This window comes from Strongylocentrotus purpuratus, unplaced genomic scaffold (assembly GCF_000002235.5).
Source record: "Strongylocentrotus purpuratus isolate Spur 01 unplaced genomic scaffold, Spur_5.0 spur5_scaffold_19, whole genome shotgun sequence".
Lineage (NCBI taxonomy): Eukaryota > Metazoa > Echinodermata > Echinoidea > Camarodonta > Strongylocentrotidae > Strongylocentrotus > Strongylocentrotus purpuratus.
Window position 1 is genome coordinate 20919012 of NW_022145604.1, and position 144179 is coordinate 21063190.

The 144179-nt window shown below is 37.9% G+C and overlaps 6 protein-coding genes and 1 long non-coding RNA gene across 8 annotated transcripts in view; 6 read left to right on the forward strand and 1 right to left on the reverse strand.

The window, feature by feature from the left end:
• Positions 1-16128: 16128 nt before the first annotated feature.
• Positions 16129-40753, forward strand: LOC591360 (mediator of RNA polymerase II transcription subunit 16). Its single transcript, XM_030989834.1, has 23 exons — positions 16129-16318; positions 18101-18256; positions 20036-20237; positions 20517-20651; positions 21542-21644; positions 22040-22123; positions 24075-24152; positions 24902-24997; positions 25487-25596; positions 28145-28302; positions 28534-28601; positions 29158-29298; positions 29869-29970; positions 30844-30955; positions 31872-32011; positions 32865-32945; positions 34082-34185; positions 35009-35071; positions 35257-35371; positions 35895-35996; positions 38340-38405; positions 38984-39191; positions 40250-40753. Exons 1-23 carry the CDS (start codon positions 16269-16271, stop codon positions 40380-40382), a joined length of 2607 nt encoding a protein of 868 aa, XP_030845694.1. The 5' UTR covers positions 16129-16268; the 3' UTR covers positions 40383-40753.
• Positions 40754-58012: 17259 nt separating this feature from the next.
• LOC577458 (sulfotransferase 1C4) lies at positions 58013-70370 on the reverse strand. Its single transcript, XM_030990567.1, has 9 exons — positions 70239-70370; positions 68205-68263; positions 66477-66632; positions 64466-64593; positions 63604-63705; positions 62600-62729; positions 61733-61827; positions 60952-61135; positions 58013-60372 (listed from the first exon to the last, which is right to left on the reverse strand). The coding sequence occupies exons 2-9, from the start codon at positions 68215-68217 to the stop codon at positions 60263-60265; spliced, it is 918 nt and encodes a 305-aa protein (XP_030846427.1). The 5' UTR covers positions 68218-68263; positions 70239-70370; the 3' UTR covers positions 58013-60262.
• A 6252-nt stretch (positions 70371-76622) lies between these two features.
• On the forward strand, positions 76623-81384 carry LOC115918160 (protein PFC0760c-like). Its single transcript, XM_030989835.1, has 3 exons — positions 76623-77139; positions 80412-80455; positions 81376-81384. The coding sequence occupies exons 1-3, from the start codon at positions 76623-76625 to the stop codon at positions 81382-81384; spliced, it is 570 nt and encodes a 189-aa protein (XP_030845695.1).
• LOC105436441 (major facilitator superfamily domain-containing protein 6-like) lies at positions 81380-84322 on the forward strand. Its single transcript, XM_030990568.1, has 2 exons — positions 81380-82893; positions 83431-84322. The coding sequence occupies exons 1-2, from the start codon at positions 81435-81437 to the stop codon at positions 83595-83597; spliced, it is 1626 nt and encodes a 541-aa protein (XP_030846428.1). The 5' UTR covers positions 81380-81434; the 3' UTR covers positions 83598-84322.
• Positions 84323-91975: 7653 nt separating this feature from the next.
• Positions 91976-105865, forward strand: LOC588467 (putative methyltransferase NSUN6). Its single transcript, XM_030990569.1, has 9 exons — positions 91976-92126; positions 96469-96630; positions 97100-97304; positions 98001-98157; positions 100124-100284; positions 101227-101415; positions 101811-101965; positions 102707-102832; positions 103937-105865. The coding sequence occupies exons 1-9, from the start codon at positions 92055-92057 to the stop codon at positions 104117-104119; spliced, it is 1410 nt and encodes a 469-aa protein (XP_030846429.1). The 5' UTR covers positions 91976-92054; the 3' UTR covers positions 104120-105865.
• A 595-nt stretch (positions 105866-106460) lies between these two features.
• Positions 106461-110070, forward strand: LOC115926108. 2 transcript variants are annotated; one of them, XR_004064968.1, is made up of 3 exons: positions 106461-106831; positions 108778-109039; positions 109367-110070. It is a non-coding gene; the product is annotated as an uncharacterized LOC115926108 (long non-coding RNA). The 2 variants fall into 2 exon arrangements; XR_004064969.1 differs by having other exon boundaries at positions 108778-109008.
• A 30739-nt stretch (positions 110071-140809) lies between these two features.
• LOC105439067 overlaps positions 140810-144179 on the forward strand; it is a 3785-nt gene continuing 415 nt past the window's right edge. The window contains exons 1-3 of the mRNA XM_030989836.1: positions 140810-141095; positions 142023-142190; positions 143481-143554. Of these exons, the coding sequence (XP_030845696.1) occupies positions 141010-141095; positions 142023-142190; positions 143481-143554 (328 nt within the window). The 5' untranslated portion in view covers positions 140810-141009. The remainder of the gene's footprint in view (positions 141096-142022; positions 142191-143480; positions 143555-144179) is intronic.

Here is a 144179-nt window from a genome sequence, read left to right on the forward strand (position 1 = left end):
TTTTGTAAAGTCATTAACATCAGAAAGTGTTAACATCTTGAACCGAACAAGTTAATAGCAGTGAAGCACGGTGGTCATGTGGATATGACATCGTTTCACAATGCAGATGTACTTGGTTCGATTCCCAGCCATGCCTTTCTACCTCGTTTTTTTCTAATCATTCTTTTCTTCATATTGATATGCCCTTCTCTTATTTTTGTTTAGGGGACACCCCCTCCTCCTCAACAAAGGAGTACAAGTAGTTTATCAGCATTATTTTGTTAAGTCATTAACATCAGAAAGTGTTAACATCTTGAACCGAACAAGTTAATATCAGTGAAGCACGGTGGACATGTGGATAAGACATCGTTTCACAATGCAGATGTACTCGGTTCGATACCCGGCTACGCCTTTCTATTTTGCGTTTTTTTTTTTCATCTCTTTTTTTTTGTATAGGGGACACCCCCTCCTCCTTAACAAAGGAGTTCAAGTAGTTTATTAGCATTATTTTTAAAAGTCATTAATATTAGAAAGTGTTAACATCTTGAACCAAACAAGTTAATATCAGTGAAACACAGTGGTCATGTGGATAAGACATCGCTTCACCATGCAGATGTACTCGGTTCGATTCCCGGCTATGCCTTTCTACCTGGTTTTTTTTTAATCATTTTTTTCTCCATATTGATTTGTCCTTCTCTTTTTTGTTGTTCAGAGGACTCCCCCTCTTCCTCAACAAAGGATTTAAATTAGTTTATCAGCATATTTTTTAAAGTCATTAACATCAGAAAGTGTTAACATCTTGAACCGAACAAGTTAATAGCAGTGAAGCACGGTGGTCATGTGGATATGACATCGTTTCACAATGCAGATGTACTTGGTTCGATTCCCGGCCATGCCTTTCTACCTCGTTTTTTTTTAATCATTTTTTTCTTCATATTGATATGCCCTTCTCTTATTATTGTTTGGGGGACACCCCCTCCTCCTCATCAATGGAGTACAAGTAGTTTATCAGCATATTTTTTAAAGTCATTAACATCAGAAAGTGTTAACATCTTGAACCGAACAAGTTAATATCAGTGAAACACAGTGGTCATGTGGATAAGACATCGCTTCACAATGCAAGATGTACTCGGTTCGATTCCCGGCTATGCCTTTCTACCTCGTTTTTTTTTTTTCATCATTTTTTTCTTCATATTGATATGTCCTTCTCTTATTTTTGCTGAGGGGACACCCCCTCTTCCTCAACAAAGGATTTAAATTAGTTCATCAGCATATTTTTTAAAGTCATTAACATCAGAAAGTGTTAACATCTTGAACCGAACAAGTTAATATAAGTGAAGCACAGTGGTCATGTGGATAAGACATCGCTTCACAATGCAGATGTACTCGGTTTGATTCCTGGCAACGCCTTTCTATTTTGCGTTTTTTTTTTCATCTCTTTTTTTTGTTTTGGGGACACCCCCTCCTCCTTAACAAAGGAGTACAAGTAGTTTATTAGCATTATTTTTAAAAGTCATTAACATCACAAAGTATTAACATCTTGAACCGAACAAGTTAATATAAGTGAAGCACAGTGGTCATGTTGATAAGACATCGCTTCACAATGCAGATGTACTCGGTTCGATTCCCGGCTATGCCTTTCTACCTCGTTTTTTTTAAATCATTTTTTTCTTCATATTGATATGTCCTTCTCTTATTTTTGTTTAGGGGACACCCCCTTTTCCTCAACGTTTGCCACGTGTGACGGACGTGTCTTTGGTTCTCTCTCGGAATATACCGAAATATTTGGAATTATCTTTGAAACGTACTTTGGAATTCAAATGGTAGCATTTGGAAAGATTTATGAATTTGGATTATTTCTGTAGGTAAGCAATTATTTTGTGGGCTTCTAACACAATCCTGCACCTTCTAACCTAATATAGCACGTGCGACGGCATTCAAATTTCCCGCCTTTTCTGGGAGGCCAATCATGGCGACGGCTTCGGCTCTCTCTGAGCCGGAACTGTCTGTGAGAAGTGAAAGTGATGACGTGTTCAGAGTTGTTACTCATAATCGACCTAGGAAAGGAGAACCTAATCAAAAAAGAAGACGAGAAGAAAGTGTAGCGGTAGAAAACTTAAACACTAAAACATCAGAATCAGACTCAAACACCACGGTTTATCAAACCCCTTCTCCTGGCAAAGATCCAAAGCAAACAGATTTCAAACTGTTCATTACCCCAATAGACAAAAATAAATCTTTAAAAAATACGAGTCCCATAAAAATCGCACGAGCGATTAAAGATGTGTGTGTTAGTCCCGTGGAATTCATAAAACCTGTTAGCTCTGGATTACTAGTTAAGTGTAAGAACATAAAACAAGTTCGAGCAATCCTACAGTTGGATAATATAGGGAATATTCCCGTCAAAGTGACCGAGGGTGCAAGAGGCGCCAAAGGGGTAATTTACGCCATTCCAATAGAAATGACCGAGGAAGAAATTTTGTCTGAATTAAGAACGCAACAGGTAACAGCGGTTAAAAGAATGACAAAAAGGGTGAAGAATGGAGAAGATAAAGATCAAATGGAAACAAACGAATCAAAGCAGATTCCTCTAACAAGCGTCATCCTGACCTTTAGTACATCCACTCTACCAACATCGATAAGGATGTGCTACCAAATAAAGTTGGTAAAATTATACATTCCCAAAGTAGTCAGGTGCTTCAAGTGCCAAAGATTTGGGCATGGGGCAGCAGAGTGCCGGTCTAACATGAGATGCGTTAGATGTGGCGAAAGCCACAAGTTTGAGGAGTGCGCCAAAAAAGACACCCCGAAATGTGTAAACTGCGGAGGCGAGCATTCTGCTGCTTATAATGGTTGCACACAAGCAAAAAAAGCTAAACAAGTACAACACATCAAAATCACAGAAAAAATCACATATGCACAAGCATCACAAATATGGACAAATAAACAAAATCCCCCTCAAACTAACATTGTCACACAAACCTCCCAAATGAGGAAAGAGGAACAAGAAAACACACAAATTAAACCAAGAGATGCGATACCTGGCTCATATGCCATCGCTGCAACCACACAAAACGTACCTCCCGTAACCACCAGCACCCAACAAACTCAAAATGTCTTACCACCTCGAACAACCTCAAAACACCCTTCGAAAATCCCTCGAAAAATCCCACAAAATCCTTCAACAACATCAACAAACTCCACAACAATCACTTCAAAAAAAGACAATGAAAAGAAAGAAAATCCTTCTGTAACCACGAACTTTATAGCTACAGCAAATGATGATCAGATAATTGACTTTATATGTCAATTGATCCTCTCACTCACAGAGGGCAAAACTCTTAAAGAAATAAATAATTTAGTTCTGGTCGCAGCGAAAAGATCGCTGCAGCAAATAAGTAGTGCTAACAATGTTGATAACGATACTTAAAACATTGATGATACTGTTTTCCATACTACAATGGAATGCACAGGGATTACTAGGGCATGGAAAAGAACTTATAAAGTATTTGAACACACACAAACATTGCTATGATTTGATATGTATACAAGAAACATGGTTTCAGGAAAATAGAGTTCTTCAAATTCCTGAATACACATGTCTCCCAAGAAATAGGGAAAATCAGGCGAGGGGAGGATGTGCGATATACGTTCATAATAAAATCAAGTATGAAGGTCCAATGAATGATGTAAATTTAGAAATGCAGCAAGTAAACATACACGCAGGAAATGAAAAGTTATCAATTGTGAACTTTTATAATCCTTGTAAGAAATTAAATGAATATATTATGAATGTGCTATTAAAAGACGTTAATAAAAATGATAAAGTTATTATAGTAGGCGATTTTAACGCTCATGGTACCATGTGGGGAAGTGACAAAACAGACAAGAATGGACAAGTGATAGAACAATTCGTGAATCATCATAATCTAACTGTTTTGAATAATGGCGAAGGAACCAGACTGGATCCACGAACAGGAAAATTGTCATGCTTAGATTTATGTATAACCACTCCTTCACTGGCATGTAGAAGTACTTGGAGAGTCATGGAAAGCCTGTTTGGAAGTGATCACTTCCCAATAAATATCCAAACAACTTTAGACGGGAAAAGCTCTGAATATAAAGATGCTTCAATAAGAAGTGCAGATGATTTTATCTCCTTTAAACATATAAATTTGAAAAAATTTGCTAAGAAATGTGAAGAGATGATTACAAATGATCTCATACTTATAAATAATGATATACAGGAAATATATGATAATTTCATGAAATATTTAAAACTGTGTATAAAAGAAACTGTACCGAAAAGGAGAAATGTCTCTAAAAATCCGGTGCCTTGGTGGACCAAAGAATGTACAGAGAAAATCAAAGAGAGAAATAGAATGTGTAATAAGATGTCACGGAAAATAACTTTTGAAAAGGTAGATGAGTACTTAAAAAAGAAAGCAGAAGCACAGCGTGTGCTCCGCCAAGCAGAACGAAATTACTGGCGAGCATTTTGCACGAAGCTTGATCAGTATATGCCAGAATCTAAGATCTGGGCTTGTATAAAACGGCTGAACGGTGTACTAATAAAAAAAACAAAAAATATGTCAACATTGATTGTAAATAGTAAAGATATTGTCTCCGATCAGGAGAAAGCAAATGCCTTTGGAAATTACTTTCAAAAAATAGGAATAAAAGACAGGGATACTAATAAGGAATTACCGAAGGCACCAAATAATGACATTCATATTTTAAATGTAGATCATGTTATTAATGAACCCTTTTTTATAACAGAATTTGAAAAGGCAGTGCAATCGCGAAAAAAGACTGCCCCAGGAAAAGATAATATACCTTACGTTGTTTATGAAAATCTGCCAAAAGCAAACAAGGAAATCATGCTGAACATCATTAACTTAATATGGAAAACCGGGGAAATTCCAATTCAACTAAAGCATTCTATAATAATCCCCATTCTCAAACATGGAAAAGATCCCAGAAATACATCGTCATATAGACCAATCTCTTTAACATCATGTTTTGCCAAAATAATTGAACGAATGATAAAAGAAAGATTACAATGGTATGTTGAAAAGCATGAATTATTACCCAATTTTTTAAGTGGATTTAGGAAAGGTCGTAGTGTGACAGACAATATTGTACAATTAGAAAACGACATCCAAAAGAGTATAAATTGTAATGAACATGTAATAGCGGTTTTCTTGGATGTCGAAAAGGCTTTCGATACAGTTTGGATAAAGGGTCTGGTTTTTAAATTAGCAAAAAATGGAATAGAAGGGAACATGCTGAGATATATAGAAAATTATCTAACAGCACGAACTTTTCAAGTACGAATTGGAAATACAGAATCTAAAACTTATAAAACGCATAACGGGTTACCACAAGGGAGTGTTTTAAGTCCTCTTTTATATAATATAATGATGGGTGATATACCGACAGACCAAGATGTAAGAATATCTATGTATGCAGATGACTGCGCAATATGGATATCAGGCAGGAACATTGTACATATTACTGAAAAAATACAGAAATATTTGAATCTTTTAAATCGTTGGTTTGAAGAGTGGGGGTTTCGACTCTCACCTGTCAAAACAGTGCCCGTACTTTTTACGAAAAGCTGGAATGCCGTTCTACCGCCTGATATAGAACTGAATGGAAATGTGTTAATGTACGAAAAATCTCATCGCTTTTTAGGGGTTATATTTGATAAAAGGTTAACTTGGCAACCACATATCGAAAATGTAATCACGAGAAGTAAAAGAAAATTAAATATCTTAAGATGTCTAACTGGAACAAACTGGGGAAGTTCCTCGAAATCACTTATTATGGTGTACAGAGCACTTATAAGGTCTCTTTTTGATTACGGATGTGAGGCGTATGACAGTGCAGCTGCTACCACCAAAAAAGCCATTGACTCTGTCCAATACCAAGCACTGAGGATATGCGCAGGTGGGCTGCCCTTAACCTCCTTAGAATCACTACAGGTGGAAATGGGGGAAATGCCTTTGGATATAAGAAGACAAATGCTTTCAAGTAAATATAGACAAAACATCGAAAGATGGGCGAATCATCCGTTGTTAAAAAACATTGAACCATGTTGGCATTTTGAATACTTGAAGGGGAAAAACGTAAACAAACCTTTTGGATATAGAATACAAAGCAAGCTGGGAAAACGTATAGAAACGATAACCTACTCTCCATTTCCACCATGGTTATTCTACCCTCCGGCAGTGTCAACGGAATTAAGTACTCGAATAAAGAAAACAGATCATCCTACACAACAAAAACAAAGCAGCCTGGAAATCATACATACTAAATGGGCGACTCAATTACATATATACACCGATGGATCAAAAGTACCTGAAAGAGGGACCTCTGCAGCTGCTTTTTACGTCCCTTACTATTCTGTACATCGGAGCAAAAGGTTAGCAAATTTCACCTCTTCGTACAGGGCTGAATTGGCTGCCATCATTCTTGCTCTCAGATGGGTAGATGAATTAGACATTTATGTGGGGGTTGTTATTTTTAGTGATTCACTGAGTGCACTTATTGCATTACAACAACAGAAGGACGAATCTTTTATTCTGGAAATTCTCACCATGACTACTCACTTAAAGAATAAAGGAGTTGATATATATGTAGAGTGGATACCTGGACATTGTGGAATAAAAGGGAACGAGATGGCGGATTTCCACGCAAAGGCCGCATTAGTAAAGAAAATAGAAGTCAATAATAATCTAAATATGTCAGAAATGAAAAGCTTAATTACTACAAGTTCCAAACTCCTTTGGCAAGAAAGGTGGAACAAAACCAACTCGTATTTGAAAACATATCAAAAAGATGTTAATAAACCATATATATGTTCATTAGAGAGACAACATTCAACAATTATTCACCGACTCCGCTTTGGAGTCCTTGGACTTAACCAGGATCTCCTCAGATTAGGAATTCATGCTACTGGTTTCTGTAATAGATGCCCCAGTGAAATAGAGACTGTAAAACATTTTTTAGTACATTGCCCTAACTATATTATAGAAAGGGCTATGTTTTTAACAGAAATTAACGAATCCCAACCGGAAAAAATTATGGAATACTTAAAAAAGAGTGAGTCTAATATACAAAAAGCTATTGTACGGTTCTTCCTCAGAACGAAACGGTTCCCTATCAGGAAGTAATACCTCCCTTGATGAACAGTAAAATATAATACAATATTATAAATATGCTAAATTACACTCAGTACATTAAAAATATAATAACATAATGTAATAAGAAAATAAAATAAGAACAGTAAAACATAATACAATATTATAAATATGTTAAATTACACTCAGTACATTAAAAATATAATAACATAATGTAATAAGAAAATAAAATAAGAATAGTAAAACATTATACAATATTATAATATGCTAAATTACACTCAGTACATTAAAAATATAATAACATAATGTAATAAGAAAATAAAATAAGAACAGTAAAACATAATACAATATTATAAATATGTTAAATTACACTCAGTACAATAAAAATATAATAACATAATGTATTAAGAAAATAAAATAAGAAAAAGTAACAACAATGATAAAAGGTATGATAAGATTACTGAATATAGAAGCTTGTGTAGGTGCTATCTTATGTATGGTGTGTATGTGATATAACAAATAATCTGCACGTACTGTTAAGAAACACTAACAAAGCCCATGAATGTTTTGCTTACGATATTATTTTACGATACTATCTTAAAAGATAGATAAATATAAAACGAAATAAATATACATTTTTTTTTTTTTAATCCAAAATTGAGAGATATAACACGTGCCGTAAAGTATTTTGGCGACAATAGTCAAATCACTGACTAATCGCCAATAACTCAAAACACAACAACAACAACAACAACAAAGGATTTAAATTAGTTCAACATCATATTTTTTAAAGTCATTAACAGCAGAAAGTGTTAACATCTTGAACCGAACAAGTTAATATCAGTGAAGCACAGTGGTCATGTGGATAAGACATCGTTTCACAATGCAGATGTACTCGGTTCGATTCCCGGCTATGCCTTTCTACCATGTTTTTTTTTAATCATTTTTTTCTTCATATTAATATGTCCTTCTCTTATTTTTGTTTAGGGGACACCCCCTTTTCCTTAACAAAGGATTTAAATTAGTTCATCAGCATATTTTTTAAAGTCATTAACATCAATAAGTGTTAACATCTTGAACCGAACAAGTTAATATCAGTGAAGCACGGGGGACATGTGGATAAGACATCGTTTCACAATGCAGATGTACTCGGTTCGATACCCTGCTACGCCTTTCTATTTTGCGTTTTTTTTTTCATCTCTTTTTTTGTTTGTAGAGGGGACACCCCCTCCTCCTTAACAAAGGAGTTCAAGTAGTTTATTAGCATTATTTTTAAAAGTCATTAATATTAGAAAGTGTTAACATCTTGAACCAAACAAGTTAATATCAGTGAAACACAGTGGTCATGTGGATAAGACATCGCTTCACGATGCAGATGTACTCGGTTCGATTCCCGGCTATGCCTTTCTACCTGGTTTTTTTTTAATCATTTTTTTCTCCATATTGATTTGTCCTTCTCTTTTTTTTTGTTCAGAGGACTCCCCCTCTTCCTCAACAAAGGATTTAAATTAGTTTATCAGCATATTTTTTAAAGTCATTAACATCAGAAAGTGTTAACATCTTGAACCGAACAAGTTAATAGCAGTGAAGCACGGTGGTCATGTGGATATGACATCGTTTCACAATGCAGATGTACTTGGTTCGATTCCCAGCCATGCCTTTCTACCTCGTTTTTTTTTAATCATTTTTTTCTTCATATTGATATGCCCTTCTCTTATTTTTGTTTAGGGGACACCCCCTCCTCCTCAACAAAGGAGTACAAGTAGTTTATCAGCATTATTTTGTTAAGTCATTAACATCAGAAAGTGTTAACATCTTGAACCGAACAAGTTAATAAAAGTGAAGCACGGTGGTCAAGTGGATAAGACAACGCTTCACAATGCAGATTGACTCGGTTCGATTCCAGGCTATGCCTTTCTACCTTGTTTTTTTTTTAATCATTTTTTTCTTCATATTGATATGTCCTTCTCTTATTTTTGTTTAGGGGACACCCCTTCTTCCTCAACAAAGGATTTAAATTAGTTCATCAGCATATTTTTTAAAGTCATTAACATCAATAAGTATTAACGTCTTGAAGCGAACAAGTTAATATCAGTGAAGCACGGTGGACATGTGGATAAGACATCGTTTCACAATGCAGATGTACTCGGTTCGATACCCGGCTACGCCTTTCTATTTTGCGTTTTTTTTTTCATCTCTTTTTTTTTTGTATAGGGGACACCCCCTCCTCCTTAACAAAGGAGTTCAAGTAGTTTATTAGCATTATTTTTAAAAGTCATTAATATTAGAAAGTGTTAACATCTTGAACCAAACAAGTTAATATCAGTGAAACACAGTGGTCATGTGGATAAGACATCGCTTCACGATGCAGATGTACTCGGTTCGATTCCCGGCTATGCCTTTCTACCTGGTTTTTTTTTAATCATTTTTTTCTCCATATTGATTTGTCCTTCTCTTTTTTGTTGTACTTCAGAGGACTCCCCCTCTTCCTCAACAAAGGATTTAAATTAGTTTATCAGCATATTTTTTAAAGTCATTAACATCAGAAAGTGTTAACATCTTGAACCGAACAAGTTAATATCAGTGAAGCACAGTGGTCATGTGGATATGACATCGTTTCACAATGCAGATGTACTTGGTTCGATTCCCGGCCATGCCTTTCTACCTCGTTTTTTTTTTATCATTTTTTTCTTCATATTGATATGCCCTTCTCTTATTATTGTTTGGGGGACACCCCCTCCTCCTCATCAATGGAGTACAAGTAGTTTATCAGCATATTTTTTAAAGTCATTAACATCAGAAAGTGTTAACATCTTGAACCGAACAAGTTAATATCAGTGAAACACAGTGGTCATGTGGATAAGACATCGCTTCACAATGCAGATGTACTCGGTTCGATTCCCGGCTATGCCTTTCTACCTCGTTTTTTTTTTTTTCATCATTTTTTTCTTCATATTGATATGTCCTTCTCTTATTTTTGCTGAGGGGACACCCCCTCTTCCTCAACAAAGGATTTAAATTAGTTCATCAGCATATTTTTTAAAGTCATTAACATCAGAAAGTGTTAACATCTTGAACCGAACAAGTTAATATAAGTGAAGCACAGTGGTCATGTGGATAAGACATCGCTTCACAATGCAGATGTACTCGGTTTGATTCCTGGCAACGCCTTTCTATTTTGCGTTTTTTTTTTCATCTCTTTTTTTTGTTTTGGGGACACCCCCTCCTCCTTAACAAAGGAGTACAAGTAGTTTATCAGCATATTTTTTAAAGTCATTAACATCAGAAAGTGTTAACATCTTGAACCGAACAAGTTAATATCAGTGAAACACAGTGGTCATGTGGATAAGACATCGTTTCACAATGCAGATGTACTCGGTTCGATTCCCGGCTATGCCTTTCTACCTCGTTTTTTTTAAATCATTTTTTTCTTCATATTGATATGTCCTTCTCTTATTTTTGTTTAGGGGACACCCCCTTTTCCTTAACAAAGGATTTAAATTAGTTCATCAGCATATTTTTTAAAGTCATTAACATCAATAAGTGTTAACATCTTGAACCGAACAAGTTAATATCAGTGAAGCACGGGGGACATGTGGATAAGACATCGTTTCACAATGCAGATGTACTCGGTTCGATACCCTGCTACGCCTTTCTATTTTGCGTTTTTTTTTTTCATCTCTTTTTTTGTTTGTAGAGGGGACACCCCCTCCTCCTTAACAAAGGAGTACAAGTAGTTTATTAGCATTATTTTTAAAAGTCATTAATATCAGAAAGTGTTAACATCTTGAACCAAACAAGTTAATATCAGTGAAACACAGTGGTCATGTGGATAATACATCGCTTCACAATGCAGATGTACTCGGTTCGATTCCCGGCTATGCCTTTCTACCTCGTTTTTTTTTAATCATTTTTTTCTTCATATTGATTTGTCCTTCTCTTTTTTTTGTTCAGGGGACTCCCCCTCTTCCTCAACAAAGGAGTAATATTAGTTTATAAGCATATTTTTTGAAGTCATTAACATCAGAAAGTGTTAACATCTTGAACCGAACAAGTTAATAAAAGTGAAGCACGGTGGTCAAGTGGATAAGACAACGCTTCACAATGCAGATGTACTCGGTTCGATTCCAGGCTATGCCTTTCTACCTCGTTTTTTTAATCATCTTTTTTCTTCATATTGATATGTCCTTCCTTATTTTTGTTTAGGGGACACCCCCTCTTCCTCAACAAAGGATTTAAATTAGTTTATCAGCATATTTTTTAAGTCATTAACATCAGAAAGTGTTAACATCTTGAACCGAACAAGTTAATATCAGTGAAGCACGGTGGTCATGTGGATATGACATCGCTTCACAATGCAGATGTACTCGGTTCGATTCCCGGCTATGCCTTTCTACCTCGTTTTTTTTTTTTCATCATTTTTTTCTTCATATTGATTTGTCCTTCTCTTATTATTGTTTAGGGGACACCCCCTCCTCCTCAACAAAGGAGTACAAGTAGTTTATCAGCATTATTTTATAAAGTCATTAACAGCAGAAAGTGTTAACATCTTGAACCGAACAAAGGATTTAAATTAGTTAATATCAGTGAAGCACAGTGCTCATGTGGACAAGACATTGTTTCACAATTCGATTCCCGGCTATGCCTTTCTACCTCTCGTTTTTTTTCATATCTTTTTTGTTTTGTTTAGGGGACACCCCCTACTCCTCAACAAAGGAGTACAAGTCATGGGTGTTGATCCCGGGGGGATAGGGGGGGGATATATCCCCCCCCCTAATATTTCAGATGGGGGATGGCCTGTACAATCATCCCCCCTTCAATAATTCACCCTAAAAATAAAAAATAAATAAGAGAAAAATTAATGATGAGAGCCTGATGAGAGTAGTTAATGGTTATTACTCTTAAGATGACCATCAATATACACATTTTGCTATCTCATTTTCATAATACATACATATACGAAGTAAATGAGACATCCGTATATGAGACAAGAATAAATTGAATTTTCGATCATACGGCTTCATCAGGAATTGATGAATTAATTCAATTTGTTAAATCGACAGCATCATAGAAATGCATTGCGCCAAATGCAAAGACGCAGCGTTAAAAAGCAACGAGCTAAATGTTAAGCGCGAAGCGCAAAAATAGCAATCTGCAACATCAGACCATCCTGGACAATGTAAACATAGATGAACTCTGTGACGAATTCGTGATGAGATCGGAGACAAGGAGAAAGAGTCTCGGACATTAGTATGACTTATAAAATAGTTCACTAGTTATGTTGTTTCCGTTCACCCTTTTTAAAATTCACGTCATTGTATCTTTATTTTTATTTTATTTCCTGATATTTCCTAAAACACTTTTCATTTTTGGAGAAAGATTATTATGCCAAAACTTATTTTTGTTTCATTGAAAAGCTGATGTAGGACTATGTCACTGGCGTACTGGTTGGTTCAACTCCAATAAAATCCAACCATGAATTATTCTCAATTTCATACAAGTGATTTATAAATGTTCGTGATATCACATGATTTTCAACAAAATTCGCGTTTCTCCATTTCTGTTGCAAACTTACACATTCCCAAATAGCCAGGAAAAGCATATATTTTGTATAGTCACTAATGGGCCAAATTAGTGGCAGTTAACACTAACAGTAGTATACAATTCCTTTCCAGAAGCTATTGCGACATGCACTGCCGGGAGATGGTACCCACCACTATCTCGGGCTGTGCATGCAAATATATGCGAACGAACGTTCCATACATACATCATGTGAGGAAACTGAATGTAAACAAGGATTAATATAGAGAACAGTACAACGAATCGTCTTCTTTCTCTAATAATTTAGTGAAACGGCAAAGATTCCGCGCTTTGCGCGGTAGGGGGGCAATTGAATTCAGACTAGGATTAACGAGTTATATTTAAATGAAACGTTAAAGTACACGATACAACGTATCTGCATTCAGACAAGGATTAAGAGTCGGGAATGGCACATCGAATCGTCTTCTTTCTATAATATTATAATGTAACGTCAAAGCTTCCGCGCTACGCGCGGAGGAAGGGGGACTTGATTTACACATTAAGGATTAAGAGTCGAGAATGGTACATCGAATCGCATTCTTTCTGTAATAATCGATTGAAACGTCAGAGCTTCCGCGCTACGCGGATCCATTGATCCATTGCCGAAAATATTTTGGCAACTATCATCCCCCCCAATCACGGATACAAATCGACACCCTTGGAAGAGTGTAAGAGATATAAAGAGAGACCGTCAATGAGATAAAGTGAGAGAGAGGAATAAGTGGAGAGATGAAGTGAGGTAAGGGAAGAAGAAAAGTAAGATTGTACTTATTTTTAAAAAATGATAAGAAAGAATGAAATGAAATTTGTACCAAAATAAAAAAGAAAATCGGTCCATGTGCATTCTATCTATTCTGGGGGGGGGGGGGCAGTGTTTCATAAAGCTGTTCGTAAAGTTACGCATGACTTTACGAATGAATTTTATATGGAAAGCCAAATGGGATGCTAAAATGATTTTCAACTGCATTAACTAAAGGTAAACTGTGCAGATGTAGATTAACATTCTTATTATAACAACAAAATTTAATGCAAAGTATACTCTTTGCCATAATTTAATTGAGGTAATTGGAAATATAGTCACACTTTGATAAATCATCAGGAAAATTTTGGGGTATCCTATCTGGCACTTCACATTCAAGTCGTTCGTAAAGTCATGCGTAACTTTACGAACAGCTTTATGAAAACCCCCCTGTGGTATGTTTTCCCGGATACCAGCTCGGAGGTTGCTTGTAATATTTTTCCACACATCTCTGTTATCTGCCATTCTAGTGCACTCTAGCAGTGTTTTTCCTCGCCAGGTTTTAATGTTCTCCTTTAGTTGGTTCTCGCATTCCCTCTCGGTTTAGGGCCTTCTTCTTTCCCTTCCAATAAATATTTCAAGAAATTCATGAGTATGTTTTGAGGGATGAATACAAAAGTAAGTCAATGCGGATTTAAGTTATCCAAACAATTAAAAAGGCGAATTGAATGATGACAAATTTCAAGACGGCATCAACTTTAAAAATGCTGAGACTTGACTCAAATCCAACTATTCGAAAATACAAGAACTAAATAAATTAAAAGAAAATTTAGACTAGAGCCCCGTCTTGTATAGTTGGAATTTATTCCAAATCAAATGCAAATTTAAAACCGCCATTAAGCGACTCATACCCCATAACGTATGTTTTGACATTCATCCCAAAATGTGAATCACTTAATATGACAATTGACTAATGGTTCTTCCTGGTATCACTGACACTGAATGGTCATAGCAAGATATTATTTACTTTTCATGAAATGAAGAAGAAACAAGACATGTCGTACTGGACAAATTGCACGTAATCGTCACGATCTCTTAGTATGTATTGAGTACATATTCATAGTTTTATACAAAAACATGTATTTATAAATGAACACAAATTAATAAGATTTTTAATTTTTTTTACAACTGATTATACTAATCCTGCCTCCGGGTTAATCTCTATTGTGCCAAGCCCCAAATCCCAGCAGTGCCAAGTTTATAACGAGATAATCGGATTAACGCGATGGTGCTATCAATAGCGCGTGCAAAACACTAGGCACAATCCAATGGGCATGAACAATAACTGCTATTACATATGCGTGCAGACATGCAAGAAGCAAAGGAGCAGTAGCTTGCTGAGGTGTACATGGCATTATAACAATAGCGTGCGCATGCATTCTATACGACAGGCTATGAGAATGAAATTGCGCTAGCCAACTCAATGCCTAAATACACCTCTTGGTTACTTGATTATTACTTGATGACTTGAATTTCATACTAGATTTGTATCGTGATTCAGTATTTTCTTCCGTGATGTTCCGTTATGGAATGTGTTACAAGGAAACTGATTAGTATTTTTTGTGTTTATGATTTTTATCAATAGAAGACTTCAACAAGCCTACAATGTAATAGGGGTTGCGGAACCGTTTCATTTGTAGATACAAATTCGCCAACGATGTCGTGTCTATAGTAATAGGGGCGTCAATCCCATACGTGACATACATGTGTTAGCATCATATTTAAACGTACCTCTTTCCCATAGCAATAAACAACAAGCACTAATGTCCTTTGGCGTACGCAGGATTTTTTCAAAAGGGGGGGGGGGGTGGTTTAAAATTTGATAATCGCGCCGAAAATTTCACAACGACTCAACCAGCCGCTGAATAAGCGGCGGAGGGGGGGGGGGGGGGGTAAGGTCACCCTTTTCTGGTCACCCGTTAGCACAATTTAAAAAAAAATTTTATTCAGGGGGGTGTTCCTCCAAAACACACAAACCCCCCCCCCCCCCCCTGCATACGCGTCTGTATGCGCTAGTATACAAGAACCGAATATTATTATTATCAAAGGAATGAGGAGAAAATCAAACAACGGTTGAACAACCCCAAAACAATACTTCAATTATTGGTATAAGCAGGGCAATGTGAGTTAAAGTCTCACCTCCCTGGTATAAGACTAAAAGGGACATGTGCTTAACAGTAATTCTTTATTCCAGTCCTGCGTTAAGAAATATTAAATGATGAACAGTTTTAAAGGTAGCCAGGATGAGAGTTCCATAGTTGGGAACCTGAAAAAGTATAGACCTTTGGTATAGAAGATATATGGTTATCGTATTTTTCCATCATTCATAGGAATGAATATTCGCATGCATTTTAACTTACTTACTTAAATTATATTTCTTTTCTCTTTCTCTCTTTCTCTCTCTCTCTCTCTCTCTCTCTCTCTCTCTCTTCTCTCTCTATTTGTTTTTATTTAATTGTTTGTTCGCATTACTTATTCTTTCTTCTTTTTCTTTTACCCTCTTCTAAAAAAAATTAGAAAAAAATAATAATTGGCCATTGCATGTTGAATTATTGTCATCCAGATGAGTCGAGCCCAGTAAGTACAAGTCTATGTAAAATTTTGTCAAGCGCCATCTACGTTGGGAGTGTAAGTGGCTACTTTGTTTTCTCTTTCTGAGGAGCTAGAGCTAGGATTAGATGTTTTGTCTGTTTTCTTGAACCTCAAAGCTGGTAAAACCCTGTTGTTTTCCAAAATTTTATGTTAAGACGTCTGAGGCTGAAGAAATGGAGCTCGCATTTGTGGCTGACTGGCCGAAAACTGACGCTAATGTCTGGTAAGTGAATTTGTAGACCTGATGATTGAAGTGACCCATACGTTTAAATTCGTGTCAGTGAATTTGTTCCTGCAAATTCATTTGTGTGAGTTTTGTTTTGTGACTGATTCAGTGATTGTGACTTCTCCTACAATGCATGAAGTCTAACTGTAAACAGGATCGACATCATAAAGACATGCCACTACCACTAAAATACTATGTTCTGGCACACATCCTTCACATTTCCAAAACAATTGCCAAGGTACATTTCAGACGCAAAAGCTGTGGAGAGAGTACAGAAGAGAGCAACAAAGATGATCTCCACAATGAAACACCTACCTTACATAGAGAGACTTAAATGCCTAAACTTGCCATCCCTTGAGTACAGGAGAAGGAGAGGAGACATGATTCAGGTGTACAAGATCATTTATGAGCATGACAGACTCAACCCTGACCACCTCTTCCAACTAGCAGACACACCAACAAGAGGGCATAGTCTCAAGTAGACCGAATTTTTCTGTCTCTTTCGTTCGTTAGCCTCTGATTTGGGTAGGTCGGCTCTCTCTTTAGAGACAGAACAGCCCCATACGCTGTAGTGGCCGCGCGTTTGTACTAAGAAACGTTACACAAAACTTGGCCAAACTTAATCCCTAATTTTGATATTTTACCGGATGCGTATCCGATGCATTTAAAGTCCTAAATTAGCTAAATACTTACCTACTTCGGTTCCACTTACCAACTTGACTGGAATAATCCGTTTAATGGTCCATTTTTAGGAAATTATGGGTCAAGATAGACATCCATGAAGAAAATCTTGCAGCCGAGTCTCATTCTTTCTAGTCTACGCCGAAGGCAAAATGATTATAACGGAAAAACTGTGCATGTCATTACGAACTCGTAGCTCGTGCACAGTTTTTCCGTTATAATCATTTTGCCTTCGGCGTAGACTAGAAAGAATGAGACTCGGCTGCAAGATTTTCTTCATGGATGTCGATCTTGACCCATAATTTCCTAAAAATGGACCATTAAACGGATTATTCCAGTCAAGTTGGTAAGTGGAACCAAAGTAGTTAAGTATTTAGCTAATTTAGGACTTTAAATGCATCGGATACGCATCCGGTAAAATATCAAAATTAGGGATTAAGTTTGGCCAAGTTTTGTGTAACGTTTCTTAGTACAAACGCGCGGCCACTACAGCGTATGGGGCTGTTCTGTCTCTAAAGAGAGAGCCGACCTACCCAAATCAGAGGCTAACGAACGAAAGAGACAGAAAAATTCGGTCTAAGTCTCAAGCTTTCAAAGCCGAGGTGTAGGACAAATGTAAGGAAGAACACATTTAGTCACAGAGTGATTGACGACTGGAACTCTCTGCCTGAAGTAGTCCTGTTATTTCCAGCCGATTCGCCGCTCAAAATCATGTCGAAAAAACTTCAGAAACTGTTGCTGATTTTCTTCCGCGCGTCCTGACGGTCTACCAAAAACATCTGTCAAAAACTTGCTCCCTAGTATGATCTGTTTCGCACTCACAAAAATGTACGAGTTGTTACGTATGTGCACATGGTAAGGTATGGATTTAGCAATGAATTGGGTTCATCGACTTTTCCTAGAGATTCAGCTCATTTTCCGTTCCCTTCCCCTTCCCCTTCCCCTTCCCCTTCCCCTTCTCTTCCCCTCCCCCTTCCCCTCCCTTCCCCTTCCCCTTCCCCTTCCCCTTCCCCTTCCCCTTCCAGTTTCCCTTCTCCATCTCCTCCTTCTCCTTCTCCATCTCCACCTCATCCTCTCAATTTTATTTTATTTTCTTAGCATCAAGAAGCTGATTGATGACTGTGTCCTGAGTTGGTCATGCAGGAACATTGTAGCTTTCACAGCAATCGGCAACCCCAATTCACCAGAAGAGCGAGAGGTTTACAGGCCGACAATTCACATCGTTGACCCTGATAGACCATGGGAAGTTTGCAGGTATGTATCTTAAAAGTTAAAGTACACTGAAAGATAGTTAATGATGAAAATACATGTAGCTATATTTATTAGGCCCTTATATCCACCCTAAAGTAGGGTGTCTGATCGCGCACCCGATGTTGTGTGCTAAAATTCTTCCCATAGAGATTACACGCATCCCTATGCAGTCTACGTGCATTGCGCGACCATGCAAAAAAAGTTAATTTTTTTTTTTCAATTCGGGATTCAAACCTTTATCTGTTGTGATCCTGAAGGTGATAATCAATAAATGAGGTGTCATATGAAAGAGCAGGTGAATTCCAATATTTCCAAAGGGGCGTAGCCCCCGAAATTCTAAAAATATCTTGGTCAAAACAGCAATTTAAACATTGTGTCCTGGCTAACTCTGAGGTTTGTCACTTTTGAGATATGACGCCCCGATCGATAAGTAGTCCCAGTCCTAAGGAACAATTCTATGTGCTTATATTTTCGCTGGCCCCCAGGGATCACAACTGATAACAGTTTAAAAATACCCTTCTCGCTATTTGGTGGATCAGCTAATTAAGAGGCGTGCGCTCCGCTCAGTCCAAACCATGGTTACATCGCGTAACATCTCCGCGCACGAACGAAACCCCAAATTCAATGACACATTATAGTGAATGAAATTATGGTTGGCAATTCGCGTGATAAACCCGGAAGTGAATACACGTTATAGTCAATGGCAATATCGCGGAGTCAACGTGCATTGTCTCCGCGATATTGCCATTGACTACAACGTGTATTCACTTCTGGGTTCTACGGCGCGAATTGCCAACCATACTAGTCAATGGCACATATCGCGGAGACAGCGTGGCTCAAGCTGCAAGTCGCGCATTGGCTTAGCAACATGCGTACTATATGCATACGCTTGCATATCGCGCGATACAGCTGTTTGTCTGAATTTAGCAAAACAACATCACTCTGCGTGGACGTCTTTTTCGTTGATTTTGACCAAAATGATATGAATATACCAGCATTTTGGAGGGGCTGTAACTTTTGATAGAAACATCGGTGAGACTGGAAATTTGAAATGTATTATTCTGATAACATTTTTTATTCAAATATCAAACAAAAATGGTGAAAAACGATCCCAAATTGAAAATTGAAAAATCGTTCAGACACCCTACCTAAAGCAGGGATTTTGAGCATAATGCGCTTCTCATTGTTCTATCCTATAACGCACAGAAAGTGAGTACTCGTAGGACCTTTGTATGTTATGTGCAGCTACTTTTGGCATCTACAATTGCTATTCATCTAGTACTCTCAACACTGCCGCAGAATTTGTTATGAGCCTTCAGGAATGCTTTTGGCTAACCCTGTAAGTTGGGGCTTTGATCGGATCAGACGATCAGAGCAACACCCTCGCACATGTGATCGGTATCGGCAAAAATTATTGACAAAAAAAAAATTGGCAGGTATTTTTTTTTTTTTTTAAGGCAGAAAATGTTCAAGTCTTGGGCTATCAAATGCTTTAAAAAATGCATAGCTGGGATTATTTTGTCATTTGGAGTTCTAGACCATGTTTGTTGATATTTAGTGCCTTTTCATGACTTTGAAATTAATAATATTGGTCTAAGAGAAGAGGCAAAACATGTGGGCTGCATGGAAAGTACATGTATAAGTATTCTGTTAATTCAATGTATTTTGTAGTACTATAACTACTATAGAGCCACAAGGGCATTCACACTGTAAACCATAAAAGTTAACATCCTTTTGGCTATAGACAGACACATACATCCTCTATTACTCATATTTTCATAGCTTTGGTAACCAGCACAATGATGCCATCCAAGCCCTGCAGTGGAATATGGAGGGCACGCAGCTTCTCTCGGCTGATGCCTCAGGGTCAGTGTACCTCTGGCAGATGAGGCATCATCTGATGAATGACTGGATGTGCATCGCTGAGAGCCACCTTCCTGGAGAGCCTGTTGTAGCTATAGCATGGCTGCGCAATGGCATGAAGGTTGGTACCCGCCTCAGAATTAAAACTTAATTTATTTCTCAGTTTCAATTTAATTTTCATTCAGAGGGAACCATTTATTAAATGATATTTTGTCCTCAATATTGTGAATTCCATGCAGGTATTCTCATCAAATTCAAATAATACATAGATCTTGGAAAAGGTCACCCGTAAATTCCTGGTAAAGTTTGTATTTATTGTTGTTGTTGATTTTGTCCATAATAGCTGTAGTTTTTTTTAAAACTCACACTATCACCCCTGTATCATTCTTCTTCCATACAGATCACCTACAATGTTGATAATATCGATACCCCCAACATGCTGGATAAGTTCTCTAGGACGCGCTTCACTCCAAGTCTAGCAGAGTTTTGTATGAGGCCAACACAAGGCTGGGTACTCGTCACTGGAACTGGACTGGTAAAAAGCATCCTCTTATAAAACCATTTATATATTTATTTCATATATTCATGATTTATTTTTCTTATTGTCTGTAAGAATAAAAAAGTCCTTCCGTTTACATTGTATATGCATCATACATATTGGGAAATCATGTATAAAAAAAGACATAAATGATATAATAATCATAATAATAGTGAACATTTATAATGCGCCATGTTTGTCAAAAATGACACTATAATGCAAACAATGAATTTCGTATTACCGGTATTTAAGTTGTTCGTCGATAACAGAGAAATAATTATTCAGTCTTGATGGGTTATTAAAAGAAATGTTGAGCTGATTCAGTATTTAACAACTTTACATCTGTTTCTCAAATTGTATGACAGTCATGTTTACCATAGTTGTTTATGATGACATGTACATGTTTATGGACATGAAATATTTTCTTCTCGGCCTGAAGTGAATGGGATCTATTAATGCTCAAACTGCTATGTCCTTGCCCACACATTCATGTAGAAATGTCATGTACACCCTACTTGTCTATGGACAGTGGTATACAATGCTTTGCCAAGATCTTGTAAACTTGCCAGAGTTCGCTATGTATATGTATTTACTAGTTTGCTATAGATTACAGTATGCAGATTGCAGAGAGTGTCGCACACAAGACAAGACTGATTCTATCTGTCTAAACTCCATTCATCCGCCTTTTGTTTTGGCCTTTCATTACATTAGTTTGGGAGATTTTACATTTGGTGTTCTTTCTAGTTTTTATACCCCAAAACTGAGCGCCTTGGGGATTATTCGCAGGCAACAGGCATGTTACTCTTTGGTACATTTGATGGTTATTGCATGATCCTTCATCATTTTGTATTCTCAGTGTTCATGTTTTTGTTTCTTTGTTGGTAAAGGTGTCTGTAACAGTTCTTAAAGATGGGAAAACCACCGTCGTGACAGAGAGACTTGGAAATTCAAGAAATCATATTGCCTTAGCTGATATTGCTTTCACAAGCAGTGAGTATTGTTTCTCATGATTAAATTAATGTTTTTAAAGTTTTCTTTTAAGTTACTAAGATATTGTATCACATGGAAAACAAAAAATGTGAGAAAGTTCAGAGAGTGAAAAGAAAATGATGCCTAGTGCTCAGAATATACAATCAAAACAAAAGCACTAATATTTGTATTAATTATGTTGTATTTGTGCTGTTACCCTTCTTCTTCAACTTCTACTCAATATATCATTAATCAAATTTATCATCCTCACCATTATTACTTAGAAAACTGTCAATATCTACAACAAATTACACAAACAGGATTTTAAGTATGGATAAGAATAAAATGGAGAATAATATATCACTCTATTTTTTAATTTTTAAAAAAAATCTTATTTATGCTGTTGATTTTTTCAGCTGGTCACATTCTCATAGCTACATCGGATGGAGGTACAAGATGTCCACTTCAGTGCTTCAAAGTAATGCCTGATTGGAAGGATGGTTAGTATACAATTATAAAATGATGTTTTATAACATGATTTTACTAATTACCGGTCATTAGTATTTGCTAATGACTGGTCATTACTAAAATTATGTGTTAGGCAAAATAAATGCCTGCTCACATGTACGCTCTCAACCAATCATTTGATTAGGATCTTATGAATACAAATAATACACAGCAGTGAGGGCATTAGTAAGAATTACCCAAACAAGCTATCTTTGGAACAGTCTAACATGCCCAAGGTGATAGCCGAGGGTGTTTGGACTGTTTCGAAAGGAGTGTGGGTAATTTTACTAATGCCCGAACAAAATGATGTGTATAATTTGTTTTATAACAAAATTGTACTAATGACCGGTCATAAATGCCTGGTCACATGTACGCTCTCAACCAATCATTTGATTAGGATCCGCTTCATCATCTTATAAAGCATATTAACACTTGAATTGATTGTTCATATTCAGTACCATGTCTTGTTTGGGGATATATATACAAGTAGAACTTGCTTTTTGCTTAACATGTTTGAAACTGTTGTGAGCAAAATGAATACTTGCATTTTAGTTAACAAAATTGCTCTAAAATGTCATCATTCACGTTCAGGTTAGCTCAGAGCCCATAACAAAAAGCTTAGGAATTTATGTTTGATTGAATTTTGCAATTGGTTGCAAAAATCAGTTGTACAGTCAATTGGTAAGCTTTGTGTTTAAAATACAGGGTCCAGGGCAGACAAAGCTGACAAGATTCCTAAAAAGTTGGATCGGTGCGTGACATAATTTTTTTCTCCTATTAGCAAAGTATTGTTAACAATTTGAAAGATTTTTGTAGCTTTGAATTTGTAAAGTGCTCTTTATATTTTTTTTGATTGATTGAGAGAGCATATAGCTCTCATTTATTTCTTCCAATATGTACAATTAAAAATCAAACAAGTTTACAGTATGTCATGCATAATTTCATGTTTACATCAAAACAGAGTAATACATACATAAGAGCTAGTAATACAAATAAATGAAAGAAAAGGGTGTCCCGAAAAAAGCCTCAAGGGCTTGTAAGGAGGGGATCACCAGAGAAAAAAACAACAAAAAACAACAAACAAACAAACAAAAAAGAATAGTTGTTTACAAATGAATCATGAATAATGCTAACGACAGCCGGATGGGTGTGGTCGTTGCGACGCCACACTCCAGCACTCTACAAAGCTGAGTAGCAAGGTAAATTTACATTATTTAATTTGATCATTTAGAGAGAAGGAATCTTTTAATTCGTTTTTTAAAGAGTGCATTGAATTGTGTGTGTTGAATGTCAGAAGGCAAGGAATTCCAGATAATGGGGCCAAGGTAACGAACTGAGTTTGAAAGTATATTAGTTTCTGTTTTCCAGAGATGGAATTTGGCTGACTGTCGAGTAGAGTTAGCATGGACATTTTCGTTTAAACAAAACATTTGAATAAGATAAGGAGGGAGGCGTTTCGTAAAAATCTTGTGCATCAAAGAAGCAATCAATAATTTGTTTGAGTCATACACATGTAATGTTGAAAAACGGCGGAATAAAGGTAAAGAAGGGGCTAGATAATGAGCATTGGCACAAATTCGAAGTGCTCTTTTTTTTAAGATGATGTATTCATGATAATTTAGATGCATGTAATGAAGCCCATACCACATTGCAATACATAACATGAGGTAGAATAAAAGTATTATACATGGTAAATAGCAGTTTAGGTCATAATATACATTTCACATTATTCATTATCCCAGTAATTTTTTATATCTTACTACAAGTTACATTAATGTGAGAGTCCCATGTTAAAAATTTATCTAATTTGACAGTTGTGTGATTACCAAGAGGGTGGAAATTTCATTGGTTTATATCCTTGTCATGATAGATTTATCCTTTATATTATATTTTATTTTAGATGTGCTCATCCTCGTTTATTTTTCATTATTTTGTTTTATGCAGATAAACTCCATGTGTCAACAGAATACTTGCCATCTCTGTACATGCAGTGCCTCTGTGAGATCACCAGTAGAGATAAATGTAAGTAAACAAGATGGCAAGTGAGGAAAAAAATACCTCTTCTCACCTTCAAATGCACCCATGGTCTGGCTCCTCCTTACTATCTAAGCTCATAGCTATCAGGCAACCATCCTGGTTCTCCCTCTCACTCCTCTCGAGGCATCACGCTGAACCATCCATCTCCCAAGATGCTACCCACACTTAGTGACAGAGTATTCACAACTGCTGCTCCCAAACTGTGGAATAACCTACCCAAATATCTATGCAATCAGCAATCTCTCAATACCTTTACAAAATATATCAGAACTCACCTCTTCTGATAATAACATTATTTTAGAGCGCATTTGAAAATGTATATGGAAATGCGCTATATAAATATTTATTATTATTATTCTGTTGTGAATAAGATCACTTGTCTATGAAGGTTGATTCATGTTATGAAGATAAAATTCAATCACAAAAATATAGAATTAAAAATAATTCACATGATGATTCTGGTATTGATAATTAAAAGATGTTCAATAAATGATAGGGATAGGACTATTTAATAACTATTATGAACCCAGTGCACCATTTCCACTCCTGTATTTTATTCTGTAAAGCATCGTCCCCCCCCCCCCCCCCCAATCTGGGTAGTGCCGTGGTACACAACATTTTTATATCGGCTGTCCCATATGTTTTGTCTATACACTTGGTCTGAAAATTCACTTCCTCATTCAGGGAAAGTTTTGTTAATTGACTTTGTCTCTTTTTTTTTTCTTCAAATGCAGATCCTTCTATAACATCAGTGCAATTTATCAACAAGGAATGCACAGAACAACAGCTTAGATCAGCTCCTACAGAACAACTCCTGGTTTGTGCTTCAGGTAATTTATTGTTTGTCCATTCTATATGTTGCACCGCCTCACACTTTCTCTCTCTTTCCTTCTCTTTCTCTCTCTATCTTTCTCTTTGTTTGTTTTTTCTTCTCTTTAATAATAATAAATTACATTTATAAAGCGCTTAATACAATGTTTCTAAGCGCTTATATTCTCTCTCTTTCGCTCCCTCTCTCTCTCTCTCTCTCCCCTATCTCTCTCCTTCTCTCCCCACTCTCCATCCCAGTCTCATATTTGTCCATTTTAATCTCACACTGTTACTTCTCCTTGCATCCTTGCACCGTCTTACTCATATTCTCTCCTACTACACCTTTTCTATCTCTTTCTCTCAAACTACTACATGTATTTCTTTCTCTATATCTGTCTGTCAGTCATACTCTTGGACTGATATTTTCCAAACATTCCATGTGATTGACTATATGAACTTGTGTAGTATTTACCATAACAAGTTTCTTTGCTCATTTGTATACTTTGTAGGTTCTATGGGTTCATGTATAGAATGCTGGACATTGAAGAAAGAGGCCATCCCCCTACACAAACTATTCCAAGCGGGCTCGCCCCATCACAGAGATCAACCAACTACGCTGGTATGTAGGGATGTAAGACACATTCACTGGTGTCAATCACTATTCAGTTCATTTTTTCAAAACTAACAGATTTCCAAACTTCAAACCCCCAAACCAAACACTAAACCTATAAAAGCCTAACCCTTAAAGGGATCCGGTAACTTTGTCTTAGATCCTTTAAAAAAATCCTTGATTTAGCTCATGCTGCAATGATAATTATAAACCTTTAGGTCAGTCAGGAACCCCATGAATTTTACAAGCCAATCGCCTGTCTGATTATCAAGATATTTATGATTGAAAATCGAAATCAAATTTTGCGATTGCCAAACGGTTTTCATAACACTACAGTCTATTGAGGAAAACGAATATGGTATAACCGGTCACTCAAAGGTTTTTACTTTTTTGAGGCACTTCTTTAGGGCTAACATAAGAAAAAGAGGATCATGGGGGACCGATGGTCACCGATTAGGCATTGTTTGTTATATAGAGAGTGCAAGTAGCTACAAGTACTGCAGTGGGCCTTTAATCTACACTTGATACTCTCCACCCAGGTGTAAAAATGGGTACCTGGTAGGATGCGACCGTCATTGTTGGTTAAACAGTTTTTGAGTGTCAAGTAACGCCTGGCTGGAATGCTTCCCAGGGAGTGGAGATTGTGCACACATTGTGTGCAGGCAAGCACTGAATCCAATGACATGAGTAATAGTATGTCTGTAAAGCGCTTAGAGACGTCTGAGATGTATTAAGTGCTATAAAAGCTGAATATTATTATTATTATTAATGCAGGGTTCCCACAGAAGTTTGAGAACCAATTTGAGATGTGGCATTCAAACGACGTACAAATACCACTCAGTGATATATATTATTCATGTTTGTGAATGCCTCCACATTGTATAACCCAAAAGAGACAAGTTCATTTTGTGGGCTGTACATGTAATGTTGGCATGCCGTAATGTTCATTGTATACTACCTATGGGCTTTAGCCATCTTCCTTTTTAAACATTATTGTTAATTTCCCACAATTATCATGTTGCCATGTTAAGAGGTCCACATATGGTGGTTTGACATATGCTCCTCCGATACTTGCTCCTGGACATAATTTGTCCAAAAAAATGGATTAGGGTTAGGGTTAGACTTTTGAGTTCAAGATAATGTCGAAGTTAAAGGGATTGATTAACAATGTTAAATCTGAGATTGGTGGTGGTGGTTGTTGTTATTTTATCAAACTGCTAAGAAAGCATAAATGCTTGTAAGTAAGAAACCAGACGGCCGACGGCTTTAGGTCCTCTCCGAGGGACCTGGTAATGAGGATTAATGCCTTACCAAAGGGCAATAGCGCATTGCCTTGGTTTTGAACCCAGATCACCGGATTACGAGACCACTGCTCTACCGACTTGGGGGGGGGGGCCTGGAAGGCCCCCCCTCGACATTTTTGGAGATCGCGCCGCAACCGCTTGGAATTTTGAATTGTCGTTTCATGACTTTTTTCCCTCAAGTCTTTCGAACATTTTGATACCATTTTCATCAAAATCGGATATACCTGTAAGGTGTTACATAACAATAAGTATGCGCATGTCATCAAAAAAGTGCTATAATTGCATATATTCATGTACAAGCAGAAATGTGAAGATATGAATTGATATTAAATTGCTTTAATGTTTTTCAGAGTAACTTGATGTATTCCAGAACAAAAGAATACATTAGAAATAAAATAATAGATATAGTAAGAAATAAAAACAATAAAATATGTAATAAAATAAATAGTTGAAAATCACATCAAATTTGCATAAATTATCATTATTAATTACATCAAATAACTACTTTGTGTTAGAAAAGAAGTTTCATATGAATAATGAGTTTCAACAATCAAAAAGTGGAGTCTGACAACTTTTGTAATGATTCTAGTTCCCTAAATATAGTTCCAGATTTGATATTCATGAATGCGTAATTTGCGTATTCATAATTTATGCAAATTAACCTATGCATTTTCAAATATCATAAAAATAATGAAACCTCATGAATTTGAGATGAAGGAAACATTTATTCAATACATTTTCAAGATTCTTCACAAGTCTACGGACAAATATGTAGAGTTTTCTGTAAAATGCATAAAATTAGCATTTTGCATAATTAATTAGGCTATAACGACAAAAATTTGCATATTAGGAAAAAACTAATTTTACCATCTTGTTCCTTACGTAAATATCTACAAATATGCAAATTTTCGTGTTCATCGGACATTCAACGAACGAGATCATAGGGGGGGGGGGGGGCTCCCAGCCCCCCCCCCCCCCCCCCCCCAGTCAGAGGGTGCTCAAAATAGCCCAGTACAGTAAGGGATAACTGAGAGCTGAGTTGATGAGATAACCACCTGTCCAGTGACCTTGTAGGGCAGTCTAATCCCTCCTGTAAACTAGTACAGATAAGCTTTAATATCTTGCCAAAGGATATTAGCGCCTTGTTGAGATTTGAACCCTTGGTCTTCGCATCTCCAGTCAAGCACCTTAAACCACTCGACCACAAAATTGTTTGACGGTATTGTCCGTTGCATTTTTTGTTTTTGATGCAGAAGTGGGTGTTCAGTTCAACCTACACTGATGCTTCCATCATCACATCAATCGCTCTTCCGAAGCTCCCCCTCAAGCTGTCCATGAACTCACTCTACACTGGTCCCGGTATGGCAGTCGCTGTAGCAAACCAAGAAGGCACCATCAAACTCTTGCACAGGTAAACATAGAGCCCTTGAGGAAGGCCCCAGGGGCCAGGTGAATTACTGAATTATCAATGAGGCACTTTTGTCTAGATAATCTCATTTAAAATCCATTGTAAAATTTCTCTACTCTGCTATTGAATTTCTATTAAAAAAAAAGGTGTGATGTGTATTTTTTCCAGAGTGCTCTTAAAGAGCTTTGCATTGGTAAATCCCTTCTAAATATGATTTTTATTTCACTGTTTTAGGTCATCTCTGAAGGCCTGTGCAGCGCTCCGATACGAAGGTGTCATCAATTCGGACCCAGGTCCTCCAGGTCAGTTGTTTTGGTTATCGTTGCTTGTGTTTGTTATTGTTGTTTGTTGTTTGTTGTTTGTTTTTTGTTTGTGTTTGTTTGTTTGTTGTTATTTTTAAATCTAGACTGTAAGAGGGAGAGTCCACAAAATATGATTTGTGGTACATGTTTGTAAATTTGTTGGCGCCATATAAAGGATAACTGGTAACTATGATGTTTGTATAGAAAGGGAATGAAAAGTTATGGAAGGCTACATGAGCGCTGTACAAGAACCCACTATTATTATTATTATTATTAAAGACTGCCATTAAAAGGGAGTCCAAAAACTCAGTCTTGATAGGCAGGTTTTCATTATATACAGGTTGACTTGTTATACATGAACATCTATATTACAGCGAGAAAAGCGGTTCAAGGGAAACAAAAAGTATTTGAATTCACTGCTGGGCATTCTGTGCAGTTTGGTGCAAGAGCAGGTTTGACTGCATTATATTTTGATGTTGTTTTGTTATTAAATACTTTTCATGTTATGCATTTATTGTTTTCAAATAATGTTTTCCTCATCTGCTTATATTAACAGCCAAGAGGCCGAACTTCAATGGCAAGCATCTTGTGTCTATGGAGATGTCCGCCACCTGTTGTAGTATGGTAGCTATAGACCGTACAGGAACTCTTTGTATGTTCAAGATTGAACCAACACTAGGCCAAGGCTTAGACCAAGGTTAGTTCTTGGCCCTATCTTATGAAGACATGTGATTCATCCAAATTATTAAGTCCTCCAATCAATCGCAAGTTTGCAATCTCTTATCTCTTATATACATAGTTGCAATTAATATCAATCACAAATAAGTTGCAATTAATATCAATCACAAATAAGTTGCAATTAATATCAATCACAAATAAGTTGCAATTAATATCAATCACAAATAAATTGCAATTAATATCAACTCTTTAAAAGACCGGGCCCTGATATGGTAGCTATAGACTGTACAGCAACATTCTGCATGTTCAAGATTGAACCCACCCTGGGCCAGAGAATGTCCCAGCATTAGTGACATAGCTATGTGGAGGGGGCTATATACACCCACAAACATAAAATTATATAGAGAGAGAGACAGAGAGTGAAAAGGAAAGGGGGTGATAAGAAAAGATGATAGGACCCCTACCATATCATCATAACCTCACTCTAAAATGAAAATGTAATTGGAAAAAACTCTATTACACAAGTACAGATACATGCACAACATATTGAATGGTGTACATTGATCCATGTAAACTTTTGTCTTTTCAGTTACAGCTCGTGCGCATACCATTGCACAGGTAGTGCACCTTCTAGAATACTGCCTTGTCACGGGCTATGACTGGTGGGACCTTCTTCTTACAATCACACCAAGTAAGTTGACATTAAAGGTCATATGTCCCATTTGCGGGCCAAAAAATGAAAAGGTTAAACGCCAACAGCATTTGAAAGATAATACTAATTTAGAACTTCCCTCAAAACAAAATGGCTTGAAAATGGCTTTTAGTGGAAAAATAACAACCATTAGTTGTCAAATCGACTTTAGTAATTGCAGTCACCTCAGTAATAGTCTGATTTTCAGACCCTTTTACCAAATGGTTGTAGGTTTTGTGCTGCACAAAAATTGAATCAGTTTAATTTTGGCCAATACAAGTAATGGGTAATTGATGTAGACAAATGCCCATGAACCTGTTACGGCTCATTTTATGTATGTTATTACCAAAGAAAAAAAGATGTCAGTCAGTCACTCAATAGTGTCTGACAGTGAAGTCTAGAAGGTAAACGGTTTCCTTGCATTGTTTGAATACTAGTACACTGCTAATGTTTAAATTTTACAGATAGGACATACATGGCATATTCATCATTCCTGCAAAGTTCTACAGAATTTGATGTTGGCTGCAAAAGGGACTTAGTATCTTTAACCTTTCATCTTTGACCTACATGTACATGAATAATTAATTAGCAAGTAGTGTACTTGATAGAATACTGTCTGCACACTAGCTTTGACTATGGACCCTACTTTAATACACACATGTACAAACACACCAAGTAAGCAGGTATTGAGTTTTTACTGTTATTCAATGGTCTATTACTTATAGTGCACTTATGAAATACTGGTTGAGACTGTTTTAACTGATCTTTGACCTTTAAACCAATACTCATTTTGTATCATTACTAGAATTCTATCTACACCATGCCCTATAAACACATGTAACACTTTTCTTTTCTTTTTACTTGTGTGTGCAGATATGGTAGACACTGTGTTGGATCGCCTCTCAGACTCTGTCAACAGACAATCAAGTTCTACGCAGGAGCTTCTTTTCACCAGACTGGTAGCTGTCAAGGCAAGCCTATACAGGTAAAACACCCCTCATATTGTCCATTTTAAAGGGGATTGGGCTGTTCCCCTGAATCTACATTTGTCTTCTAGGAATGGTATCATTGGTTGTGTAGTGACAGTACAGTTCAGTCTAGAAGACGTCACTGTTGTCTGTGCTACTGATAAACATCATACTCCAACCTATGGACTGTTCCAGACTGTTGCTAATCCACTTCCATCCTAATGTCTTTAATTCTCTCCTTATTTGAAGTGTAGAGGTGTTTATATGGTCTGGGGTGTTTCACAAAGATTCCAAGTCGAACTTAACTCTAAGTTGGACTTAAGTATTATGAAGAGCCATTTGTAGCCTTAAAATCAAATATATTAAAAAGCAAAAATTGAAAGTATTATAGGCTGTTTATAAATTCCACATCAAGAACATGAAATCTCCTTGATAATAGAAAATATGAATGATTTGAATCAAAATTGTATGCCTTGTAAAATAACTTTTACAAAATATTTCATAGATGCTAACGGCCTTCCATAATAAGTCCAACTGATAAGTTCAACTTACGATCTTTGTGAAACACCCCCCAGACCATATAAACACCTTTACACTTCAAATAATGAGAGAATTGAAGGCATTAGGATGGAAGTGGATTAGTGGTTATTCTGTAGGACTTTGAATCAAATGGTTCATGCTTTGAGTACGAGCCATGGTATCTATATATTTTGGCAAGACAGTACTCTATGTTTGCTAATCATAACCCAGTAAATGGGAATCTGGCAGGAATTAATTCCTTGAATGATTTCAGCACTATTGGGCAGCTTGGTTTAAGCCAGGGTAATGACAGCCATATTGGTGCCATGAGTCCATGACCATCACATAGGAAAGATACATGTATGCAGATTTTAGTAATGAAGCTGTAATTGTTATATGTTCTGTTTTGAGCAGGCTTTCTGCCAGCGGCTCCGGCAAAGCTGTGGACTGTTATGGGAAGCTACTTCTTCACTCGACTGCAAACGTCTTCAAGTCTTTACTCAGGGCGAGTGCCATCTCATCACAAGACAAAGGACCGGCTGAGAAACTCAGTAGTAGGTTCCACATTTCAAATTTCCATCCTCTCTTTCATTCTCCTTTTTCCATTTCTATTATAGTAGAGATGGTGCCATATATTGTTGAAGGGTTTTAAGGCTCATATGAGAGGACCTGGGCCTGTTACATAAAACTTCTTATCAATAACAAATGGATGACAAAATTTGCTCTCAGCCAATCAAATGCAATGATTTCAGTAGCTTATATTATTGTATCTTGTTATTGATAACAATTTTTATGAAAGGGGGCCCAGGTTTCAATCTTTGCTCAGTGCTTATATCTTTAGACATTCTGTTTTACTCGCATTTATCCATGTCAACCCGTGTGCATTAATAAGTACATAACTATACTGGGTTTATGCACATACTGTAACCCCAGAAACTTGAAGATCAGTGATAATAATAATAGCGTTGTCTTGGTAAATAAGACTAGTGGGCTATTGTAATCATATGTCAGTACAGGGTGTCTATTATAATTATGTTCTTATCTACTGCTTTCCTTTATGTTACTAAATATTTTTTAAATTTGATGTTTATGATACAGCTACATTAATAGCCATGTCCTAACTATGTTGAAGGTGAGCTCACAATTGAAGCTAATAAGATATTCTTATTATCTTAATTCGGGACTGCACTTCTTGTAGCACAGTACTTGCGCCCTCTATATAGCCAACAATTCCTAAGCGGTAACCGTTGATCCCCCATGATGCCCTTTTTCTTATGTTAATTGAGAGTTGATGAGATAACCACCTGCCAGTGACCATGCAGGGAGGTCTAATCCCCCTGGCCAAACTAGTGCAGATAGGCTTTAACAATCTTTAATAATCCTCTACAATGTTTCCTTTCTTTTCAGCCTTGTGTGCCAACAGCACAGAGACGAACCCAGACACATTGCTGAAGAAGCTGGACAGCAAGGAGTATGTTGTTGAACCAGGTCAGTCTAAATATCACAGTTAATTACTATTTGTTTTAAAGCCCCACTGCACTACTTATACTGTAGCTACTTGCGCCCTCTATATAGCAAACAATGCCTAATCCGTGGCCTTGGTCCCCCATGGTTCCCTTTTTCTTATGTTTATTTAGAGCTGATTTCATGAGATTTCATGCCAGTGACCATGCAGGGAGGTCAAATCCCCCTGCTGTAAGTAGTGTAGTGGGGCTTTAAATCTCATGTTGATGTCAATTTAAGAATTATATCACTAGTAATAGTAATAGTAACCAACTCATGATGCTCACAATGTGGTATAATTGACAAGATTAGCATATCGTGTATTCTGACATTTCAAAAGATTTGTTAATTGCTTTTGTGCAAGATGAATTAGTACATTGGCATAGGGGAATACGCCACCATGGAGAGGGGGGGGGGGATAAAAAAGGGGAAGGGGGTGAAAAGATTATGAAAGGACACCATTCAATACCCTTCCCCTACTTGGAGGCCTTGATAATTCAGATTTCATTCTTACACTAAGACTGCTGACCCCACCCCTTGTAATGCCAGGGGAGTGTTTCACAAAGACTAAGATTGACTTTAAGTTGGATTTAACTATGGCAGGCCGTTCATGCCACCGTTTGCTTTCACAGTTTACTGGCATTGGTCTCTCAAGGGACGTAGCAATCCTGGTCACAAATCTACAGAATTTACCTTTTTTGAAAGTTCATTATTGAAGGAAAAAATATTATCTAAAGATCTTAATTGAGAGACCAATGGTGAGAGTAACCAGTGGCATGAATGGCCTGCTATAGTTACATCCAACTTAACGTCGATCTTAGTCTTTGTGAAACACCCCCCAGTGCTCCTCAATGGCTGGGCCTATGCTACAATGTACATGTTCATGCATGCCACTGTGAGCAACAAACAGAAACCACAGTTACTGTTGCAGTTTTCTGCAGGATATTCCAGGGCTCCATTTCACAAAACTTGTCATCAGTGACCAATGACAGTTTTGTTATAAGCTACTGAAATCCTTGCTACTGATTGGTTATCAACAGATTTGTCACTTATTTTCGGCTCTGAGAAATGGGTCCCAGGTGGTGATTGATGTTATGATGCCATTTGTTTTATCTTTGCAGCTACCTTGCAGTGTCTGCAGCCATTAATCCAGTGGGTAGCTGATTACACCATAGTGAGTCTGGCTGCTGTTCCTCCTCCAGGGAGCCCTACTAACAGACCAGGGGTAAGTTTAAAAACCATCTGATCACAACACATTGTCCAATACAGATGGGTCCCTGCCTTTTTATAGGAATGTTAAAATTCACTATGCATCAGGTTACGAGTCCTACCAATGAACCAGGGGTAATTTTAAACACCCCTCTCTCTCCTTTTAAAAGTCCTATCAACAAACCAGGACTAATATTATTTACTCCCATCAGACCCAAATTACATGTACTTCTACATACAGGCCAGGGGTGTTTACATCCATTCCAATTCTAGGAGCCCTACTATTAAAGTAATTAGTGTTACCTCTAGGTTTTATCACCCTAACTTCATCCAGGGATGTGTATCAATTAACTAGGTGATAATTTTGTTTGTTCCCATGAAACAAAATGAAGTAGATGTAGGCAACATCGGCCACTGTACATCCTAACTGATCTCCTAGCTATTAGGTCAGAATTTGAAGTGCACAATGCTCACAAGTATTTAATTTTGATTTTGCTGAGGCAATTCTTAGTTTACCACATCATGGGGGTGTTTCTCAAAGATCCTTAGTTGGACTTAACAATTATGGAAAGCTGTTAGCATCTTTGAAAATATTTTGTAAAAGTTATTTTGAAAGGCATAACAAATGTTGATTCAAATCATTCATATTTTCTATTATCAAGAAGATTTCATGTTCTTGATGTGGAATTTATGAAAAGTCTAAAATACTTCAATTTTTGATTTTGAATATATATTTTTTTAAGGCTGCAAACGGCTCTCCATATTTTGTAAGTCCAACTTAGAGTTAAATTTGACTTAGGATCTTTTTGAAACACCCCCATGTTTGAATCCTAACTCAGGTGAGCTTGATGCGGGACGTGCCCACCTTGGTGATGTTGAGAGAGCAACGTCGATCTGGCGCTGCTCAGTGGCTGCCGGGCTCACGATCAATTGGGCAAAAAGAATTTCTGTTTCGGTTTAATAAAATTTGGAGTAGACTATTAGGCTATTATTATTATTATTACTTATCATCAGGATGTATGTCTTTTTATTTCACTGAGACTGTTCTTAGTTGAGTTGACCATATCATGTTTGAATCCTAACCCAGGTGAGCTTGATGCGGGACGTGCCCACCTTGGTGATGTTAAGAGAGCTCCTCCTTATCATCAGGATGTGGGGTCGACTACAGAAGAACTGCCTTCCCGTTTTCACCACAACAGCAGGTAACCAAGCAAATATCAAATTTGTTTGCATATTTCAATCTGTTTCACCAATGTAAAGGCAGTTAAAGGTTTGAAGACAGTGTTCAGAACATAACATCAATGACAAAGGCGTTTGAACAATTGACAGTACTGTGTTCATAATCAATAGTGAAGTTAAATTTTGTCAAAGCCAGTGTGATATCACATATACCTGTGTGTTTCATGGAAAAAACAGATAAGAGTATAATTCTGTGTTAATTATATAAAACCTGCTATTCACATTTTGCAGTAGCTTTTATATTAAATTTAGGGAGAATGGATGTTGATTTCTCCTTAACAAAATAATTGAGAATGATACAAAGTGTATACCAACTATCCAAGAAATTGCACATTGAAATGTGAAGTCACTTGTTTATATTATACATGTTTGCATAGTCATGGAAGTACATTTTGTGAACTCCGCAATGCACCAATTTGTTCTGTCTGCTCAAAACCTTTCAATCAAATAATAATTTATTTTCACTTCACAATTTTATATTTCCAGATGACCCAGATGTGCTAATACCAAGCCTCTTTAGACTGGTCTCTCAGATATGGGTACACTACCATGACAAACAACCCACAGAACTTGATGAATCACTCATAGGTAAGCTTTTCTACATTTAGACAAGTGTTCTCACTAGTGCCAAATGAATGTACAGTGTGTAATCTACGACATTTACCTTGTAGCAGCATCTAACATTTACCTTGTTTATGTATACTTGATTATTATTTAATAACTCGGCTTCTCTTTTTCTACTTCCCTTTCGAGCCTAATTTGGGATACTGGTAGATACAGTTTTTTCTGTTCTAACGTAATAATCCTATTATTATTATGAGGAAATATTCTGTTTATGTTATACGCCGTTTGTAATTAATTAAGTTCATGCACTTTTTATTGTAAAATCATTTGTGATTCAGCTCTCGACCTGCGATGATGATTATTGAATAAACACCATTATTAGGTGGTCTGTCGATGACAGATCACCTATTGATTTCGCTAGAATTTTCTTTCTTTATTCTTTCTTTATTTCTTTATTTTTATTTCTTCCGTACACTTTTTTGTGCACACGTTTACTCGAAATCGACATGGTCAATTTCCTTTGAATTTTTGTCAGTCATCAAGCCCTATGATTTCAAGTCTAATTAACTTTTTCAAGTTCATGGGGTCATCGTGACGTCATCCAGGCGCCATTTTGTAAAAATCAGGTCATTATCATATCTCGATAACAAGTCATCAAAAATCAACCATATTTAGTATACATCAACTTCAGGTCGAAGGTCAACGAAAAATGTCAAAAAATTCCGCGCGCGCACCTCGACGCACACGTACGCGCGCATTAAAATTTTAAAATGGTCAAATTCGTTCTAAATTAATTTTGCATACGTTTCAGGCCATTTTAAGCATTTTCAAAATTTGCGCGCGCGTTTCCGCGCGTCCTGGCATTTTCCAACATAGAATCGCCAATTTTTTTCTGTTATCATATTTATTACATTTTTCCAAGCATTTTGATACCTTGTTTACCTTTTTCCGACCAGTAATACTGCAATTAGCGGCTGTCAAAGTTGAACGCACGCGCCGACCTGCGCTATCTGTATCCACAATACATGGGCAAAAACATGCCTATACAAAATTCATTTTAACTCTTCAGAATTGATAGATAACCCCCAATTTCTTTCATATTTAAATAGATTATGAGTTGGAGGTATGATTTCACGTCTCATTTGACCCTCAATTAACTCATGACGTCATCATAATGGCCTCCAAACTCAAAATTTCAATTTGCATATTATGACGTCAGCATATTTCTGGAAAATTGACTGTATCTCTGTAAACAATGATCAATTTTCTTCCAAATTTTGATATGATCTAGCTTAGACAATTCTCTACAAATGCAGTCAACACAATATTTCATTTTGACAAAGGTATCATGGCGTATTTTTGCGATTAAAGGTGGCATGTCAATTTTTCACATTTTGCGTGTATTCTCTATGGGACATGACTTTTTCTCAAAACTGGATTCTACATTCTCGTCTTTCGCGAGCAATATCTCCGTCGTTTTATCTTTATTTACGCTGAGCTTTGAGTATGTTGTAGCTGAGACAATAAGCTATCATAAGTGTGCCCTTTATTTTTCATTCAGATGCCGGGATCATGCTCATATTTCACTTCCAAAGTGGGATTTGAGAATTCCATTTCCTGTTTACGTGTAATCTCTATGGGAAATGTTTTGGTATATCCGTAACGCACTTGACTTCCGACCTCGAGGTCCCTGGTTCGAGTCCGGGCGTCTCCAACAATTTGTTTTCTTCACTTTTTTTTTCTTTTTGACCTTTCACTATACCATCTCCTTTGCTCATTAAAACACGTAGAATCGCTAATAATGTAATAAACAACTATATTTACTTTATTATTACCCTATTATCACTTGATCCAATATTTTTTGCGTGTAATCCTTATGGGAGATGACTTTTTCTCAAATCTGGATTCTACATTCTTGTCTTTTGCGAGCAACATCGCCGTTATTTCGGCTTGATTTTTGTTGATTTTTTAGTATGTTGTAGCTGAGACTATTTAATATCTAAAATATCGTTGCTGTTTTCACGAAGTGACGGTAGTGAAAAAGAATTGCATTCACTTTGCGTTACGATTTTCCTCACTACTGTCACTTCGTGAAAACAAGGACGAAATGTTCTCTCATTTTTTTCAGTCTGATGTCATCATGGTCTGTTGATGATAATCATCAACATCATCATCATCATCATCATCGTCATCACCATTACTATCAAGATCATCATCATCATGATCATCATTGTTTACATGTCTATATAACTTCTCCCTTTCTCAATATAGTAAATATTATAATCTATCATAAGACTTGAAGACAGACCACCTTAATCGTCCTCGTGACGATTTAAATTCTAGTATTTATATATTTTGTTTCTGCAGATGAATGCACCCTCCTACCAAGTCAAGTAGGTGTGCCTCCTTGGGATCTATCCCCTGTCACTGAAGGTAAGCTTTATACTAAGGAGACGCAATGGCTCAGTGGTAGAGCAGTGGTCTCCTAACCGGGAGGTCCCGGGTTAAAAGCCAAGTCGATGCGCCAGTGCCCTTTAGTATTAAAGGCATTAATCCTCATTACAAAGTCCCTCAGAGAGGACTTAAAGCCGCCGGTCCCCTGGTTGCTTATACTTACAAGCATACACATGCTTTCTTAGCAGTTTGATAAGCAATGCCACCTCAGCATGTTTTCTATGTGTGTACTTGATGTTAAGTGCATTATTGTTGTTGTAGTGGTTGTTATTGTTAGGACTATTATCACAGTTGTATTTACTATTATTATAATTGTTGTTATTATTATTAATATTATTACCATTGTTGTGATCATTAATATTTGTATTGTTATTGTGATCATATTTATTTTTATTTTAATTCTCCTTGTTATTATTATGATTATTGTTATTATTTTAATTATGATTTAAATAACTATTATTATCATCATCATGATCATCATCTTTATTTTAATTATCATTATCATTATCATTACTATTACTTTTAATACTTTAATATTCATCACTCGATGAACACAGGTTATACAGGTAAGATTCATGTACGACACGGCCAGTCCTCGTTCCAGTTTGGCACCCTGCCGGGGCGTATGATCAGCATTGCCACCTTCAGCCTCGGTCCAGAGATCTACACTAGATCCCTGACGGACAGGCTCCATCAGAAGTTTGATGTGGTGCGCAAACTCAGTCTTGGTGTCACCCCCCACAAAGAAATCAGAAGATGCTCCAGGTTTGTTCTTGCCATTTTAATTTCCATTCTTGACCATTTCTGTGCTGTGGTTGGCAAGTCTTGACCGCCACCCCCTCCCGAAAGATTATGTTCTACTAAGTACTATGCAGTATACTTGGATTTAAAAACTCTCTTTCTCCTCTTCGAACAAAGAGGGGTGTGAACTCATAACCTTTAAAGCCTGTCCTTACTTGTTTGGCCAGGGGCATTACACCTCCCTGCAAGGTCACTGACAGGTGGTTATCTCATCAAATCAGCTCTCAATTAACATAAGAAAAAGAGGATCATGGGGGACCAACAGGCACCGATTGGGTATTGTTTGCTATATAGAAGGCGCAATTAGCTATAAGTAGTGCAGTGGGGCTTTAACACACAGTTAATGCCCTTCTGACTCTGAACGGACAATTGTTCTTGTCCTGAAGGAGAAACAGGTAGATAGTTTGGGTAGGTTTTTTTCAATAGAAAGTATTTACAGCCAAATGAAACATAGATCGAGACCCCAACTTTGATTCTTTAGAGCTAAATTGTGATAATGTTCAAAGATTTGGGCCTGGTTCAGACATGTTGTGAAAAGCTGTAGCAAAATATAAACCAATTTTCTTTTGTCAATTGATGGTGAATGGGGCTGAAAATGAAGTAGTTATGCCAAGGCCCCCTCTAGGTATTTACATATACTCACATGATTTGTGTGTCATGAAATACATATTTTTAATGTGCACCCTGCTGTTCTATTTTGCTGCAATGGTTTTATTTAGGCACTTAACAATGTAATTTCTGAACCAGGCTTATGTCACACGCTTGACCCTAATCATGAAGTCTCAAAGTGGAAATCTCCACTTTTGTAATTCATGTACATAGTGTTTTTCACAAAAGTGAGACAGTACGTGTAATTCTTGTTGACCATCTTATGTAATCTTCATTTAGAGGTTGAAAGTACATGTAGGTGGTAATTAAGCTATTGAAACTCCTCGGTAAGGTAGCTTATCAAAATCTTTTTGTGCCATTACATTTCGCTAGGCTACATGTACCTAACCAATACTCCATCTGCTCTCCTACAGGTGCTCTTGTATCTCCTTGATGCCTCCTGTAACCCAGCAATCATCCACTGTCCGCGTGGTGTGGGAGAAACGCTGGGAGAGGAACTGTTTATGTGGTGGCCTGTGGCGGACAGTGACCGTCCATCCTGCGTAATGTTGGTTTATTCATCTTCATTCATGAAAATATATATAATGTGATGATAAAGATGTACGATAAAACCAAGGACTGAAATTTAAATTGCATCAGATGCATTTGAAAATACACAATAACAAAACGATGAGATAACATTATAACATCAGTTTTTTTTTCTCGCCTGCATAGCACAAGCCAGACATACATGTAGACGCTGCTTTTTTGGTGCCGGCGGCGGTGTCGTCTGTAAATATAAGTTCTTATTCAATGAAACTTAGACTAAAGACATAAAGTGTCCCCTATCATGTGAGTAGAATTTCAGGTTGCAAAGTCAAAGTTCAAGGTCATTTCAGGTCAACAAACTTAGACTACAGTATGTTGTGGCATCAACATCAAAAGTTAACCAAAGGTTAAGATTTTGAATTTTTATCATAATTTTGAAAGTATACATTCCTATTCCATGAAACTTGAACATTAGGGTTATCCCCAATCATGTGATTAGTCTTTTAGGTGACAAAGTCAAGGTCAAATGTCATTCTTACTGTAATGCTTGATGAGATTAATGCTGAATAATAAAACAACATACATGTAGTTGTCACTCAGATCTGTGAGTTTGCGTATGGTATCTTTCCATAGTCAAATCCACAAGGAAGTATCTCGCGATACTACAGTCCTCCCATCTTTGAGATTGAGTGTATACATTGTAAAGAACTTCTAGTTTTACCACAATACATGTAACTGACCTTATAGATATCTTTTCAACAGTTTGTCGGTCTATTACATACCGGTAGTACATTGGACATGTACATGTATGTCTAGCATATGTTGATTAGGTGTACAGTCGTGATTAAATTAGTTTGTTTGACTTAATCCTCTATTTTGTTGTTTCTTTCTTTCTTCTAATGAATCTAATGAATAAATTACATCATTATACAATAGGCTTATTGATGTATCTGTACATGTACCTTGTAAAACCCAAAATGTTAGGAAATTAGAACCAATGAAACAAAAACAGTTACAAAACTGTCATTAACCATCCTTTTGTTTATGATAACTTTAAACACTTTCAAATCTAACTTTTGGTAGAAACTTATAAAACAATTACCGTACATGGTTCCTTTTTTTCTTCTTCAAACTTTGCTGCTGATACCGTTTTTCAATACTAGATTTACCTTCTATTGATTTCTCTTTTTATACAAATGAGACCAACTTGAACATGTTAATCCTGTTAAACAAAAATGGCAAATATCAAATTGTCTCCTTAAGAATAAAATTTGCAATCTTCTCTTCTTGTGTTCTAAAAAAATACAGAAATTACCTTGCATCATTAAAACATTACTTCATGTTCCATGTAATAAATGATGTTAGCATAAAATGACAGAAATGACAGAAAATTCCTTGCAAAAGTACAAACATGTGAAACAAAACATATTTCATAAAATATGCAACATGTTCTTTGTCAAACACATAATCTACTGAGCTCCAAATTGTCTATTGTCCATTTTCACAGTGCAAAATGGCAAAATTTGTAAACATGCTAAGTTCAACTGATAGTTTATGTCCTTTCCCTTTTTATGCTCATTGAATTTTCTCTCATCTGAATGACGTGGTGGAATGCGGTTGCGAGTTGGATTTTGTTGTGGTGCTGGACGATCATTGTCACGAATGTTCACTGGCAGGTCATTGTAGCAAGAGTCGATTTCGTCCAACATATCTGGATCATCGTTTACCATGTGAAATCCTTGAAGAATCTCAATACGTGATGAATTGCGTACTCCGTTCTTTAAACTATGTTCTGCAATTACCATTGAACCACGTATTTCCACAACTTTCAAGGGTCGCGGAATCGAACAGTGATTGACATTTTCCGACATGACCATCACGTTTCACAAGAACGATGTCACCTGGTTTAAGCTGTGATTCTTAGAATGACTTGTGCTTTTCTGCTTGCACTTTCATTTGACGCTTCTTGGCGAAATCGCGATTGCGAATTTCCTGATCACTTTCCGCAGTGGTCTGTGACTTGGGGATTTGTGTGCGGAGTGGACGAGGATCTGGGTCTTTCTCCCACGGATATGCTATTTCCCACTGCTTTCCTTCTTTCCTTGTCGAAGACTGGATCATCTGTTCCTCCAGAGCTTCTTGCTTGGTGAGACCACTATTATCATCGCAATGACATTGCTTTGCATTGACTCCCTCTGCCTGTATCGTCCAAAAGTGAGCGAGATCTACAGGATTAGCCAACTTCACGTGCAACACTTGTTTGTTGTATGTATCCTCTTGGTGTGTTTCACCATACACAACCCACCCTAACAGTGATTTTCTAGCACAGTATTCCCCTGCTTCTCTGACTTATCCACTGTTCATCCTAGCATAATTTACGCGTACCAGGATGTCAGTTGGTCCACTTTTTCTTTGAAGATCATGTTTCTTTAGTCTGAACTTCCTTGCCATATCATCAAGTCGACATCATATCGACTTCGACTGCATCCTCGCTGATGAGAGGAATTCCGATGGCGGCTATGATAATAGGCTTACCATCTCCTCCTATATTTCTGATTTGCACTCTGTACTTCTGCGTCTGCAGGACTTCTTGTGATCCTCCAAACTTCATCACAATTATGATAGTAGGAGTACCTCTCAGCTGTAGCTCTGCTGCTACCTGCTGTCTTATCAGGCTAATCTGTGCCCCTGAATCTATTAAACAATTTCCTCTCTTACTCTTTCCCTTGCTAACAATTTCCACTGTTATTACTGGCAGCGAAGCTCCTTCCATGCCAACCACTGCGACATCCACTTGACCAGTGCGAGTTCAGTTTCCACCCTGACTTTAATTCTTATCATCTGTGTGCAGTAAAGGATGGTGGAAATACCTGCACCTTTCTTCATTACTTTTTTCTGAGCACTGTCGTCTTCTCTGGCATGTCGACATTGGGTGAACACGACCTGCCTTTTTCAGGCAACTGAAGCAGGCGTAGTTTTCTTTCACTATCTTCAGTCTCTCATACCCTGGTTATGAAATTAACCTCTTACATTGGTCAACCTAATGATCACCTGTTTTGCAGATCAACCCAGTGATAACATGTTTTGCAGATCGAGAATCAATCACTACTGCATTGACAGACTCATGAGCAGAAGCATCAATCACCCGAGCATCTCTAATTGCAGACTCAATTTGTCTAGCGATAGTAAGAGCAGTTTGCAAAGTTAAGGCTGGCTCAATTAGCAGCCTTTCCCGGTTGCGGTCCGAAGTAGTTTTTTCCACCAACTGATCTCTTTTGAACTCGTCTGGGTAGTTGCCAAATTCACAATTCAATGCTAGTTCACGTAATGCACTAATGTAGTCATCCAATAACTCATTCAGTCTTTGTGCACATTGGCGGAATTTGTGCCTTTCCGCCACAACATTCACTGCCGGGCTGAAGTGCTTGTCGAGTCGGGCGAATGTTTTGTCATAACTAGAAGTTGCACTGTCAGCGGTAGCTCTCTCCCAGCTGTGGTGTAGTCGATGGTAGTGTGCTTTACACACGCTGTCCTTCAAAAAATGATCAACATGGCACTGACATAGTCTTCCTCCAATCCTCACAAGGTATGAATAAAAACCTAGCCTCTTCACAATCACTCCTAGAACATAACGTTCCTTCCCACCTCTATGGTTCTTAAATACCATGACTCTTTCACCTGATTCAAATTGTCTGTTTTGCCCTGTTTTCCTTCATCAACTCATACCTCTCCTGCTGGCTCATCTTAACGACCTTCTGACACTTATCGACCCAATGATCATTTGATTTGCAGAGCCAACACTTAAAGTCTGGTTTGCGACCTTCATTTCGTTTGTCCTCCTGTGTCAGATGGTGTATGAAGGCACCCTGCCTTGGCTTGCTATCTGACCTTCCTTCTCGAATCGATGCAGTCGCCCTGATACGAGTTTGCAACTCCTGGCTCAACCATTCCATTAAGCACTTCAAAGTTGGCGACTTCTGTTGACGTAACCAGATTTTACGATCTTCATTCGTAAGCTTTCGCTCTATCAATGACACCATGTGAGAATTGTTTATGTCCTCCTCGTTGATTTCCTTCAGAGTGTTGTAACTCCTCCTCACTAACCCTGCTAGTTCAATGAACCCTTTATCATCTCCGTCTTTCAAGTTCTTGAACTTCGTGATGTCGTAGATAACAGCATCTGCGACATTCCTCTGATCACCGTAGATGACATCTAGTTGCTCCGAAGCTGCGTTGTAGTCTGTTCCTATGCCTTGAATCACTTCAAGTGCTTTGCCTTGTAAACTAGTACGCAGAATGGTTATACAGTCCCTCTCCGCGTATCTGGACTCAATAAGATGTTTAAAGTCCGATTTGAAGGTCTGGTACTCTCTGATGTCTCCTGAGAATCGTGGCAACTTTGGCTTCTCTATCTGTACGTGACATGCTGTTGTGTTTCTCACTTCTGACCTTGGGCTTTCAGCCTCTCTTGTGGTGTCAACCGTGTCATCCACGCCGGTACTATTGCCTACATAGTCCACAACCTTCAACTTCATCTGCATGAAGCTATTCATGCACTCCTCCATCCACGCCTGCTCTGCTTCATACGCGTTGTCATCGAGAACCTCAGAATAGGCATCATGCTTTGCCTCCACATTTTCATACAGTTTGCGGAATTCGTGATAGCTCTCATCTACCTCCTTGATGGATCTTTCAGTGTTCAAAAGGGCCTGTAGTTGGTTCATACCCCTTGTGAGCTTCCCTTTTGCCGTTCTCCTCTTAGCTTTCAGCTCGCCTGCAGTTTCAGCCATCTTGTCCGTCTGATTCCAATCCCGGAGTTTCGTAAGAAATTGAATTATGGTTGGATCAGTGAACAAGCCGAGATGTGCCCGTTAGAATGTATAGTTTCTACTGGTGTAGGTATTTATTCAATCTGTAAAGATAATGCACAAAAATAACATATTTTGAGTTATCTTGTTCATACTCTGAGTCTGACATGTTCTTAATAAATGGTTTGAAATGTACAATTCTTTTTGTGACCTGGTTCTTATTTATGTTTTCCTTATATATATACATAGAAAAGAATCTACAAATGCCTGATTAATGAAAAACCCATATCCTCTAAATTGCCTAAGTGTTTGAGTGTAGCAGACAATATTGCTTGTTATCAAAAACCAATTTACAAATCACCTTCATATCTTTAACTAAATCACTAACAACTCACTCACTGACACATTACCTTAAATTCCTTTACACAAAAATTGTGCTCCTAACTTCAACCTATTTTCATGTGTACATTATTTACCAAGAACTTTGACTTTTGTTTATAACTTTCCTTTTCCTTCTTGTTTCACATAATCACATTATCAACACATTATTTACATAATTATATCATTAATCCAAAGAACTTACTTCTGTGGCGGGACACAAATTAACATGCTGAAAACGAGCAAATGATGACGAGCTGACAATTCCTTCCTGTCAACGTGTTGAAATGAAAGTGAGTGACAACTGAACATGCCGTACTAAAACCACCGTGAAAGAAATTGCTACGGTATCTTCAGAATGAAAAATCCAAAGAAAATACGACTTTAACTGTTTGAGCTTACAAAAGTAATGGGAAAAATCGGTCTCAAAATAAATACCTTTACAACGATTGAATTTCCTTAATAATATGAAAAACTACAATTTCATACCAAAACAGTCTGAATGCCAAAAAAAACCATGCAGAGCGCAGGTGTGGGCTTACTATACGGTCTATGGCACAAATATAGAAACAAGCCGTGGTATTTGTTTTCATATTGTGTTTATCAAGCTTGTATTCTGAATATAAATCAACTGCACTGGATGTTTAAATGTTTCCAATCCAATAACAGTGTCTCAAAGATTTATGCTTTTGCCTCTTCCTCTTGCATGTTTTCCCAGTTATTTTCTCGGCATTCCAGTCACAGATGAACACCCACTAATTTTATCCTGGTTGATTTATTCTGCGTTTTCCTCAAATTGTAAGCATATTGCTCGAGCCTGAATCTATGCTTCTCTGTGAAACCCAACTTCTGAATACATTCTTCCACTTTTCCTGCCACATTTTCATCCCTATCCTTTTCCATACCATAGAACAGCAAGTTTTGTTTCGTATCATGCATGGATCTCTAAAGCTAGAATAGCTTCTCTTAATTTCAATTCAGCCTCCTTTCTTTTCTTTCCAACTGATGGAAGAGTTTCATCTTCTAGTTTAGTAAGACGGGCTGATGTATCCTTCGGTGCCGCTTCGAGATCCGCTAACGTTGAGTGAATATTGGTAATATCCTTTCTAATGCTTAGGATATTATCACATATACCATTTAGCTTGTCTATTATCGTTTTGGGGAAGTCAGCAAACGCTTTGCTAGTAACATGATCCGGTTCCGCCATATTTGTGTACGGTGTCCGATGTGCAACCACGTTTCGTTTTTTGAGATGAATTTTCGCTTACCAATTTGCGATTTCCACGTAACAAATACGGCTCTCTATTGTCATTTACCATCTTCTGATTCTTACTTATTCTATTGCAGTTTCTCTTTTGTAGTTTATAGCTGGATTGGGTGGGATTTGTGGAAAAAAGGTCCTCAGCTCAAAATAGCTAGTCTCGTCGCCTCCATGACAAACACCCTCCTGATCTTTGATTACATTAATGCTCAGTACTCACTCAAATCTGTAGGTTTGCATGTGCTCATTTAATTCTTTTTCTATGGTATGGTGTCTTTCCATAGTCAAATCAACAAGGAAGTATCTCAGGATACTACACTTTAATACTTTGTATTTACATTTTTTCAATGTATCTCTCAGTCTCTTCTTGATATCTGGAGTATATCAGACCAGGGGAACCTATCTCTCTATACACAGTAATTTGGGAGTCCAGCTGGCTTCTGATATATCATGTATCAGTCCGGTGTACCTGTCCTTTTTTCTTTGGTGGGCCTGTTGTATGTTCGTTTTGAATGGGATTGTCAGTTCAAATACAAGTATTTCCTTTTTCCGAAAATCAATAAAACACATATCTGGTCTTTGATGTGTGGGAACAACGGTTGAGGAGAACCGTCCCTCCATTGATAGTCTTCCCTTCCAAGTCTGCATATATTTGATCATTATCAAGGCCGTCTGTTTAAAGCTCTTTATCAGATTGTAGTAGTCTGGTATTCGAGAAAGGGGGGTAGTGTCAGGAAGAAGGCACTACCAGAAACACTGACACAACACAAAGTTGTGAGTGGACTTTTATTTCCCACTTGAGCCAATCTGTATAAAGTTTGATACAAAGAAGACAAACCTCCAACTACTGTAGGACTGTAGGACTGTTAACAACTACTTGTCGCTATGAAAACAAACAATAGTACCAGCTTCCTCTATTCAAATGCTGGAATCTCCATAGAGCACCAGAACTCTTTCTCAATCCAAATCCAAAGCTACATAAGCACCTGGTTCAACCATTACCTTCATCACATTCACTTCAATCACCCCATCTTTCTCCTGCACAATGATCTAGTGGCATTCCTCATGCATGTGTCATAGATATCCAATCCTTTCCGTACTAGAGAATTAACAATGTTGTCCTGGTTGTCTGGCCCTATCAAGATATTCTTCTTGAAGGAGGGTGCATCATTCATCTGACATTCCACTGGATGGACCGTCAGTGGAGGAAGGCCATTGTTTTCTTTGGATGTTAAGAGTGAGTTTGGAGTTGGAGTCTTCTCGTTTCCATGTGCCAAATGTAGAGTCTTCTCAACAAGTCTCCAGTTTTCATCATTGCTGACGATTGCTTCATTCACTCTCTGCATATTAATACACGGTCTAAATTCACATTCCGCTTTGGAACAATTAATTTAACGGTTTGATGATGTCGAGATCAATTAATTCTGCAATTTTCATCTCAACCTTCTTCCTCAGTCCAAATGGGGTCCTTGGTACAGGCGAATAAATGACTTCAAGCGGTTTGTGATCAGTCACTAAATCAAACTCTATTCCATACAGGTACGCATGGAATCTCTCACTAGCCCACACAAGTCCAAGGGCTTCTTTCTCCGTCTGGGAGTATCTCCTTTCAACGCTACTTAACGAGCGGCTGGCATACGCTACTAACCTCGGGCCATCAGCATGCACCTGCACCAGCACTGCTCCTAAGCCAACTGGACTGGTGTCCGCTATGACCTTTGTTGGTGCATTTCCATCATAATAACCCAAGGTTTCTGCACTCATTAAGCTTCCCTTCAGCGCCTTAAACGATTGTCCTTGTTCATGACCAAATTAAAATGGCGTGTCCTTTCTGGTCAGCTTTCTCAGTGGATCTGCCAATGTAGCAAAGTTCAGAATGAACTTTGCGCAGTAGTTGACTAGCCCCAAGAAACTTCTCATCTCAGTTGCATTCTGGGGTTCACGGGCCTCTGCAATTGCTTTCACCTTGGCCAATCCTGGGTTGAGTCCCTCGCTAGTCAGTCTATGCCCCATGAAGTCCAACTCAGAGACACCAAACCTACACTTTTCTGCATTTGCAGTAAGTCATGCTTCCCGCAGTCTGCCAAGCACCTGCTTCAACTTCTTGTCATGCTCTTTCTGGGTCGATGCATGCACAATGATGTCATCTGATATGTTTGCAGTTCCTTCTATACCAGCCATCACCCTGTGTATCTCATATTGATAAATCTCTGGAGCAGCATTGATTCCGAACAAAAGTCTCTTAAAGCGAAACAACCCACAATGAGTGACAAAGGTTGTCACCTCTCTAGACTCCGGATGTAACTCCAGTTGGTGGTACCCCCACTTCAGGTCTATTTTCGAAAAGACCTTGCTAATCGACAACTCCTGTAGGACTTCCTCAATAGTGGGAATGGGGTGGCGTTCTCTTACGATTGCTTCATTCACTCTCCGCATATCAATACACATTCTAATTTCATCATTCCGCTTTGGAACAATTACTACTGGTCTTACCCATGGCGTGGAGCGTTCAACAGGCTCGATGATGTCGAGATCAATTAATTCTGCAATTTTCATCTCAACCTTCTTCCTCAGTCAGAATGGGGTCCTTCGTACAGGCTTGGCCGTCAAAGGTAATCTATGGGTAAAGCTCCTTCATCTAGTAGATCTGCAGGTTATTTTGTCCTTCTTCAGCTGTCAATGACATTGCAATCACTCCCTGAATCTATTATGACTTGGACTGTGATGCCTCCAATGATTATTGGAACTTTCTCATGACCAGCATCATTCACCGCAAATGGATAGTACCTCTGTCTCTGATCACGCCCACAGCTGTTATCATCATCACTATCAACTGCATCATTTCCAGGTTCACCTTCTACGGTACTTGGCGAATTCAAATCTTATACTTTTTGCCATCTCTGAGCTTTCCTTTCACCTCACTTGTGCTCGTCCTGGCTTTACTCTTGCACTTCGTCACAAAGTGGTTTTAGCCTCCACATTTTCTACAGGTCTTTCCTTTGGCTGGACATGATGCATTTTTCCCAAAATGTCCTTTGTTACCACATCTGTAGCATTCCAAATTCTTCTGTCTTTCACTCTCAAATGATAACTGATTTACTTGAACTTGCCCACTGTCATGTTGTGGGTTGGAAAGTAATAACTATTAAGCTAAATAAATGTATAAACTATAGAGACAAACAAAATGGAGCCTGCAGAAACATGTGTGGTTGCTTTGGTAGTTTAATCCAGACTCAATATCCATGTGCTTTTACATATGCATCGATCTGTGTAGTGAACAGAAGACCCTTGCATACACTTGAATTGTGTGTATGCATCTAATTCGAATAACAATGAGCTGTGCCTAAACAGCTGCACTGCATTTCTAAGTGGCATCTTAATTTCAATTACATGTTTGTTTCAATGAACCTGTTTCTAAACATAACATTCTCTCCTTGTTGAAATTGATCAAACAAATGTTTTTAATAGTAAAACTGTTATACTTGAAATTTTGCAACTTCAACAAAGAAAAAAAAAGCACTTTGTAATCCTGTGCATCAAAATCTGACAATCTAGAATATGTATCTAATGCCTTACGTGAAAGCAGTGCACTTAAATTGATAGCCCAAACACTTTGTGGCCACTGTTGTGCAGTAGCGTACCTTTCAAAACGACCAAGGTAAGCATCTGACCTATCTTTATCTTCCATAAAAACTGGTAGCTTAGGCAAAATAGGGGGTCTGTGAGTATGCGCAGTTTCCTCATTACTATCTATATTCGCAGCTCTGGCTTTAGTAGGTTCCAACTTCCATCTTCAGTAATGTAATCCCAGGTTTCTGTGACAAAAAAAAATGAAAACTTCCAAAACCTTTTGCTACATGCTTACTTGCAATGAACTGTTATGAAACAATCTATTTCTATATTGTTCACTCTGTACCCCCAAAAGGTTTCAAAACTGTTTCACATTACATACACTCTGACATGTATAAACATATGCAATGTAATGACCAACTTCAGAATGAATAAATTTGTTTGAACTTGCATGAAATTATCCGTGTTTAAACATACTTCTTATTCTGAATCATCTTTTCATGTGACATAATGATCAGAAAAGCATAACTATTCTAACTCTAGCTCCCTTTTCAGTTAATTTTCCTGGCCACCTGACAAGAATTATGTAACTCAGAATTTCCAATAATCTCTCAAGCAACTCAGTTCTTTCCTAATTCTTGTACTTCTTCTTACAACCTGCTTTGGCGAGTCCTCTTGGGATTCTCCCTCCACGCTCTCCTAAGCATTTGAGCGTTGAGACAAATGAAACTGACACTTCTTAGGGTTCAAACGTAAGCCTGCTGTTTGCAGCTAATTTGCTAGTACCTCATGTTGGTGCTTGTCATGTTCACCTTTGTCCTTTCCATACACAATGACATCATCTAGGTAACACTGTACCCCTGGCAGTCCAGCTAAGATAATGCTCATCATCTTCTGAAATGTAGATGGCGCTGATGAGAAACCGAAACATACGCGTTTGAAGCAATACAACCCATCATGAGTGATGAATGCTGTGAGATCGTGACTCTCCACGTCCAATTCAAGCTGATGATAATCCCCAATATCTGGAAGTGGGAATTTATTCACTTCACGCAAATCAACACATAACCGCACATCTCCTGATTTCTTCGGGGCGACAACAATGTGGGAAACCCATTCGCTTGAATCTATCTGCTCTACCACGCCTTGCTCCTCCAATCTTTCTAACTCTCGCGACACTTTGTCCTTCACCGACAATGGTAGCCTTCTCAGTTTTTGCTGAACTGGAGCGTGATCTGCTTTCACCTTGACGCGTTGCTTGAAGTTTAAGCTTTTACGAGCCCTGTCACAAAGAGTGTAGGAAATTCCTGTGCTCAATGTCCCTGGAATATGTCAAAGATGATGTCGATGAGTCATCCGTTACTGTCTCGACATTTCTAAGTGGCATGTTAGTTTCAATGAACCTGTTTCTAAAAATAACACCCACCAGCTCTAGGTCTCAGTTTCAACCCTGTATCAAGTCCGATGATTGCTGGTCCCTTGGATTCTACAATGTAAAACGTGGCATAGAGCCATGGTGAATTGTTAAAACGACAGGGAAATCTCACCGACCCATAGTGCATAACTGGAGTTTCATTGTATGCAAATAGCCGTGCTCTTGAGTTGTGCACCGATTAAGGGTTAGGAAGTCCATCTTTAGTAAGATGACCAGGATACATTCCACAAAACATTCAAAGAGGAAGCGTGTAGCCTTCTGCAACGGAGTCAACCTTCGAACAAAGTATCGCTATGTTCGCTCATCACGTCTGACCTCAACATACCCTATCGCTAAGTCATCTCTGTCATCCTTTTGTACAGCACTGATACTAGACACAATAATCTGATCGAAGGACAGGTCATCAATTGAGTCATTAAGTAGTGGAACTGCTGCTGCTGCCTCAATATCGTTGGTGCTGTGAATGGAGTGCACATTCTTGCTTCCGCGATATGGTGTAGTGTACTTAGGATGCTGAGCTTTCTGCTTATGCTTCTGGGTACTTGAAATTGGGCAACCGTTTGACTGTCTTCTTGCTTCGTTTTACTAAACAAGTGTCTTTGGAACATAGCATTAGGTACAACAACATAGTAGCATTCAAGGCATATATAGCTTTTTATACTCATTTCTCTCCCCGTTATTCGGAAGTGTCTTGAAAGTTTCTCTTACCATGGGCCCGCAGTATACAGCAGCAGTGCTCTCTGTTGCGCCTCCTGGGCCGGCGTACACCCGTCAAGAAACAGCCCGTGACTGTCGCCGTAGGCTTCAAACTTCTTGAAGGTCATTGTTTTCTTTGGATGTTAAGAGCGAGTTTGGAGTTGGAGTCTTCTCGTTTGCATGTGCCAAATTGAGAGTCTTCTCAACAAGTCTTCAGTCTTCATCACCATCCTTAAAAACTACTGGCCAGAGTGCATTACATCCAAGGGGAACAGAATAGTCGGTCTTCTTCTTGGCATGCATCTCATCATTGATCACCATAAATCAAGGTAAGGAAGGTGTGAATATACCCAATCACTGGTACTATACTCTCATTGATACTGACACCTCTTATTCCAGCCCCAGTACCATCAAGAGGACAAATAACTTCCTTCAACTGTTCTTCATAGTAGGATACAGGAATTAAGCTGGCCTCCGCTCCAGTGTCCAAGATGCAGACTGTCTGTACTCCTGATATCCCTGTTGCCCACTTGGGACATAAAGACACCAAGCTAGGTACCTCGTTGCTCCGACCAGCGCATAAGCTTCTAATATTCCCTAGCATCTCTTGGGATGTTGTGCCTTGTATTTGTGGAGTGCTTAATGGCGACTGTCGATTCATTGCTTCACTTGGACAATCCTTCCTTATATGCCCTGTCTGCTTACATCCATAGCAGAGTGTAGGTATTATGTTTTCTTAGAATTCAAGGTTAACATTCAGCCCAGAGATGATGACAAATAAAGACTTATTTGTAACTTTGAAACTACATGGTTGTAGTGTGCCTTTATTCGATCACGGAATCGATGGAAACTGCACGCTGTACAATGGGCAATGCGGATATGCATATACATGTACATACAATATTATGTCAAAACATGCATCAACTTAATTCAGAGGTACGTCATACATAACATTCCTCCCCCTTTTAGTTAATTAGAAATGTTTATCCATGAAGAAAACTTGTTGTTTAAAATTGAAACCCCCATTTGACTTTCACCACTTCTAGATCTGAGATTGCAGTATATTCACAAGATCACTCTGGTGTTGTAAGAGCTTCTTTGACTTCTGGAAAGAATCCTCCTGTCTCTGAGTCCACTTGAACTTTGGGTCTGATTCATCAGGACTTCTCTTCTTTACTGTGCTCTTCATAGATGCATATTCTGCTCTCAACAACTCTGTAAGAGGCGCTATATTTACACCGAGATTCAGGATGAATCTCCTGTAGTATCCGAGAAGACCAATATACGCTTGCAACTGCGTCTGCTTCACTTGGCGTGGTGCTTGTTGAATGGCTTCAAGCTTCTCTGGTAGTGGGCTAATACCATCCCTATCCATCTTGTGACCTAGATACACTTTCTTGAAGGAGAACACATTTTGTAGACCGTTTGTCCGGCAGAAGTTTGAGTACAGTTTCTAGATTGAACAAATGATCCTCATCTGTCTTCCCACTGAAGATGATGTCATCGCAGTAAGGGCGGCACATCGGAATATCTCCTACAAGTGTCTCCATTGTTGTCTGGTACAATGCTAGAGCACTGGCTATACCAAAGGGTGATCTGATACACTGATACAATTTTCTACAGGTTTTGATAATAGTGTAGTGTCTGACTAATAGCTTGGTCCAATAATTGGTACCTTGTTTTCAGTGTATGTCTTCAACATAGCATTTGACAGATTTAAATCCGACTGATCACCACAAAGATTGAATATCTTTGCTGAGATAAGTGTCCAGAGGATGCCTGTGTCTACCTCCATCTGAAGACTTCTACCATTAACCAATACTGAAGCTTGGTATGGCGGGATTGCAATCTTCATTAGCGTAGCACCTTCAATGTGGTTTAAATTATTGCCAGAATAATTTTCCTTTTGTGGAACCTGTGGTACGTCTTCATTCTCCTAATGATGCAACTGTTGTGGTTTCTTTTTCCAAGCTTGTCTTGTTTTTTTTAAAAATCCTGCTTTGCACTGGCTTTTAATGTCCAATTTCCTGGCATTTTAAGCATTTATCTTTCTGAAACAGACAAAATTGTGGAACATGTTTTGTTGATCCACAATGCCAACACTTAAACTTCTTGTCATTTATGATTCTGAGGAGCAGTTGACCTCAGCGTTGAGGAATTGGCACCCCAAAACGAGTTTGCCAGTTTGTGTAGGAGGTTGTTCCTTGTCCCAACTTTACCATTCACCTTTTGAACATGCTGTTTGTATGAAAGGGTTCCGTGATTTCAAGGTTGACAGGGTGATCGCAGTGTTTCAAGGAGACATCGTTCTATTTTAGGGACAGCTTCCTCCCAGCATTGTGGTTGCGGAGATGGAACAAGCTAACATGGGTCTCACCTGACTTGGAATTACTAGTCGACTCTCTCTCAGTACACATCTTCCAATGATGCACAGCTCGTCCCTGATGGCTGAATACACCTTGTATGGACATGTATTCCAATCACCCTTCTGGATTCGTTCCCTCACATCTGGCAACTCTGGATCTATGTCAGATTCTTCCTCTATCTCTCTTGTCCTCATTGCCCCTGGGGTTGAGTGTGTGGCAACAAATCTGACAAATGACTCTGCTTCTTCATCGAGCTTCTCAATCTATCCACATCCAACAACCTAGATAGCGCGTCTGCAATGTTTGTCTTCCCAGCTATGTACACCACTCTGTATTGGTAATGCTGAAGTCGAAGCATCCAAGTGTTGTCCCCACGCCTCCCTCTCTGTTTGTGAATACCTTTGCTCAACTAGGCTATAATTCTGTATTCGTCATCTTGCTTCTGCACTAACATGGCTTCAAGTCTCACAGGACTAGCATCTGCAGTAACGTGTGGGGCCCTTCAAATCAAAGTAACCCAAAATGGATTGCTCATAAGAAAGACGAACTCAGCCAGAATATCCCGCTTGGAATTTGATAAGACCTTGAAAAGTGGCAGATGAATTGAACACTATTCGTACTGGAGTAATTTTCTTCTCTGGCCTTATCACCGCATGGTGGGAAATGTAGTGCACTGGCCCCTTGTAACTGTTCATCGCATCATCTGTCAGCTTTATGGAAAACTTCAGCTCTTTTCCATGGTCACCAAGATCTTCTCAGCCTGTATCCTGTTATCTGGTAGAAGATTGGGGTCTTTCTTCCAAGGATAGGAAACTTGCCATTGATTTCCCACCTTCTTGCATGATCTCCTGATCAACTGCTCCTCAATCTCTTCCTGTCTATTCAGACCGCTTTGTTTACACTGGCAGGATGTTGGCCCTACGCCCATAGTCTCCGAACTCCAGAAGTCTGTAAGATCCACAGGGCTTGAGATCTTGAAGTGGCTCATGCTTTCCTGTGCAAATCCTTCTGGTCTCCTGTCAGCAGGCATAGGACTGGTAACCTCAGTCTCTTGATGAGCAGGAAGAACACTAACCTGGCGCCCGATGAGGGACATGAAGAGGTTCTGCCACCGTTGCCAAGTTTGGGATGAACCATGCACAGAAGTTCACTAGTCCCAAAAAAACTTCGTACTGCACTCCTTGTGACTTCATCTCGTCAATAGCTCTGACAGCCTCCTCCCTCTTAGCTAGGGGTAAACAATATGGCTGCTGTAAACTAGGTTGCGCATCACCCATCTCTATCTTGTGTGTGAATATGCTTGTCTGTCCCAAGTCCATTGATCCCTTGGAGAACAGGTCTTGTCATCTCAGTAAAAACTCCCACGTTTCTTCTTGTTGTCCCCCGGACAATCATATGCTACTCCTTTCTTACAGCAACATTAAATGTAGAGCCAACTCTCCTTTGACTTCTCCTGCCCCTCCAATATCTTTTTCCTCTTGAGATGCAACATCAATGACAAAACAACTTGATCACGTTTTCCTACACAAGTACCTTCTTGTAGAGATTGGGTATGCAGATTCAAATTAGATATTCGAACAGGTACACAAGGAGCCTGTAAATCATCCTGCCACAACCATCACCCCTCTGATGAAAAGACCTTCTGGTTCTCCACCCAGAGATCTAATAATGACAGGAGCCTTGCCGTTACTAGCCGTGTTTCGCTCCTCTAGCATGACTAGTTGCCATTTCCCTCTTTCATTGTTGAGGCCTTTACTTGCTCTGACTTGTCTCTGCAGAATTTCTCCAGGTGCCCTGGTTTCTTACAGAACCGCAGGTAGCTTTTTTCTCTCTGCACCGACTCGCAAAACGTCCCTTGCCCTCGCAGTTGTAGCATGGTCCACGTACCCCCTCGGCTGACTCTTCCTGAAGTTGTCACCTCCTTTACGATTTTCTAGGAGTTTTTCGAGTGTCGACACCAATTTATTGAGTGCACTACCGTCTAAATCCGTCTTTACATGTACCTCTCGATCACCCTAACCTCCTTGCTCTGTTGTCTGCTGGCCAAAATAAATGACTCTAGCTCCAGAGCTAGCTTGAGGGTTTCCTGGAGTGTGTTGGGTTTGCTCTGTTTGAGACGGAGGCGCATATCCTCATCCGCCAAGTCATCTATAAATTGTACTGTTAGCTGCTTAACCTTTCTCCAGACATGTCAAAAAAAGAACTTTCAATTAACAAACATCACTAATTAGTCTGATGCATTCTTGAGTTCCGAACCTGCCTGTTGGTGCCATTACATTTCGCCAAGCTACTAATTTATGGTACACCACGTGTCAACCATGTCATCGCATGAAAATTACCATATTTCAATAACTAAAGGAACAAATGAAAATCAGGTCTATATGAAACAAGTTTGCATTCTTATTTCATGAGTGGATTCATTTTGTTTATTCATTTTGTTCCAGAATTAAAGTTTGTGTAGAATATAAAGAGCTTGACCATTGGTAATCCATACATGTAAACCAGTGGAGAATTAAACTCTTTTGTAGCTTAGTCCACCACTATTAGGCTATGAGCTATTGTAACTTGGCGTTGCATTTCTATTGTTGAAATTAAGTTTGGATGTTGTCCGTTTCTGAAGGATGCTTACGAAATCCATAAAAATTTGCATTTTTTTTCCCTCACAAATTATGGAGAAATAAGAAGAGACATGTTTTCTTGAACTTGGCCGAACAAGATAATTTTTGACAGCCATTGATTTATTATGAAGATGCAATGATGCACATTTTTATCTGTTAATATTGGGTTACTTATTGAATGATGTAAAAGGACAAATCCATCCTGATGTAGAATTGAAATGAAGGTAGAAAAAAGGAGAGGATAAGAAGTTGTCTGAAAGTTTCAGAAAAGTCTGTTTAATTAAAATCTGTAGCCCTCCTGCATCTAATGTATGTTAATTATGCATTCAATATACATTTTTTGTTTAATTTCGTTTATTATTTGTATAAAATTATATACACTTAAAATATTGTATCAAACCATATTATGTTCATGAAAATGTATGTTGAAAAAAAATGCAGAAACCAATAAATCAAATCAAAATCAAATCAATTATGATACACATATAAATTAAAGTAATAGTAAAGATTATAACACAACTTTGCAACTCGTTGGTTTTATTTGCAAGCTTCTTTCCATTCATATTGTAGACATATCTGTATTTTTAAATGATCTTTCTCGAGTTTTACTGAATAAATTCTCCATTTATTTTGCTTTTATTCCAATAAATTTTATATAACGATGGGCTAATTCTTTCAATATGTTTCATTCATTTTCTGCGGATCATTCAAAATAGTTATCAAGCAATTAGCTTGACAAATTTCATTTCTTCTGTGGAACCAATTGTAATGTATATACTGTCAAACCTGTCTATTAAGGCCACCAAATTGAAACAGAAAGTTTGCACTATATAGACAGGTGTCCTTTCTGGACAGGTTCTACAGATCAAACATTTTGGCCTTTATAGAGAGGTAGCCACTGACCTGTTTGACTTTACAGTCTTCAGCACTCTATCACTTAAACACTGTAAATGATTATGATCAAAACATGTCATCTACATGCAAATAAATGAGGATGAAAGAAAGTTCTTCCAAGCCTTCTTTTGAATACAGGTACTGCATGTAGAGATGTCGTGGACGAGTGGATATGTCACGAGTTGAGAGGGCCATTGGTCCTGAAAAGCGCTATATAAGAACCAACTGTTATTATTATTATTATGTATAATGTGTAAGGCCTCATTCAGACATGACACGGCAAAACCGCAGTAGTTTTTTAGGATGATGTAAAGTGTCATAAAATTTCTGTATCTTACAAAACAGAACCCAGTGAAGATGCGGAGGACCTTTGTCGCACTCAGTTGTCATTCATTTACTCTTAAAGGTAATGAAAAGTTTTGGGAAATTTTGAAAATTGGATGGATACATTTGGATGCCCCCGTGGAGCACTAGAAATTTTAGCCTTCGAGAAATTAAATAATCCAAATACACCGGTGCTCCCAAATATTTCATGGTAGCTGCGAGCATGAAAATCTCAAATTATGCAGTTCTGATATATAATTTCCCAACAGGTATAGCAAATCGGTCAATTGTAGTCAAGAAACTTGGTTTTAAAGCTAAAGTAATATCAGGCTTGAGAGGTAGGGAGATATAGGCCTACAACATAAAGAGTTTATTATCTATAATTTAATCACTATAGACTCGATTTCAAGCGCGACAATGATCATAGAATATTGTAAAATCGCATATGCTTCTAATATGTTAATTTGAACCAAATTCATGACCACATACCAAAACTTTGTATTACATATAATAAAGCTGCCGCGGTTGACCGCATGATGTCTAAATGAGCATTTGGAGTATCCCCACACTTGAAGTTTATTGTATTGTAAACTATGCCAAATTTAGTAATCAATTTCTTCTACTTAAATATTCAATAAAAAGCTAGATACTAATGATATTAAAGGAATAGAACAAGATAATATAGGAAGATTTATAGTAAGATTTGTATTTGATTCTATCGGCCCCCTGCAGCGGTATGAGAGCACAACCTATTTGAAATATAATACAGAAAGATGAATGAAACCAAATAAGATATAATAATAGAATACATAGACATGATATATACATATTTATATTCCTAAAGCACAATAAACAGTCATGAGCTGAAGACTAGTATACACTATACAACCTATAGTGATAAATTTAAAATATCACATTGTTTGGTTTGTCTACCACTTCGAGTACTACACTTTTATTGACAAAAATATGACTGTGCCTTTCAGCCTAAGGAACCAACCAAAAGAATTGTATTATTACTGTCATGAATCTTCTTAATTGAGTTAGGGTTACTCACAACAAACTGTCGGATCTAAATATAACCACCTTTCTTTCTTGAAAAGCTGAACTACATATCAAAATAGCAGTAAAATCGCATTTGTTTTTACAGAAATAAACATTACTCTTAACAATTTGAAAGCATGAATAGTTAAAGTCAGAACATTATAAGATGAATCGTCCTAGGGATGTTGCAACACCGAAGGAGGGAGAAGAGAGGGAATGATGAGGGAAAGAAAGAGAGAAAGGAGAGTGAGATGATGCGATAACAAAAATGAGAGAGAGAAAGAAAGTTTCAACAAGATCTACATTCAATACAACATAACTGTGTATGTAACTGTGGTTACATTCAAAATTAGATGACCTTCATTTTAATACTTGTACATTGTTAAAAGCTCATTTTCTTCCAGCAAATAGATAAATACATGATCCCTCACACACCCACCTCAGACAAGCCTCCTCTCCCACACACACACACACGCACATTCCTTTGATGACCTCCTTGTACATGTGCTATTCAAACACAAGTTGTAACCCCGAGCCCATTGTTTTCTTCTTGTAAAGTTCATCAAATCTCTCATTCTGGTCCACAGTGAAGTATGTCTTCCAGTCTCCTACCTCACCTAAGTATATAAGAAAATAAGGGATTAAAGTACAGTCATTTTTATGAAATGACTTCCCACTAATTGCAACAGAAAATATTTCATTATTGTAGTATCATAGAAATACACTTAAAGGGGAAGTCCACCCTGATATTGAGTTGGTTTTTCATGTAATTAAAGCAACAAAATGAGAGAAACAAATTTAGTGAAAGTTCGAGCAATGTCCAATTAGAAGTCATATCATCCTAAGTAGTGTAGAAAATATGTTCTATTAAGCATGTTCTGTCCTATGTAAATGGAAATTCTGAATATTCTCTAATTTGCTTGTGTGTTTCAAATTAAAGTAAATTCAAATATTACCAAACCCGTAATGTCACAAGCATGTGGACACTGTTCATAACAGTGCTCCCGCTCTCTGTCTCTACTAGCTATCACCCTATCCTAGTACCCTCTCATACCTAATAAGTGATGAGCACAACAGTCATCATTATTTTGTAATTATTTGTATTACTAGTACTACCTTTATTATTATAAATATTATTATAATAATCAATAATGTTGTTGTTGTTTAAGTACTGTATGAATTCGCAAGACATTTACCCTTTCTGAGGAAAGATTTCTTTTGACTGACAGAATCTTTGAAGATTTCTAACGAGTCTGGATTGGATGCAGGGTTCTCCTTCATAGCTTTGAATGATGAGTGATGGATGATGTCATCTATGACGTCATCATGGAATTCTTTGCCTAGAAATGTGCACACCCTCATTACACAGCTACGGATATCCTTTAATGATGAAAGGAAATTTAAAACTTAATGAATTGTGAGAGATCAAACGTATTTCCCCCAAAACAGACAAATCAGATCAGATGACGATGGGATCTGAAAAAATTCATCATTCATGAGACAGATGTATTTGTACTTCTGAGAAATTTAAACACTTTTAATATTCATCTATGGATATGTTTCGATAATAAAGACAGAATTTGACAATTCATATAACTATTGTGAGAGATATGCCTTCCTAATGTTTTGAGCGGTTTCATTACAATTATGCTTGATGTGGATTTTTGTTGTTAGGATCGAGGATCGACGACTAAAAAAGGAGGAAAGGAGAACAAACTGAGAGGAGGAACAGTCGGAAGAAGAAGTGGTAGAAAAACAAAAAAGAAGAAAACGATAAGAAAGAGAGGAAGATGAAGAGGAAGAACGAAGAGAAGAAGAACATCAATAAAAGAAAATGTAGAAATAGAAAAGAACTTTCTTAAAAGAACAGGAGAGGAGAAAGAAGATGGGAAGAAAGAGAGAAAGTTGATGAGATATTGGAGGATAAACAGAAATTAAAAAAAAAGAGCTAGACGTCATTCTAAAACTAGTGCTTACCATTTTCATTTCTTCATATGTGATGAATAGGACATTGTCTTCATGTCTCATGTTCCACCAGTACAGGACGTTCTCAAACCAGCAGCCTCTTGGAGCTGTAAATAAACAACAACAACAGCAACCATGATAGCAATAATGATAATCAATATGATGATAATATTATATTAATAACAAATAATAATAAGTTTAAAAAGATTATAATAATAACACCAGTAATAATCATTCATTAATTGGCAATCCATCGTATAGCCCTCGGACCAGAACGGGATTGCACAGGCTCTAGGAGCGCGTTCGGACGCACTAAGAACGAGATAAGGAAGAGTTGAAATGTCTCTGAACGGGATGGTCGGGTAACAAACTGGTTAGAACAAGTTGCGAACTAACTAGAATGGATTCGGACAGACGCGGATCCACGAGGGGGGGGGGGGGGGCGACGGGCAAAATGAAAAACAATAAGTGCTCACTACCCCCTCCCCCCCCCCCACCCACTGAGCGAAATATTTGTAGGCGCGATTTTCAAAATACGGGGGGGGGAATGAAAAGAAAAAAAAATTAGTGCTCACTACCCCCTCATTTTTTGTGTGTCCAACCCAGCCCCTCCCCATTTGAAAGTGTTCAAATGATATTATTGACTGTATATGCACTCATAGATTTTGGATAGGGACACAATATCGGGCCAACCGCCCACCCCATCCAAATCAACACAAAAAGAACCCTTTTTCAAATTTTAGGCTCTCAAGGTCCCCCACCAGATAAAAATCTACATGTACTACACCTTTTTTTACGCTCAGAAATCTACCCCCTCCTTTTACTGTATCAGGGTTTTTTTAATATATCGAAGTCTTAATTCCTCTCCGTTATACTCACTATTTCCGTGATAAAAGTCTTCGAAGAATTGGTCCCAGGTGGGGTAACTTGGTAGACTCCACGACGAGAAACTGTGGAAGTGGTAGTAGGAGACGGCAGCATCCTTTGGGTTTCGTGCTACATAAATGATCTGGAAAGGAGAGCACGATAGAGAGAGAGAGAAGGAGCGAGAGAAAGATGGACAGAGAGAGAGAGAGAGAGAGAGAGAGAGAGAGAGGAGTGATCAAGGGCAGAATGAAGAAGAAGGGGGTATCAACAGAGAGGGGGAGGGGTAAAGGGAGATAGAAAAGGGGAGGATGTGAGGGAGAGAGAGAGAGATTGTGCATTTTAGAATAATCACTGCCAAAGTCACGGATGTGCTTCATGAATACATATTATACTGGCTGAGTCGTTGCGAAATTTTTCATCAAATCCTGGACCAAAACAAAATCCTGCGTACGCCCCTGCATGTACTTCCACCTGCGTTCCATAGCGACGGTACATAATATAACTTGCATGAGCACTTATCCAGTATTCGTCTCGATGGGTTTTGTAATTTCGGTACAATGACCTTTATCTGCAATTGAAAATATTTTTGTCCAGTTTCTTGTTTTTCTGCATCTATTACAACAAGTTATTTTGGAGTGGATGTGGTTTTGTAATTTCGGTACAAATGAACTTTATCTGCAATTGAAAATATTTTTGCCCAGATTCTTGTTTTTCTGCATCTATTAAAAGCAAGTTATTTTGGGTGGATGTGAATAACCAAAACCCGGCCTAAAAACCCTCCATCCGGAAGGCGGAGGGCGATGACTTGTCCAAATAAAGAAACATTCGGGTATGCATTTTTCTTCATCTGCATGGGCAGCGTTTCACGATACCGTCATAAGTACAAGTTCACCGACGTCACAGTGAAACACGTGTTAAATTATTTTGATACTCGCATTTTGATGGGCGAACTTGTTCTTAGGGCGGTTTTATGAAACGCTGCCCAGGGTGTACGTAGCCAACAACACTAGGATTACCTTTGGTTTTTTGTCAACTAGTTGTGTTGGGCAGAAGCGTGAGGGCAGGTGGGTCTTGAGAAATCTTGGTGACGCCATCTTGGCTGCGATTTCGTAGATTCCCTGAAGAAGAATAAATGCCGGAGACTATATCTTCAAAAGTGAAAACGATAAAAAGAGGAGCAGGAGGAGGATAACGTTGATGATGATCAATGATGATGATGGTAGGAATATGATGAGGATCTGGACCATGAAAACTATGAACTTTACGACAAAAACAAATGATCACGATGACATTTAGGATGTTCTAAAATATGAAGATGAAAATGACGTCGATGATTACGATGGTGGTGGTGATTGAATAATTTTGTTTGTGACCAGGATGACAAGTAGTGATCCCTTTCATTCTCCCGGCCGACCCCCCACTGATCCTAATAATGTTGACGATCTAATGAAGAAGAGGATGAAGATTGAAAATGGAGAACTGATAAAATAAAGGATGGTGAAGATAATGATTAGATGATGATGATGATGATGATGATGATGATGGTGATGATGATGATGATGATGATGATGGTGATGATGATGATGATGATGATGGTGATGATGATGATGATGATGATGATGTTGATATGATGATGATGTTGATCAAGGTGATGGTGACGATTCTGCCTGTTGGTGATGATGATTTCTGATAATAATGATGATGATGATTTATAATCATCATTACGACGATGGTGATGAAAATGAGGAAGAGGAGGAGAAAGGGGAGGAGGAGGAGGGGTGTGATGATGAATTTATAATGATGATGATGATGATAGTATTATGCATTGGGACGACGACAACGACGATGATGATCAAATGAAGTTAATGACGACCTTACTCTTTCTATATCCGCCGTTTGCGACATTTCAAGGAATTGAGCCCTCTGAAACACATGTTTCTCATTGACCGTCGTGACGTCACCGTTCGCCATGATCAGACTCACAATATGTTGCATCCATGTCGTGCCTATAGCCAATAAATGATTACGGCAAACAATTAAAATTATGTTAGATCATTCATTTATATTTGTTTTAGAGAGCACACAAATACACAAATTAGGGCATATAATGGTTTATCTTCTTGTTAATACTTTTGTAAAATATTGTACAATTCTGCCCCTGGGCTGCAATGCATACCTTTCTATAGATATGAATAATTTTATTTTATTTTTTATTTTCCTGGTCGAAAAATGTAGGTTGTAAAAAGAATTACTGGAATTGTAATATATATTATTGAAACTGTTTTATGTCTCCGAATTAGTATATACATATTTCTTTGTTATTTCTTTTTCTTTTTCTTTTGACATTTGCACTCAGATATTTTGTTTACACAATGATTTTGAATTCGGTTATACCTCAGTCAAACCGCCAAACCGACTTCAGACAGATTACTGGCCATTGACGTAATGTAAAATTTTCGTTCGGTCTGTCGTTGGTCTTGGAGGTGTTTCGCAAAGACTAAGATCAACTTTAAGTTGGACTTAACTATGGCAGGCCATTCATGTTACTGGTTGCTATCACCATTATGATCTTTAGATCATATTTTTTCCTTCAATAAATTATCAAAAAATGTAAGTTCTGTAGATTTATGACCATGATTTGTACGTCCCTTGAGAGACCAATGGCAGGAAATGGTGAGAGCAAACAGTGGCACGAACAGCCTGCCATATAGTTAAAGGGAACCAAAACCTTCATAGTAAGTTACTTTCATTGTAAAGTTTAAACGATTTGAATAAAATCAGTGAAAATTTGAACAAAATCGGACAAGGAATAAGGAAGTTAGAGCTTTTGAAATGACTAGTCGCTAGAGGGCGATATTCAATTTGATGACATCATCTGTGGACAACTCTCCATGCCTTTTGTACATCAAATTTCACAATTCTTTCGTTTTCTTCGTATTTATTTGTGTTCTTGATCCGACTTCATAACATGTGAAGTAGAATATCATTTTGCATTCTATATCTTGCTTTCAGGGGCGTAGATTATCTCAATCACAAGAAAGAAGGGAAAAAACCCTGATTTTATTCAAATATCTTAAACTTTACAATAAAAGTAACTTAGTATGAAGGTTTTGGTCCCCTTTAAGTCCAACTGTAAGTCGATCTTAGCATGGATCTTGTGAAACACTCCCCTGGTGTCGATCTTGTCGATGTGACTAAAGTATCATTCTTTGATAAAACAATTAGGAATAATCGTATTTGTTTGGATTAAAGGTACTATGTCCCATTTGCGGGCCAAAAAAATGAAAAAGTTAAATTCCAACTGCATTTGAAAGATAATACTAATTTAGAACTTCCCTAAAAAAAGGTGGGGCTTGAAAATGTCTTCGAGTGGGAAAATAACGACTATTAGTTGTAAAATCGACTTTAGGGCTATAGAGCTCAAAAGTATTAGTCTTGATTTTCAGATAATTGTACCGAATGGTCATCCGTTTTATGCTGCGCAAAGATTCAATCAGTTTAATCTTGGCCATCACAAGAAGTGGGTTATTGATGTATACAAATGCTCATGTACCCTTTACAACTCTTTTCATGTATGTTATTACCAAAGAAGAAAAAACCAGTCAGTCACTCAATAGTGTCTGACAGTGAAGTCTAGCAAGTAAACGGGTTTCCTTGCATAATTTGGATATGAGGACACTACTAACGTTTAAATTTCACAGATAGGACATACATAACATACTCATAATTCCTGCAAAGTTCTACAGCATTTGAGGTTGGCTGCAAAAGGGACATAGTACCTTTAAATCAATAAATTATGAACTGGATGAGACTGAATCATTGGCTTAGATCCCCCCCCCCCCCCCCTCCTCGACGCCAGGGATCTCATACGCCACTTTGATTTCATTACCTGACTTCGGATATGTAATGAGGAATACGTCGTCGGGTCGAACTTCGAAATGGTGTTTGATGTCGAGCAGGTATCTCGCTGGCGATGACTTTGGCATGATCATGCCGTCTATATTGTAACATATATCTTTGACGACGTCCGAGAGATTGCCTTTATCTGTAAACGGAATTGTTGTTTTAAATAAAGAGGGTCAGAAAGTATCGCCCAAAATATAACATCAGTATTTATCACTTGACCGTGTTACATTAATTTTGCTTTTATTTTTTTTTTCTCACCTTCTACAGGGTTCTTTACTTTCAAAACAAATTTCATCATATACAGTATATCCATACATTATGTACAAATAATGGCTTAATACAGATAATAATCATCACTACCAAAAAAATTGTGGCAGATTAAAACAAACATTTATGACAAATTTAGTATTTTTAATATATAAGAAAATACCCAACAAAAAATACATGATCATGTTCATGTTGGCATATTTCCAATGCTATCAGATTATTTTTTAAAGTGAAATTATTTCTTTTTCGATTTATTTTCTCTGAGATTTGGTATATATATTTTTCCATTTCGTAATAACGTTTTATAGCTGATAAAATTATATCAAATGAAGATAGTTGATTTCTTAATTTGGCTGAAAATATTTCTTGTCTTACAACCATCAGAACACAGTTGAGTGCATTATTATTGCTACCGCAAAATCCAAACAATTTATTCTTATTTGTAAGTATGATCCTTTCCCCCGTACTCAGTAGTTACGAAATATCCATAACTCAAATTTCGACCATACTTCATCAGAATAGTTACAAAAGCAAAACACATGTAAATGTATGATAGTTTCATCTTTGCTACTACAAAAAGTGCACTCCTTGTCAGCCACTGCACCAAATCTTAACAAAGTATCCTTCATTATATTCTATTCAAAATCTTGATTTGTAACCACTGTTTGTTGGGTCTTTTTGTATGGGTTTATTGAGTAGTATGTATGACTGATGTATTTCCAATGGATACCCTGTAATCTATTTCGATAGATATATGTTTATAAATTTGTTTCTGTATGTACTTGTACATTGAAAATAATCCCAATTTGGGGATTCCATATTGATAAATACATTTTATTTTTTAATTTGAATACCAGTCAGGGATTATGTAATGCGTGCCCTGACCCTATGGCTGCACCAAGGTAGCAGGTTCATAATACAATGATCTAGGCTGGGGGGGGGGGGGGTATTAAGGAATAACAAAAGTACGCAGGATTTTTTCGAAGGGGGGGGGGTTAAAATTTGAAAATCGCGCCGAAAATTTTGCAACGACGCAGCCAGCCGCTGAATAAGCTGCGTACGCGCCTGGTGGTGATATCCCCTTCCCCTTCGACAGAAGGATCAGCAACCTCCTCCCGGAGACTGAGCGAGTTTTTGGCGGTGGGTGAAATTGTATATTTCCCTGAATAGAAAGACGATCTCAACAAAACAAAGGCAAATTGTATCAAATGAAACTGACATATTACATTGCAGTCGACAAAAGTAATATCGCTATTATCACAAGCAAAACTGAACACAATACAAGCATCATAAAACCAAAACCTCGAGAGAAAAAAAACTACCTGTGATACCTTTCACCACTTGACTATAATGCATCTTAGCGCGTGATACGAAAAGGGGCTACGTTTAAACGCGTTTTAATCTAAGATACAATTATTCAAATGTAAATAAGTAGCTTAAATACCTTCAGTGTCCATGTTGGTCTATTTAGAGACTGCGTTAAGCAATGGTCACAGGAGAAATCTGTATGGTGCAAGGAAAATTAGTAAAAATATCATTTAACAAACATCGCCATATGCACGATCCCGGTGGGGTCACTCCCATGCAAAGAGTGACACGTATGACCGTTACCACCAATGCATATAACCCCCATTTGCGGTCAATTTCAAGGACATTTTGTGAAATTTAACCCCCTTTTTACGTCAAAACAAGGACAAAATCGTACTTTGGAATACCCCTATTTATAAGATTGTAAGGACACTTTCGCAAATTTACCCCTATTTCACCATATTTCAAGGACAAGATTCGGCTCCGAGAATTTTTCTTCCTGGTTTTCTCTTTTCCCTTCCCGGTTTTCTCTTTTCCCTTTTCCTGACCCCTATTTATCAATTTCGGGGACACCTGTGCACCCCTATTTTCTTTATTTCGAGGAATATTTTGTCCGCGGACATTGCTTGAAATTGACCCCTTTTTCCGCGATTTTGGTAACGGTCATGCGGTCCGGAAGTCACATTGAGTGATCCCACCGGGTGCACGATTTCATATTACTACGCAAATAGTAAAACCATATAATAATAATATATACTACTGAAACCATTTCCGATTTTAAATTCAAGCATAATTATTCATATTCTTCCTCCTCTATTCTGGATCTACAGATCAAAGGGAGTATGTCCCTGATGAATTATCGGGGCAGGGGGGGGGGGCAAATAGGGCGTCTGTCCCGGGCGGAACCTAAAGGGGTGGGCGCAAACAAGTGAAAGAAAGGGAGAAAATCTTAAAATGCGAATTCTTGTTCCCTTTTCTGTGTGATTGGAAGATTTTCGGAATTCACCCGCATGCCAGTTCCCTATTTTTGCGAAAAATACCCACTACGAGCATTCCAATTCAATTCATTTCAATAAACATAAATTTCCTTTACGGCAAAATCAAAATGGGCATATCATGAAATATATCAATATCAAAACAACATTTAAAGCGTATTTCTACAGTGCGTTAAAACGTTATTTTTTAGGTGCATCAAATTCTTAAAAGCCCCAACTGTTGGAGAGGGAAACCCCACTCTTACATCACCCCCCCCCCCGCACCTGGCAGCCATTCTCAGCCATCATCTCATCCGCAACCCCATTCCCTCAATCTAAACAACAAATCAACGACAGTTTATTAAGCACAAGTGAAAGAAATTATATCCTATACAAATAAACTCAATTATAAATTTTCCCGGCTGATTTTAATCGTTTTGTCACCCACATTAATTAAGCGTGCATTAAAATTCTGTTGTTGGTTGGTTGGTTGTTATTTTTTACCTGACTGCTAAGAAAGCATAAATGCTTGTAAGTAAGCAACCAGACGGTCGACGGCTTTAGGTCCTCTCCGAGGGACCTGGTAATAATAAGGATTAATGCCTTACCAAAGGGCACCAGCGCATCGACTTGGTTTCGAACCCGGGTAACCGGATTACGAGACCACTGCTTTACCGACTGAGCTATCGCACCTCCTCAAATTCACGCAAACGTCGTTGTTCTACGGATTTTTCCTTACAAATTAATATCCGAGAATTCACTACACGAATGTTCATTCAACTTGCAAATTCAGGTACATTAATTTCGTTTACATTCGTACATGCAATGTTTCCGGCATTTTTTTATTATTTTTTTTAATTGTTCTTTATAAATAGTTCACAACAAATCTTTAAGAACTTTATTTGTCGTGTATTATAATATTTGAAAGGTGTTGTAACGATTCACGCTCTATTTGCTTATGTTTCATCGCCTTTATGTGTTCGTTCTTTAAACTGTATATTAGTTGCAACTTGTCTTCGATAAAACATTTTTATAATCTTTTTCACGTGAAGTCAATTCAAATGGATTGTAAAATTGAAAATGATTTGTTATATCATATTCTTGTTCATGTTATGTTAACTCCAATGAATTGTGAAATCGTGAACATGCATGCATAAATAAATGAATAAATACATAAATAAGTGAATATTACTCACCTTTATTCTTTCAGCAGTAAACTAGCTTCTAGCATTCGTTGTTATCTTCTAGGTACTTGTAAAAAGTAGTGGTGACATCAGAATATTATGCACCTCTATTCTTTCAGCGGTATAAACCTGCCTTTTATATACGTTGTTATCTTACAGTCACTAATGGTATAAAGTAGTGATAATAAATCAGGAGGAAAGTCGCGGGTACAATTAAAACTATAAAACAATGCGGATTGTGGTGCGTCACATGACAATGAATTATAATTATGCTGTCCCAGATCAATTTCAAGGTCTTTTAAGATAGGAGTACACAGGCGTCATGTTAAGGTGTGATACAGAGAGAGGGGCGAGAGAAAGATACAGAAATACAGAGAGAGGGGGCGAGAGAAAGAGACAGAAATAGATAGGAGTGGGGAATAAGAGAAAGAGAAGAAAAAGGGGCCAGTTATGCTACAGAGAGAGGGGGCGAGAGAAAGAGACAGAAATAGAGAGGAGTGGGGAATGAGAGAAAGAGAAGAATAAGGGCCAATTATGCTGGTATACAATTAACACGATCGTAAATAACTGAAATCAACCTTAAAGCAGGGCTCCCTGCATTAAAACATATTTCTTGATAATAAGAATTCAATTCTTGATATCAAGAAATAATTTTACGTTGTAAAGCAATGGTAATTCTTGATATCAAGAATTTAATTCTTTATATCAAGAAATATGTTTTAATGAAAAAACGGCTTGCCATAAGCTCGCGCCATCTCGCCACAACTCGAGGCTCCAACTCGGCTAAGTGGGAGCCCTGCTTGACATTTCCAATATAGCCTTGTCCATCACCTCTGTAATGACATAATATATTACGTAATCCAAACACGTTTAACTTAGGGGATGCAAGATAAGGAAAGAGCCCTTGAGTTGATTTTTTTAATAATTTCATTGCGATTATGGTTTCCTGGTACCAGCTTTAGAGGGCAAGTCCACTCCAAAAATAACTTACTTTTAATAGAAGCAGAAAAATCAGACAAACCAATCAACAACAAAAAGTTTTAGCAAAATCGGATAACTAATAAGAAATTTTGAATTTTTAATGACATGAAAACTTTGAAAATCACAAGACAAATCGGCAACTCTCTCATGAGTCTGTGACGTCATTGCCTCACTATCCACTAAGTGTTTTCTTTAGATTGATAATATAAATTACCTGTTTTTCCCCTATAGTGGGGGCTGTTAAGGATATTTTGGTGCAGATTGTTCTAAAAGCACCAAATTTAGCCTAGAGGTAGCTTATACCATACTATTAAGATTTCTGCCGGACGCCAAGAAGGGCGCCTTCTGGGACCGCCATATTGGGCAACTGCAAAATGGCCGCCATCTGATCAGTTACAGGTCAAGTGTAGTTACGAAAGCAAATGGACATGTACGATAAATGTTTATATAGTTATACGATAAATGTTTATATAGTTATGGGGTTTTCGGGGTCAGAGAATCTGATTATGATGTTCTTGTATCAATTTCAGGTTTTCTTGGGGCTGTCATGCTGGTCATATTGGCCAAATCTAAAATGACCGCCATCAGAGTTACAGGTCAAGTGTAGTTCCAAAAGGAAAAGGGCTAGTATGATGAAAGTTTATATATTAAGGGGGTTTTCGGGTCGGAGAATCTGATTATGATGTTCTTGTATCAATTTCAGGTCTCCTTGGGGCTGCCATGCTGGTCATAGTGGCCATATCCAAAATGACCGCCATCAGAGTTACATGTTAAGAGTAGTTCCAAAAGGAAAAGGGCTAGTATGATGAAAGTTTATATATTAAGGGGGTTTTCGGGTCGGAGAATCTGATTATGATATTCTTGTATCAATTTCAGGTCTCCTTGGGGCTGCCATACTGGTCATATTGGCCAAATCTAAAATGGCCGCCATCCGAGTTAAAGGTCAAGTGTCGTTCCAAAAGGAAAAGGGCTAGTATGATGAAAGTTTATATCTTAATGGGGTTTTCGGGGTCAGAGAATCTCATTATGATGTTCTTGTATCAATTTCAGGTCTCCTTGGGGATGTTATGCTGGTCATATTGGCCAAATCTAAAATGGCCGCCATCCGAGTTAAAGGTCAAGTGTAGTTACAAAAAGAAAAGGGCTAATATGATAAAAGTTGATAAATTCATGGAGTTTCCGGGGTCGGATAATCCGATTATGATGTTCCTTTATCGATTTTATGTCACCATCCTGTCCTAAGGCTACAATGAAGTCCATTTCCTGGTTGAAGAAGAAGAGCCAAATTCACATGAGTGAGTTAATGACGACACCGTATTTCGAGAGTCGTGAGAACAGTATCTAGTTGGAGGTGTTGAATATGTTCCTCTTATGTCCTGTCTCACTTGCGATCAGATTCTGTGACCCCGAAAACCCCATAGATATATAAACTTTTAGCATACTAGCCCATTTCCTTTCGTAACTACACTTGACCTGTAACTCAGATGGCGGCCATTTTGGCGTCCGGCAGAAATCTTAATAGTATGGTATAAGCTACCTCTGGGCCAAATTTGGTGCTTTTAGAAGAATCTGCACCAAACAACCCCTATTTAGCCCTAACAGCCCCTACTACTAAGAATCTTATTTCTTCACACCAGCATCCAAATGACACTGTCGCTCATAAAGGTGGAATATTTTTTTTTTACCCCAATTTATGGAATTATTTTAAAAATAATTTTAAAATAATAGATCTAGATAATAGTATATATTCTCAGATTTTATTTAAAAAATCCTCTGGACGGCCATGCATTATGGCTCAAGGTCACGGGCACACAGAAGATTTTTTTATGTTGGGAACCGGGGTAAAAGCAATAAATTATTGCAATTTTTTTGCATTTTCTGTTTTTTATTTTTATTAATGGAAACTGCCCCCTACCCTAGCCCCCGCTGCGTACAGTCATGGTTCAGTGACAAAGCAATGGCCTCGTAACTGTGAGGCCCCAGGATCAAAACCGTGTCGATGTGCTTTATTAATGCCCTTTTGTGGGGCATTAATCCATATTACTGTCATTTATAACTTGAGGGTGTAAGTCCCCTAGTTGATAAGCATGGTAGCATACACATGCTTCAGCAGTCTCGCAAAACACACATTGGCAAATTATTATTCCATAAAATCTGAGAATGTATACTATCATCTAGATCTATTATTTTAAAATTATTTTTAAAATAATTCCATAAATTGGGGTAAAACTAAAAAATTCCAACTTTATGAGCGACAGTGTAGATTGATATCAATATGTTTTTGTCTGTGAAATGCACTAATATAGAGTAATTTTGTTCAGTTAAATCGTGAAAAAATTGAATTTCGATAAAATATTTATATACGAATCTATAATTATGTGTATACAATATTTTTGAAAATAGTATCAATTCTTCAACGTTCATAAAAGATTTGGTGAAACGTCATGCACGCAAAATGATACAAGTCATATAACCTGGTCAAAAGCATGGGGAAATCAAGGTTTTGGGATAAAAAGGGAATTTAATGGGGTTAAAATATACAACGCAAGTGATAAATAGTGAGTACATGACGTCACAAACTGATAACCAAATTGGCAATTTGTGTAGTGATTCTCATTGTTTCATGATAGCTTTACATACTTTATCAAAAATTCATAACTTTCTTAGGAGTTATCTGATTTTGCTCAACCTTTTTTGATTGGTTTGTCAGATTTTTCTGGTTCTATTGAAAGTAAGTCATTTTTGGAGTGGATAATGCTTACTTAACAGATTTATAGACTATTCATTCAGTTCATTTATTTTTCCTCTTTCAATTTTTCATATTTACAATGATAGTAAGTTTTGCATATTCACATTATATTAATGTACATATAGATCAATTTGCACAATGCAATACATCAACAAAACATGAAATTGACAGGGAAGAAGTGCCGACTAAAAAGCGGAGCTTGTAGGGTGTATGCCGGCCGCCCTGTAAAAGTTATTATTATGAATAATTATGTTATGATAAAAAAGAAAATAACAATACGTGATTCAGTAATTCAAAAATCATTTCTAAACGAAAAGTAATTAAACACAAGCATCAAAGCTGCATAAAGTCACACTAAAAATTATATTTGATTGGGGTATGCAATAGCCTAGTCACTATTCAGAAGAAAGCTTTTAAGTCTCCTTTTGAAAAAAAATTGAAGAGGCTTTATGTATTTCTCAATGGATTTGTAGAAGGTTATTTTTCCTTTAATAGTATATTTTGGTTTTAGGGATAATGGACGCTTGTTCCTTTATCAAATTGGGTTATGGATATTATAATTTGAAATACTGGCGAAGTTGAATTCGATTAGTTTTGTGGAAATATGCAGTGACCTGCATGGGCGGGTCGGTGAATACAGTCTGCAATGGGTTAAGACAGTGTCAGCGCTATGTCATAAGATATTTGATTATGAGGGATTTTTTTTTTGAAGTATCTCAAGTTCAGACATGGGACGGCTTTGTCTAATTATTGTTTGGAGTTAAACAAAACTGGGTAGCGTTTCACGAAACCTAAAAAGTATTAGTTCACCGACATTACATTGACATGTGTTGTAAGTATCACGCGTTTCAATGGGATGTGAACTTGTACTTTTGGCCGTTTGAACGATGCCCAGTGATAGAGGGTCAGTGGTGTGCCATTGTATGTGTTTATGTTGTTTATGCAAGGGTAATCAGGAGTGGACCAAGGTTACTTTTAGCAAACGGCTAATAACCTGTAGGCTTAAAGCTCAAAGATGTTAATAATATTCCGTTTTTATATAGTGCCTAATCCATCAACGATGTCCCTAATTATAAGGGCTTTAAATTTACAGATATATTATTATCCCGGTCATCGGATACAGCTAGGCTTGCCTGCCCACACACAATCAATGTATGCACATTCTTCACTTCCTGGGGAGCATTCCAGCCAGGCGTCATTTTACAGACGCTCACAATGCTGAGCAAACTACATTAACTTTCGCATCCTACTAGGTACCCTTTTAACACATGGGTGGAGAGTGGCAAATGTACGTCTTGTCAAAGGACGCTAGTGTTGAGCTGGGATTTGAACCCCGTACCTTGTGATCTGCAATCGGCAGACTAATCCACTAGATCAGTTATTACCAGTATCATTGTTTCACTACTGTCAACTTCATATTTTTGATAATACGTGATACTACATTGTTTTGAGGCACATGCATATATACATACATTGTACAATTTTTTGTTTGTATAGCGCAAAGGCCAATAAAGAATTGTTCAGTGCACTTTACATGACAAAGTAATGCATAGAATTACAACAACATAATAGAAAAAGAAATATAGCTTAAACATTTAGTTATTGAAGAGGCGTATCTTTTAGTTGTTCTCAATAAATTTACTCGAAGTTGAAGTGCGGACAAAGAAGTGAGGGTGTTTTCTATTAATTTTTTTTGTGTGCAGGGTTTCCGTGCTTTTTTGTACCGAAAAAAGGGCCACCTGACACTATTTGTGACTCTGAAATGATTTTTCTATACCCCGAATTAGAACTTCTCTTTTCTCATCCAAAATACGAACAGTTGATTCTTTTCAAATTCCAACGTGGAGCGTAGAGTCACGTTGATGCATGACTGAATCATCATAAACGGCTTAGAAATTATACAGCAAAGAATTTCCAAATACATAATTATTGAGGCATGTGCGTCGATCCTGACAATGCCATTACTCTCTATTCACACTAGTTGTTAGAAATACTCCTACAACACAATTTTAATAATAACAGATCTTATCATAATGTCGTGTTTGTACATACGGTAGTCACTGTGGGTTTGCATATTTGCGAATAATTATGGTATAAAAGCATTGAAGAAAAACCCCGACATTTTGGAAACACAAATAGACTATTTTGTGTCAACTCTTTGTTCAAACATTATCACTGATCGTGTGCTGACAAATTTTCCAGGAGGTAGCAAGGTGCCATGTTTATTGTGTCAGACTTGCGTGGATTTCCAACTTTGCTCTAGCTCTCTCAAAAGCTACCTGGATCAAATAGATGTCAAAGGAAAGAGCGCATTATACGTACTGCTTGTTATGTATAAAGGCCTATGCACTGTTGCATCGAAAGAGAAACTTGATTAAGGATTGACATAGAGTTGTGAGGAACAGCCAATCGGGAATCAAGGAGCGATTTTCTCACCGGAGGTGATAAGGAAAGAATTCTAATTAGTTATTAATCATTCTGACAAGTTAAAAGAAAGGGGGAAAGAAGAAGAAGAAAAGGAGGAGGAGGAGAAAGAAGAAAGCGAAGAAAAATAACAACATCAAGAACAACGACAACAACAACAATAACTGAGAAAGGTCCTCTCTTTTTAAGTACCGTTTGCACCATCACCGGTTCCCATGTCCTTGGAAGCGATTAATTACGAAATGGACGTCGAAAGCTTGAATGTGCCCGCTGATGAGCAAAATGATACGGTGAACGAAGGGCCACGTATCGACAAAGAGGAAATCGAGCACGACGTAGATGATCATTATCATACTGATGGTCAAGATGCCAGTCGTGTCAGAAAGCATGATGGCGTCGATGACGATGTCAGCGCTACCAGCACTGATACAGCCGACGACGAGGTTGAAGAGGATGATGATGACATGGCAGAAGCATCATCACAAGGCTACGATACGGATGATGACCTCGATCGTCACTTCTTCATCGACCACCATAAGGTCAAAGATGAAATGGACAACGCGCGTGGTCGTCGCGAAGACAATCGAATAGACCACCTTGAAAGAGCGGTGGTGCTCGAGCTCGAACCTTTGCGTCAATCAGCAAATGAAAGACGATGTCAAGACAGAGAGAATTACAAGACAATAAATGATGCTCATGGTGACGGTAAGCCTGATGATGACGAAGATGACCGAGATGGCGATGGTGATCCCACTAAAGGTAAGATTCCAGTGGCCCGACATTTCCCGCCGGCAACAATTGCTCCGGGCTTTAGTTCTTCAAAGATAGGGTTGGGTTTGAATTTAGAAATTTGGTTAGTGTAGATTAGCGTTTTTCAAACGAGGTGCCGCAAGACATCTTTAGGGGTGCCGTGAAAGAAATTCAGTTGTTTTACATTTTTTAATAATGTCAATTTAAACAAATATATATATATATCAGAATCCTTTATGTTTTTTCATTAGGAATTTTTCTTTTTAAAGATTTGTTTTCCTCGCTAGGTTCGCTCGCTCGCAACAATAAAGAAGAAAATGATTTAAGTGCAGCGAAGTGCCTGGATGCCTCCATTTGGGCAACGAGGTGCCTGAATATCCTTATATTCGTGTATCGAGGTGATCGAATATGATTTATGAGTTTAATGTATTCGCGCGTTCAGCAACAAAGTGTCCGCATACATAAGTTTGTAGTAGTTTGTTTTGATACAAATAACAATTCCCCATATCATAATTGGCTCTTTGTCTTTGCTCGCTCGCTTCGTTCGGGTCGCTCGCAAAAAACAAATGTACCCGTACGTATGTACATGTACAATCTGAAAAACAGATATACAGAGCAGATGCAAAATAATTATCCGTCGAATCAAGGGTACAATAAAAGACCAAGGGCGGTAACGTCAATATATTTTTGTAGTAAAAGTAGAAAGTGTGCAAACGCAAGAGGAAAGGATATTTAAACATTTTGTTGATATGAATATGCAAGACAGATAAATTAAAAAAGATGACATTAAAACATAGAACGATATAACAACATTTTTGTTAAAGATATAAGGACCAGACGAACCCTGAAGTGTGGAAATAACATAGGTCAAAAGTTGTCAAAATATTACAAAATATTACAAATGTTGAGTAACTCATTAATGCGACATTATACACTTTTTCAAGAATTTTTGAAACTGAAATTAACAGTGATATTGGACGATAGTTACCCAACGCATCATCTTTCCTTTTTTTAAATAATAGTATTGCCTTTATAATGTTCATTTATCAGACAATAGCATGTTTAATATTTTTTTTAAAGAAAACACCCGAAACTTTTTGACCAGTAAGTTGCTAACAATATTTACAAGTTTCCTTTCATGACCCAGTGGATCGGGAGTTTCGATTTTGTTTAAATGAATGAAAAGATTTATTCGTAGTAGGGATATAATTAGTCAAATTTGGGCCAAAATTGACAAAAAGAGTGAATTTAATGCTTTAGCGATACCCGAGGGTTCTTTTATTTCTTTTCCCTCATAAGTATAATTTTGTGAATATCTTCTTTTTCCTCTCCCTTTTCCTCCTTTTTGAGAACATTATTGATAACTTTACTTGTGGACTTGATGTCCTTTTTGTGAATTAAAACGAGGACAACAACAACATAATTCCCGTGTTACCTTTCTTAGCACAAATGTTAGAACATTGCGATAATTAGTATGTTTTGTTTTATCTTTGTATGTACTACTGGAATTATACATCGATTTAGGAAAAAGGACGATTTAAGTTATGGCCGTGTGAAGGAAGAAGACCGCGGAATTGTTTTATTGTTAGATCTAGATGATGTTTGCAGTGAAAATAAAATTCGAATAAAGGTAGCATCATATCAACAAAGTTATTTGACCTTGTCAAATATCGTTCTTCGGGAGGCGAATGAACGCTGACTCCGCGTAAAGAGATACAATTCAGCGCCCCTCCGGCCCCAAACAGTAAATAGCCAGTATAATACAATATGATATAGTCCAGTAGCCATAAAACAGCGATTTACTATAAACATTTCATTGTGCAGAAATTGTGCAATCAGGTACGTTGGGATCTTTAAATTCATTACCTGGAGATAAGCAGTTGATTATTATTACTATCATACAACAGTATATTGTTAACGATTAATATAAAAGTGACAATGCAGTTAAAATAACGTCCGCCTGGAGCCTAAAAGGCTTAATCTGTGTAAAAAGATACGTGTAGTCAGCGCCACGGGCAGATCCAGGTGCTCACTACTGCCCCCCCCCCCCCCCCCCGTTGAGCAAAATATAAAAAAATAGTGCTCACTACCCCCCGGGGGTAATTGTCCTAGGGGGTGGTTGTCTAGGGGTTAGTTGTCCGGGGGTAGTTGTCCTAGGGGGTAGTTGTTCTATGGGGTAGTTGTCTGGGGTAGTTGTCCCGGGGGTAGGTGTTCTAGATATCTAGATTGACCTTTCCATGCTTCATGTAGTACACAGATACTAGATCGTATAGGCTTACATCGGTCGGTTTAGGAAGAGTTCTTGACGTACATGATATAAGAACAAAGTTTGAAAATGTCACCACCGTGTTTTTATACTTTTCTTCTTCAGTATTTTTTGCATTTACTTTCTTCTCGACACGATGGCCCTGGTTCATGTGGTTGGGGTACAAATCTACCCCTATTCTCCTGGCCAATTAAAGTGACTCGGTAACATTTTGAAGGTTGATGAAAAAACTGCTCAATTTCTGTATGAAATGTTACTTATTATATTCCTTCTACTGTGCTAACCCTGTAACAGGCAACGAATTCTGAGAAAATTCTCAAACGACAAAGATATTTATGGTTTTCTTTGAAGGCGTACGCAACACCCTCTAACAGTGATTTAACAGTAAATTCTCCAAACCATTTTTGAATTTTCCCAATCGTTTTTCCTTGAAAATACACTGTAAGACATAAGACAGGCTTTTAAAAATCTTTCAACACTTAAATGGTATATAGAGCCACTTCATTGCTTTGTGAAGATTTAAATTCACCTAAAATGTAATTAAATTGTAATAATATAGTCGGGAGAGTTAAGGAATCGATCAGATCATTTCCCCCAATTTGTATCATGAATAATGGTCTGTTTTCTCTCAAACTTTCAGATTTTCTTTAATTGTACATCTAGCATTGAAGTCACTACCTTGGCACCATTTTCTCTCATCTGAACAATTTTACCAAATCCCTTTAAGGACAAGTTAGTCTTTTTTGTTTCGCCCTGCTCCTCTTCTGTACCGAAAATACTTTCACAATTGCTTCTTGAATATTGCTCCAGGCGTTTGATAGATTTGTTGAGAGAGGTGATGTTGTTGCATTTTTTCAAGTGACTAGATTTGACTATCTTTGGCATCATCTCTCCGTAGCCACAACTACAACATTTATAAAAGGCCTACTTTTAACATTTTAAATTGGAAACTCTATCATCACTTATTCTCTTTTCTGTCTATTTGTCTGCTTTTATCGCATTCTTCTTCTCACAGATCCCTCGGACCAGAAGAAGAATGGAACCCGCATCTTCCTAGCGGTAAAATCAGCATATTTTCTATTGTTTTCAGGTAAATTGTTCTGTTTGTTACCTCTTTAATCAAGTCTGAAATCGCCTTGTAGGAGAAACCTTTCAAATTCTGGATTAAAATTACTGATGCTAATTTCTCTCAAGTACTTAAATCGAATAGACAACACAAGTTACCAAATGTACCTTTGCACGTTAAAAAGTGTGGAGGTGTTGTGGTCTAGTGGATAAATCGTCGGATTGTGGTTCACAGGGTCCGCGGTTTGAGTCCCGCCGCGGCACCAATGTCCTTTGGCAAGACCCTAATCTACACTTGCCACTCTCCACCAAGGTGTTTAATGGGTAGTACAGTAGAAATTAAGAAACTCCTTGTGCTGTGAGCGCCGAAATCAGCAGCCTAGCAGAGCCGGGTAATATTCGGAGTGTCTTAAGTACCTTGCATGGTGTATATGTGCGTTATACGAATATCCAATATTATTATCATTATTATTATTAATAAATGGGTGTGTTCCGGCTATTGCCGTTTTTATGTACTTCATTGAAACAAAAGTTGTTCTGCTCTATTTTTTATTCGACAGGAGACACGGACTAATGCAGAATTGCCTGCCATTCCAAAATGTTTGCAATAGAAGCATTCTCAAAAACTAAATGATATACTGCTGCCATGATCTTTAATTCAGAATTGAATAAGCAATGAATGGATGAAAGTGTGACTAATCTTAATCTAACTACCTATAGATTCGAACAATGAAATAGAAGAACAGTTAAGCAAAGCCATTGAATTTTTAGATCATACAATGCTCGAAATAATGAAAGTACGACTATACGATATCTTTCTGTTGGTTGCTAAAAAACTGAAATCATTGTAGGCCTGCTTCGCTAAAATTAGACTTTTTACGAAATTCTTATATGTATATCCGATTCCTCTGTAGGTCACGTGAGCTTGTTCCCCTTCATCCCCGTGTATTTGTCTTATCTTGGTCTGGATGTTATGGAGATCGGTAAGATAAGGGCTCTGGAACCATTCATCGGCATGGTGGCAACACCGCTGTGCGGAACGGTGGCGGACAGGTTCAGCAGGCACAAGCTGATGCTTCTGGCGTGCCTCTGTGGAACAGCTCTGGTGTACGGGAGCAGCGTCTTCCTACCTTTCCTCTCACCTGCAGGTGGCAGCCACATGAACTCGATACATACCGAACCCAACGTGACCAATTCTACATCTGATATTCGACAGATGGTGTTTGGCGGCTTCTTCCGCCGCCACCCGCATATGGTTGCAGCCATGGATTCCTTTAATATCAGCTACCTATCGTATTCTGACTTGCAGGAGTCCATCGAGGAAAGCTCTTGCAACTTTACGAATACTAAGAGGCGACACGGATCTACTGTGACAGTATATCTGGAGGACATGCATGGTTGTTCATTCACCAAGCTTCCATTAGAGCCATCATCTGTCTTTAAGGAGAAAAGTGGTGGTGTTGCTCCAGAAGTAAGGTGTCTATTTTGCGAAGGTATGATGAGGGTATGTACCTTCCAATATCAAATGACGGAGTGCCAAAACAGATCAATTAACTGTAACGATTCATTCGGTATTTCGACACCCGTATCAATAAATGACACAACACAATTTATAAATGGAGGCATGTCTATAAAGGAGAAAGATCTTCTCGGTGTTTTTGTAATTATGCTAGTGATACTCATCGTCGGTGAAATGTTTGCCTATTCATCTGTTCCTCTGTTGGATGCATCCACGATGACACTCATCGACGAGTACAAAGAAAGAGGACAGACTTTTGAATACGGTCGACAGCGAATGTGGGGAGGTATAGCGCACGGTGTTCTTGCACCTCTGTCAGGTATAGCCGTCGACGCGTATGCTGCGTCTCATCCAAACGCATTCAACAAGTACCTTCCCGCATTTGTTCTCTTTGTGTCCTTCCTGGTACTTTGTGCAGCAACGGCTTCGGTTATTCCCATCCGTGCTAAGCCACGTACCACGGAATCCTTCGCCAAGAACGCTAAAAGTTTCCTGCTGACACCGAAGGTGATCCTTTTCTTCGTCATCATGTTCATCACTGGAATCCTACTAGGATTCATCAACACTTACCTCTTTTTGTTCCTAGCCGAAATAAATGGAGGAGCGACCATTATGGGTTTGACCTTGACAGGTGCATGTGCTGCAGAAGTGCCTTTCATGATGTTCTCGTCTAAACTCATAGATAAGATTGGACACCGAGGTGTCATCGGGATAGCACTCTTCGCCTTCGTCCTGAGGTTCGTCGGCTACTCGCTCCTGCAGAACCCATGGGCAGTCATACCAATTGAACTCCTGCATGGGGTCACCTATGGCTCAATGTGGCCGGCTTGCACCTCCTATATTCATCTTATCTCCCCTCCAGACATGGCGGCAACCATGCAGTCTCTCACGTACAGCATCAGGGGTGGTTTAGGTCAATACAGTTTGGTGTAATTTTTTAGTATATCACGCAGACAAGCCACGTTATGAAAACATCAGTTAACAAACCAATACTGTCTTTTTACAGAAGAATATTATGATAAAGAAACAGTTAAGATACAGTATCCCTCTTCCCCGCTCTCTACGATTACTGTTCAGTGCAAAAATTGCAACAAACAATCCTTTGTTTCCTGTCGGAGATAATCCTATATTCTAACTCTGCAGAATTAGTAACCTACATAACTCCAATAACTAAATGAATATGTTCTTTTTGTTTTCTTGTCTCATTTTGTTACAATTATCATGTGTGGTTCGAGCTTAAAATGCTGGGACAATTATGTAGATGTCTTTGTAGTTTTGTTAATTATGTTGATCTCACTTCAACTGCATACATCCATAGCCGCGATCATAATATCCTCGTTATTTTCCTGTGGTAAATATTCACACCCTACAATATCCCGTGTCTCTATCATAATGATATAATGCCCGAAAACATCCCTGGTTCACGAAACTGTATCTGTTTCTTCAACAGGAAAGGGGATTGGAACCATTATCGGTGGGGTCATCTACCACAACTACGGAGCCAGGAATTTGTTTAGGGGTTCCGCCATTTTGTCTCTCGTTACACTCGTCGTGTACTTCATCATCAGCCTCATCTTCGACAAACGAGAAAAATCTACTGGATATGACAAGTTGTGAACGCTTATCCTACTTTCATACAACACTATTATACCTGTATCTTTCGTTCATTTACAAAAACATATTTTCATTAGATATTGCTCATGACTGCAATCTATAAAATAAATTATATAAACGTATACATATGTACATTCACATAATGCGAAAGGAAATGAGAGAATAATGGTTGCGAAGTTTGAATTTTAGTTCCTCATTGCTGTCATTGTTCAAAACCCACCTGCCCCCCAACAAAGAAATTAATTAGTAACGGTTGAAATTTGCCGAAAAAGAATCTCGATGAAAACACTATTTGAACCTTTGCCAACAAATTCCAAAAAGGAAGACAGTAATGGGAAATTTATAATCAGGCTACGCAATCATTTTCGTTCGCATTGCATTTAGTTCCAGGAGAGTTTCCAAAGCTGTCGTAAACGTTATTTCCTTACATTCGTTTACAAATAAAGCATTCGCTAGAAATTAAGCCCATTATCCAGCTGAGGCATGCTGCTTGTCATTGTCAAAAAAGCCAGGCCTCTCAAAGCAGTCATTTTTATATGTTGATATAGCTGCAGTTGGTTATATGGTTTGCATTGTCTTATAAAAAACATGTAATAGTATGCAAATAACAAATTTAATTAAATTGAATTTGTTGCTTTTCTTGGGTGAATGTTCGCAGTAAAGAAATAGATTTGTCAACTGCTTTATTTTAGTATTTTCAAATGAATGTCTTATAATTCCCCCTATTATATTTATTACCGAATGTTGATTTTACCTTCTAAACTATGAATTTCCTTAAATGAAAAATAAAGACTTGGTGCATGATACATGAACAAGTTCTCCAAATGTACGTCAAATTATCAAGAAAATGGCTGCGCCCATGTCATGCTAAACGACAATACCCCATTCCAATAATATCTTCATTTATACATCTCTTGCATATTTTCGTATGGAATAGTGTAGACCATTAGGCATGAAAAAGTCATCTTTCAGCATACCTACACTCATTCTTTTGGGTGAGGTTTCCTTTGAGTTTGAGGAAGCATCATTAGTTGCTTCACTCTCATGTTTCTTTCTCTCTTTGAAGCAAGCCCTCCTCTCTGAGTAATAATGACCTTACTCCCCCTCTCCTGTTGAAGTGATCTCTTTCTCACTCTTCGCTGTACTTTTCTACCTAAATATTAACACTGGTATGACATAAATATGATCACCAGATTTGCACTGTATCATTGCCCATCTTTTAGAAAGCTTTGATTCAGTAGCTTAGCATTGAAGCATTCTACTATTATATTCAGCGTGTAATTATTTACATGCATGTACTTGACGATTTACACCCAACATCAATAATTGCTTTGTATCATCTTGCTCCTTTTACATGTACTGTGCACTTCATTTTAACTGTAGATATACTACGCATTGTATTTTTGTAACAGCATAAATATCTATGAATTGTTTTGTACCATGTTGCTCTTTTTACAAATATTTTGTTTGCAATTTATTTTTAACTGTAAATATACTACACATTGTTTTTTTTTCTGCAACTGTATAGCATTACGTAGTAATAATAATAATAAATTATATTTCTATAGCGCACTATACAAGGTACGTAGTATATGTACGATACGATTACACCTCATAATTATATGTATTCATACCACATTCCTGCCTTTTTAAAGTAATTTACCATCTCCCATGCTTCTTATTAAACGTTTAGTGCCATTCAACTCTAAATAACAATTTTATGCGGCATTTCAATTGTATATCATATCATATATTTTATTTTTTAAGAAACAATAGTACTATTCAATTCTAAATCACAATTTTATGCGGCATTTCAATTGTATATCCTATCAAATATTTTATTTTTTCAGAAACAATGTTCATGTTTGATAGTGTGTTGGTAAGATTTGACTTTTCCAATTGGAATTAAAACTTCAGATTTATTTATTCATAACTTGTTTTATTCAAATAATGTAATCTTTACATACTATTATATTAACCTTTCTTCTACTAAGGTCTCTGATATGTAAACTATATCATTTCCTGATTCAATCAATGATGTTCAATTTAAGTTATTTTGGTAAAGGTGTAATTTAACTTTGGTGATTTTAACGATTCATTGACAACTTCCTGGGTGATTAATTGCATTCAATTTCATAAGTAAGTATACGTACGGTGTTATTTCTATCATATATATCGAAATATATATTATGGAATGGAGCTCATAATAATGTCTACGGGCAACAAGGATGAATTTCACTTTTGTAAACCCTAACCCACATGTAATTCCTTATTTTACTCTTTATCTTGTACTTATAACTTTTTATGTATAACTTTCCTTTTCTCGGTCAATTAAAATAATATTGGAAAATTTATAATGACCTTCATTACACTTTTTTTCTCCAATTTGGGGGTAATAGCTGTTTTCACAGCAATCAAAGTTAACAGTTCAAGTTGTATTGTTTCGAAAATCAACGTAGGTATATATATTGCCACTTTCATAAAGAAGATGAAATAATGTAAGTATACCTTCGACCTTCGTCATACCATGATTTAATAAATAAAACTGTGTAGTTTACTCGAATCATTGTATTGTTACATATAGTTTGTAAATATCCATGTTGCTCCCGTATACTATCCTGTGTCTCTATCATAATTATATAGTTCGCTCAAACGTCATTGGTTCACGAAACTGTATCTGTTTCATCAACAGGCAAGGCCTAGGGGACGGGAATTCTTCTCGACGGGGTCGTCTACCACAAGCACGGACCCAGGAATTAGTTTAGGGGTTCCGCCATTTTGTCTCTCGTTACACTCGTCATGTACTTCATCATCAGCCTCATCCGGCGACAACCGAGAAAAATCTACTGGATATGACAAGTTCTGAACGCTTGTCCTACTTTCATGCAGTACTATTATACTTGAACCCTGTTTCAATTTATTATTTCAAAAAACATATATTTATTAAAATAGTTCATGACTACAATCTCTAATATATACATAACTATATAACATAATTCATTCTGCGTATCCATGATATTATATAAGATACAGTATATAAACGTATTCATAATCCTCCCTCTCTCTCACATGGTGCAACCGCAAGCCTATATATACAAATTGTATCACAAAACAAAACAAACCAAAATAATGACGAAAAAACAGGACGATATGAAAAAACAAAATCTAATTTTATAGCAAAACAGTCAGAATGATATAAAATTCTGTTTTTAACATAATATACAATGATCTAATGAACGATAATATGTTAACTTGAATTAAAAATAATTAATTGATATCGGGCTGTTTTTTACATTTTCCAGAAAAAACTAGTACTTGGAGTATAAAATATGAAATTAAATAGAATTCCTTCACTTCCATAACATCCACAAAAAGACCTATTTCAAAGTAGCTCTATCATCTAATAACATCGGATGTACAGAGCAACAAGACCAAGCTTTGTAATTATTAGGATCTCTGTCCAGTAGTGCCGTGTTTGTGTCATCGAACTGGATCGACCAAATCAATTGATTCATAATACATATATATATATATATACACTATATATATATATATATATATATATAATATCTTTCCCGTAACATGAGAGTAATTTTAATAGTTTCATACTTTTAATTAAATGTTATGTTAATTGTTATTGTATAATTGTTTTAAATTGGGGCACGCTACAAGAGTCCTATCTCGCACCCCGGGGCAACGTATCTGACACGGCCGTTTGTAGCAACTACTCCAAAGATCAAGATTTAATCTTGATCTAAGGAGACATGAACAAACGATCGGATGTACAGTTTAATATTTATGATAAACCTCCCAATAAGTGGGTAATCCAAGGATTAGTGTTAGATGCTTTCTTCGAAATTGTATCAAAATCAAAATGTACATAAGTCCGATTTTGATATATTTAGTGCTTTAAGATACGTGTTTATGCAAAGTATGCGATGAAGTACTTTAAAAGGAAATAACGAATACGTTTAAATAAACAAGACTTGTCTTAAAAGACTAAGTAGATATCTATATAATATGGACTGGCCTTGAGGGAGGTACCATATAATATTTCCCAAACTAGACTCATATATAAGCCCAGTCAAGGTTTTGACTGAGCGTTTAGCGAAGATTTTATTTATCCACTGCATTTGGAAGTTTTTGTTTTATTTGACTGACACATTCATTTTCATATACCGACAGACCTTCGTAAACTTCATTACATTTTAATCAAAATTTCTTGAGATGTTATATTTACGTCTTTACGTCTAATTGTTGTTCTTCTCCAGTTTCGGGGAATAGCTGGTTTCACAGAAGAAAAACAAATGACAAAATTCCAGTCGAACTTGTGTTTCTTGGCGAAATTTTTATTGCCATTTTCGTAAAGGAGATATAATGTTACCATACTTTTGTCATATCATGATTTGATGAATAAAACTTTGTTGTTAACACGAACTATTATATTATTTCTATAGTTTATTGTTTGAAGTGAGAGAGATCGTTTTCAGCAGGACAAGTTAAGAACTTAAAGATTGAGAAACTTCCCGAATGAAAATATTTTTTTTTATAGATAGTATACTAGCGTCATCTCCATTATTATTACTATAACAAAAAAGATTTTCCTCGGATGGAGCCAAGCTGTGTTCTTTAAAATATTTCTACTGCCCCACATTACTTTCACCTTGCAAACGTTTATAACCCATGTCATATTTAAGCCAGTAAAGATTGAGGGCATTGATGTAAACAACTTAAACCTCCAACCCCATAGTCCCAAATTAAAGTTTCATGGCTTATTTTGTCTAGGTTTCTTCTCCGAATGAATTTAACATGTAAAGATTAAACCCTCAGAAAAGATTGTTTCCAGTCAAGTTTTGAAAGTATAGAGAGAAAGTACATTAATTGTGATAATCTTAAAGATTCTCATTGACTTCGTAATGGAAATGTTTTCCTCTTTTGTCGTTGTAGTTCTCGGTGGAAAGTTAAATTATAAATTTTAAGCACACCCATGTGGAATGTCAAACCAGATAAACTAATATCTGGAGGATGAGCTTTGTAGAAACCCAGACCGTAACAACTTGTATTTATTGTATAAAGCTCTGAAACAAATTATTGCTATATTGAATTGATTTCAAGTTCTGCATTGTTTCCTTTTATTACTTTTATCATAGAGGCTTGAGACTTAATATTTCACTGCTTATGATGACAAAGGAGTAGACTTAATGGGCAGCCTCTTGCCTAACACCGCATGCAACCCTAAATGTTCTGAGGCATACCTATTTACATAAAACTGTAATACAATTGACCAAGTCATTGCCAAAATTGAAAAACTTCAGTCATAATAAAAGACCACTCTATTTGCTCAAATGCCTTTTCGAAATCTGCAAATAACATCAAACCCGTTTTTATCTTTAAATATATTCCATTTCATCCGAAGCTAAACAAACATATTCCCAAATAATCTGCCCAGTTAAAATCCTGTCTTATATTATTTGTTCGTGTTCTATATATCATGCCTAATCTTGTAACAATTGTACATTAAATTTCCAGAATCCTCTTTATGTTCATTATAAGGCCCAAATTCTATCTCAATATTTGTATGATCAGTTTTAAAAACATCAGAATATTTGAACGATTACAGAAATCTAAACGAAAAAAAAAAAAAAACATTTTTGAATTAGATTTTCTAATTGTCCACACATCGGGCACACATCAGCTAATAGTGGGGGCTGGCTGTTAGGGCTAAACAGGGGTTTTTCGGTGCAGATTTGGTCCAGAGGTAGATTATACCATACTTTTACGATTTCTGCCGGACGCCAAGAAGGGAACCCTCTGTGTATGCCATATTGGGCAAATCCAAAATGGCCGCCATCTGATTTAAAGGTCAAGAGTAGATCCAAAAGAAAAAGCGCTTGTATGATAATAGTTTATATATTTCTGGGGTTTTGGGGGTCAGAGAATCTGATTTTGATGTTCTTTCATCGATTTGAGGTCTCCTAGGGGCTGCCATACTGGTCATATTGGTCTAATCCAAAATGGCCGCCATCTGATAGTTACAGGTCAAGTGTAGTTACGAAAGGAAATGGGCTAGTATGATAAAAGGTTATATATTTATGGGGTTTTCTGGGTCAGAGAATCTGATTATGATATTCTTTCATCGATTTGAGATCTCCTCGGGTCATACTAGTAATATTGGTCAAATCCAAAATGGCCGCCATCTGATCTGATAGTTACAGGTCAATAGTAGTTCCAAAAGGAAAAGAGCTAAAATGATAACAGTTTATGTATTTATGGAGTTTTCGGGGTCAGAGAATCTGGATATCATGTTCTTTTACCAATTTGAGGTTTAGGTTGAGGTTCAGGGCTAAATAGGGATTCTTTGGTGCAGATTCTTCTAAAAGCACCAAATTTGGTCCAGAGGTAGATTATACCATACTTTTACGATTTCTGCCGGACGCCAAGAAGGGCACCCTCTGTGTATGCCATATTGGGCAAATCCAAAATGGCCGCCATCTGATTTAAAGGTCAAGAGTAGATCTAAAAGAAAAAGCGCTTGTATGATAATAGTTTATATATTTATGGGGTTTTGGGGGTCAGAGAATCTGATTACCAAAATATCCCTAACAGCTCCCACTATAAATCAAATTCTTCTATGGCTGTTTTTATATTTCTTAAGTAATTTTAAATGTGTAGACATGCGACGTCCTTTTTTAGGCTTTATTGAAGAATAAAACCAAATCACCAGCCCGTATAACCGATTCACAGGACGTCAATATTTGAGCCATAAATAATTACAAGAGTGATTTATGGCCAAATAAAATGCTTTTTCTACAATGCTATTAAACATCTGTGATAAGGTACACAGAAGGCTCCAACAGGGAAATGAAGTTCACCTATTTTCTAACGTGGATCCCGAAGTAAAATTTATAATGCTATAAACGATCCACCAACTGATTTTTGAATAACGGTGCCCAAAGTGCCGGTATTTTATGTTTTTGCAGGGGCCCACCACTGCGTTTTTTATTTGCAATTTCAGACAAAACATATATTTTGATTTTGATGTTTAGGTTTGCAGGAGTAGAAAACCCACTGAAGTTGGTTCATCAGCTGAAAGGGATCAAAGGGCTAGCCACTCTATAAACTATAGACAGTAAAATTAAGAATTTGGGCACCTGAGATATGTATTATGCTATAAAGCCTCTTACCCACAATGTATCATTGTATTTTGATACCGGAATGGAGATTTACTTTGAGTATATATCCCAGACAATAGTTAATGTTTTAGCTAAAACCAGTGGCGTAGACAGGTTCGTACACCTGGGGGGATGACTCAGGGGCGGATCTAGCTTTTTGCTAAGGGGGTGGAGTTGACCAATAATGACGATGCAGAGCATCGTCCACGAGCCGCAAAGCGGCGAGCCGATTTTTTGGGGGGTGTTTATTTGAACCCCGTAAGTGATGTTTTCCTGGCATCTATTAACACAATGGAGACCATAAAAAGCAGTGCATGAAAACGTCTTTTTAAATCAAGTAACAGTTAAATACACAGTTATATTCAGAGTTATCATGTGTTTGGTTAAGTTACCAGATGAGTTGAATATCTTCTCACAATATTTGCACTTGAAAGGGTTTCTCTCCAGCGTGCGTTCTTTTTTTTTTTTTTTTTTCTTTTTTTGCCGCCCAAGGGGGGGGGGGGTTTAAACCCCCTAACCCCCCCCCCCCCCGTAGATCCGCGCCTGTTTAATCTTGTGGTTATCTTGTGGTTTCCAAACCACAAGATAACCACAAAATACTTGTAAGATTTTCTCTTTTTTTACCGTCTGAATTGGCTTTCACCGTGTGAATGCGGCTAATAACAATAAACACAATTACAATAATGATGAGGATTATTATTATCATCATCATAATTATTATTATTATTATTAATATTATAATTGTTATCATTATTATTATTACTATTATTATCATCATTATGACTTATTAAGTAAGCAAATATCATTCCCCAAAACCTGGGGGGGGGGATGATTGTACATGCCATCCCCCCACCTTGTGAGGTGGGGGATGCATCCCCCTCATCCCCCGCCCGTTGTCTACGCCCCTGGCTAAAACTATAACTTATAGGCCTAAATAATTCAAGAGCATCAAACTATAGATTATATATTTTCTTTCTACATGCATGCATATACAATTCTTCGCATTTTGAACCCAGTACATAAGAAATGCGTGAAAAATCGTGTATTTTGCTGACTAGATTATTAAAACAGTACATATATGAGGAGATAAAACTTGATGATAGGACTACCCTGAGGTGTGGATCTGTGGCCCGTTCTGTGGGGGCCGTTCTGTGGACGTAGATGCTATGACGTCACGTCCCGTTGACTGCACTAGCATTGCGCATGCTCAGCTTGATCGGATCGTATCGTCTGCAATTTTTGTCTTATCCGAGCTAAGTGTCGCAGATTACACCGAGCAGAATCTGACATGAATCGCTTTCATCTTCAATTTAAACATGAGATTGATGAGCATTTGTCTAAAGAATTTGATAAAATTACGGTAACGTATTTTTGTAAACATTAATCAGAAAGTTACGAGCTTCCTTGCGATATGTGGATTGTAGCTGCATGCTGTAGCTGGTGACACCATCAGTCCCATATGTGTGAAAGTATGTGTGCAAAAAAGACAGTTTTTTATGTCGAATAATATGGAATTGGCACAATTTCCAATAACCTTGGTCCTTGTACTGTGTAGCTCGTGTATAAGTGAATTTCCATTCATGTAGTGTTTGGGCATAAATTATTTTGGGCCTCGTCATGAAATAAGCCGCTGGGCACTGGTCATTGAATATTGATTGATTAGTAAAGGAGCCCGTAGTAGGGTGTCTGATCGCGCACCCGATGTTGTGTGCTAAAATTCTTCCCACAGAGATTACACGCATCCCTATGCAGCCTACGTGCATTGCGCGACCATGCAAAAAAAGTCAATTTTTTTTTTTCAAATCGAGATTCAAACCTTTATCAGTTGTGATCCTGAAGGTGATAATCAATGAATGAGGTGTCATATGAAAGAGCAGGTGAATTCCAATATTTCCAAAGGGGCGTAGAGTAAAGTACCCGGTAATCGGTCAGCTCCGGTTTTCGGCCAATTGGTTGGATACATGGTAAAATCACTTTAAAATACATCGCATAATAGCATAACACATATCCCACACATACCATACCATGCCAGTGTCACTGAAGAACCACATTTGCAATGAAAAATATATCCTAAAATATCACATTTTAGCGATGTAATCGGCGGTCCCGCTACCCAAATCTGAAAAATCGAGTTTCTTACGCGTGTATGTAAGAAATATGGGTACCATAAAATGAGCTTTATTTCAAGTATTTTTCAGATATAGAGCCCGATTTTGTGCTGGTCGCAAGCTCAAAAGTATCTCATCGCATGTATTAAATCAATGCAGCCGCACACCGCGACGCACACACGATATGTCTGTCTAATTCAGATTCCAACTTCCGATCACCGCTGTGCCTGTATTCGGCCAGGCGAGCACCCGGGAGCTCCGGCGTGGGATACCTGCTCCGCCCGCTTGTGCTATACATCAGCGCAGAAACGCACGGCGCGCGCGAGCGCTTCCTATTGACTTTGTACATGCGGCCGTAAACTGAAACGCTCGGCCGATAACCGGCTCCAAAACAGTGAAAATTGAAATGAATATTGTCATGGCAATTCGTGATTTTTTTTGGGGATTCTTTTTTTGTTTAAATAATAATAATATTTGCTTCATGATTTGAACAAGAAATGATAATAAATAGGAAGTAAAGAGTCCAATAAATAGGATTTTGTCTTAAGTGGCCGAAAACCGGGTACTTTACTCTAGCCCCCGAAATTCTAAAAATATCTTGGTCAAAACAGCAATTTAAACATGGTGTCCTGGCTAACTCTGAGGTTTGTCACTTTTGAGATATGACGCCCCGATCGATAAGTAGTCCCAGTCCTAAGGAACAATTCTATGTGACTATATTTTCGCTAGCCCCCAGGGATCACAACTGATAACAGTTTAAAAATACCCTTCTCGCTATTTGGTGGATCAGCTAATTAGGGGGCGTGCGCTCCGCTCAGTCCAAACCATGGTTACATCGCGTAACATCTCCACGCACGAACGAAACCCCAAATTCAAGTGACTGAAATTATGGTTGGAAATTCCCTCGATAAACCCGGAAGTGAATACACGTTATAGTCAATGGCAATATCGCGGAGACAACGTGCGTTGTCTCCGCGATATTGCCATTGACTATAACGTGCATTCACTTCCGGGTTTATTGTGCGACGAACGCCAACCATACTAGTCAATCGCACATGTCGCGGAGACAGCGTAGCTCAAGCTGCAAGTCGCGGATTGGCTTAGCAGCATGCGTACGATATGCATACGCTTGCATATCGCGCGATACAGCTGTTTGGCTAAATTTAGCAAAACAACATCACTCTGCGTGGACGTCTTTTTCGACGATTTTGACCAAAATGATATGAATATACCAGCGTGTTGGAGGGGCTGTAACTTTTGATAGAAACATCGGTGAGACTTGAAATTTGAAATGTATTATTCTGATAACATTTTTTATTCAAATATCAAACAAAAATGGTGAAAAACGATCCCAAATTGAAAATTGAAAAATCGTTCAGACACCCTACCCGTAGGCCGTAATCGGCCAGCTCCAGTTTTCGGCCGATTGGTTGGATGCAAGGTAAAATCACTCTAAAATACATCGCATAATAGCATAACACATATCCCACACATACCATACCATGCCAGTGTCACTGAAGAACCACATTTGCAATGGAAAATATATCCTAAAATATCACATTTTAGCGATGTAATCGCCGGTCCCGCTACCCAAATCTGAAAAATCGAGTATCTTACGCGTGTCTGTAAGAAATATGGGTACCATAAAATGAGCTTTATTTCAAGTATTTTTCAGATTTAAAGCCCGATTTTGTGCTAGTCGCAAGCTCAAAAGTATGTCATCGCATGTATTAAATCAATGCAGCCGCACACCGCGACGCACACACGATATCTCTGTCTAATTCAGATTCCAACTTCCGATCACCGCTGTGCCTGTCTTCGGCCAGGCGAGCACCAGGGAGCTCCGGCGTGGGATACCTGCTCCGCCCGCTTGTGCTGTACATCAGCGCGGAAACGCACGGCGCGCGCGAGCGCTTCCTATTGACTTTGTACATGCGGCCGTAAACTGAAACGCTCGGCCGATAACGGGCTCCAAAACAGTGAAAATTGAAATGAATATTGTCATGGCAATTCGTGATTTTTTTCTGGGATTCTTTTTTTGTTTAAATAATAATAATATTTGCTTCATGATTTGAACAAGAAATGATAATAAATAGGAAGTAAAGAGTCCTAAAAATAGGATTTTGTCTTAAGTGGCCGAAAACGGGCTCCTTTACTCTAGGTCTAGAGGTCTAGATCTAGATTAGACGGGTAAGGAGGGGGTAATTGACCGGCGACAGTTTTTCGGCCGGTCCGTTGGCCTGAACGGAATGTGGGTACCATTAAATGAGCTTTATTTCAAGTATTTTTCAGATTAAGAGCCCGATTTAGTGTGAGTTGCATGCTCAAAAGTATCTCATCGCATGTATTAAATCAATGCAGCCGGTCACCGCAGCGTACACACGATATCTCTGTCTAACACAGATTCCAATTTCCGATCACCGCAGAGATAATTTTTCGGCATGGCGAGGTCCGGGGAGCTCCGGCGTGGGATACCTGCTCTGCCCACTAGTGCTATAGATCAGTGGGGAAACACATGGCGCGCGCGTGCGTCCTTCCTATTGACTTTGTACATCCGACCGAAAACTGTCTCACTATGCCGATAACTGTCTCTGAAACAGTGAAAATTGAAATGAATATTGTCATGGCAATTCATGATTTTTTTCTGGGATTCTTTTTTTGTTTAAATAATAATAATATTTGCTTCATGATTTGAACAAAAAATGATAATAAATAGGAAGTAAAGAGTAAAAAAAAATAGGATTTTGTCTTAAGTGGCCGATAATCCCCCTTCTTTACTCTATACAGCGGTTGTCCAGAAGCCTATTCAAAATTTGACCCGTAACTCCGGCGTGGAGATACCCTACTAAAACATACCCAAAATGAAGTATTTATTCATTAAATGTCCAAATAAAGATCATTAGGCCATGTAAAATTGATTTCATGTTGATCGTCCCCGCCCGCTTCCTTTTTGGGGGCCGCCTCCTATTTTTTGTTATTTGTTATTTTTTTTTTTATTTATTTTTTTTAAATTTTTTTTGAATTTTTTTTTGATTTTTTTTTTTTTGAAAGAAAAAAAACATGAAAAACACTGCTAAAATGGCTCTATTTCTGGTTTTAAAAAAAAAAATTGTCGGCGGCCATCTTGAAAAAAAATAGCCTCGACTGTCAGGGAAAATGTACCGAGCGGCCATTTTGAGCGGCCATTTTGAAAAATATCAAATATCAAATAACATGGTACACCCTCCTCCTCTTTTTCAAAAAATCCGGACGATCAACATGTAATCAATTTTACATGGCCTTAGTTACAAGTCATTATGTTTATTACCTGTTTCGTGTCAATTTTCTTGTTATTTTTGGAGTATTTTTGGATAAACGTTGATATTAGTATACACTTTTTCACAAGTTCAACGGCAAACCGCTGCACATTACAAGTACATACCGATGGTGGGTTGCGAGCGGGCACGCGCGCGCCTGTGTGAAGTTATCTACCGTAATGACATTATTGCAAAACGTTTATAGAGCTTCTTAATCTTCTTTGTACTACAGTATGTTTTGGCAGCACACTGCATTGTTCCTAAAATGTGTGATTATTAAAATCATTTTGTATTGCAGTGTAAGCTGGATGAGGAAGGAGATGGAGAAACTAAGGGGAATTGGTTCAGTCAACTTCTGAAGACGTTGCCCATCCCACCTGCCTATACTATTGTCAGAGTCAATGATCTTTCTTCTGATAGAGAGGAAGTTCACCAGCTTCTCCAGAAGCATATCAACAAGGTAAATCATAAAGATTATTCTGTGCTGTAGACTACTATGTTGTAGTTCTCATGAAACCCTTTATACATTAATGAAGAAGTTTTAAAATATGAATTTTTTCAAATAATTTATTTATTATTTTTTGTCTTGTTCCAGGCTTTAGAACAAATCTTAGCATTTTAAATTCAAATTATGTGCAGCTACAATCTTTTTTTTTATAAATCAAAATTGTTTTTTTTTAACCATTCTTAATATTTTGCAAGGAGAGGAAAGAACAATAGAATACTGTTTTATATGTTTCTCCCAACCCCAAACAACCCACCCCCCCCCAAAAAAAAAATGTTATCAATTTGTTAAGTACAGCTTAACTTCAGTAAATAGTTTGGTGGTGCATATAAATTCATCTACCATGTCTTGCTCTCCGTCTTTTAATCTACTTGATAATTTTTGTATTCCTCCCCCACATCTTCCCTCTCCTCTTTCCACGCAGCAATATGAGCACAAACCATTCGCCCCACCAACAGTGGTGCCCCACCCCCTCCTGAGAGACGTCCTGGTCATTCCCAGTGGACACCAGCGGGACGACGCTGAGCTCAAGCCAGATAGTAAGGAGGTCATTGTTGACCTGGCTTGTGGGATGGCAGTGTTAAGAGGAGCCGAGGTGTTTGCCCCAGGCGTAATGGCAGCGCCAGTAGGTAGACACATGACATGGCTTTTTCTTCCATTTTTGTTCGTTATAAACAGGGTGGTCTACAAACGAAATCTGCAACTAATTTTGCAACTTGGAAGGAGTATGAACTGATACTGTACACAAAGCCCAAATTCCTTTTCCCTTCAATTTATAGGGGTTGCATAAGGAGCTATGGCAGGTCTTGCGTTCTCAGATGCTTTTATGGTTCAATCTTAGCCATATTCTGAAGCATTTTTAAACGACTCTGATGACTAATATTTCAGAAAAAGTCTTGGTTCAGATTAAATTCATAACGTACAAATGTAGCTAATTTTCAAACCTGTAGATACAAAAATTGAAACCTGTCGCTGTTTTAAGCTAAAACTCCTTTTGGACCACCCTGGTCATAAAAATACTCTACCAAAGATTTACCTGTAAGTAGTAAAACTAGCACCAATACTATGAGTAGTTAAGCAAAAAGTCTGCATTTTGACCAGTTGTCCACAAATGATATTGGCCCTAAATATAACTTCATTCCAAGCAATATCAGCAGATGACACAAAAACTCTGTAAAGTCTCATATTTTTTTGTGGCACTTATAGTTTTGTTGTAGCAATTATTAAAGCAAAAGTTTCATATTTTATACCTATGTTTCTGTTATTAGTATCACTAGACCAATAATTGCGATATCCCTTCTTTTCTTTAAAACAAATCATCGCAGCAATGAACAGAGGTGACACAGTTGCGGTTTATTCTGATGTAAAGGGTCTTTGTCGAAGAGGCATGACGACTAGGTTTGAAGGTGAAAGACTATTTCTAGGAAATGGAAGGGCCATGATGAGCAGACATGACATCATGGTAGCGACATCTTCTCCCAGGTTTGTTGATGGTTTGATCTACAGAAAAGAAAGAGATATAGTTCTTGTTTTTAGGCCTGATGCAATACTGCAAGTCCCGAAAGGAATACAGATATGAAAAAAGACAAAGAATTTCAGTAGTATTATAAATAATATTTAGTGTTTATATAGTGCTGAATACATCAACGATGTCTCAATGCGCTTAACAAATATACTATTACCCCAGTCACCGGATTCAGGTTTGCCTGCACACAATTTATGCACATTCTCCTCTCCCTGTGGAACATTCCAGCTAGGCACCATTTTACAGACGCTTACAATGCTGAGCAAACTACATTCATGTTCGATTATCGTCTTGCCAAAGGACGTTAATGCCAAGCTGGAATTTGAATCCTGTACCTTGTGATCGGCAGTCTGGTGACACTCAACTAGATCCATCCCCCCCCTCCCTCCTTCCCCACACACACACACACATATTTAAATATTCAAAGAGCAAATTTGGTTTTGCCCTGATTCGTGGTGTACTAAAAGTACATGTAAATATCCACCTATGCTTTGGAGTGTAGGGCACAAGAAAAATATTGTGGTGGTGAAACAAATGCACTGGCACTATATGTATATTCATGAACCCCTATTACATAACTATATTTATTTCATTTGTTTGTTATTTGCTCTATAAAATAAAAAGATATAGGGGCATGAGAAAAAGCTTTTCAGGTGGGCTGTATCTAATACAGACCACCTTATAATTTTGTTAAAATTGCCTTTATTTATTTTTCTTATTTCGACCCACTTTTTTGTGAGCAAGATAATTTGGAAATGGTTCAATCAAATACCTTGAAATTTGGCACACATATGTATAGGCATTAGAACAAAACACAGAAGTTTGTTTAACCTTGACCTTGACTGATGACGTCATCTAGGCGCCATTTTGTGAAATTTTCTGAAAATAAACTCTTGATCATATCTTCATAACCAAAAATCATTTCTCATTCATATTTATCATGATCAAGGTCAATATCCGTTCGGTCAATTTCAGGTCAAAAAACGCGCGCATGCGCGTACGTCCGCGCGTCAATGCACGCGCAAAATTTCAAAATGCTCAAAATTGTCTCAAATTTATTTTGCATACGTTTCAGGTCATTTTAAGCATTTTATAAAAAATCACGCACACGCGCATGTGCGCGCGTTTTCGCGCGTAACACCATTACACAACATAGAATCGCCATTCTTTTTTCTTTCATGATATTTCTCATATTTTTTCAAGGAATTTGATACCATGTTTATCTCTTTATGACCATTAATAACAAGATGAGCGTCCATTCAAGATAAATGTCTGTGCGCGCAAGGTCTTTTAATACATAGCATATATGGGCAAAAACATGCCTATACAAAATCCATTATACCTCTTTGGAATGAGCCGTGACCTTCAATTTGTTTTCATATTTAGATAGAGTATGAGTCAGAAATATGATTCCATGTCTCATTTGGCCATTAAGTGTATCGTGACATCATCATAATGGGCTTGGAACTCAAAATACGAATTTGCATATTATGACGTCAGCATATTTATGGTAAATTGATTGTATCTCTGTAAATATTGATCGATTTTCTTCCAAATTTCGATATGATGTAGCTAAGACAATTCTCTACAAGCTCATTAATCACCATTTTTCATTTTGATCACGTCATAGGGAAAATTACGATTAAAGGGCACATATCAGAAATTTATTAACTTCGTGTGATGCCTATGGAAGGTGAATTACGTTCACATCATTAATCTACATGACATTGTTCTTTAGCAGTATCTCGCTTATTTTCGCTCTATTTTGTGTCAAATTTTAGTTGACCAGCCCACCTATACTTGTTCCAAACAAGTATTATATGTCTAGTTCTACATGTATTTTGTTAATCTGTACCACAGAATAGCTTTCTTGAATGATGGCACGTTATAAATCGGGTGTTTATTCTTTTCTTTTTCCTTCAGTGGAACAGCAGTCGTGATGATAGACCCCGTGTTTGACTGCCCATCTCTCAACGCTGTTCTTCCATCCAAGATCTTCCTACAGAATCTCCCTTCCATTATAGTTGGTCATGTCTTAAACCCCCAGCCTGGAGAGAATGTGCTAGACATGTGTGCCGCACCAGGTAAAAATTCATTTTTACTGAACTTCATTTCTATCTTGGCATGGGTGTTAAAAATCTTTGGTCTTATCATAATGTATATCAAGATTTAATTTGCAGATACAGACTCTTTTCATCACATCCTGAAAGAAAGCCGTTACTACCATTGGCAATGTGTCAATGTAGCTCTTATGGCCATCTTGCGGGCATCCAACGATTTGCCATGTGACAAATTAATAATAATAATAGTGGATTCTTGGATAGCGCTCATGTCTGTCGGACATGACACTCCTGGCGCTCGTCACTTATTACCCGGCTTTAGCATGGCTGCCGTTATGAGGCCCCGGCATTTCAAGGAATTAATTCCTGCCAGGTAGCCACTTACATCACCTATGTCTAGTGTGGCAAATGTAGATTAATGTCTTGCCAAAAGACATTGGTGCTGTGGCAGGACTTGAACCGTGAACCTTGCAATCCACAGTCCAGTGAGGTACACGCTCGACCACGACACCGCTACATTAACCCTTTGACTACTGAAAGGTTATATGTTCCCCATAGGTTAAATACAGGAATCACCCGGTTCCAGTAGGCGATGGGTGAAGCCCAACCTAAGTTTGTCAGTCTCTGGCTTGCAGGAGGGAGCAGCAGTACAGAGCTTGTAGTCTTCATGTTCAGACCTTATGTTATGCATTACTACGAAATGGGTTTGTGCCTGTAAACTAGTCATGATCCTTCTTTCTATTGGAATGGACCATGTGAACCACCCCTCTGTGGTTTTTGTTTTTGTTGGAGGGGGCGGGCCCATTGATCACATATAAACTTACTGCCTGGAGAATGATGTTAAGACTCTTCAAAGAAGGCAAGTCTCAACTGTACATTATCTATGAGTGCTTAATATCCTTTTCAGTTGGATTTCTCTTTTGTAGTTAATATATTTTCATTTCCTTTTTTGTTTCACTTCCATAGGAGGCAAGACAACTCACATTGCTACTTTGATGAAGGATCAGGGGAGGGTTATAGCCCTGGACAAGGCATCCAAGAAGATTGCCAGAATAGAAGGCTATGCAGCAGCTCTTCACTTGACATGCATTCGAGCTTACTACTTCGATGCTACTAAGGCCTGTGCTACCAAATCAGAGATTTTAAAAGGAAAAGGTATGAAAGACAGCATATTGCCAAATTGAGGGGACAGCTATCCCCCCCCCAAAAAAAAAAAAAAAAAAAAATATATATATATATATATATATTAAAAAAAATAAAGAAAGAAAAAATAAATAAAGAAAATGAAAAAAATTGGACTTTGTTAAAAGACATGACATCATTGACTCGTGCTCTGGCAGCAATTGCTCCGCAGTCACCAAACAATATGTACTTTACCCTAACTCTAAACCTTACCTAAAACCCAATCTTAAATCCTATTGAAACCCGAAACCTAACCGCATGTTTTGATGAAAGAAACCTGGAGGAATTGTGGCCTGAGAACAAAGTGTATGTCATAGCACCCTCTTAAATTAAGCTTGGCTCTTAATTCTTTCAAATCCATTCTGCAGAAGACTTCCATCCACCCTTCCCGGAAATGACCTTTGACCGGATTCTACTCGATGCCCCCTGCAGCGGTCTGGGTCAACGTCCTACGATCTACAACAAGATGAGCCTCAGTGAGGTCCAATCTTATCCTGCTCTTCAACACAAGCTCTTTTCTGCGGTAAATAAGTCTCTGTTATACATTACTGTCAGTTGTGAACCTCTACTGAACTGACTATTTTGAGTTTTGTCTGATTGGGTTTCAAAATTCTTTTTTGAAGCATTCAGTTTGAGCAAAATTTGGCATCTAACTCAAAAAAAGTTTTGAAGAATATATATATTTTTTTTTCTTCATTTATCATTCAGTATTCATAATGCTTATTGTAAATTATATACACAAATACTCAGGTTTTTTTTTAAATTGATAAGCAGGTAAAGAATATCTTTGTATAATTAACACATGTAGTATTTTGTGCAATAGTTTGTTTGGTTGACATACAAAATCAAAAAACCACTTCAATCCTTAAATATGGTTCTATGATTGGTTTTGATCAGTTATAATCAGTGCTACAACTTTGATATTTTGCACTCTGTGTTAGATTTCTTGCTTTACTTGCTACCGATGAGGAGGCGCGAAAGCTCAGTCGGTAGAGCAATGGTCTCGGAATCTGGTGACCCGGGTTCAAAACCAAGTCGATGTGCTAGTGCCCTTTGGTAAGGCATTAATCCTCACTACCAGGTCCCTCGGAGAGGACCTAAAGCCGTCAGCCGTCTGGTTGCTTACTTACAAGCATTTATGCTCTCTTAGCAGTCGGGTAAAATAACCACCACTACCACCATGAGACCTTAAACTTATCTTGAGTCACTCCATATTATTTCATAGAAAATATTTTAATAGAAATACTGTCTACTTATCTTTCAGGCTGTCAGGTTGCTTCGAGAAGGAGGCACCCTTGTCTACAGCACCTGCACAATCACTCCAGAGGAGAATGAAGGCCTGGTGGCATGGGCGCTCCAGAAACACCCACAGATGAGACTAGAGAAACAGGTAAAAATGCTTAAACCAGAAACTCTGGTGTGCAAGAGATGTTATCAAATCCTGGGAGTGTTTATGGGTAATTCCACAAATCGGGACCCACTTTGTGACATTTTTGGTGTCCCACTTACATACTAGGAACCCACATGTATTAATGATTTCCAAACATAATATTGCATCCTGATACCTAGAATCACTTAACAATCTCACTCCACTATTAAAGTCTTTACTCAGAGCCACAAACATGTGTGGGTTCCTTACATGTATGTAAGTGGGACACCAAAAATGTCACAAAGTGGGTCACTAATTTATAGAATTGCCCATATAATGCTCTCTATTATTATTACCCTGGCTTTAGCACGGCTGCCACTACAGTGCTCAAGAATCTTAATGAATTAGTTCCTGCTAAGTACTCAGTTGAAACCTCACCTGGGTGGAGTATGGCAAAGGCAGATTAATATCTGGCCAAAGAACATTAGTGTTGCGAAGGGATTTGATTTGTGTACCTTCTGGTTAACAGTCCTGAAACAGGGCCCAGCTCAACAGATTAGCAAAAGTTTCATACAGGGAACTGATATGCAATTGACATGATTTTTGCAATGCTGGAAAGAATTTTGCTTTGAAAATGGCCGTTTGTAACAATTGGCAACAGTCTATCCCATATTCATTAGAGTAGACTATGCTAAATCTGGCCTAAACTAATGACCCAGTAGTAGTAATGAGATTATTGCATGGATTCGCATCTGAGGAAGATGTCTGAACTCTAGACATTGAAACTGTTACAGGTAATTTTTCCTTTTGGATGTGATACAAGAACTTTCAAACCATTATTACACACTTCCTGATGAAACTCTTTCATAATCTACATGTATGAATGTTCTAAAGAAGAAAAAAATATTGTTTTCATAAATTATGGAATTTCATTTTCAAGTTTGAGTGGAAGACTGTAAAATAAAAGTATTGTTATCATAAAAAGAGGAGGTCCACATAGATGTACATTTGTTAACACCTTGCCGCTTCTTAATGTACCATCTACAGTTCAATTTGAGTATTTTAGTACATGTATTTGATGATGACCTCTTGTAATTTTTTCCTTTTTTTTCTCCGTCTCCTTAGGAACCACATTTTGGTGGTCCAGGTCTTCCAGTACCTGGCCTCAGCAGCGAGGACCAAGAGAAAGTCAAGCGTTTCACACCGGCATCCCACCTGGCAGGCTTCAATCAAGGGAGAACAGTGAGCTGCAACGAGGACACGATAGGTTTCTTTATAGCTAAATTTGTCAAATTGACTGATAGATAATAATAATAATAATAAACCATTCTTATATAGCGCATATCACAAAAATATATTAAGTCCCTATGGGCTCAGAAGAAAGAAAGGAAGGGATAATAGCAGACATGAGGGAAGAGAAGAGAAAGAATAACTGCTTTGTCATAACATTGTACTAATTTAACAAACAAACAAACGTGTCTTTAAGAGATTCTTGACATTTTCTTATCTATCAACCTGCTTAAGATGATTTATTCCATAACTCTGCAGCTGCCAGTTGAGAAGATCTCGTACCATGGTAATTTGTTGATATTGAGGGATGAAGTAACAAGGATTTTGACTGAGAGCGCATGTTTCTTGCAGGGCAATATTTTGTTATCAATTGTTGTAAGTAATCAGGGCCTAATCCTTGCATGCACAAGAACACCAATGTCGAAATCTTAAAATCAATTTGTTGTTTTACTGGAAGCCGAGTGCGAGTAACGTACCTTGCCGCAGAGTTTTTGATTCTTTGCCAATTCTGAATTTCATTATCAGGAAGACCATATAAGATACCATTACAAAAATTAAGGCAAGAAACTATGACAATGTTGTTGTTTTAGTTTTTAGGGGTTGTTATTCAGAAGTGAATATTTACGCCTCTTCTCTTAGGATTTTTTTTCCTTTAAAATTAGATTGCCTTTTTTAAATATATAGAATTTTGATAAATTGGATTTTTAAAAGTTAAACTGTTTATGTTGAAGAATTTAGTGGCTGGCGAGCAAAAGGCTTATCGGCTACATGTATATAGGACGCCCAAGGACCAGCTCGGACACGGTACATTTTGACAAGCTTCTCAACTCAGCCTAATGCTGAGCCTAGGCCCTCTGACGTCCGACGTCCACCAATAAGTCTAGTCGTCTCCACCGCGTTTCTTCAAAATTTTGTCCGATAACCAATAAAGAAAAAGAACATATACATGAAGATTCTAAACGTTAATATAGGCAGATCTCTCTTTTTTCTTTTTTTTCTTTTTCACTCTTCTTCTTTTTCATGTGTCACTCACTATAAAAAAGCAAAACATCTTGGGCTCAAATATTTATGTGCGGTGCAAGGTGGTTAGTAGGGGTACAGGTGTACCCTTTTAGTTCTAACTACAAAGTTGACCAGAGCCTGCTGGTGGTTAATATCTGTGGATTTCAGGAGTATTGGGATTGCTTATCATTTTCTATGCCAGATTCTGTAATGAGCATGGCTCTTTCTATAAGAAAGAGCGGGCACTTGCATAAGAAATGGTTAACTGTTTCTTTTTTGTGCTTACAATGTGAACAATGACCAGTCTCCTGTTGATTCAACTCAAATAGATTTTCATTTAAACCTAAGTTCCCCAATCTTAGGCGATGGAGAATAGCTTCGTTACTTCTGTTGTTCAAGTAACACACAAATGTATTTGATACCAAAGTTTACGTTTCCCGTAGGGGGGATAATGTTTCATTCCATCTTTTTTGCCATATCTCTATGTAGTATTTCTTTAAAACATAGTTTGATTCTGCTCTGGTAAGAGCTTTGTTGATTTCTATTTTTTTTATTAGTCCTGCTTTAGCAAACTTATCTGCTATCTCATTGTGTACATCTAGTCTCCCACCAAGGTTTTGAGTTGAGCCATTTGAGTGTATTACAGTGTTACCAAATGAAGTGGTATCGATCCGTTTACATTGTCTAATTTACTTGTAAAGTGAAGGACCTTAGTTTTATCCTCATTGAGTTTAAGACCATTTTGAGCCCAGCAATTCTTGATATCTACCATACGATTGCTGTCCCCCCTTGGCTATGAAAACAGGGATGACTTTGTGTTTGATCTAACGTTACCTTTAACTATAATTCACATTTTGACTAACCACTAACTCCCACAAGGGTTCCTGTACTTAGATGTAGGCCAACCTTCCTCGTCATTCCTCTGGTCTTCTCTGCATACCTCACCTCTGTCTGTCTTCCAATATTGCCTTTTGTAGCTGGAATATTTATATGTTTGGATGGCAAAATGGATGATGTATTTTCTTCGTCGAAAAAAATCAGACATTCTCAGTAGCATTTATCAGGTTTAGATCTTGTACTAAACCTATGCCTGGGACAAGCTGCCATGATGAAATAAGAGTCTTTGTCTAGACCTCTACAATTTGGCCATGGCATGGCCGCGGCATGGCCGAGCGCGCTTGTACTAGTCTCAACCTAAGCACAAATTTCACCTTTCTATTTGTGAATAATCCTTTCATTGCCAGAATCTTGTGCAAAGCAAATGATGCAAGTGTATTACAGTGTAACCAAATGAAATGGTCTCAATCCGTTTACATTGTCTTTATTTACTTGTAAAGTGAAGGACCTTAGTTTTATCCTCATTGGCCCGAATTCACAAAGGAGGTTTAGATTTAACCCAGGCTAAATCGCGTCATAATACGTCATAACCCCGAGCTTTAGACCATGGGTCATTATTTTGGTATTCACAAAGGAAGTTTAGATTTAACCCAGGCTAAATCGCGTCATATTACGTCATATTTTTAGCCTGCTCAGAAGGGTGGTTTAAACAGCGGGCTAAATCTAACCCACGGTTTAACCCACGGTTTAACGCGTCATATGACGTCATACCAGCGAGCTTTGGCTTTTTAGCGCAGACGACCGTACAAATTTTGTTGACAAATTTGTGGTGAAACAAAGTGAAGAGACCTTCACAAAGTTGCTGTTTTTTCAACTTTGATAGCCTACATTGTAAGTATTTTTAGTTATTCACAACATATGTGTACCATATTCTCAGTTCTGCTACAATGGAAGCCCAATTGAACATGATTTATGTGCGTAAAAAGTGCACGAATAATAATCTTCATCGTAAGTTGCACAGCCTTTGCGAACATTGTCGCAGAACCTAACGCAGCTCGGACCCATGCGTGTGTATTTGTGTTGTGTTGTTTAAGTAATCCTGCGAGGCAAGGCAATTTCGCAATAACTGCGAATGTGCCAGCTAACAATACGAAATTAGTTATAACATCACACAATTGTGTGATTCGGGAAGAAAAATATGTTAATCATGACATTTGAGACATTCCTGGCCTCGGGGGGGGGGGGGGGGGGGGGGGGGGTAGCGACAGTTCCATTTGTATTTTCTGCTCTGCTGATGCTGCTTCTCATCTGACTAACGAAGGAGAACGAAAAATGCCGAAATGAAAATGAAAATTCTTCCGCGCTGATGGATTTTACTAGTCTAGAGTCTAGTCTAGATCTAGGCCTACTAGACTATATACAGATTACAGAGGCCTGGTCTAGACCTAGATCTAGACTAGTCTCTAGTACTACTAGGCCTACACTGACACTCAGTAGTACTGACTGAATAAGACCTGAGCTTGAGCTCGAAGTCGGTGGCAGTGAGACACGCAAACACGACGTGGGCCTAGGCTAGATGGTAGATCTAGATCTAGGCCTAACTTAGATCTATCTAGATCTAACTTAGATCTAGTCCTCAGTCTCAAGAAATTAGTCAAAGCACGCCAAACCATGGCATGAATTTATTAAAAGTATTTTGTAAATTATTAAAAGATGCAGATCTAGATCTAGATCTAGATCTAGAGTCTAGATCTAGATCTAAGTTAGACCTAGAGGTCTAGATTCTAGATCTAGAACCTAGATCTAGTCTAGGCCTAGACTAGATCTAGACCCTATTCTAGATTTAGAAATTGAAATGGAATAAAATATTTTTCAAAATAGACCTAGATTCTAGACCTAGGTCTAGATCTAGTCTAGGTCTAGTCTAGTAATCTAGACTTTCTAGATCTAACTTAGATCTAGAACTAGACTCTAGTAGTCCTAGGATGTAGGGTCTAGACTACCGTTATAGACCTCAGGCTCTAGATCTAGAATCTAGTCTCTGTGGTCTAGACCTTTCTAAACCTAACTTAGATTCTAGACTACTTTTCATAAATTCATGCCAAGCCCGCGCCGATGGTTTGTTGTGTTGTGTCTTGAGAATTTGAGTGTTTGTGTGTCTCACCGTCACTGAGTTCGAGCACAAGTCTGAGCTGAATGAGAGGTACTTTGTCTTAGACTTTAGGCCCATCTAGATCTAGATCTAGACTAGACTCTAGTACTGACTGTCGAATGTCTCTAGACCTACACTCAACTCCTACAAATTTATACTACATCATGATCATGTCTAACTTTAGGCCTAGAGTCTACATCAATACATTGTTGTACTTGAATTTTGAAGCAAGTTTAAAATCTGTGCAAGCAAATAGCCAATAAATCAATGTGTGTTCTTCCTAATCTACATCATGTAATCTTAGTCAAATTCAACCTTTCACATGGGACATCCAATGCTAATTTACATGTACATGTATCTAATTTCACATTTTATCAAGCATGAGTAGATTTTTAACAAAACATGACAGGAATTGGCCCCTACGTTCTTATGGAGGTTCAGTGACATCATCTTTCCTAATTACCCAATAGTCTAGTATGAATCAATAGCACTCATTTCTTTAATGCAATCAAAGTATCGTTAATATTTTTTTTAGAGTTATTCAAAGCTATTCAAAATCAGATTGTCTACAATACAAAGAATGCAAAACGTGTAATATCATAGGATTTAGTTGATAAACAATGAATGATATTTTTTCATTTCATGTTCTAATTTTAATTCACTTTTTTCTATTTTGTTGTGACAGAGACAGCATGGCTGAATATATTCACCATCTCCGCCAGCTTGATCGGAACAGAGAGTTGATAGGCAGACTTCAGAGAGGCCTTCGTGACCCATGAACCCTTTTGAAGTGTATGATGATGAGTCATTTCGGACCAGGTATTGGTTTTCAAAAGAGACAGTGCTCTACCTCATCAACTTGGTGGATGAAGAGCTGAGGAGGACGACAGACAGAAACGACCCAATACCTATACAGGTAGTGACAGCACTTTGATTCTATGCTGTTGGTGAGTAATTTACCTTATTTAGTATTTAGTAAATTTCTATTTAATCTGGGCTGAGCGAAAAAGTAAAAGGGTAAAATTGCGGTTACCATGTTTTGCGGGAGGTTTTTTCATAAACCGGGAGATTCTACATCAAAGCGGGAGGAAGGGCGTGGTGGCGTGAGACTCCCTCTAAATGCAAGAGGGTTGACAGTCCTGATTTAATAAAAAATCTATTGTACAATTTTAAGGACATTAAACATTTCTCAGTTTGAGAATTTGATCTGGCCATGTAACTTGTAAGAAATTGTACTAGTTGATATTTCACTAAAAGGATTTTTTTTTTTACAGGGTCATTCCAAAAGATGCATGGTGATGAGGCACAACTTTCACAGTCTTCTGTATGCAGAGTCATCAAAGACGTGTCAGAAGCGTTTGCAAGAAGAAGGAAACAATTCATGAAGTTCCAAACATCAAGAGAAGAAGTAGGAGCAACACAGCAGCAGTTCTACCAATACTGCAGGTTGCCATGTTTTCTAGGTGCAATTGATAGGACTCATGTCTACACCAGGAGTCCTGGTGGAGATCAAGCCCTGTATTTTATTAATAGGAAGAACAGATACTCTATTAATGAAATGAAAATTTTCCCTTTTTTTGGAGATGCTCCCCATTTACTTTTAATCCGATTAATTAAATGACCGATATGGAATTGGTTCACCCTTTAGTTTCTCTGAACGAAAAGTACACCCATGCAGTACTGTGGTCTGAAACAATTAGACCGTATGATTTGAAATCTAATGGTTGATATAGTTCCTCCCAAAAACATTTTTGCAAAAGGTACCAACCACTTTGAAAGGGAAATCGTCATCATCTTCATCATCATCAACATCATCACTGAAATCGTTATTTGACTGCTTCATCACCATCACCACCGACAACATTGCTGTCATCATTATCATCACTGACATCATCATCGACTTCAACATTGTCTTCGTCAATAACCTTGAATACTTGTTTTGATTATCCATATTAAATCGTCAATATTTAAATATAAATTTCTCTTGTTTGATGGTGTGGTTTTTCTTGTGAAATCATTAAGTTAGGAGGTAAACGTTTTACAAGTGAATGACCTACTTTGTTTATCTTGTTTAATTATTAATATACCATTTGCTGTTATCTATTACTTATAATTACCCAGTACACACCATGAATTAAAATGGATTCGTTATGTTTCGCTAAATCCAAACAACCAGAGAGAGAGAGCAAAAGATAAAGAGAGAGATGAAGAAAGAAGGAGAAAGGGTATGTGTGAGAGAGAGAGGTGGAGAAAAAAGAGAAAGAAAAGGGGTACGAGAGGGATTTAAAAAAAATGGAGTTCTAACAAAATAAAAAGATATTTGAGAGAGGTGGGGTGGAGAGCTGGTGAAAAAAGAGAGACAAACAAAAACAAGGAAGGTGAAAGAGTGAGAAATAGAGACGAAATTTACAAAAAAGTTCTTTTCTTTTTGTTTAAATCACTATTCCCTTGAGAAATTCAAAAAAGCAGAAAAATTAAGAAAAAAAAAATGAACGCCCCCCTAAGAAAAGAATTAATACAGCAAATAAACAAATTCAGAAAAAATTAATGCCCCCCTAAGAAAACAATGCCCCCTCCCCCTAAGAAAAATTAAAAACAAAATTACCCCCACCCCCAGTAAAGCCCCACCCCCTAAGAAAACAATTAATGCCCCCTCCCCCTATGAAAAATTAAGAACAAAATTAACCCCCCCCTCCCCCCCCCTCAAAAAAAACCCCCATCCCCTAAGAAAACAATTAATGTCCCCCCCCCCCCCCCCGAATTAGGCCTAATAATTCTTTATCACATGTCAAGACTGCCTTGTTTTTGCTGTCCTCCTATTTTATATGACCAGTAAGCCCGGTTTTTTTTCTCAATACATCTATGCATTTTATGCATTAATGCCAGTATTTTCTATCAGATAGTATTTATCGTAACCTTTCAGCCCTTTCTTTCTACATCATCAACACATTCTGGACTAAACGTCATCGATCGCTTTCGCTGCCTCTATGGAGTCTACGCTATATATAACACGAGTCTACTCTTACTTCGGATTGATTAATTGCTAAACTAAAGTGTGACCTACGCTCTAAAATCATCATAACAATCAACGAAAATGTGATCATATAGCTCTAAAATGAACACTACATCATAGAAAATTTTCACTCTGGTATAAGGGTCGTTTACAGAAGTTTTTTGTGGACTCTTCCACGAAAACTGTCGATGTTTAGTGTGTTGTGATGCCCAGCTGATCATAATTATGTCGGACGATTATAGGCCATAAATTAACAACGATAGTGAGGAATTATTGAGGTAATTTATGCGAAATTCGGTAATATTTTGAGGACATCTGTCAGAGAACTGTTTTAGTATGTGAATAGTGGTTTAAAGTCTTATCTCAACTTAGAATCGGTCGGTTTTCGGTCTCTACTTGTAGGCGAAGAGTAATAGCCCAAATGCAACTGAATCTGGACTTAGCAGACGACGGTGAACTAGGTGGAGTAACCAAGTGTACTGAGCGCGCATGCTCAGTTCAATGCTTCAATTCTGCGCATGCTCAGTTTATTTTTTTGCTCTCTTAGGCATGCTTAAACCATGGGTTAAACCGTGGGTTAGATTTAGACCATGGGTTATCTAACCCACGCTTTGTGAATACCGAGCGAGGTTTAAACCGTGGGTTAGATTTAGCCTGGGCTAAATAACCCAGGGTTAGATTTAGCCTGGGTTAAATCTAAACCTCCTTTGTGAATTCGGGCCAATGAGTTTTAATAAGACCATTTTGAGCCCAGCAATTCTTGATATCTACCATACGATTGCTGTCTCCCCTTGGCTATGACAACAGGGATGTCTTTGTGTTTGATCTAATGTTAACCTTTAACTATAATTAACATTTTGACTTACCACTAACTCCCACGAGGGTTCTGGTACTTAGTACATGTAGGTCTACGCCAACCTTACTCATCTTGCCTCTGGTATTCTCTGTAAAATTCACCGCTGTCTCCTTCCCAATATTGGCTTTTGAGGCTCGAATATGCACAATGGCACAATCGTTGAAGTGTTCTCTTGGTCGAAAAAAATAAAACGTTCTCGAAAGCATTTGTCCGCTTTTGATCTTGTAGAAGACCTTGAAGCTGCCATGATCCGGGCCATGATGAAATTAGAGTCTATGTCTAGCTCCTCTACAATTCGGCGCCGCCATGGCCGGCCGCGCGCGCTCGTTCAGATCTCCATCGCGTTGCTAGTACTCTCAGTGTGCATTATAATTAATATCGAGATCGAATGCAAAATAATTTAAAAAAATTGGGTATCCTGTTTTCATGACAAAAAAAAAACACATTAAAACTATAGAATTCAAAATTAGGGGAAAAAGGTGAGATTTACTTAAGACCTAAGTTCAATAGTGTGTTTAAGAGAGTAATCTTTGGAATCTATCTTGGAGTGTTGGTGGCTCTGAAAAGAGCCTGTTTTAGGGGGGGGGGGGCAGTTAGAAGCCCGATTGCTGTCCACCCTTGGCTATGACAACAGGGATGACTTTGTCTAGATGGTCGATGAACCGGTTGCATAGTTGTGGTGTTAGCTGCATGCAGAGATAGTCTTGGACTGTATCCGTCAGTTCTTCGATATTAAACGGCCTCCTCTCCTGTACCCATGCCTTCATATGGGCCCACACCTGTTGTATAGTTGTGGTGTTAGCTGTGTGCGGCCATACTCTGGGACTGCATTCGTCAGCTCTTCGATATTAGACGGCCTCCTCTCCTATACCCATGCCTTCATATGGGCCCACACCATCTCGATCTGATTGAGGTCAGGACTTTCTGCGGGAGCTTTCCACCAGAGGATGTCATTTTTAATCATGCACGCCTGGGCTGCCTATGACGTATGCTTAGGGTCATTGTCCTGCATAAATCTATTCTGGGTGGGGTAGACAGCTTGCAGAAAAGGCTTCAACGTTCCTTCTAGAATGGCCTCGCAATAGAAGGTTGCTTTCATGATCCCAGTGAAGACCAAGAAGTCAAGAGTTACCGCGACGTGATATTGCTCCCCACAATTGACCTTTTCCAGGATGTTTGGGTCGATTGAAGTACTTCCTCAGCTCACCGACTTTTCTGAAGGGTTACCATCCCGTTTTGAAACAGTTGGATTGACGTTTCGTCACTGAAGACAACATCTTCAAAGGTGTCGATCACTCTTGTCGTGGAAGCGTTCATTAATTTCTTGCAGTGGGCGACTCGTAATTCCCTATTGATAAGTCTGATCATTTGCACAAACTTTGGCCCACACGTCACCCATCCAAGTCGGCGCCGGAAAGCCTTGATAGTTGATAGTGACACGTTCATCCCGTAGAGCTCTATCAAAATCTGGCGTAGTTTTTCAGCACTCAGCTCGTTATTATTCTCATATGCTGTCTCGATGATATCCTTGAGTGGGTCTAGTCTTGATAGTTGATACCGACACGTTCATCCCGTAGAGCTCTATCAAGATGAGCTCTATGAGATGTTTATATTTATCAAAAAAGTGTTGTTAGTCTAAGCTCCCAAGTGCTATGCACATGGCAGAACTTTTTAATACTAGAAGCACTTCTCAGTTGAAGAATTTAGCGAGATTTACCCGCCTTATTATGTTGAAATTTAATCAAAAACAGAGAAAGAAGATAGTTCAAGCAGTTCAAGAAGTACAATTAGAGCTGAACCTACACGTACTCGTAGCGGTAGGATAGTGAAACAGCCTACTTTATTTACTATTTAGCTTGTAAATAGACTGCATTATACTTATCCTTTTATTATTGTCAGTTTGTCACTATCTACATTCATTGTACATGTACCTGTACATGTATATATAATTTGTGTTTACTAGTTGGTTCATTGTTCATGTTTGTACTTTCATACACTATATACCTATTATCGTTTTTATCTTTGTGTCATTATCTATGTATAATGTATGTGAATTGTATTCATAAGTCATGCATTGTTATTTATACTTTTATGTTTGTTTGTACTCTCATACCCCGAGAGGGGGTCAAAGAGTCAATAAAATTCTAAATAAAATTCTAAATTCTAATCAAAATCTGGCGTAGTTTTTCAGCGCTCAGCTCGTTATCATTCTCATACATGTATGCTGTCTCGATGAGATCCTTGAGTTGGTCTAGTCTGCTTTGTCTTGCTGGTCGTGGCTGAGGTGAGGCTTCAACGTTCCTTCTAGAATGGCCTCGCAATAGAAGGTTGCTTTCATGATCCCGGTGTAGACCAAGAAGTCGGAGGCACCGCAACGTGATATTGCTTCCCACACATGTACTTTTCCAGGATGTTTGGGTCGATTAAAGTACTTCCTCGGCTCACCAACTTTTCTGAAGGATTACTCTCCCGTTTCGAAACAGTTGGATTGACGTTTCGTCACTGAAGACAACATCTTCAAAGGTGTCGATCACTCTTGTCGTAAAAGCGTTCATTAATTTCTTACAGTGAGCGACCCGTAATTCCATGAATTAAGACCAAAAAGTCGGAGTCACCACGACGTGATATTGCTCCCCACACATGAATTTTTTCAGGATGTTTGGGTCGATTAAAGTACTTCCTCGGCTCACCGACTTTTCTCAAGAGTTACCCTCTCGTTTTGAAACAGTTGGATTGACGTTTTGTCACTGAAGACATCATCTTCAAGGGGTCGATCACTCTTGTCGTGGAAGCGTTCATATATTTCTTGCGGTAGGTGACTCGTAATTACCTATTGATAAGTCTTATCATTTGCATGAACTTTGGCCCTTACGACACCCATCCAAGTCGGCGCCGGAAAGCCTTGATAGTTGATACTGACACGTTCATCCTGTAGAGCTCTATCAAAATCTGGCGTAGTTTTTCAGCACTCAGCTCGTTATTATTTTCATATGCTGTCTCCGATAAGATCCTTGAGTGGGTCTAGTCTGCTTTGTCTTGCTGGTCGTGGCTGAGGTGAGGCTTCAACATTCCTTCTAGAATGGCCTATTAATAGAAGGTTGCTTTCATGATCCCGGTGTAGACCAAGAAGTCGGAGGCACCGCAACGTGATATTGCTTCCCACACATGTACTTTTCCAGGATGTTTGGGTCGATTAAAGTACTTCCTCGGCTCACCAACTTTTCTGAAGCGTTACCCTCCCGTTTCGAAACAGTTGGATTGACGTTTCGTCACTGAAGACAACATCTTCAAAGGTGTCGATCACTCTTGTCGTGGAAGCGTTCGTATATTTCTTACAGTGGGTGACCCGTAATTCCATGAATTAAGACCAAAAATTCGGAGTCACCACGACGTGATATTGCTCCCCACACATGAATTTTTCCAGGATGTTTGGGTCGATTAAAGTACTTCCTCGGCTCACCGACTTTTCTCAAGGGTTACCCTCTCGTTTTGAAACAGTTGGATTGACGTTTCGTCACTGAAGACATCATCTTCAAGGGGTCGATCACTCTTGTCGTGGAAGCGCGCATATATTTCTTGCGGTAGGCGACTCGTAATTCCCTATTGATAAGTCTTATCATTTGCATGAACTTTGGCCCTTATGACACCCATCCAAGTCGGCACTGGAAAGCCTTGATAGTTAATACTGACACGTTCATCCCGTAGAGCTCTATCAAAATCTGGCGTAGTTTTTCAGCGCTCAGCTCGTTATCATTCTCATACATGTATGCTGTCTCGATGAGATCCTTGAGTTGGTCTAGTCTGCTTTGTCTTGCTGGTCGTGGCTGAGGTGAGGCTTCAACATTCCTTCTAGAATGGCCTATTAATAGAAGGTTGCTTTCATGATCCCGGTGTAGACCAAGAAGTCGGAGGCACCGCGACGTGATATTGCTTCCCACACATGTACTTTTCCAGGATGTTTGGGTCGATTAAAGTACTTCCTCGGCTCACCAACTTTTCTGAAGAGTTACTCTCCCGTTTCGAAACAGTTGGATTGAAGTTTCGTCACTGAAGACAACATCTTCAAAGATGTCGATCACTCTTGTCGTGGAAGCGTTCATTAATTTCTTACAGTGGGTGACTCATAATTCACTATTGATAAGTCTTATCATTTGCATGAACTTTGGCGCACAGGTCACCCATCCAAGTCGGCACCGGAAAGCCTTGATAGTTGATACTGACACGTTCATCCCGTAGAGCTCTATCAAAATCTGGTGTAGTTTTTCAGCACTCAGCTCGTTATCATTCTCATATGCTGTCTTCTATGAGATCCTTGAGTGGGTCTAGTCTGCTTTGTCTTGCTGGTCGTGGCTGAGGTGAGGCTTCAACGTTCCTTCTAGAATGGCCTCGCAATAGAAGGTTGCTTTCATGATCCCAGTGAAGACCTAGAAGTCGGAGGCACCGCAACGTGATATTGCTCCCCACAATTGACCTTTTCCAGGATGTTTGGGTCGATTAAAGTACTTCCTCAGCTCACCAACTTTTCTGAAGGGTTACCCTCCCGTTTTGAAACAGTTGGATTGATGTTTCGTCACTGAAGACAACATCTTCAAAGGTGTTGATCACTCTTGTCGTGGAAGCGTTCATTAATTTCTTGCAGTGGGTGACTCGTAATTCCAAGAATTAAGACCAAAAAGTCGGAGTCACCGCGACGTGATATTGCTCCCCACACATGAACTTTTCCAGGCTGTTTGGGTCGATTGAAGTACTTCCTCGGCTCACCGACTTTTCTGAAGGGTTACCCTCCCGTTTCGAAACAGTTGGATTGACGTTTTGTCACTGAAGACAACATCTTCAAAGATGTCGATCACTCTTGTCGTAAAAGCGTTCATTAATTTCTTACAGTTGGTGACCCGTAATTCCAAGAATTAAGACCAAAAAGTCAGAGTCACCGCAACGTGATATTGCTCCCCACATATGAACTTTTCCAGGCTGTTTGGGTCGATTAAAGTACTTCTTCGGCTCAACGACTTTTCTGAAGGGTTACCCTCCCGTTTCGAAACAGTTGGATTGACGTTTTGTCACTGAAGACAACATCTTCAAAGGTGTCGATCACTCTTGTCGTGGAAGCGTTCATATATTTCTTGCGGTGGGCGACTCGTAATGCCCTATTGATAAGTCTTATCATTTGCATGAACTTTGGCCCTTACGACACCCATCCAAGTCGGCGCCGGAAAGCCTTGATAGTTGATACTGATACGTTCATCCCGTAGAGCTCTATCAAAATCTGGCGTAGGTTTTCAGCACTCAGCTCGTTATCATTCTCATATGCTGTCTTCTATGAGATCCTTGAGTGGGTCTAGTCTGCTTTGTCTTGCTGGTCGTGGCTGAGGTGAGGCTTCAACGTTCCTTCTAGAATGGCCTCGCAATAGAAGGTTGCTTTCATGATCCCAGTGAAGACCAAGAAGTCGGAGGCACCGCGACGTGATATTGCTTCCCACACATGTACTTTTCCAGGATGTTTGGGTCGATTAAAGTACTTCCTCGGCTCACCAACTTTTCTGAAGGGTTACTCTCCCGTTTCGAAACAGTTGGATTGAAGTTTCGTCACTGAAGACAACATCTTCAAAGATGTCGATCACTCTTGTCGTGGAAGCGTTCATTAATTTCTTACAGTGGGTGACTCATAATTCACTATTGATAAGTCTTTTCATTTGCACAAACTTTGGCGCACAGGTCACCTATCCAAGTCGGCACCGGAAAGCCTTGATAGTTGATACTGACACGTTCATCCCGTAGAGCTCTATCAAAATCTTGCGTAGTTTTTCAGCACTCGGCTCATTATCATTCTCATACGGCACCTACATTATTTTGTAGCTACACGTTTGTCTGCAATCACATGTGATTGTTTGCAAACAGTTCCATTCTTAAACGTCCTCTGTAGATTTCCATGGTGAGTGAGTATTCACAATAATGCTTCAATAGCGTTGGATATTAGTCGAATAGCCTATATGACGTTATGCCAACATTGGTACATGGTCGGAAATTCGGCGTCGGTCAGCCAACGTTGGCCCAACAATACACTCACTGATCACACATTGATATTGGTCAAATATACGACGTCTTGCCAACGTTTGATAGTGGTCAGAAATACGACGTTATGCCCACGTCAGTATATTGTCGGATAGTCTCTTCTCTCCAACCTCCATCTCGACCGCCTCCGGAACCTCCTCTGCAGATTCCTTTACTCCTAGAATTTGGATGTTACTACATCTTGCATGTTGCTGTAACACATCCAGCTTTATTTCCAAAGCCGATCAAAATTCTGTAGAGCTTTCTCCTGCCTTCTTAAGGCGCTTGATTTCCTCTTCCTGCGCTTACACCTTTCCCTCCAGATCCATTACCCGCCTTTCTTGCTCCTCTAACCGAGCAGTGATGCCAGATACAGCCTCCTGAACTGCATCTTTCACCAACTTTTTTAGAAGACTGCTGCTGTCCAACTCGGCGATAACCTGCCGATTAATGTCTGCTGACTGAGACTTGGTTGGCATTTTGAGATCGGATGATCGGAGGAACAACACGGGGCATGGAAATAAATCCTTTAGATGTAGAAATTGGCTGTGTCTCTTGCAAGGTGCCGCTTTCCTCCACGGATAGGGAACCATCCACTGTTTCCCTCTCTTCTCACATGACTTGTAGATGACGGCGTACTCATCTTTCTCTATTTTGCTCATGCTAGCCGGTTTACAGTCACAGTTATTCTGAACACCCATGCTTTCGATGAACATGGAGGACCCTGCTAGTAGCAGATAAGGATTGAGTAGGTCCAAATACTACCCAACCTATTGGGGACTTTCTTGCAACGAACTTTCCCGCTTCTCGTGTATGACCTGTGTGAAGGGTGGGATGGTTTATGCTTATCAACAGTATTGATCTTCAGTATTTCTGTGATTTCTTTGATGTCTACTTCATTCACATCGCTTATGAATGGTAGGGCTACTGCTCTCTGTGAAAGTCACATAGAAAGACTTCACAATCTGGAAATACTTCTTCAATAGCATAAATTTCCCTCTCAGAAAAGTCTGTCATGAAGAAGCGTGGATGCCATCTCAATCCAACCTCCTCCATCTACTGCAGCACTGCCGACAAACCTCTCATGTTGTAACACAAACTCTGCAACCGCACTAAAACCACAGTTTGTCTTCACCGCAAGGAAGAATAACGGCAAAGCATACCTTGTTGTTCAATACGTTGCATCGAGCAGACATACATGTATATCATTTCCATATCTGTGCAATAGATGTGCGAGAGTATTTCTTGATAGACGTCTATGAGCGGTGTTCAGAGACAGTCATGATGTGTCATTGCTCTATGATACATCTTTGATATATTTCCTATCACACCTGTTTCTTCTTCTCTGAACTGCAAAGGCACCCCCAGCATTTTGTTCAGTAAATCTGGACCCTTTAACCAGTAATCGTTTAGTGTGTGACCCTGGAAACTTGCCGACGAATTGAAAACAATCCTTACCGGGGTACTCTTTTTCTCTGGGCGGATTACTGCATGGTGAGATACATAGTAAATTGGTCTCTAGTATGAATATGCTTCTTTCTCTGACAACTTGCGTGAAAAGCCCATTTCTACCATCTCATTCATCTGCTTGTCATACACCTTTGCGTATTCACTATTCTTGGATAGCCTTCTCTCTGTAGACTGAAGAACATCCTCTGCCTGGATGTACATGTAATTATTAGGCAGTAGATGAGGATCTTTCCTCCACGGATAGGGAACCATCCACTGTTTCCCTCTCTTCTCACATGACTTGTAGATGACGTCGTACTCATCTTTTTCTATTTTGCTCATGCTAGCCGGTTTACACATTTTTATCCTTCATTAAACAAGTACCGGTATTGTGTATTTCATGATTTAAACTTACTGTATGAGCATGTTAACCGGAATACTCTTACTCTGATTTTTTCTGGAACGTTATGTGTCTGCAAAAAACTCATGTTATGGTGTCTTCAAGTTTCAAACAACATTTAAAGAAAAGATCTTAAAAAATGATTAAATAAACTGTTGTATCAATGAAAAAAGAAGCCTTCCACTGCCTGAGCCATTGGACGGTGTGGTTCACAAGGATATGCTGCTTGGGGGTAACCGTCTCACTTGGGAAGTTTTGGTGGTAGAATGCCATATAGGATCTTATATCCTCCTTTAGAAACAAAAGAGATAATAAATGAAAGAATTAATAAAAGTATATGTTCTATTACTTTACAGAAATTGAAATCACATAAGTTTTTCCCATGGAAGTACACTGTGACGTAGTCTCTATAAATTGCAAGTTACTATGTTTAGATGTAAAATGACAAGCATTGTTAGTGAAAACACTATAACACTAATCATATTTATGTAATAATTTACTGTGCTGTGTGCTGTACATTAGGAGCAAATTTCTCTTGTCTCAAAAAACTTGGAAATTATTCAAATGAGAGATTAAATAGATATTAACTGGCATAAGGGTGGGATTGAGAATATATTGCCCCCTTGTTTAGCTTGGGCTATAATACATGTAATCATTTATCCACCCCAATCAGTATATACATGTAATTGCTTATGATGTTACCCAAGTGAGTGATGCTCTTCTCATCTAGGAATGAACCACTGTTCACCCCCCTGTGGCAGGCGCCAAACAAGTGGAACAGCTGATTATATTTGGCGCCAGTGGCACCCGCTTCTGCCGTAAGGAGGTCTGAGGTTGGGCAAAGGGATTCCACAGTCTGGAGCAGGGATTCTGTTATTTTGTCTACATTGTGTGGCTGTTGAGGCAATGAATCTATTGGCCAGGATCCAAAAGGCTTTTTCCACCACACTCCTCCCCCTTGAGAGTCTGTAGTTGAAGATCCTCTCCTCCCTGGCCATCCCTCTTCTGCCGTATGGCTTCATGAGGTAGTTCCTGAGTGCGAAGGCTTCATCGCCCAGGATGATGAAGAGCATGTCTTGGAGTCCATCATGGCTTCAGTTAGAGGGCAGAGTGGGAGGAGTCCTCAGGCTTCCTCTTCCAGGCCGTTCGCCAAATATCTGAGCATCTGATATGTGTCCTTTTCCACCAAGCTTGATCCACACAAACTTGTAATCTGCATCCACCAGAGCCAGGAGTGGTGTCAAAAAGAAGCCCCTGTAATTGTAGTATAGGCTGCCAGTGTGGGATGGCTTCTTTATAGCAATGTGTTCACCATCCAGGGCCCCAATGGTGTGGGGGATGTTTCATCTCTGCTCAAACTGGGTAGCTACGGCTGTCACTAGTAGGCTAAAACCATCTCTGAGATGCTGGACACTTCACACCTGAAGGCATATGCAAGGGACTGATAGTTTTCTCCTTTTGCAAGGTGCCTCAGTGTCACTGCCAGTTTCAGTCCAGGTGAGAGGGGTTGCCTAAAACTGTCACTAACATTAATTCTAAATACACAATATGTAAAGTATAAACAGCACACACAAGTTTACATTTTTTCATCATCTTGATGAAACTCATTCATTGTAAACTTCTATAACAATAACATTTGCAAAAATGTAATCCAACATGAAATAGTTTTCATTGTCAGCATGAATTCCATAAGTCGAGCTTTTACAATCAAGAATAACAACATACTAAAAAAGACAAACATTAAGGTGTCAATGTGCTACATACTGATTTAACTAAATGCACACACACATATTATCATACCATAATTAACGTTCTATAAACCGCCCTCGTGTATTAACCGCACCCCTCTCTTTCGCCCTAAATTTTTTTTTTTTTTTTTTTTGCCGACTTAAAAAACAGTAGAGGATCTAGGATAGAACCTTGTGGTACGCCGTGTGATAGAAGAAAAATTGGAGGAATTATTATTATCAACTACATATTGAAATCTATCAGAAAGATTACTTTCAAACCAAGATGACAGACAAATTTGAGTGTTGTTCTAGTTTCCGAGTGGTGAGTCAACACACCGATTACTGAGCTGGGAAACATTGCCAGGCATAGCGCCAGGTGGAGGGGCATAAATCGAAACTTCTTTTAATTTTTTTTGTTTTTTTTTTTTTTGTTTTGGTGTACCGTGTATAAACCGCAACCCCGACTTTAAATTTTTTTTGGCGGCAAAAGGGTGCGATTAATACACCGTTAATTACGGTACTTCATTTAATAAAACAAAGTCTTTGGTATTATGATTAACGTATATACAGTATGCAAAGTAAAATGCGCAACATACAAAATGTAATTATAGAACATAACATCACACACATGTATTCATGAGCTGTATAAGTTAGGGCAGGTGAAATAATACATGCATCTTTGGCAAATAATACTTAAATACATCTGTGCTGACAGACTTGTCAATTGTTAAAATCTGCCGGCCTCGTTGCCCGATTATGGACTTCCTGCTGATGGAAAGAACTAAGGTGAATGTCACAGCCCACCTTGGTGAATGCTTACATTTTTGTTCAAGATGTCGAAGTCTGCTTTGTTTCACCATGATCTGTTTTAAGGCACTCTTACCAAAATTTGTGGCCCGAAAATAACACCTTGTCACTAGATCGTTAAATTTGTTGAGACCCTGCTGGCACAAATGTGTCAGATTTCCATAAAGTATCTTCTTGTTCTTCATTTCCTTGAGGTTTGGAGAACTGAGTCAATAGAGAATAGGCAGACAATATAATATAATAATAGGGTGCATAAATGTAGAACAGTCTTCTGTTTTCAAGTCAAGTTTGGAAATTGCTTAATGATGCTGTTACTATGTTTTTCTTTACTCCTGTTTTATATGTATCAAGATGATTAAACAGCATAAACTTCCTTATAATAGGGAAGGAAAAGGAAGAGAAACCATTTTTCTTGATGTAGTTTTTTTACCTGATAATCGAGTTCACCATTATTATGATGTATTGAACAAGTATAAGGTCATTTACAGTTCATTGTATGACCGCCACCTATGAATCTCAAATATTTCTGGTTCTTCTACATCATGGTCAATGACATTCCTCGGTAATCGACATTGAATTCCAGGTGCTTTGTTTGACTTGGTATGTCTGTGAGTTGGGTATTCTTTTGTGCTCACAAACATGTACATGTACCATGTACTTGATTCCAGCCTGCAATTTCTTAATGTTCTGGATGTACAGGTCCATACACCTAAAGTATCACGTTATAAATGGTTATGTTGGGCACCGAGAGGTCTCCTCCTCTGTGAAAAGAAAAGACTCGTTCTCTCTCTCTCTCTCTTTCTCTCTCTCCCTCTCTCCCTCTCTCCCTCTATTTCTTTCCGCCATCTTTATTTATGCTAATTTAATATGTTAATTAACTTATATTTACGTAAGCAAACAGCCTTTATTAATTTTGTACTTTCTCTTGCTGTTCTTCTACTTTGAATTTAGGACCTAAGCAGGTTAATCCTAAACTAAAATCGCTACCTATTTTGGGGATGCACATTGTAGTCCTCAAATGGATGACAAATGTAGTAAATTTAATTGTCTTTGTTTTTTTCTGTTTGGGTTTGTCCTCCCCCCCCCCCCCACCATGTTTGTTATTTGTAGTTATTATGTGTTCTGCAGCTGGCCAGCCGTGTTTAATTACTACCACTTTTTGCAATGTACTGATATTCCTACACTTTTCTGAACGTAATGATGACTGACTTGCCTTTTGCTGAAACAAGTGATATTGATTTAGACATATTATTTCACACTTTGCATAATGTTGATTTAACTTCCTCATCTGACGAACGTTATGAGAAACGTATTTCAGATACCCTCAATAGTAAATTCGATGAAATGTTACTTCAGTTTGATCCTAATGATATTCATTTTGTAAGAGAATCACAGCTTATGCAGGAGCTGCTTTGTTCACAAAAGATTGTTTCAAGTGCATTTCTAGGATGAATGTTAGGGATGCGGCATGGTAATCCAGGGCCTGGGCAGTTATGGGTGGATCATCGTTGACTCCAAGGAGGATGAGATTTCAAGATGACATCCATTCCTTAATAGCTTCATCATATGCTTTAGTTCAGTCATAGAGACATTCCAAGAACTGTGTAACACTTTTTTTCTGAAAGCCATGTTGATGACATGGAATCCTATCATTGTCTACATGCATCTTTGGCAAATAACACTGAAATACATCTGTGCAGGACATGATGCCCAATTATGGCCTTCCTGCTGATGAAGAGAAATACATGTCACAGTCCACCTTAGTGAATGCTTTAATACGTTTTTGTTCAAGATGTCGAAATCTGCTTTGTTTCACCATGATCTGTTTAAAGGCACTCTTACCGAAGTTTGTGGCACTAAAATACCACTTTTTCACTAGTTTGTTTCATTTTTTGAGACCCTGCTGGCAGAAATATGTCAGATTTCCATAAAGCATCATAACCTTGAAGCTGGTTTCAGGGCTTAGGCATGTTATAATCATGACTTGGTCATTTATCCTGTCTGGCTGCAGTTCCAATCTCTGTCTCCTGATGCTGTCTTCTAAAGGTGGTTTCAGGGCTTAGGCATGTTATAATCATGACTTGGTCATTTATCCTGCCTTGCTACAGCTCCAATCTCTGTCTCCTGATGCTGTCTTCTGAAGCTGGTTTCAGGGCTTAGGCAGGTTATACTCATGACTTGGTCATTTATTCTGTCTTGCTGCAGTTCCAATCTCTGTCTCCCGATCCTGTCCATGGCAGCAGGGATATTCCACTCCCAGTCATCGGGTGCCTCCTCGTTAACAAGCCCCATCAGCCCCTCCAGGCGGGGAGAACTGATAAAGGCTTGGGCGAGAAACTGAAGACAAGCTACCTGCTGGAAGACCTGCGGTTCCCCAGCAAGGTGCTTGCAATGGTAGAGGCGCAGCGCGGCCGGCATGTGCCCATACACATGCTGCCTGAGCTTTATCTTAGGACGTGTCCCGCACATAGGACATGCCCCCCGCACCTTATGTTTTCTAGCAGGTCCGCTAACATACCCGCTCAATGGCCGCTTTCCCTGGCCCGCCCATATGCCCCATCGAGGGACCCCAGGACAGCTTAATTACAAATTTCCAATCTGTAATCTCAATTTTCCTGATAAAGTTCTGGAAATGCATCAAATTATCACAGGCCTCCACATTTACATTCTGATTAAGACAAACACAGTTGTCTTGATGCCGTAAATAGTATGTTAATTGATAGACTAATTGGTCCATGATATGTAGAAATAGATCAGGGATAACTCTTGCAATAGGGACAGATGGGAAGATCGGTATTTTGTTACTTTTGGTACCAGCTGTTGTCCCATCTCCACTGAACTTAATTTTAACCTTTCCATCTTCAAGAATGTGAGCATATGATGGGTCCCTCAATATTTCTGTCAAACTTTTTTTCAGCGATTTGTACACCACTTCAAATCTACCCTCTACCGTTTTTATGCTGAACATTTCATAAGGTTCATAAGGTTCATATTTATTGTCCATTTAACAATAGAAATTCCACGTGTTACATGTACCTGGTATTGCGATTCACATATATTTAACATAATACACTCATACAAAAATCAATAAAATAATTTTTGAGCTGACAGTAAACAAAAATGAACAATTAACAATCAAAACAAAGATATAGTCATGCATCAAAATTAACATACATGTATATCAAGTGAGGTAGAATGATGATAGGGTTTTATAAGAATCAATAATGTATTGCATTATTATCATAGCTATATAGTCTTATTATTATTATATTATTATTATCATTATTAACAATGGAGATTTGTCGTGGTTGAGTTCATGTCGACGTTTGAGAGCTTTGCACAATCTGGGAAGAGAAGGGTAGTGTTGGGCGATCTCATGATAACCGTTGTCTGTAGCATAGCATGAATCCATGATATAGATAAGATCATCAACATTATCATTGCAGGAGCTACTAGTCCCTGTATGTGTTTTAGACACTGATGTTTCATTTTTTGACATTTTCACTATCTCACCATATTCATTCAGAAGTTCAACACTAAGAAGCTCATGACAGTTTAATATATCTTTGGCAACCTCAACTTTTTTCAACTTTTGGCGCCTTTTTGGCTTATGCTATAGAGCAACTTGCCTTTGGCCCTTCCCCTCTTACATAAGCGAAGTGTCCCTACTTATTAAAAATCCTCCAATCCCAGCCTTTCCCAAGAATACAATCAAAGTTGGAAAGTGACTCAAGGACAAAACGAGATTTGGCCTTCTTGCTCTTTCGCCCCCAAAGTGACAACTCGTCAAATGTGCTTTTGGTAATGGGTTCCTCCAAATTTACAATACTGTCAACCTTGCGTTTTCAATGCAGGTTTTGTTTAATAGAACACTTTAGTTGTTCTTTAAAAAAATTCTTTTGTTCTGGTGTCCCATTAATGCTACTATCTTGTACATCTACAATGTCATTGGCCTCTCGCCATTCATCGTACTGCCGACGCCCACTCTTCCTCTGCGTAATGTACCTTAACAAAAAGTTTGTTCTACAATTTTTGAATCAGTTACTTCAAGTGGGTACAGTTTGTTGGTTGATGACCATGCAGGTGATGCAAGTTGCAATTTGTTGGCCCCTGTTTCTGTAGGTCTGTTGTGGAGATGAGCATAGTTGTGCACAGTTCTTGCTCTTACGCTCCTTCCAACAGAGGACATCATCCAGCCTCCCTCAATAGCTCTACATGTAACTTGTAAGGCTGTTGATAGAAGAAGAAAAAATTGTAGAACATTACAAGTGATGTTAACCTACACTACAGCTCATGGCCAAGGCTTGCATTGACATACATGTATCAGTTTCTATATATCCCTAAATTGAATTCATATGCACAACGAGACACAAAATACATGTTATTGCCTAAATACGCAGCTACACACATTACATTCACAAAATAACATGAAATAACCATTCACATATTTAGAGCTTTAGTTTAGAGAAGAGAGCCAGGAGAAAGTGGCAAGACCAATTGCGATTTAAAGATTATAAATATAAGATAATATTAGTACTGTAATACGTCGTCTTTACTAAGATAGAAATAACGCTTATGGTGCTTGCATGAGGTAAATGTAAGCATTCTCTCATGAATTCATGCCCTTGAGCACTGTATAAATGCAAAGTCGCAGCAAGCTGCTTCACTTTTTCAGAGTAATTGTGGCCGTATTTGTTACATTCTGAGGCTTTGAGTTCATTCTCGATCACTGACAATATATTTTCCCCAAAGTTTGCTTTCAGCAACTCAAACTGACTATTGCTGATCATGCTTTTGTCCTTAACCTCCTGTAGAAGACTGTACACATTCGATTGTCTTGCCTTTTACCTTTCTGCTTCACAACTTTAAGTTTCTTGCATGCATCTTGTAGCTGTTGACTGATACTTTCTACAACTCAAAATATAATACACCTCTAGATATTATAAAGAATGTTTGTTAATCCCTTAATTTTATGTGCTAGCTGCTGTAGCTGGAGATCATCAGGATCAATGACATCATTTTGCACTGACGCAAAGGAGGCAACCTTGTTGTCACAATCAGCATCCCCTAAAAAGGGAGAATTCATATTCAATACTTGTTTTAGTGACAAGCCATTGCAGAAAAGAGACAAAAACGGATGGATGGAAAAAAATTATTTTCTTCATTCAATCATGTGATTACTATCACCAGTAATATCAAATAAAAAATATCACTTGCACTCAACTTTCTTATAGTGCTCGCATGTGGTAAATGTAAGCATTCTCTTAAGAATTCATACCCTTGAGCACTGTATAAATGCAGTGTCACAGCAAACTGCTTCACCTCTTCAGAGTACTTGTGGCCGTGTTTGTTACATTCTGAGGCTTTGAGTTCATTCTCGAAAATTGACACAAACTAGGTAAGAAACAAAGCGACTTTTAAATCATGACCATTATCTGAACAATTGATAAAGATTTTTGGTATGTTTTAGTAGGGTATATCCACGCCAGGGTGACGGGTCAGAATATGGATATGATTCTGAATTAGCGCCAAACTTTCATTTATAGTCAACACCAATTAATTCATAAATTAATTGGTGCTGCCCCAAATATTTCAAGACTGATTAGTCAAGCCAAGCCTGTTAAATATTTTTTGATAATAGGTTTGATTATAGTTAGTAGTAGATCTAGTAGGGTCTAGTTACCTTGTTCATCACCGTCCTCAGCATCTCGGCCTCGGCTTCAGGCTGTAGTACTAGTACCTCTGGCTCTGCCTCTGCCTCTGCTTCTGTATTTGGTTCTGAGTTTGACCCACTGTCAAAAACCAGAGATGGCTTGGTGGCTGGCCGTGTCCCCAACACAGCATCAAGGGAATCAAACTACTCTGGTGTTGTAATACTCCCTTCCCCCGACTTGTAAAGCTTGTCTTTTACTTTGCGGTACTCCACGCGCTGTCTGTTTACCTTATCACGCACCTTCTCCCATGTCCTTGCAATGAACCCCAGCTCGGCGAGGGAAGTGCTCACTCTCTGGTAGACGTCACGGTTACGGTGGGTCCCAGCGAATAATTTTTGTATCCTATCACTCCCCCACACATCATGGAACAATTCACTTCCAAAATACTCCACGAACTCCCCCTTGGCCTTTCCCTTTCTTGTTTGTTGGAGCACATCCTGATCACTCCTAATTTGTTGGTGAGGTACAATTAAACCTGAATCTACCGACGCAACCGAAACAGAAACACATGTGCAGCACTAGTACTAGTATTTGCATTGACCTGTGCCACTGGAACAGTGCATGCAGTATATTTATGTATAGCTATAATCAGCTGGCTGCGCAGCGGTCATGAAACGGAAGCGGAAATGAGAGGTCATATCTCCTTTCGCCTGCGATCCCACGTTAAGCCTCGCCCAGTTAGGCTAGTGAGCGTCCACACACACAATTTCATCGTAAAACTATCGAGAAACGGTATCACTATCGCGAAACGATATAACTAATCATGCCTAATCACAGAAAATGTTGTGTGTGGACAGGGGGAAAGTATTTTCCCCAAAGTTTGCTTTCATTTTCAGCAACTCAAAATGATAATTGTTGATCACGCTTTTGTCCTTGACCTCCTGTAGAAGACTATAGCAATCAGAATGTCTTGCCTTTTAACTTTCTGCTCCACAACTCTTTCTTGCGTGTATCTTGTACCTGTTGCCTTGTCACTGGAAGTTTCTTCTCTATCAAGCTTAAAGATGTTGGAGCAGCCACGTGGTAGGTTCTCCTCTGTACTGTCTGACCCCATCTTAAAGCAACTCCCGCAGGATCGACTCGCAGCATCGACTGTCTCACTTGCTCATATTTCAGAAGATAGCCTTGTGTCTGTAAAGTAGCACGAACAGCTCGATATCCCAAAAAGAAAGTAACAATTTTTCGAAGACTTGTTCCGTTCAACAATTGGCCTCACAATGGCATCTAGCTCTTCATTAGCTGGACATGTTTCCACAACTTCTGTGTTTGCACAGTTTGTCCTTTTTCTTGGCAGTGGCCTCTTCCTGGCAAGTGGCTTTTGTTTGTGCAAAGGATGGGCTGGGAAACTGAAGGTAAAGCACCCTCATGAAGTTCCTGATAGCTGTTGTCATTGTCAAAGCAATCTCTTTGGTGGTTACCTTAAGGATAACAAATGACATTGACAACTTTAAAGTTCTTAATATGATTGGCATAAATAGCATAAGTAGCATTATTGTTTTCAGTTGCTCAGCAATTTCCTCTGATGATTTGGATTGCACAGGTCTTAAGAACAGGTATCTACTGAAGAAATCAATGACAGAGAGTACATATTTGTAGTCAGACTCCGGACCAATGTCAGATAGACTTCTCATATCTACAAGATCAATTTGGTTGCGTTCCATGATTTCTTTGGCCTGTATAGGAATGAGGGGTGCTACATTTGTGAAAAGCGGCTTGTTCTGTTGCACAGATTGTCTTTTGTTTAACCATTGTTGAATTTTCAGTTTGTTCAGACCAACAAAAATACTTGCTAATCGTTTATGCAGTTTCAAAGCTCCATCCTCGATAGTTTCCAGGTAAAACTTCGAAAGCACCAGGTCGACTTCATCAGTTCTTAACATTATTCGGTCATGAACATCCTTTGAAGGCATCACCAGTCAATATTCTACACAACCAGATAGAGGATTGTGAACACTCTTTATCTGTATTGATAGCCACATTCGAATACACCTAGTTACTCTGTGCCATGCTTTGTTTTTCAATCTTACTGCTTTGGTGGCTCCACGATGTCCTTCTTGAAGAGCAGAGAAAACCTGCCTGTAAATCTCAGGTTCCATAGCCGATGGAATTTTTTGCCTTTTCTGACAGCCCAATCCAAGATATCCAAGAAACCTTCCCACGTGGTCTCGATGTCATCATGGTCCATGTACAGACACCATGGTACGAGTTGCAGCAAGCGATTTAAGTGGGGGAAATCTACTTTGTTGTACAACATATATTCTCACACAATGTGTTGAGAGTATTCACCGTCGGGAGAGACTAGGATTGTGTAATTTGGTCAGGCAGTTGAAATGCTGTAGTCTGTCTTTGTGAGACATTAGAATGTAGTACTTTTTCTTGTGCAACTCTTTGTTTCGTTCATTTGTAACGGTTCTCCTGGCAGCACGCTTTTCCTGGTGCCCTGTGAAGCCTGTCACGTCAGACACAGGTATTCACTCTGTGTACAATTTGCCTTTGGGTCGTTGGTATTTAATCTTATATTTGTTCTGTGCAAGTTTCCTGTTCTCAATTACACTTCTCAGGACGTATCTTCGCTAGAGTACTCGTTTACCATGGCATTTTGATGGATACCTAATGAGGACCTTCTCATCGCAATAGATGGATGTTCGGCTCCCCTTACTCTTCTTCATTAGTCGAACGTTTGCACGCATGGACGCTTCCTTCACTTGCTGACACAATATTACGTTTCCCCTGTTACTGTATACATCAGCAGGAGATCTGTTGCAGAGCACACCCTTGGGTGTGCTCAGACACTTAAAGCTCCTTTAGAACATCTAGTATGTCTGAAGGAAGACGCCACTCATCAAATTTAGGTGGCCAAGCCATATAATGTACAAGACTGTACAGTTGCTCCTCCTCAAACTTTGTATCAATTATAAAAAGTTCAAAGAACTTTCGGGTTGACCAACTCTCAGTCTTCTCTACCCTTGGAATAGATGTGTCTGATGCAAGGTCGTTATAATTAACCCTTTGCTGGTTTCTCAAAGATAGTGCCATTATTCGTCAAACCTTGTGTGGAAAAAGAACAAAGAAGTAATTTAATAAAAATGTAAACCACTATTATCTTTGGATTAATCAACAAATGCTTATGTTTAACTTTGGCATAAATTAATAGGCATTGTAGGCCTTTTCCATTATCAAGATTATGAATTTTTTTTTTTTTTACATCAAGGCTTATAATAACATTTAAGTTTTAAGCCTTTGAATAAAAGTAAAACTCGTCCTAGGGTACAAACATCAAGTTCAACAAAGAAGCGTCTGTTCTGCATTATCTTCTGGATGAATCTTGTGAGTTTGAGGTCATTTGTGATGTCATGAAGTTTTGTCTGTAGCCTTTGGTGATTGACAGTGCCATAAGCCGCAGATAAATCCACAAATACTGCACTTGTGATGAGGTTGTTCTGAAAACCGTCTTCGATGTGTTGGGTCGGGTTGAGAATATGTCCCGTGGTGGATTTTCCTGGTCGGAAACCTGCCTGCTCACAGTTTAGTTGGCTGTCAACGTGAGGCCCAATTCTGTTAAGAATAAGGCATTCAAGCAGCTTGTATGTTTGGCACAGGAGCGAGATCGGTTGAAAGTTCATGGCTTCGATCGAGTCCTTTCCTGGCTTGAGGATAGCGATGACTTTGGTTCGAAGCCACTGTTTTGAGACACAGGTGTTCTTGATGCAGTTGTAAAACATGTCTAGCAGCCATTTCTGTGCTACAGAGCCCATGTGTTTAATCTGCTCCTATCTGATGCTGTCGATGCCTGCTGCCTTGTTGACCTGTAGGGTGGAGATACCTTTCTGTAGTTCTTCTTTAGAACTATAACAATGCAGATGCAGCTGTTGAAGTGGGGAACAGTTTCTAACGAGCAGCCGGAGTAGCCAAATCCAAAAGTTACATCCGATCACTTTTCTTTAACTGACGTAGATATACCTTTGCATCATCCCTCGATGCGTTGACCGAAGTGTAGTTCTAGCAGTGTTTAATGCACGTTATGAATATTTTCTGCCAGCGGTCAGGGACGGATGGGGGGAGGGGAAAAACCAGTTCTGCTGGCTGATTGGTTTCACGCCCAACATCAACTGATTGGGCGTGAATCCGGTACTTCAGTTTAATGGTGGAGTGAATGGCCCAAGCTATTTGAGCAAGATTACGATCCCACTGGTTCTGGGACTTCCCAAGGTAACATCTTACTGCATCCATTAATGTCTGATTGAAGCGTTCAACTAGGCCATTAGCTGGTGGTTGGTTAGGGGTAGTCATAGCATTGTGTAGTTGTAACAACACATGTTCAGAAATAGCTTGCTCTCAAAATTCCTGCCCTGATCAGTTACCGATAATGACTGTGGCACAACTAGCTGGGTGTCATTATTTTTCTTCCAGATGACACCATCCTTGATGAAAAAAAAAACTCTTGGTTTATCCAGAGGTATTTTCCAGCGGGGTCCCATAGAAGAATGGTACCCTCATCTGGTCCCTCTTTACTGACTAACCACCGACACAAGGGTGTCAGTTGGTCGTCGGCCTCTTGTTCTTTTTGGAGAAATTCATGTGCGATGGACGAAGCTTGCAGAATTTGGAGAATGAAACCTTCACATCAGGATTGTCGCAGCAGAGCTTATAAGTATTGATTGATTGATTGATTGATTTTATTCGTCAAGTATAGTACATTGAATGCTTACATGTACATAGAGCAAAATGAAACAAGAAGATACATTGACAGGATAACCCATGAAAGCCGGAAAAGGCTTATTTCCAACGGGGTCCTATAAAGTACGTGTACAGTACGGCATGAGAATAAAATATCACAACTAATAACTACTACGAATATTACGAATAAATAATATAACATAAACAACAACAAAAATTTCTAGAACTTATAGCAAACAATGATCTACGGTATATTATGCAAGATTAAACTTAAAAACATGCGCTACACATAATGAACTGTGATTTAAGATAACTGATATTACTGTTCTTGAAGGGATTCATGCTTTAGGTATTGTTTTAATACACTTTTAAAGTGTGAACAATTCTTAACTATTTTGACATGTTTTGGGAGAGAATTCCAAAATTGGATACCATTAAAATAAAAAGAGTTTCCAATTTGTCCTTTTCGCTTGGGTAAAACAAAATTAAAATGACTATTTCTTGTATCGTATCCATGGATATTTGAGACACGAGTAAAATTATTAGTAATATAATGATCTACATCTGAGTAGTATATTTTATGGACATGGTGTAACACGAGTTGTTTAGACCTTTGACCTACATAGAGTATACCTGCTTCTTCAAGTTCATTTTTCCCGACGTGTGTTCTTGGGCCTAAGCAATTAATAAATCTTACCATCTTATTCTGAATTATTCTTAACTTTTTCTCATCCATCTTGCCCAGACTACTGTACCAAGCAGCATTAGCATAATCAAATAAACATTGTATCAAAGCAAAACACAAAATACGTCTCGACTTCATGTTCATACAAGTTTGGTATCTATACAAAAATTTTAAGCGAGAATTAGCCTTTTTGGCAATTGAATCTACCAAACCTGTCCATGACAGATCACTAGTTAAATTTATTCCTAAATATTTTACTGAATCTTTACTCTCAATCACTTGATTATTGTAGGTAACCTTGAAGTCACGTGTATATTTAAACTTTCCCTTCGAACAAAATAAAATACTTTCTGTTTTTCCAACATGTAAACTAAGCTTGTTGTCTGTCATCCATTCGATGCATTTTGCCAATTCTGCACTTAGTTTTTCTTCAATTGACTTAGGATTTGTATCTGAATATAGTAACACACTATCGTCAGCATATAAAAGTAATTTAGAATCATTAACACAAGTACACATATCATTAATATAACACATAAAGAGAATGGGGCCTAAAATGCTCCCTTGTGGAACCCCGCATTTAATAGGCTGGGAATCAGATATTACCTTCTGCATAGTTACCACTTGATGACGATTAGTTAAATATGATCTAAACCATTTAACACATGCCGAATCCAAACCCATCACTTCCAATTTCTTTAACAGTATGTTATGATTTACAGTATCAAAGGCTTTTTGTAAGTCCAGAAGAACCATTCCAACAAAGCGCCCTTGAGAAACTTCATTCCTAACAAAATCCGATAAATGTATTAAACATGTTTCAGTGGAATATCCGTTACGAAAGCCGGACTGAAATTCATATCTTAACTTTTTTTCTTGAAAATATTTCTCTATTTGAGCATGAACCGATTTTTCCAAAATTTTTGAAACTACGCTTAAAACACTGATAGGCCTATAATTACCAACGTCAGTTTTGTCTTTCTTTTTATGTAGCGGTGTTACTTTTGCAATTTTCATGTCGTCAGGAAAGGTAGAAGACAGAGATAAATTGATTATATAATTCAAAGGTTCATACAAATTTCTCGCCCCATCTTTTAAAAATCTGGCTGGTATCATATCTAGTCCAGTACTTTTTGATACTTTCAACTTGTTTAACTCATCTAAAACAAACTTTTCTGTAACTGGAGAAAAGTGAAAACTATCTTTTGAGATGTCTTTCTCGTCATAAAACTTTTGAAATCTTTCACTGTCGGCATGGAATTTGTTCGTGTTTACTGGTAATTTACACGCTAACTTGTCAGCCACAGTTGTAAAATAATTATTGAACTCATTTGCTATTCTTGATTTATCATGACATAATTCTCCCTGGACATTAATAGCTGTCTCTTGAGCACTTTTCCCTTTGCCTTTTAGACCTAAGCCCTTCAAATTTTTCCATAACTTCCTGGAGTCATGTTTATTTTCTTCAATTTGATCTTGAAAATATTCGACTTTAGCTCTTTTAACCTTTCTTTGTACTAGATTCCTTAATGCTTTGTATTTTCTTGCGAGATCCAAATTACTAATATCCCTTTTCATATTTTTGTAAGCTACATTTCTCTCTTTAATTATCGCAATAATTTCATTGTTCATCCATTTTTCTGTTCTTTGCTTGATTCTTACTTGTTTAAGAGGTGCACTCATATTAACTATTGATAAAAAAATAGTTTTAAAATTTGCCCATGCCATATTTACTTTGTTACATTCTGTTATTTTAGACCAATCGGCTAGAGATAAATTTAAATTGAAATCATCTACATTATAACTTTTCATTCTTCTAATGGATATAGTTTTGTGGTGCCCAAACACGGGCCTAATAAGCTTCCTTGAGCAATAAGTTAGTGAATGATCACTTATGCCAAGGTCAATAACGCCACTTTGACATACGCTCTTCCTTAATACATAATACGTGATCTATTAATGAGGAAGTCGTCTGTGATGTACGAGTGGGCAGATTTATAAGTTGGTTCAAACCATTTAAATTCAATATATTTTCATATTTTCTGGATAATGGAGACTTTCGCAAAAGGCAAATATTTATGTCTCCTAAAACTATGACCTCATCGTCTTTTGTTAATTTATCAAAAGTTTCGGAGAGTCTTTCAATAAAAGTATGATCTTTAGGGGGTCTGTAGTAGACGCCAAATGTAATTGGTTTGGTTCGTGGTTAAAAAACATCGACCCACAATGATTCAACGATTTCTAACATGAGATCGGCTCTTAAATTGAAGGCAATATCGTTTCTAATAAAGAGGCAAACACCACCTCCTTGCCCAGATGTTCTGTCTCGTCGTAAAATGCAATATCCATCTATACAGACTTCTTCATCATTTACAGACGAGTTCAACCACGTTTCAGAAATTGCGATAATGGAAATTTTATTCTTAGAAAAAAGTAATCGAAGTTCAGAAATTTTATACAAAATGGATCTAACATTTAAATGGACGAAATGCAGGCCTTTTGCCTTGAATTTATCATTAAAGTATTCATAAAGTGTTGTGTCATCGACATTGGTTGGGGTACTTAATTCAGATTCACTTATACGTCGAGTACGTGCAACATTTGCAATGGAGGTTGTGAATAGCGAGTCGCAAAAAGAGGGTAAAGAACATGTTAAACAAGTCCATTTTTCATTTGGGTTTTGGTATAATCTAGTATACTCGTGTATACTTATATCTTGGCATTTGGTATGATGCCATTTTTGACATATGGAACACAGAAGACCGTTTTGATTATTCTTAACTGGTTTTTCACATGTTCTACATGGAAATTTATAGTTTGGACCAGGATTGGTTTCCACATCACCACTAAGAAGTATAAGATTAAAAATACAATTCTCTACTCGATATATTTCCGTTTGAAAGGTGGCTGATAAATTATGATAATATAAAATTCGTGATCGGAAATATTTCAAACGTTTTAGTGATTGAAATCGAACATATCTAAAACTTGTGTGGACATTGTGTGAACATAATAAAAAGATAGACATATAAAATACTAAGACATTCATTTTCAAATACAACGACTAATAATTAAAAAAAGAGAATATGATTATAAATACATGTACACAGTTCACTACTAGGAAGTAAAATCCTTGCTCCTCAGCTCGAGTAAGATCATCAACGAAAATTCCGGACAGTCCACTCACTGCATGTCTCCTTCCTGACGCCGCTGTAAACTGGACCTCCGTCGATGATCACCACGCCCATCAAGCCCGGTGGTAGAATCTCGTTCCCCCGCTCTCCTCACCACTGCCTCCCGATGAGTCACACTTGTCCTTGGGTATCCCCACAGCAAACTTTGCTGACAATAAATGATGTTGTCCAGCTGCTCCCCGGGATAAGCCATGTCTACTTTCACTTCCAATGGTATAACACTCTGGACAGTCTGACACAAAAAGTGTGTACTAACGGTGATTGTGTGTGCGTAGATGTTGCACTGTATATGAAGAGAGACTGTATGCAAGACCCATGGCGAAAAATACTATTTTTGGGCAGGTAATCAGTCAGTATGCAATTCTGCACCTTCATGGTGGCATCCCTCTTGCTGACATCTCTTTCAAGGAAAGAAATAACTCTCTTCTGAACGGCAGTCATCCTGCGTGCTCGCAGGTATAAAATTTTAGATAAGGTTGATCGACTCATCCCCGTTTTTTGTGGAACAGTCTAACGCATCAGTACTTTTTGACAATTTCCCTGATATCATACCCATCAAAATCCTTCTCAGGTCTTGTTTTGTAGTGTCCTTTCGTTTCATTCTAATTTGATTCGTCAGGGCATTGGCAAACAGCAGCTTCTTGCGCACTGCTTGTGGTAGTTGTGATCTTGTCTTTATACTCCTGGGAGTCATTGCTGCTAGCAGAGGAGTGGAAGATGATCCTTGGGAATTCTTAGCAATCATCTGTACCGGTAATCTTTTCTGGAGTATTTTCACATGTTTCTTCTGTTCAATATTTTTGATGGTAGTATCTTTCAGCTATTTTTGCTTGTCTCTCTGACTGTCCGACTCCTGAAGACGGACAGTCAACCTGTCCGAAACGTCGAGTCTACTCTCCTGCTCCTGCTCTGCAACTCTACTCAACTCTCCAACTCAATCCAGTCTTCTACTCAAACCTCTCATCCTATCTACAACTTTCTGGTTTACAGTCCTTTTCAGGACTATACTCACTTCCGAAAGATACTCTTCCTTCCAACCTCCACTTTCTCGCCTTTCTATTTTACTTCTATTTTCTATCCACTTTCCTTAGTCCTTCTAGGACTTTACACATGGTGTACCGTAAACCTCTACCGTAAATATACATCGTCGTTTAAAGGAATTTCCTAACCCTCTCACATTGAGCAAACAAAGTTTTATATCAATTACACTATCCATCATATACATGTAACATAGTTCTTTGTGTGTTTCCAAATCCATGATAAATGTCTTTATGCATGTGTTTATACTAATAAACTTGCAATATCTCTCAGCAAAATGAGTTGATTTTGTATCCTAGACTTGTATGATAATATAAGGAGGTAAAAAATGAAGAAAAACGTGATAAAAAACTAACATTGTAGATTTAAACAACTGTTTGCTATAAGAAACTATCCAAAATGAGGGTTAACCTTTTTACCTTTCAGGTTCAAAAGAGAGCAGGGACAGTTCATTAGAGTAACGTATTTGGCCTACTAAAACTGTACAAATACAACAAACATGACAAATTATGTTATCAATGCAGATTTTACTGTGAACAAAATAGTAATTATTTCCATGTAAACAGGTTGACATAGCATTTCAATTCCTATACATGTACATCAGACATTTGTAGTGTTTTCAGTAAACCAGGAGCTTCCTTTGGACCATCTTTGTATTTGATCACCCTAGGAACAGAATTTGGAATGAATGCAAATTTATTTTCCTGTCATAGTTTTCTCACTTTCGTCATCAATTTCTTGTGCTCTTTTCGTGTGTCGCTGTGCATGTCATCGCTTATGCCGACCTTTTGACCTTTGATGTGGACATCCTTTAGCGTAGAGCTACGTTTTAGAATGTCTTCTCATTCCGTAAATCGTAGAAGTCTGATGTGGATTGGGCATGGCTGTACCGGTCTTTATGTTGTCCCTGCTCTCATTTGTGTACTATTTACAAATCCATCAAGGGCGCCCTCTTCCTTATCCGTATCTTTATGAAAAAATGTATTTATGTGAATAAGAAAGTATAATTGATAGAAAATAACTGTCTATGGCTATTTGTTCAAAATGCACACAATTTGTTTTACTCAATCAGTCAGTAAATGATGTGAAATGCTGCCTCTAGCTGAATGTATATCTTTGTAAATGATTTAATGACAATGTACAGTCCATGTCAATGTTATAAAGCAGCTCAGTGAATTAAATCATGATACAATTTGTTATAAAGTCAATGAGTGTACTGCTCAGTAATTAATGAGTTTAGTAGAGAGGGAAAGGAAATGAAGGTATATCAAAAATAGAGAGAATAAGAGGAAGAGAAAGTGACATGAATGCTACTTGTATGTGCCCTCTATGCTTGACATAGAATATTTACCTCTTAATAATACAGTGTACAGTTGTGGATCCTGATTAGGCAATTTTTGTAATATAACAGAATTTATGCATATATGCCTTTGTGAAGTACCTCATGTACTTTTTTTCCTTCACCTGTTATAAATAAATAAATATCTCAATAGTCAGAATTGAAATTGTATACATCAGTTGTTGCTAGGTAGGACAAACATTATAACTTACCCTACCTAACAACATGTAACATATGCAATTTGCATTCTGACTATTGAAATACAATTATTCTTAATATGTGGATTAAATAATTTGTAATGAAAAAATCCTACATACAAAGACTTCTTATTTGCATTGTCTAAAATAATATATTAAGAGAATTGAATATATTCACCTAATTCGACAAGGAACATAAACAGATTTTTAGAAATGAAGAAGAATTGTTCATCATATTGCATTGAAATTAAATAATAATAAACACAAACAAATATTTCAAATTATGAAAAAAGACAGAAAAGGATAAATGAAAAGGAATAAGATGGATAAGACATAGACAGAAGAGAGAGGAAGAGGAGGAATCTGCTGAGGAAAAAAAAGTATAAGAGTGACATAAAATGTTCATAACATTGAAGAAAACAAATCACCCCCTCCTTGGGAGCAATTTTGCACCTTTGTTTTCTGTATTTCTTTATGTTTAAATTGTTTGTTTACCTTCATTGTCAGAGACTTTTTGCTAAGTACACATACATATCCCCCACCCCCCCCCCCCCCCCTCCTCTAAGGTTAAAAATTCACTACATTGTACATTGCCTTTTAGAATTTGAATTGCTGGTCTGGAGATCTATAAAACCATGGGCAAGTAGAAGAGACAAAGTTAAATGAGAATTGTCTTTAAGCATTTGAATTGCTGGTCTGAAGATCCATAAATGCATGGAAATTAAATGAGAATTTGATAATATTATACAGTTGAGGTGATATAGGAAGGGAGTGTGAAGTTTCAGAAAGCTACTGTGAGGAACATGGGGGAGCCGAAAGACAGAGGGGGAGATATGAGAAAAAGAGAGAGAGAGTATGTGTGTAAATAAAGGAGAAACAACGGTGCTAGAGAAGGGGATTTGGAGGGAAAGGAGAGGAGAGAGAGTTTTGGAGGGAAATTATGAAAATGAGATCGATTTGAAAAAGATATTTATGTACAGAACAGAGAGACTTGGAGACAGAAAATCATATACATGTAGGAAGATAAACAGGAATAGATAAGGAAAAAGAAAAGAAGGATGAATATGAGAATGAGAAGGAATATGGATATTTGTGAAAGTGACTGTCATGACAACATACATAAATTTACAAACAAGGTACATGTATATCCGGAATATTTTATTCACATTTTTTTTTAAATACTGAAATTTCCTCATTACATGACATGTAATCCTCATGTTCAATAAAAGCTTGATAATGCATCAACATTTAATCTGGACGTTTCTATACTCACTTTATAAAATTATGCAATTGTCTCATCCTGAAGTTGCTGACATTTTCAAGTTTACTCAATTCCATCTGTCACAATGTAGCCCCAAACACTACTGAGCTCACAGTTCAATTAAAATAAGCATTTTGTTAATTAGTAAAACTGATGTAATAGGTTGTTTGCATTGTTTACAGCTGTTACAGTGTCCAAAATTGAGTTCCCTCTGATATTCTTATTATTCTAAAGACAAATTGGATTGCTTATTACTGAACATCCGGTGCCAGATTACGTAAAGGCAAAGAAGAAAAAAAACCTGGCCATTTCCTTGGTTATTCAACTTCAAAATTAGATATAAAGAAGGTGTGGAGCAGTTCATCTTCATATTGATGACAGAAAACTGTCTGAATCAAAAGAGAAAACAGCTGATTTCTTCCCCGAAAGTGTTTTTAAAGACAAGAGAACTGCATGGTATCAGAAGTCATTTGAATTGGTCATTTTAAGCAGACGTGGTGCAGAGTATGATGGGGTTGTGGCAACGTTGCCTGCCAGTGCTTCTTGTTGCATTGGTATCGCTTGCAACATGGCAACATTCAGCTCATGCAGAGTAAGTGAAAACATTATTTCTTGTAATTTCTTCTTCTTCTTTTTTGAGAGAGGTTAAAGATGGTAATATTATCAGTTCAATTTATATTTTTAAAAGGTTTTGCCTTTTCAACACATATATACTTTACTGAGCATTTAATAGTTAATTTAAGTTTTAAGCAATTGATATCTAAAAGCATGTTATATAAAAATGAAACCATTATCTACTTTTGGCAGATGTATGTTAAAAAAAACATCCAGGGAATAATCAGAAGAAGACATTTTGAAATGACTATGCTAGTTGTGGTTTCATAATGTAATCTTACTTTCTATGGGGTATTCATACATGTACCATGGTACAACTAGAATTACAGAAATTAAACATTAATTCTTCTCTTTCTAAATACTAAATTTTTTTCACTAAGCTCATGCTTCAAGCATTATCGAATCATTTATAGTTATGGATTGATAACAATACTGCACTATTAGTGTGTATTTTAAATGAATTTTATACCTTGTACTGATCATTGCAGTTGAGTTATATCTTTCATTTAAACAAAACGGTGATTTTGATTTTAATCTGGATGAAATGACAACTATAGGTTTTAATTCAGGCATTACCAATATGGAACATTTATATTTATGGATTGATAACAATACTGCACTATTAGTGTGCATTCAAAATGAATTTAATACCTTATACTGATTATGGCAGTTGAGTTATCTTTCATTTGGTCAAATCAGATATATTTTTTTCACTCTGGATGAAAATGGCAACTACAAGTTTTACTTCAGGCATTACCAGTATATTTATATTCATGGATTGATAAAGATACTGCATTATTTGTGTGAATACTCAATGAATTTCATACTTAATACTGATTGTGGCAGTTGAGTTATCTTTCATTTGGTCTGGATAAAAATGACTACTTTAAGTTTTCTCTTACAGATCCCGTTTCTGTGAAGGATCAAAGAAGGTTCAGCAGGAAGTGACTGAGCGCAGTCTGCTGCCTTGTGTTGACCTCCGTGACCCGAAGGTCAAAGGTGAGGGATGGATTCTGGACAAGGATACACAGCCCTATGAAGTGGAGGGAGTAACTCTCTGCCCTGTTCTGAGGTAAGTTTGTTTTCTTCTACATTTAAAAAAACAAAAAATGTACAGTAAAACCAAATGAATATGAGATCCCTAGTCAATAGGAACAAATATTGAAAAAGTCATTGGATATAATCTATCTCAATATTTACTTTGGCCCAAATTCACAAATGAGGTTGAAATTAAACCCATGGTTTAAACCCTCATTTACATAACCCATTTGGTTTTAAATTAGCTCAAATTAAGTGTACTTTGCCTTGCGCGCGTCTAATATTGGACCTCTGACAGTGTCGCGCTTGTTTTAGACCATGGGTTATGTAAATGAAGATTTAAACCATGGGTTAAATTTAAACCTCCTTTGTGAATTTGGGCCATTATTTTCCAGTATCTACTAATTTTTGTATTCATCATGAATGAAAAGAAGGGAAAAGGTTGGCATCATTCTTGATCATGTCAATGTCAATCGTGTCAAATTATTCATTCAATTTTTGTTCCTATTCCCTCTATTCTGTTCCTCTTCATCCTGTTTTATATTCCAGCAGTGAATTTCGAATTTGAAAAAGTCACAAATGTCTGAGAATTTAACTCTAGGACAATATCAAAACCTGATGTATTCTCTAAAGAAAGTGATGTTTACATACTTTTATGGTGATGCAGTAAAGGATATTGGCTTGCATACAAGACATTCTGAGAACATTTTTGTAGTGGAACAGAATAATTCATAAGTAAAAATTTGTTTTATGCTTATGATAACACTTGGATAGTAAGGGGCCCTATGACAAAATGGTCTTTTGTTGGTGAGACATATTGAAGTTTTTGTATATATATTCACAGTTTATGCACAGAGCTCAGTGAGTTGAATATAAACATAAAATTACTGAAATTCAGATAAATGTACAGCCAAGAATTTGGTAGAGTACACTTTAAAAATACCGGTATATGGACATGCATTCCTTTAATTATGGAAATGTCAATGAATATATATGAACCTAACATGAGCATCTTTGTAATATACAGTGTTGCCCATGAAGTTGGAATATATTTTTGTTACCACTTTTTATGAAATGGTTGTGGCAATATAATTGATTCTTGAGAGATAAAACTGTTTCCACAGAACTCTATAGATCAATCTAAAGAGTCGTACAAATTGATTAATAAAGTTTTGAGAACATAAGATATCAATAATGAAATCAAAATGTCGCAGTCACTTATTGAAAAGAGGTAAGGAACCGTTATTTTAACTTTACAGCCAACAGTATAGCTTTGTCACAGTACAAGTTCATAACTTTGAGAATTCTCTTCTTGTATTTATAGGTCTGGTTTGAAAGAGAGCATTGTCCCAACAGTAGAGTGTTGCTCTGGCTACCAAGGCCCTCTATGCGATGACGGTGTGTACATGTATTTAATTCTATTCTCATTTATTTCATTCTCGGTTACAAAATACATTGATTCAAAAGATAAAAAATAACTCACTAAGAAATTTAGAAAATGAAACGGGGAACTACATAAATAAAGCCCTCAGGCCTTGTACAAGTATAGTTCCCGAAGCATTTATAGCATAATGTAAAGCAAAGATTTGAAAGAAGAACAAAACATTAATAAAAACAGAAAATGAATATATATATATATATATATATATATATATATATATATATATATAAAACACAAATATATATTAATAAGGATATATTGACTGCTTTGAGAGGCATAGTGGTTTCTATAGGGTCAAGGGAAACTCACAACCTGCTATGACCCCAAGGCGCTTGCGCCGCGGGGTCATAGCAGGTTGTGAGTTTCCCGAGACCCTATAGAAACAACTATGCCTCGAATATTAAAAGCAGTCAATATATATTTTATATACCGAAAAAAAGGAAAATGTTGACTCACCCATTTAGGTTTCCATCTCATCGCACAAAAGAAACTTATACGGTAACACGTAAACCAAAATGGGGATCGCAGCAAAATGACGTCACGTTTCACAGCCATGGAAAAAGTGCTATGAAAAATGGATAT

What these genes read in the sequence shown, in the direction of transcription:
- LOC105436441 (XM_030990568.1), top strand. Translation starts at nt 81,435, where the DNA reads ATGGAGATCGGTAAGATAAGGGCTCTGGAACCATTCATCGGCATGGTG. An exon ending in CAGCATCAGGGGTGGTTTAG is followed by an intron (nt 82,894 to 83,430) that starts GTCAATACAGTT and finishes TTTCTTCAACAG; the next exon opens with GAAAGGGGATTGGAACCATT.
- LOC577458 (XM_030990567.1), bottom strand. An exon ending in CATTACATATCCGAAGTCAG is followed by an intron (nt 64,594 to 66,476) that starts GTAATGAAATCA and finishes TATTGGCTATAG; the next exon opens with GCACGACATGGATGCAACAT. An exon ending in GAAATCTTTCCTCAGAAAGG is followed by an intron (nt 60,373 to 60,951) that starts GTAAATGTCTTG and finishes TTATATACTTAG; the next exon opens with GTGAGGTAGGAGACTGGAAG.
- LOC591360 (XM_030989834.1), top strand. Translation starts at nt 16,269, where the DNA reads ATGGAGCTCGCATTTGTGGCTGACTGGCCGAAAACTGACGCTAATGTC. An exon ending in AGACCATGGGAAGTTTGCAG is followed by an intron (nt 18,257 to 20,035) that starts GTATGTATCTTA and finishes ATATTTTCATAG; the next exon opens with CTTTGGTAACCAGCACAATG. An exon ending in GAGATCAACCAACTACGCTG is followed by an intron (nt 25,597 to 28,144) that starts GTATGTAGGGAT and finishes TTTTTGATGCAG; the next exon opens with AAGTGGGTGTTCAGTTCAAC.
- LOC588467 (XM_030990569.1), top strand. Translation starts at nt 92,055, where the DNA reads ATGAATCGCTTTCATCTTCAATTTAAACATGAGATTGATGAGCATTTG. An exon ending in TCCAGAAGCATATCAACAAG is followed by an intron (nt 96,631 to 97,099) that starts GTAAATCATAAA and finishes CTTTCCACGCAG; the next exon opens with CAATATGAGCACAAACCATT. An exon ending in GTAGCGACATCTTCTCCCAG is followed by an intron (nt 98,158 to 100,123) that starts GTTTGTTGATGG and finishes TTTTTCCTTCAG; the next exon opens with TGGAACAGCAGTCGTGATGA.
- LOC115918160 (XM_030989835.1), top strand. Translation starts at nt 76,623, where the DNA reads ATGGACGTCGAAAGCTTGAATGTGCCCGCTGATGAGCAAAATGATACG. An exon ending in CGATGGTGATCCCACTAAAG is followed by an intron (nt 77,140 to 80,411) that starts GTAAGATTCCAG and finishes TTCTTCTCACAG; the next exon opens with ATCCCTCGGACCAGAAGAAG.